The following is a 143,570-nucleotide window of genomic DNA, read 5'->3' as shown; positions in this document are numbered from 1 at the left end:
ACTGAATGTGCTCGGGGGAAACGGATGATCTCCACGGAGACGCAACAGATACTCCATATGCAAGGTCGGGAAGTGGCCGCCTAAGATCGAATGTCTGCAGCTAACCGAATACGTTGGACCTTCATTAGGTCTGCAGCTAACCGAATACGTTGGACCTTCATTAGGTCTGCAGCTAACCGAATACGTTGGACCTTCATTAGGTCTGCAGCTAACCGAATACGTTGGACCTTCATTAGGTCTGCAGCTAACCGAATACGTTGGACCTTCATTAGGTCTGCAGCTAACCAAATACGTTGGACCTTCATTAGGTCTGCAGTTAACCGAATACGTTGGACCTTCATTAGGTCTGCAGCTAACCGAATACGTTGGACCTTCATTAGGTCTGCAGCTAACCGAATACGTTGGACCTTCATTAGGTCTGCAGCTAACCGTATACGTTGGACCTTCATTAGGTCTGCAGCTAACCGTATACGTTGGACCTTCATTAGGTCTGCAGCTAACCGTATACGTTGGACCTTCATTAGGTCTGCAGCTAACCGAATACGTTGGACCTTCATTATGTCTGCAGCTAACCGAATACGTTGGACCTTCATTAGGTCTGCAGCTAACCGAATACGTTGGACCTTCATTAGGTCTGCAGCTAACCGAATACGTTGGACCTTCATTAGGTCTGCAGCTAACCGAATACGTTGGACCTTCATTAGGTCTGCGTGTATCCAAAAAGGTCTGCCCTTCGATGGCCTACTGTAGTCGTGCAGCGGGGTAGGTGGTGTAAGCCATCATTACGTCGTGAAAATAACCAACCATGAAGAGAGAAGCGCCACAGACAGGAGGTCTGGGACGCCGAGGGGGCAACCCACTGTGGATCTCAGGCATCCCCCCGTCCCAAGTGGACTATGGGATGGACGGAAGGTATTGTGCAGATGACGAAACACGTGGTACAGTGTCATGGCTGCAGCACTGAGAGTTAAAGATAATGGAGCAATGCCAAGACCCACCGCAACAACTACTAACACGTCAATACAGCAAACCCTCCTTCAGCAAAATACTCAGACAGAAACCAGGGATCAATATGAGATGGCCATCAAACTGTAGACCAATAACTCTTAGAAGATCCACAGTCCATCCACTAATTGTTTGCCTGACTTCATTTAGCTAAAGCTATATTGTGAGTAAGCCTGGCCAAAGCTATGCAGTTCCGCTATTAACTATATTGTGAAAAAACTTTGCCAAGCAGCCTTGTTAGGAACTATAGCATGATTCCATGTTGTCAGAACACAACTAAATAATTCCCTGACAAGTAAACAAAGGGGGCGAGGTTGCCGTTTAAAATCCTATGCAGAACCAAGTCTGTGTGGAGTACTTTCAGAAAGCCGCCCCCTCTGATCACCAGATTCAATCATTCCATTGGTTTGACCGCAATTAGCATAATTCCTGTTCCACTCGTAACAACTCTAACAAATCTTTCAGGGATCACCATTTCTCACATGCTGTTATTGTATGAACAACTGTACACCTTCAGCATACATGCGTATGGTGTATGGCCAGGTTACAAATCACACACGCACATGTTTACACATAAATAACATAAATAGGTGTTCCTGTTACGTATTGACGACCCAAGAAATCCCAGATAATGACTGGGAAAGAGCTAGAGGGAGCGAGGGGAGAAGGACAGAGGCATGCAGCCCTTTGTAGAATCCGGAGGACTTCACACGGCGGGAGGGATCAATAAATAAATCAGGATGTGATTGATTAAAGGCCGTGGTGGCAGAGAGCAGCACAGTAAGGGGAGGCGGAGGAGGACTGGGGGAGAGGCTGGAATGATCTGAACAAGTCTGAAACCATAGGTTTAAATCGAAGGCATCGAGCCAGCGAAAGAGAGGGGAGACAGAGACACGGAGAGAGCCTTAAACAGCAAAAACACTGACGACCCCGACACAGCAGGGAGAAAGAACAATGAGCCAGAGAGCCAGAGCGCCAGAGAGCCAGAGCGCCAGAGAGCCAGAGAGCCAGAGAGCCAGAGAGCCAGAGAGCCAGAGAGCCAGAGAGCCAGAGAGCCAGAGAGCCAGAGAGCCAGAGCGAGGGGGACTAGAGAGAGCCAGAAGACGGATGGATGGAAGGACTACTGGACCGGAACGGACAACAGTAAACCCAAAGTGAATAATGACCATGACTTTGACAACGTTTAGCCTCAAGGCAAACCTCCTTTTATAGCTGCCATTTGTGTACTACGGCGTGGACCAAAAAGTATGGCTCGCACGGGTTATACAGCGATTTGCTGCTTGTCTCACAACTCCTTGAATGAACAGGTTAAAGCCAATATAATTCTACAGTTAAAATGTCTATGGTAATTCTTTGACCTACGGTATGACCGTCAGAGTCCCACAGACAACAGAATGCAGTGGCCACTAGTAGTCATGGAAAGACCTCAGTATGCAGTAGTATTATTAGACTGTCTTACAATATAAAACCAGCGTGACTTTATAACAAGCAAGTTTGTTCCCATCAGCTGGAATAGATGAGTTTGCTCGATTAGCTGACGGTAGAAATTAGCAGGGTAGTAATACTCTGTTTAGCTGAATAATCAGTCTCTGAGGTAATGCATATCCCCCTACTGTCGGGTCAAGAAGTCTGGGAAAACACACTGAACCACAACTATTAGTAGTATTAGTAATTCTCTCGACCTCTCGAATCAAGTCATCCATGTAATCAGAGCATCATTGAAAATGACTATATCCTTCAATGTTGGCTATTCACAAAGGCAGGCAAGAGCCAATTTGTGGGACGTTTGCCCAACAGTTGTGTTTATTTGAATCTCTTAACTAAGAGTGGTTTAGTGCTGGCGGTGAAGCATAGCCAACCAGGGGGCCAGCTGTATCAGCAGAAAGCAAAGCGTTGACATTACAATAAATGACATTAGCCAGCAGGCCCTACATCCTTACATAACATGCTACCACTGCCAGTGGGATTCAAGTCAGCCTCATCTGCAATTGTGGTATAACACTCTGGGCTAGCATGGCAATGTGCTGGACAATGATCAGGTTAATTGAGGTTTTATAATGTAAATAAGGGGGAAAAGTATGTGTACCCGGCAGCCAGGGTATTTTATGGTTTATTAGGAACAGAATCATCATATTGGAACTACAGGACCAGCGCCGTCCCTGGTGAGGCACGGTAAATGGCATCGCCATTTCTGATTGGCTGAAATGACGTTGAGAAAGTGCAATTACTTTCTGCGATGCGTTCGATTATTAAACCAAAAAGGGACATCTTCTATATTATTTCAAATACAATGTACTAAACTTAAAAAGGTATACACATTTTGTGAAGTGAATCTTTCACTTAAACTGGCTTGTTGGTTAAATGTATCGACGCTATGATATAGATAGAAATCTAACCAGCGACAAAGTAGAAGAGCGAAGGGAAGCTACAATGTTGTCTCTAATGCCAACTCCTGGCCCAGAGACGACATCACCAAACCAGGCCAATTAATCCTGAATGTCAGCCACTGAGAAAGTTGTTTTCCTGTACTCAGTAAGCAATTAATGAGCAAGAGATATACTTGGCCCGATCTATGTGTGCAACACACGCTCTGTGATGTCCAGGCTACTTGCCGGCATATTGGAGAGCGGCAGTTGGATCTCAGGTTATAACGCACCTTTAAACCAGAGGTTCAACACTTTTAACAGTAGCGGTGTGAAGTCTGCCACCCTTGACCCTATGTTGTCCATTCATCACTAGCTTGCCCTAGGCAGCATGTGACAGGTGGCCTCATATGCACTATTTACGTTCAGTGAACATTTGCATGTTACTGTGCAGACTGGGAACTGGAAGGCTTTGAGTGGCTGAGGAGAAGTATTTTTACCCACAATGCCTTGTGCTTGCAGCTCTCCTCATGTTTAATGAGTTCAAGCTGACGGTTTGAAATGAAAGTTTGATGAAGCCCCCGATACCACATGTCCAAACACGCACACCAAACAATACACAATCTCTAGGGGGGGCTTCACGGCTTCTGTATGAAAACAAGGCCAACCCCTGACAAGAATTGCTCAATGAGGAGAGAGAGTCGCATTTAATTTTAACTGCACTTGGAAGGCACACACACACACACACACACACACACACACACACACACACACACACACACACACACACACACACACACACACACACACACACACACACACACACACACACACACACACACACACACACAACCAGTGACATTATTTGTCAACAGTTCATTCAACAATTGTAAGTTTGTCAAACACACACACACACACACACACACACAACCCCCCCCCCCCCCCCCCCCCCCGGGCAGAGCAGGGGGGCTGTTCCTGGCCAGTGGAGTCAGCTTCTTCGTTCTATTTCGGTCCTTAATGCCACAGGACACTGATGCAGATCCTCCGCCTGAACACACCACACTCGCCCCTGGGGCCACTACACTAAACTAAACCCCCATCTGATAGGGCTAGAGTGTGTGTGTGTGTGTGTGTGTGTGTGTGTGTGTGTGTGTGTGTGTGTGTGTGTGTGTGTGTGTGTGTGTGTGTGTGTGTGTGTGTGTGTGTGTGTGTGTGTGTGTGTGTGTGTGTGTGTGTGTGTTATGGAGTCATGTTTATGGAGCATGGTTGGATTGTAAACTAGTTTACCATTTGTGTGTGGGTGAAACCCATTACAGTGTGTGTGTTTGCATAAATTATATAGATACACATGTTGTTACATAACACTCACTCACCCACTCTGTGTGGGTGAGTGCACGTTTGTCGTGGTGGAGCGATGTGCTCGATATCCGTGGTGTCAGCATTTCTCTATCAGGATCATTTAACTAAGCCGGAAATAAACTCTGCAAGCACATATTAAGCGCAAACACATTATCAAAGATGCATGCCAAAATAATCAAAGTTTTCATGCTGTAATTGGTGAAATGAACTCCCAACACACACACACACACACACACACACACACACACACACACACACACACACACACACACACACACACACACACACACACACACACACACACACACACACACACACACACACACACACACACACACACACACAGGTCAGCAGGCTTGTATTCAGGAGTTCATCTCTTGCAGCCCTCTATAGTCCAGATAAACGCACGTAGAAATAAAGAGCAACCGTTGTATAAATGTGTAACAAGAGTCGAAAGTCCTCCTGCCGTTAAAACACCCAATATGAACCAAGCAGGGAGTGCGTCTCATGTGGCTATCAGCCTGCCGGGGAACTCGTACCCCAGTACGCAGCACTGTTACCGGCAGCAAGAAGTCCAGTCCAGTAGTACCGTTCAGAGATGCACCCAGGGGGGGGCGAGAAGAGAGGATGGATACGAAACGATGGTGCGGTGGAATAACTCCATCACATGGACTTCAGTTCAGTGTATCCCTCCGCCCACTGCTACAGCGGGTTGGACTGTGTGGGTGGAAATGTCACAGAGCTCTTGTCAGAACATTTGGTGTGATGCTCTCCGTCTTTATGCCACAGACACACACAGGCCGATGCAACCTACATCCCCGTTACCATCGGCAACCCGTGAAGAGAGTTTGAAAGCCGTCCGGATCTCACAATAAGCCACATAAAATCAAATACTACCTCGAATACTAATATATATATATATATATATATATATATATATATATACACACACACACACACACACACACACACACACATACAAATATATAGATATAACTTTGGTTTACTGACAACCAAATGATCAAATAAATCCCAACCCTTCCTTACTTACACATGACAAATGTATAAAACCCTGCACCGGACTATAAATAGCTATAAACACGAACTAAACGCGTTGTGTTGGCAACGCACCCTTGAACAGAATTCACAGGGTTCTTTAGCTGTACATTCCACGTCACGATGGGATTGTAGCTCCTTTGTCCCCCTACCTCCCACCCACTCTGCCTTTGGTGTAAATAACAGGCCTTCGTATGAGAGAACCACACCATAATGCTGTGATTACGCCGTGCTGTTTAAAAAGCACACCCAATTGAATGAAGGACCACGCTGTGGAAAGACTGAATTAAGAAGTGCCTGAAAGGCATCCAGTAACACTAGAGAAGGGAGAGTTTTAGAAGAACATTGGAAAAAAAGACTGATTAAACCTAAAGGAAGTAACTACTGTCGGACAATCTGCCCATAGGGATCATTAAAGCAACTCAATCAATTCTGTGTGTTTATACATTCTGATATTAGTCTCCAGCGATCTGAACCAGCTAATATATTGGACGATGTCCTTTATACTAACAAAGCTCATTTGTATTCCATCAAGTTTAATGCATCATGTCGGCAATTGAAACTGCATGCATTCCAATTTGTAAAAAGAAAAGTCAGCTAAAGTAAGCCCCTATTACAACGGTTTGTTTCCAAAACAACGATGGTGCTATTGGGACAGGACAGCTACGGGCTTCACTACTGAACTCTTACTGACGTTCCTTAAAGAGCTGATCCACTTCAGTCCTGAGGCTGAGGACCAGGACAGGAGTCTGTCTTCATGTGGATGAGATCCAAGAAGCTCCACCAAGCAGGGCCCCTAGTGAAGGGTCAGCGGGTTCCTGAAACCAAGAGCTCCTGCTACGGGCTCACCGCTGAGACACCCGAGCTCCTGGCGGGGGCTTTCAGAACCGGACATGGCCCTGACAAGCAACCGATACCCACTGGGCATGGTTGGCCGGGCTGCCACACACACACACACACACACACACACACACACACACACACACACACACACACACACACACACACACACACACACACACACACACACACACACACACACACACACACACACACACACACACACACACACACACACACACACGGGGGTTAAAAAAAATTGAAATACCCTTATCTTAGCTGATACCATTTTTGTTTGCTGAACATAGAACAGCGTCTGATTCAAGCAACCGAAAGGGCAGAACAGGGAGCATCTTTGTCTCCACTTCCTGTCGGGAGAAGACGCAGATAGAAGTATGCCCGGCTACTCAGATTGCAGCCGAACACCTGGAAGTTTAAATGTGATCCCAGGGGTTTGCTCGCGTATCAGTTATATCAACACAAGCGTTTAGGAATAGCCTCTCCATCGTCCCGGGGTTCCTTGTCTTCAGTGAGTTTCTTCCAGGGATAAGTGGGGAAGAAGATTTGTTTCAGGTTACCATGTTGAACACTAACCCAGTGAAGCTACATGAAGAGCACCAGAAGATAGCTTTGGCTCATCCTGGTTCAAAGTCAGACTATTTAAATGACCTTAATTCCTGTAGAATGAGACTAACCACATAGCAAGGTAACACAGGGGAGTCCACAGTGCATCCATGGGTTGGACTCCAGACCACGAGGTCCAGCACTGCTGTGGGAACTAATAAGCACTTCAAACATTGTTCCGCTTCATTTCATTGTAGCACCGCATTGCCTTTTCCTCTCCTGTCCAAGTTGAACAGGCCATCCGTCTTCCTCTGTGACTGTTGCTAGGGGCGGTCTGCTTCTGTTGTCTGTACATCTCTGCAGTGCCGTTAAAAGCTTCCTGGCTGGCTTGATCATCACATATCGGGACATACAGTATGCGACGTCCTACTGAACTATCAATGATCCCTTGACATTTCCTCTTTAGCTTTTGCACTGCAGGAAAGACGACAGCGGGGTCATTCATGATTTGGAGTTTATGAGCAAGAGTGAATTAATTGTTCACAATTCACATTACTAGCTGGAACACGAGAACAATGAACGGCTTTGTTGGACATGGAGCTTTGACAGCGGGGGGGAAAAGACGCAGATTGATATTATATTAAATGGCATTCAGTGGCTGCCACCGACATCATGCAGCATCATGCGGGTCCAACAATAGAAACGCATGCGTCCAGACCCGAGCACAGCCTGCCTGCCCCCGGGACTGTGCCGCTGAGCATAGCCTCACAGGATTAGCGGAGGAATGTGTGCATCTGGGTGTTTGGCAGCCCTTCCTCTGTGTGACAGTTCCAGGCGGTTCCTTGACATTTACAGTGGCATGAATCTCCTCTTCCCATGATCTCCGGCTCCCAGTCCTCTGGCATGCAGTCTCACCTCCACCCCTAAACCATATGCTCACCGCCCCACTGTGAGCGACGGTGAAAGACAAACGGCATCAATAATACTGTTATGACCCGACGGTTGCATTGCAGTAGTCTATGTAACGGACCGCTTTCAATCTACAACTTTATGCTAATTATTAAGGAGGTGGAAAATGGCAGGTCCAGTTAACAATAAGTTAAAGCGCATCCACCTATACCGATTAGAGGGAATTATGGAGTGACTTTCTGTGCCTGTAGATGTTTCACCTCTGAAAAGCCGCGGGAGTGTTAAACAAAGGCTTTCCCTACTGTGCAACGACTCGTGCATTTATGACATTTGATGATATCCCAACTGAACTTCATCAATTCACCCGACAACAAAGACTGAACTATTGCAGCTTTTCTTGACTGCAACGTCTGCCCTCTAACCTGCAGTTAGCCCTGGAGGTGTCCTGATTCAACCAGCTAACCCTAACCCCGATTCAACCAGCTAACCCTAACCCCGATTCAACCAGCTAACCCTAACCCCGATTCAACCAGCTAACCCTAACCCCGATTCAACCAGCTAACCCTAACCCCGATTCAACCAGCTAACCCTAACCCCGATTCAACCAGCTAACCCTAACCCCGATTCAACCAGCTAACCCTAACCCCGATTCAACCAGCTAACCCTAACCCCGATTCAACCAGCTAACCCTAACCCCGATTCAACCAGCTAACCCTAACCCCGATTCAACCAGCTAACCCTAACCCCGATTCAACCAGCTAACCCTAACCCCGATTCAACCAGCTAACCCTAACCCCGATTCAACCAGCTAACCCTAACCCCGATTCAACCAGCTAACCCTAACCCCGATTCAACCAGCTAACCCTAACCCCGATTCAACCAGCTAACCCTGCCAAAAAATACTGCCAAGGAGGCAGTGATGAGGGTGATACGGTTAGCAATCATTTGCAACTGGACATTAACTGGCTGGTGGAAGAGGATGGGCAGGTCCTAGCTGGAGGCATGTGCACGCTCAGAATCAAACTATAAGTAGAAATGCTATTCAGAGGCACCCAGATATTCAGTAACACAAAGTCAAATGTACACACGTACCCACACACACAAATGGTCAAGTCAAGGTTATTGATCTGAAAGCCTGGCTGTGTTTTAGACAGTCAGCTGATTTTCCAGAAGCCAGACTGACCGAAACCAGGGCGGACAGATAGAGACAAAAGAGACAAAGGATGGACAGATGCAGAGAGTAAGAGAGCTTGAATACAGCTAGCGGGGGAAAGGGCTTTAGTTTGGTTCGTTTGGTTTAGAGCTTTTCAATTGATTAGAAAATCTTCCAAAGACAATTGAGTGAATTAGATCATAGACAAACGTGACATAAAAAGGAAATTCAGTGTCCTTCTGATCGAAAGCAAAATAAATCGTCTTATAGTGGACACAGTGTGCAAGCGTCCACATTAATTTGAAGAAGCATTAAAGATCATGCCAAACCAAGCAGCAGAGATATCAAGAGAGAAGTGACACCCATCCGTGTGTGAGCTGAATCGTGCGTGAGGGCTGAATTGTGTGTGAGATGAGTCGTGCGTGAGGGCTGGATCGTGCGATTCAGGCGACCGACAGCACCAGTTTGAGGGTTAACACAGGGAAAGGCTTACACTGTTTAGCAGTGGATAAGGTAGGATATAAATCATAAAGGCAACAATCACGTTAACCTTTAATTATATAATTATAGCAACTAACTATTGAATTAAGCTGCTGAGAACCCTAGCCATATTCTGAGTGTAATGCGATGATTCCCAGACACAAAAACACAGTAATTGTATGCATAAATTGTATGTTATACTTGTGCTATCATGACTGTTTTCCTTCTATCTGGCTAAGCAGCGTTTGGGTGGCATTACTGCGGATCTCGGTACGCAGAACTACGGGCTTGGCCGTTGACTTCGTGGGCATTTGATCTTGCGTCTTGTTTATCTTGGTGGCCCTCATCGGGCCAGACCCCAAGAGTTAGAAAGAGGAAGAAAAGAGTTGAAAGATCTTCATAATGAACAAAGTAATATTGTATTATTTTTCTTTAAACCTTCATTGAGAGAAATGTGATTTCTTTCTTTCCAATATTATTTCAACATATCATTTTAGCTCACTGAATAAAAAGGTGATTTATTTCAAGTGACACAGGGTGAAAATGCACAGAAACCATAAATTCACTTGTACAGAAAAAGTCCCAAAGACATACAGACGCCGAGCACCATGAGGAGCCGAATGTAGGGAGGGAGAGAGAGGGAGAGAGTGGAGAGAGAGAGGGAGGAGAGAGAGAGAGGAGAGAGAGAGAGCCTGCTGTGACCTACTTGCTAAGCTCATCTCGAGCATCCATGCTTCCAAGTGAGGATGCTACAACACACACACACACACACACACACACACACACACACACACACACACACACACACACACACACACACACACACACACACACACACACACACACACACACACACACACACACACACACACACACACACGACGATCCTTTAAAGAGACACACATACAACTTTGCCCCGCATGAGGAGGAAGGGCATGGGGGGGTTGTTGGTGAGGGTGTGTGTGTTTGGAGGGGGGTGAGGGGGGGGTAGAGGGCCAGAGCAGCCTGCCGGTGGGTGGTAGTGAAACTTGAGATGGGAGCCTTGATAGGGAGCACTCCGTTGCTATGGGAGACCGGGGTAAGGGGAGGGAGGGGGTCTGGTTGCTATGCAGTTGACGGATCAGAGCTGTGTGTGTGTGTGTGTGTGTGTGTGTGTGTGTGTGTGTGTGTGTGTGTGTGTGTGAAGAAGAAGAAGAAGAAAAAACAATGCTGCCATTTACCATAAAAAGACGACTAGAGAGAGACAGAGAGCTATTATGATATTCTCAAAGACTTCAAAGTCCTCTGCATGCTGATTACTTCTGCCATGCCCACTGCTCTTCAAATGAAACAGCAGAAGTGCAGACCTACATAGCCCCCTATTCAGCAGGGCACCAATGCACGTTGTTTGGATTCAGTGGAGTTTGATTGACTTGAGCTCATACAAAGCAATTTTTCCATAGAAACATAATCCAGGTGTATACAAGGCAGACTTGTACAGAGGCTTGTATGCTTATGTACTAAGGAGTAAACAAAAGAGTGATCTTCAGCCCAGACGGTTCTTCCCTGTTGATCGCCATGTCAGAGGGCAGGGGTCTCAGTGTTGCCAGGAAGTCTGGACGGACCAGGGGGCGAATGGAACGGAGGAAGGGGTCGGCAGGTCTCTTAGCATCAGGGCAGCTCCGGGAGAGTGCATCCATTATTACTGACCAAATTAAAAACACCATCTTTTGGCTTTTCTGATAAACTGTGGAGCCTCAGACTGGAGCCAAGAGACACAGATATTCTAAAAAAGGTACAGAGAAAGCAAGAGGAGCAACCTCAGTTTAAGAAACATACGTAGCTATAAAAGATGAATGGATGCCATTTCAAGTGTAAATGTCTGTTCCACTCTATGCATCATAGAACTGTCTCTATGCACCATATACCTTTTTGGGCTCAATCAATCCATGACCAACTATTACACAATAGAATGTACAGCATTATCGTACCGGCCAAAGGCTTGAGATAAGTCCTCCTCATTCTTTTGTGTTTGTGAATCCACTTTTAAAAAGACTGTGTGTGAATAAAGACTCACGGATAAAATGTATTATTAATCTCATTTAAAATATCAATACAGTAAGCGTGGGAGAAAGAAGCAAGAATAAGGGCAAGCGAGAGTGAGCTAGCGAGAGCGATCAAGACTTGAAGGGAGAATGAGAGAGAGTGTGAACCAGAAAGAAAACCGGGACTAGGGAATGAAAGTGAGCGAGAGAGGAAAAGTGAGGGCGAGGGAGTGAGTGAGTGAGTGCACGGTCAGAGTGATGGGGAGGCCCAGCGACAGTGCATGCCTTAAATAGCTGGCTACTGTAACATGGTGCAGGAGAAACGCTCATGGCTCTGGCCGTGTGTGTGTGTGTGTGTGTGTGTGTGTGTGTGTGTGTGTGTGTGTGTGTGTGTGTGTGTGTGTGTGTGTGTGTGTGTGTGTGTGTGTGTGTGTGATTTAAATCGGCCGATTAAAAACGAAACAAAAAAAAGCATATAAAACGTAGTTTTTGATACCTTAAATATACTTTAAACACTTTTGACGAATATGTGAATTGAATGCAGAACCTTTGAGTGTTTTAGAATACATTTACAGTAAAAAATTAGTGTAATGTAAAATGTAAAATAAATAACTAACTCCCAATGTGCTGCGCTCGTGAGCAGTGACTAACACGTGCGTGCTGAGCAGTATGGTCTCACCGTTAGAGTCTACAGTATAACAAATTAACATGGCCTGGGACCTAAAGAAAAACAGGCACAACATGCTCAAACAACGCGTCATGTGTACATTGGTGAGGTGAGCATGCAGCTGCCTGAGCGAGCGTGCTTTCATGATGTACGCTAAAATTCAATCTCCTCTTTTTTACTCCAGCTAAAGTTGTTAGTTAGCAAGGCGAGTAGGAGCGCAATCTGCAGGATACTAAGCGCAATAACATTTCTTAAAAAATAAAATAATAATCGGTTGTAATCGGCGCCTTTTTGGCCGATGTTGATTATTTTCAAAAAGGCTATAATCGGCTGATTAAATCGGCAGGCCGATGTATCGGTCGGGCCCTGTGTGTGTGTGTGTGTGTGTGTGTGTGTGTGTGTGTGTGTGTGTGTGTGTGTGTGTGTGTGTGTGTGTGTGTGTGTGTGTGTGTGTGTGTGTGTGTGTGTGTGTGTGTGTGTGTGTGTGTGTGTGTGTGTGTGTGTGTGAGAATCCACCTCTGGAACAGCCAATCACAGGACTCGTCAGAGGACCACGTGACCTTTGCTCGTCCAAGTCGGTAGATTGGTCCGGACCAGAATATTGACTGCACACATGGTCTCCTTTGGCCACCAACAGATTAACTACTGAGCTGAGAATGAATAAGGTAATTGGCCAGGTTTCAATGGGTATTTGCACTACTGAATAGGTAGTGATGGCTGACAAAACAGTGATTGTCGCCCAGGGTTATTGAACTACAGGCCAGAGTTAAGAAGCCATTTCAGAGCAAGATACTGAACCTAAGTGACAAAGAGTAGTGTATGGCTCGGCTCGCAATACATCCGACCACGTGATCTGTTTGTGTTTCTACAACCTGCCGTTCTGTGAAAACCGATACGGTAGCTTAGCCAGCTTTAGCCGCAACGCTAATTAATCAACGCCGATACCAAAGCCTCTTATTAATGCTCCACAGGCCTCACACAATCATGGCACGCCAGGAGAAGCTGCGGCTTGGCGAGGCCATTGTGGGAGCAGTGAAACGGCACCAGGATTAAGCCTGGCACTGGTTTTAGCGGGGATCAGGCCTTGCCTTCAAAATGAGTTACAATTGATTTACGTTTCCTTCACTACCGGTTTGACCAATATGCACCCGTTAATAGGTAGAGCCCTCCCACTGCCATGGTACGGGCGTTTGCAGGTCAATAGGCCAAACACTAATGATGTGAATACGTTAATGTGTGCTTTTTATTTGGCCATTAAAGTCAAATTCTTAATTTGGCCCACAACCATTAGCTGACAAAACGATTCAGGTGAGGGAGTCCCACTGGCGTATTGAGAGAGAAGTTACGCAAGCATGGTTTCCCCGCCATTTATATGCAGTCCCATTGAAGATCTATACAGTCAAGTTATCCTCCTTATACCCTCCAACAGGGTACAATAGGAGGGCACCAGAGGACAGGGTTAGTACCAACAGGGTACAATAGGAGGGCACCAGAGGACAGGGTTAGGGTTAGTACCAACAGGGTACAATAGGAGGGCACCAGAGGACAGGGTTAGGGTTAGTACCAACAGGGTACAATAGGAGGGCACCAGAGGACAGGTTTAGGGTTAGTACCAACAGGGTACAATAGGAGGGCACCAGAGGACAGGGTTAGGGTTAGTACCAACAGGGTACAATAGGAGGGCACCAGAGGACAGGGTTAGGGTTAGTACCAACAGGGTACAATAGGAGGGCACCAGAGGACAGGGTTAGGGTTAGTACCAACAGGGTACAATAGGAGGGCACCAGGCCTTGATGCTGGGTTGATAGAGGACATTGATTATGCATGCAGCTGGTGTCCACGGAAAGTCGCTTTTTTCAGAGATTTTTTGAAAAAGAAAGATTGTCTGGGTTAATCCCTTCTCCTGCGCCATTCTTTGTCCAAAAGATTAGAACCTTGCACTCTCTCCATCTGGTTTTCGGTGGCTTTTTCTTTTTTGTTTTTTCTCCCTATATCATCCGTCTTCGCACTTAAATCACATAAATGTCTGAAAATAGAGTCCGTTGAGCCTTATGTCGGATAAAAACAAAGGGCCGTTGCATGTTTTGCAGGGAGTCGACAGCAGGTAGGACGGCCACAAGAGGGAGGGGTGCGGAGAGGAGAGGGAGCGCGACAGGGAGGGGATCCATCGGAGAAGAAAATGACTGAGACAGGGAAGAAGCGGATAAGAGACGAGTAGAAACTTGGCCAGGCATCGAAGTAGGACAGAGAGAGTGAGAGAGTAGTGGCCGGGACAAGGACAAACATTGCCCTTGCGGAAAGGGGATTGCTAATTTCACCACAGGCCGCCCGGTTTAAACAAGGTGAATTATTGATACAAAGGAAGGCACTGAGGTGCTCCAAAAGGACACCTGGTCCCAGCCCCGATGACGTCACCGAAGAACAGCCCGGGAGATGGCATAAACGAAGGTTTATTAGGGCAGCATCGAAATGGGAGCAGTGGCAAAATACGATGTTAATCATGACCTGAATACAGCTCTGGCCCACAGAGAGAGGGCGAGAGACAGAGAGAGGGCGAGAGACAGAGAGAGGGCGAGAGACAGAGAGAGGGCGAGAGACAGAGAGAGGGCGAGAGACAGAGAGGGCGAGAGACAGAGAGAGGGCGAGAGACAGAGAGAGGGCGAGAGACAGAGAGAGGGCGAGAGACAGAGAGAGGGCGAGAGACAGAGAGAGGGCGAGAGACAGAGAGGGCGAGAGACAGAGAGAGGGCGAGAGACAGAGAGAGGGCGAGAGACAGAGAGAGGGCGAGAGACAGAGAGAGGGCGAGAGACAGAGAGAGGGCGAGAGACAGAGAGATTGGATAAGAGCTTGTTCAGAAATAGCACGTCATCCTTGCATCTGTGGAGGACAAGCAACATCCGAAGGAAGTAAGCCAGAAGGAAAAGAGTAAGAGAGGCATGGGATGGACTGAAGCACTTACATTTTGAACCTCGTAACCCCAGTTTGTATGGGTTAGAGTTGGAAAGGGAAGCAAATAAGCCGAGTGAAGATGGGCGCACCTCAAACAATACCATTTCAGCATCTCGTTGACTGCTACGTCGCACCATTCAACCACAGCTTTGTCTGTTTGCCATGGTTTGTTTAATTAGTTACATGGAGAACATAATGGCAACCATGTGCAAAAGTGCTATAGTACAGTAGTAGTAAATATTGATACAGGCAACAGAAGGTGGATTACGACCACAGGACCTTAAAGCCACTACGGAGGCCGGCTATTTTCTCAAGGGCTTGTCACTCTGTCATCCAGCTGTGATTTAACAAAGGTAATCCGAGAGGCTCCTTATCTGAGGGGAGACTCGGGGTCCAGGCACCGAGTGTTGTCCCTCACATCCACCTCTTAGCACCATTCTCCGTTTGGACTAAACCCCCATCTGTTCCCCGTCACCGTGCTACACTTAATTTAAAACCAGGTCAAGATCCCTTTTTCTGGTACACACTACATTCTTAGCGGCCGGTCGACCTTTCACACGCGCACAAAGGCTTTCTGCTCCGTATAGCCAGCACTACGGGTTAGGGTTAACCCTAACCCAGCACTACGGGTTAGGGCTAACTAACCCTAACCCGTAGTGCTGGGTTAGGGTTAGCTAACCCAGCACTACGGGTTAGGGTTAGGGTTAGCTAACCCTAACCCAGCACTACGGGTTAGGGTTAGCTAACCCTAACCCGTAGTGCTGGGTTAGGGTTAGCTAACCCAGCACTACGGGTTAGGGTTAGGGTTAGCCCTAACCCAGCACTACGGGGTCAACATCCATGGATGAGTTGGCAAGAATTAGCTGGGAACACTGTGACACTGTATTTGTGAGACCGCTAGGTGAGTGCATGACAGCTACAGAACGAGATACAACGAGAGAGATACAACGAGAGAGAGAGAGAGAGATACAACGAGAGAGAGAGAGAGATACAACGAGAGAGAGAGATACAACGAGAGAGAGATACAACGAGAGAGAGAGAGAGAGAGAGAGAGAGATACAACGAGAGAGAGACAACGAGAGAGAGAGAGAGACAACGAGAGAGAGACAACGAGAGAGAGAGAGAGATACAACGAGAGAGAGAGATACAACGAGAGAGAGATACAACGAGAGAGAGAGAGAGAGAGAGAGAGAGAGAGAGAGAGAGAGAGAGAGAGAGAGAGATACAACGAGAGAGAGAACGAGAGAGAGAGAGAGACAACGAGAGAGAGACAACGAGAGAGAGAGAGAGAGAGAGAGACAACGAGAGAGAGACAGAGAGAGAGAGAGACAACGAGAGAGAGACAGACAACGAGAGAGAGACAGAGAGACAACGAGAGAGAGACAGAGAGACAACGAGAGAGAGAGAGAGAGAGAGAGAGAGAGAGAGACCAGGGTAAATTGAAGAAGCGGGCGAGAGAAAGCAGACAGACGGATGCTATTATTAAAAAAAAAGTGATTAGATGATTAGAGAAGAGAGAAATGTCAGGACTCACCCTCAGGGTCTCAATGACCAGGTCCCGTGCTTCCAGCTCTCCCTCCATGATGCTCAGCAAGGTGAGGAGCTCTGGTTTGCTCAGACTGTCCATGTTGAACTCACATTTCTGAAAGAACACAAGACACACAGGGTTATAGCTGGAGATAACATGATGGTAAACGGGTTGGTAAATACATCATTGTAAACAAAATGGCGGTTTACATTGTGCCGTTTAGGTAGACGGAAAAGGTCAACAGCATAGTCATAAAGATGGTCTTCAAAAGCATGGGATATAACAGTTCAGTTACTAAATCTAAAAACATGTGATTTGCCAACATGTCAAGTCTAAATCCCAGTGTCCTTTTACATCTCAGCATTGCTATAGCAAAATGGATCTAGTTGTAGTCGAGTATTTAAAAATAATAATAATAATCTCCACCAAGCTTTTAAAATTCTCACAAAATTATGCCTAACACACACACACACTGGATGGCTATATGCAAATTTACTTTTAACGTGTGAAAATGTGTGTAAACACTCCTCAGTTTCAAACTGGTCCCATTAAGTCCAACAATCAAAAACCATGCGGCAACGGGTATCATTCTACCTTGAGGCTTATTTTCTCCAATTAGTCCACATTTAGCCAGGTCATTAGGCTCCGTTTTGGCTAGCAGAGGCTATAGGGCATGCCAGTGCAGATGAATAATTGGGATTGACCAGACCACTTTCCACAGCGCCTTATGTAAATTAAACGTTTTTTTGCATCTACTTGTAAAAAGATGGGAGAAAAAAAAACAACTGCATCTCACTCTCTAGTATGCGTTGTAAATTGCAGGAAAGCCCAACTTCCATCAACACCATCAGATTTACAAATTAGGATCTCTATTGCTAAACAAAACATCTGGGGTGCAGCTCGTTGTCAGGGTTCCATCTTGCATCCTTTCTGTCACATTCCCAGACATTGTGACTGAAGCTAGTTGGTCGGCATTCCGAGAGCCAGTGTCGGAATGTCGTGTTCATAAACAGTAAACGCCATTGTGTTCGTTCAACGCATAGAGACGAGGAATACGGTGAAATTCTTACATGGTCTGTTGAAAAAAGTTGAATGGGAGTGGGAGGAGGACTTGGAGGTTCACAGCATGTCCCAGAACCCCACGCTAATCAGATGTTCACAGTAGAGCTTGGTGACACATTCGTTTCTTGGGGCCGTTCCTCGACACCATCTGCTGCAATAACTTGGACACAGCCATCCTTATTCTTCTTGTGTAATATCTAGGACGCCTGTCATCGGATAGATAGTACTGTAAAACCGAGATCAACGCAAAGCAGCAATCCAACAAAAGGGAAAATCTCTCTCTCTCTGTCACAGGTTTCCACCAGAAATATGTAAACCTTCAACTCCTGCAGATGATCAGTTGCCTGTAGGGATGGACGTCTGATGTATGACCCATCTATGATCCATCCTGAAAGACGTCCATCTCTAAAGGCCTCACTGGAGCGGCCATGAGCCCAATGTGTCTTGTTGAGAGTGATCCATCGAGACCCAGGGGAGAGGGGTTAATACAGACCTGGGAGATGGTCTCCCTGAGATGGAGAAAGACTTCCTGAAGGTTAATGGTGGTTTAGGGTTAGGGTTAGGGTTATTTCATCTGAGATGGAGAAGGGCTTCATGAAGATTATTGGTGGTTTTCTGATGTTTTGGTATGAATAGTTTGAAATTGAATAGTGTCACATGTAAAAATGACTGAGGATAAATCAAGCTACCCCAATGAAGATTTTTCAAGTAAAAATGTGACTTAAGAATGCTTATTTTACAGTCCAATATCATTAGAGGTAGAACTCTGACGTCAAATCTGAGAAGCGGTTTCCAAGGACAGATTCATAGACTCAAGGCCGACCAATCGATTTTCACAGCCTGTTCCCAGAAACCCTTTCACCGTATAGGCCTTTCAGAGAATCACAGTGGAGAATCTAGCTTCTCAGTACCCAATCCCTTCTGCCCGGTCATGTGAACATGGTGTCAATGTGTGATAATGATACAAGCCAAACCAGACACAGATAAACAGACAATCAAAATATGGCAAAGCGATGAAGTTACAAAGCTGTCATAAAAAAAGGTTGGAAAAGGCTAGTCTCTATTCTCCTATCATGGGATCTATTAGCCCTATATACATCACTTGGCAGGCTTCTGTCCCACAAGCCCAAATTAAATTACAAGGGCCAGGGCACTGCCTGCAAACCTCCAACCGACCTCGCGGACATAAGTGTTTTGACTGTATTTACTAGCAGGTCATGATACAGAGAGTTGCATAATATATTTCTGCTAATAAAGGCTGATTTACATTCAAGTGATGCAATTTTTCCGACCCAAATTAAGTGATTGAAATTAAATAAAAATATTCCACTGAATGACTTGTCAGATTGCAAATGATCTTTTCAAAATAATAAGGTATCATACTTAAACCAATTGATCTCCCCACTGCTTAAATCCCAGTCTGTCAGGTCTGTGAAGGAAGGCCAGGGGGAACTGAGCTGCAGCGGGCATTTAATTGACCTTTAGCCCCTTGACCCCTCTTGAGGACTAAGTTGAGAGGTCATCAAGTTATTTTGACTAGAGAGCGCCCTCCTCTCGGCTCACACATGTTCCCCTAGGAATCAATAGGAGGTGCTGCAAAGAGCAAAGAGCTTCATCAAGCAGCCTTTGGCAAGACTGGCTGGTGATACGAAGAGCAGAAGGCCAAGACGTAGCTTGTAGCTCGGTGGCTGCACAGCACCTGTTAGCGTTAAAGCTAATCGCTAAACACAAACTCTGCCTGGCAGGGAAAGAGCAGCGAGCGTGCTCAGTGGGACACTGAGCTGTCACAGTACTCCCCGCAATGCCCGCTGAGTCACTGAAATTAAGACCAATTTAGAAAGGTGTCCGGTGAACAGACCACCCCCTCCTCTTACCCTACAGCTCACACTACCCCCATCCAACCATACACTGGCTCTGCCTGCCCCCCCCCCCCCCCACACACACACACACCTTCACTCATCAATCAGTATTGCCTCCCAACACACACACACACACACACACACACACACACACACACACACACACACACACACACACACACACACACACACACACACACACACACACACACACACACACACACACACACACACACACACACACACACACACACACACACTCCATAGGCTAGCCCGTGAATCTCTCAATCTATCGTGGCCCACCTAAAACCATCTCTGGAACTAAATGTTACCCTGGTCTTTCTAGCTAAGCATACCTCGCCTGACCACCATATGCTGCCTGGTCTACTTTTCTAGATTTGGAAACTTGGCCATATTAATGTTGATAGTACATGACGGGAATCAAGACACAGTGCAGTTCACTATGGTTAAGAGGCTAGCAGGATGTTGCCAGTTTTGCACGGATAATTAAACTAGGCCCATTGCAATGGACATGGAAGGATTTGGCCGGTTCAAACCCCCTACACCCCACTCCCGGCGGCGAGGCAACAGATTGATTAATTTGCCCAGAGGGGTGGCAAGCTGGTGTCCTCCTGGTACATATGTTGCAACCTGCAAAAATGTCTAGCGTTGGAGATCATAACTAACTGTGTGTGAACAGACCAATCTCAATTCCGATTAATGTTCACATAGTCCGCGTTTGCTGGATTAGATTGTGATCTACACCTCTGGGCATAAAAAACGGAGACGTTATAATGGTAACCATATATCGTTATACCGGACCCATAACAAGGGGTCATTGGAAAATAAGGGACATAAACAATCAGTCCATATTGAGGACTATTCTGAAGCCAAATAATAGTTATGGGGCCAATAGTCTTTAAATTGATATTGTAAGGAAAACATACTTAATCCATCACCATCTTTGGTGATGGATTGGTCTCCCTATGTCTCTCTTATCTAGCAGATGGACACATCGAAACAAAAGTAAATATAAACACGTTTTGTGATTATAATAAGCAGATCGTCCGACGACGGCCACCCGGCGGGTCCCGTGATGATAAAGAACGGGCTAACGCTCCATTGATACGGGCTACGCTTCGGCGGTTCGCCGACTCAAACAGCACAAGAACACATCCGACCGGAGAGATATCAGAGCACGGATTTAACAATAGGACCCCTAAAATAACCACCGGGTAACAGAAGCACCGCATGTCATCTCGGCTGGTTGTAAACCTCTGTTTCCGACATTTCCATATCGCCACACATTGTTCCTCCGGGATTAGGTCGGCGGCTGCTCGTCGCCTCGCAAGCCGACGCGCTTCTGGGAAACAGATGCGCGCTATTAGCTCCTGTTTTCCTGGCGTATCTCTACATCAGGGTGATCTACAGCCCTGACAAGCGATTGTATTTTATCTCACTCTCTCTCTCACGCATACACACAGACACACACGAAAATGTCTCACCGCGTCCACACTTCCCATCGCCGTGGTCGCCAGCGTTTGTATTGAAGGAGGTTGCTCCCCGCTTGCTCCCTCCGACGCCATCTTCGTACTGTCGCGGTCTGCTTGAGTGAGGGCACCACACACGCAACATAGAACCGCGCATTCGGTGATGGTTAACTATTGCGCTGCTGAGAGCGAGTCACCCACGGCCGCGGTCGCCCATTACAACAAAAAAGGAGCTGGTTATAGACTACATGTAAGCCAGTAGAGCGGGCCTCACAGGTTGTTCTGGCTAAGAGATGTTGTTGGTGAGTAGGCGGGGTCCGAGGCGTATCCAGAGGCGTATCCAGAGGCGCCCCCCCCCCACACACACACACACACATACACACACACCCCCACCCCCAGTGCTCTCTCCCTAACCGAAATGAGGTGTACAGCAACTGAGTGACAACGGCATTTGTCGAGACGAGCTGCCAGGGCCATAGCTCCATCCTATTTTTGTCTGTTACTCAGCCCACCTTTTAACAATCCCCCTGAAAACGAGCCTATTTATCGTGGCATTTACAAGCGGACATCTTCGTGTATGAATAGGCCTATATGTCTATAGTCAACAAGGAGCGGTTCTAAAATAAGATAAACTTTAAATCATTCCCTGAAGGAAATTGTCCATTGTGATGACATGTAACAGCTAAGATAGCCTTCTATTTGCCTCATTTGTTAAGGAGTAGTACAGTGAACCGAGCTCTCTCTCTCTGCCATGATGTATATCATTTAGGATTAGTGGATACCAGGGCAATGGATATATTTAGTGGCTATTTGGGTTAACCATTGCTAGGACATAATCCACTATTGGCGATGACAGCAAAGCCATGTTTCCATACGATTGCAACACATTCAACCCGGTCTGGAGTTTGGAACGGTGGTTAACTTATTATCATGTTACCACTTTCAGAACAACACATGTTTATGGAGAAGACAGTCAGCAATTCTTCATTTTGATGGAAAAGGATCTACTACACACATAGGCCTGTCCTAACACAACCTCACGTTAGAGATGCTCTCGAATTGAAACAGATAGGCCCAGAGATAGTCTGTTACAGATTCAGACTTGTTCCCCTGCAGCCCCCCTGTGTTGTCATACAGGCTGACTCATTCTCATAATTATAAAGTGGCCGCATCAGACATCGTTTTGTAATTGTCGAGGCGCCGGCCTTTTTGGAGATTTTCTATGAAGTAGGAACTACTATAAAGAAAACAAGCCCTACAGTTTTTCAAGGAAAGTGTCTCACCCCCTGTGACATGAGAAGACTATGGTTTCACTGGGAAGGAGTGGAGTCCGTTTATCCAGTGTCCACTGGTTCAGAGAGCTACATGATCTAACTCAGCAGGGCTTCAGTGCATGTATCCATGTAACGGTGTGATAATGATAATAATAAGAGCTTTATACATTTTAAATCTAGTCTGGTGGTTCATAAATACACCTAGTAATCTGTACAAATCTGGAAATTGCTTTGATTGCTTCGGTGGTGCTCAGCAAAACAGGCTTCATATAAACGACTGCTGCGGAGCTAATGAGCGCCAGGGGTATAGACTATGAGTGCCTACACTAAACCTGCTGAGGAGCAGTACCACTGTTCTGGCCCACTCACCCAAATGAAAGACAGTGCATCTGCCAAACCGAGCTAATCATGTCTGGTGTAATTGGACTGATCACTCAAAGGGGGAGGCCAAAGACTTCACAAAGAGGTCCTGCCCAGCCAGGGTCTTGTAATCAGCTGGTGGAATGACATTAGGCCACTTGGTAGCAGTATGATGCATCACACCGCATGTAAATGCTAAAAGCCTGGAGGCTCACATGATCTATCCTCAACTGGCTAACAGCTGAGCCATCTTATTAAGCGGATGTAAATCAGTTAACATCTTTTTTTTTTCAACAGCCGACTAAATCAAACTGTCACCAGTCAGTCCTTCTCAGGGGATTCCTGCCAGCTGATCTGCACATTTTTAATTTCCTGCTGCTGAAACATCAGTGCAAGCCCATTGTAATGATGTTTCAGCAACCGCTGCTGTGGCATGCCTGCTAATGTAGAAACTGGGTTCATGGCCAGTTCAAGATATGGTATATAGCTAACAGCACACAATGATGGTACTATTGGCTGGCTATAAAGAGGACTGCAGTTAAACTGGCCCCAGACATGGATAACCGATGGCAGGGGGAGCCAAGTTTGTTCATCCAGGATCCTACATGCAATCAATCCTTCGGCTCCCATTGGCTCCCATTGGCTCCCATTGGCTCCCATTGGCTCCCATTGACTTTGGCATTTTCTTTGGGTTGTGGAGAAAACGGAGGAGGAGGAGGAGGAGGAGGAGGAGGAGGGGTAGGGGTAGGGGGGGGGGGGCAGCATTTCTCTTCCTGTCAGAGGAAGGGTCCAAGCCCAGCATCACTGGGTCCAGTGTTGTGGCCGGTGAAGCGCGCTCGTTCAAGAAGAGAGGGAGAGAGAGATCATTACAAAGACACACCCGGTTGTCGGATCTCCGATTCTGGACCCCGCTTCAAGAAGAAGAACGCCTCAGGAACGGATAGACAGCAGCTCTGGAAGGGAGAGAGGGAGAGAGTCTGAAACTGGCACACATCACAGTCGGATAAGCCCCAAGGGGTTAGATATAGCTAGCTATCTCTCTATGCATCTATCGATCTGTCTATCTATTTATCCATCTATTTATCTATCTATCTATATCTGTCTATCTATCTATCTGTTTATCTGTGTATCTGTCTGTCTGTCTGTATGTCTGATTAGCTATCCATCTTTCTGTCTATGTTGATTCAGCTAAGTCTGACAGTGTTAATTATCAATGTACAGGTAGCGTGTACGGTAGCTATACTATCACTCTTCATCATAATGTATAAGTGCAGCCCCCATTTCAACCATAGACCGTTCTGCCTTCAACAGCTGCTGCTGAGAAGCAACCATGGTATTGTGTTGTCCAATCTAAAGGATGTCTCCACGAACGTTGCTCTATGTACTATGCATGCCTGCATTTTATTTTGCTTGTGTGTGTGTATGGAGGTGTGTATGAGTGCATATGCATGTATGTGTGTGTGTGTTTGTGTGTGTATGTGAATATGCATGCGTGCATACCATAAGTGTGTATGTGTGTGTTTGTGTGTGTGTGTGTGAGCTTGTGCATGCTTGCATTCCTACGTGCATGTATGTCTGAGTAGGGTTGTGTTTGTGTGTGTGTGTGCGTGTGTGTGTGTGCCCGTGTGTGTGTGTTTAACCACTCATTAACTCCTCCCCTGTGTAACTCCCCTCCTCCCTGTGGTTGCCGGTCAGGAGCACCTTGAGTCTGCGCTGACCTGGTGCACGGAGCCGGGGAGAGGGGGGGGGACAGGGCTCTCGTTCGGAAGCTGCATCTCCAACCTCCGCTTTCACAACATGAGTCATCCAGGAACTCGATGACTGCGCCGTGCTGCGGAGCTGCTTTCTCTTTCCAGGACATTCTGTCTGGAGCTATAGTACTACCTGTACGAGTAACACTTGAGTGGGCCACTCCACCACCGGTACATCGGATAGAGAAGTGGGCAAGATGACAACGCTAGAACCCAGTGCCGGAGCAGCGGCCATCACAACGACCGCTGGAGGCTCCAGTGGTCCAGGAATATATACAAGGTTCATATGTAGACATAGTAATATGAAACGGAAAGAATGAACATGATATGATGTCAAAGGGCACATGGGTTCCTTACTAGGTACAAATGTAAATAGTAATAAAAAACACAAAGAATGGAATACATAGAATGTCTACGAGAACATGCAGACAGAAAAAATAACATAAAAGAATATCGATATGTCACCTCTGAAGGGGATGACGGCTAACAGTTCAGGCAGGTACTTTAGTCCCCAGGTAGAAAGATGGGAATCGGATGGCAGGAAGTTTCTCGACATGCCACTGGGCTTGGCTGCCTGGGCGGGAACTATACGTAGAGAGAAGAGATGGCTTAGGCCCTAGGGTTAGGGTCAGGGTTAGGGTTAGGGTTAGGCTAACCCCAACCCTAACCCTAACGATACGCAGAGAGAAGAGATGGCTTAGGCCCTAGGGTTAGGGTCAGGGTTAGGGTTAGGCTAACCCCAACCCTAACCCTAACGATACGCAGAGAGAAGAGATGGCTTCGGCCCTAGGGTTAGGGTCAGGGTTAGGGTTAGGGTTAGGCTAACCCCAACCCTAACCCTAACGATACGCAGAGAGGAGAGATGGCTTTGTTTACAGCTGTAGTTACACTGGATGTGGCGTTCCTGAGTCGGACACCACAGCTTCCCACACTCACTCAGGTGATCCAAGGTGAATGCACAGCTGGATTGGAATGGATTCTCTCTTGGTCAGTGCATGGCATTGTGCTGCCAAGGTGTGCGCTGGTTTCCTTAAGGGGACTGTAAACAATCATCATCGGGGACAGACAGTGAGATATGGAACAGAAAGGGAAAGACTCGGGAGCACATCCTTCGGTTTGCTCCAGTTTGGTGTCTTTCTGCAAACTAGATCAAGTCACAATGGAGTGCTTGTATTGGCTCTGGGCGCACAAGGAGTCCACAGCCAGAGAACACACACACACGCACGCACGCACACATGCACGCACACACACACACACACACACACACACACACACACACACACACACACACACACACACACACACACACACACACACACACACACACACACACACACACACACACACACACACACACACAGAGACGGATAGGTGGATAGGTAGGTAGGTAGATAGGTAGAGAGAGAGAGAGAAAGAGTAATATTGCATTGTAATATTTATCGTCGTTAGGCTTGACATTCTACTTGGATTTTCTAATACACGGGTGCCCTCTAGGGGAAAGGCAACGATGCAACACGAATAGAACCAAAACAGAACGAGTAAACATATCAAAACATAACGATAGTAATAAAAAATAACATATTATTCCAACGTTTAATGATTGAGTTATTTGCCTACTACAATAATTATTTTTATATTAATTAATTAATTCCATTAATTCGTTATGTTTGTTTGCACGACATAATTCCCAATAGCCCATACATTCCGGTTATCAATCTGTATCCATAATCTATGGTTTGGACAATAAATAAATGTTATTAAAACAATAGGTTTGAAAAGCGTAATGCAAGCAGAAGTGCGCCAACTGTTTTGATCAGGTGTCCGCGGCAGCGACACCGAACACACCTCCTTCCACAATCGAAAGAGAAAGTTGGAAGTCAAAATAGTGAAGCGATCTCAAACGACCTTTCACATCGATCGGCAGCATTACAGCACTGCAGACATCAGGGACACTGGTAGGCCTACAACTAAAAGTGGGTTGTTTGAAGAACCTATTTTCTGCCTAGTGGTTGCTATTTAGGTGAGTGCTGCATGCAGCGCTCAACTATTCTTCTTCTTAAAGCTTCTTCTTATTTTTTCTTTCTTCTTCTTTCTTATTCTCTACAAACTTTGGGAGCTATCTCCTTCCTGAATCTTCACCTAGAGACTCCATTCCCATTTTTAATTATTCAGTTTAGTTTGGAGTCGCTCGCTTATTTTCCGATTTTTAAAGTAGGCTATTTTATACTTTTTAATATATTCTACTTTTTAAATAGGCCTACTTGTTTTTACAATGGAAAGACGGAGGAGCCTTCCGCCCATTCTCGGACACTTAGGCCTACTATTTGCCTTCGTAACTTGTTTTTGCCCCTAGCACCAATAGGAAGCGGCGCGCTGCAGCACCGTTGTGATATGTTTTGAAAGAAGCAGATCAACAAACGGAGTCGGTATAGGGTACCGGGAGCCGTAGTGTACTGGGAGCCAGTTTAGTTGAATGAGGACAGGGGTGATGTGGTCAGATGATTTGGTGCGGGTGATGATCCGGGCGGCTGAGTTCTGAATGATCTGCAGTCTGTTTATGAGTTTGGTGGGGAGTCCGTAGGGCGTTGCAGTAGTCTATGCGTGATGTGACAAATTAGTGAACTAGGATTTCAGTGGCCCTGATGCCCATGATCTTCTGTTTGTGCTTACAATGATCGTCACATAAATTCATAGCTACTCGTATTATACTGTCGTATTATCGTATTGTCGTATTATATACTGTCGGGCAGTTTGTTTACGGTTTAGTCACTTTACACACTTTATTTAGGCTACTTTCATTGCTCATTCCATTTGCATTGTGGAATTTTCATCTAGTGCATCAACAATCCACATAATGTAGGCTGCTACTACAGGACCTTGTATCAAGCCGGGATGTACGAAACAGCTTTAAAAAAGCGCTTTTTCAGGGGCGGCGACGCTAGGGAATATAACAGTGGCGTGAAGCTTAGTTGGGCGGCGCGGCGCCCAACTACCTTTTTTTCCGTCGCGGTTTGCCTACAGGGCAGCGCACCTGCATTAATTAGGCCTATATCCGTGAATTGTCACAATTTCTCAGAATCAACCTTGAAAGTAGAAACGGGTGGCCAAAAGCTGTCATATTGTTAGAAATGTGTGCTTTTGGCACAAAAATAAATAAATGATGTGTCCCAGATCATGAATGAATAGATTAAATAGATTAATAGACGTGACTCTCACATATTTCCGTGAGACTGGGTTGTTTCGGCTTCAGGGCGGTTGCCGCGCGGTGGTGTGAGAGCAGCTGAAAGTTTCAACACGGGGAAAGCTGAGCGGTAGGGCAAAATCTGTGCGCGTTCACGTAGGCGGCAACCGCTTCCTGGTCCAACAGCCGCGATTGTAACCGCCTCCCTTCTGCCGCCCTTCCCTCATTAAAATGAATGGAGTGAAAGCAGATGAAAGTCTTACATTTCGGCTGGTTTTAAAATAAACTGGTGGGATTATTATAATTATTTCTACAAATATCAATCAACACCATACCTTTCATATGGCATATCGTTTGTGCAGCTAGTAGGCCTACCACTATTACTTCAGCTACTACTACTACTAATACTTCAGCTACTACTACTGCTACCATTCGGCCTACTACTAGGCTACTACTACTATTACTACTACAGCTAGTACATACCACTACTACTACTATCCTCCAGCTTTGACAGTAGCTTCCAGCTTTTGCAACAATGTAGGCTATTTCAGCCCTTTGCCTCTTCAGATAATGCAATTCAGCATCTGTCAGTTTTCAATTTCAGCCTCCAGGTTTTTCAGCAGCGCACTGCAATACATCTGCCCTTTCAGTTTCTTCAGTTCAATCCCTTTTACATGTCTGCGTTTTTAGCAATGCTTTGCGTTGTTCGTTCTTTATTTGTTTCCAACCATTTACATTTTTTTAAATGGTGTGCATGTTTATATTGTTTCCTCCATTTAGACTTTGGAACTTTGTTCAAATCCCTTTGCTTGTTTAAGCCATTTAACCTCTCTTTACGTCTTAATCTATGTTGCTTTATTAAAACATATTTTCAGCCTCACTTTGTACTACAGCACTTACCGCATTTTCAGCAGGAAATGCATTTTCTAGTTTAGTTTTGCTATTCTTGAACAAATTCATTGAGTAAATAGGCCTACAAATAAGTCTACTTCAACTGAGTGTTTGCTCCAGCAATTAAATAACAAAAGAAGGTTAAAATGTAAGGAAACATAATATACTTTTCTATTGATACATTTTTGAAAAACCTTGTTTTATCAATTGTGGATGAAAAACTTGATTCACTTAAATTTGCTTACCAGTCAGGGAGAAGTGTTGAGGACGCAAAGCTTTTAATACTCAATAACTTATACAAACATTTAGAAAAGCCACAAGCGCGTGTCAGGCTTTTGTTTGCAGGCTTTTCATCGGCATTCAACACGATACAGCCGCATCCTTTAATAGAAAGATTGCTATGTGATTTTAAATTGCCCCACCAGCTCCTATTATGAATTTTGGACCTCTTGACTGACCGAGTGCAGAGAGTGCCTGTAAATGGCAGTATCTCAGTCTCTTACTATGTCAGGCTCACCACAAGGGTGGGTCCTTTCGCTCTTACTCTTTATTATGTATACTGACGGATGCAGGAGCAGTCAGGAGGAAAAAAAATTCTGACGATACCGCGTTACTGTCCCTTCTCCAAGGCTCAGATTCAGACCGCAGGAATGCTCTCACTGATTGTATTTCTTGGTGTGATGATAAATTCTTGGACTTAAATATATCCAAAAAAAACAACAAGGGACTGATTATAGATTTTAGACGCAACAGAAATGTAGCCAAAGAGTGTATCATACATAATGAAAATGTGGAAATAGTTACATCTTAGAATTATCTGGGTACTATTTTCTATGATCACCTTAAGTTTGATGTGCACACTGAGGCTATTGTGAAGCGAGGGCCACAGAAAATTCACCTTCTCTAAAAAACGAAATTCCCTTTCTGTCAGTCCCGTCATCCTCTGTCGTTTTTATCAACCTTTTACTGAGCGTCTCCCGAGCTTTTCTTTTATCTGCTGGTTTCACAGCCTCACAGTAAAAGACAGAAACAGCCTGAATAGTATTGACAACAACTGTTCCAAGATCACCAGAGTAAAACAAAGGGACTTGAGTTCTTCTTGCAATCGGCATATCATCCAGGAAGCAGCAGGTATTTTGGTTCTTCTGGTCATGTTCTTACAAGAGAATTCTCTGTGTTTCCATCAGGGCATCGCTACGCTTCACCTGCTTGTAGAACTAACCGCCATTCCACGTCGTTCACCCCTCTGCAATTCGACTACTACAGTAGATGCTTCGTAGTTGGGTATGTGTATTTGTTGTTTGTTTGTTATTGTATGTACAACAAGCTGCTCAAACAAATTGCCCCTAGTTGGATTAATAAAGTATATTGTATTTTATTCTCTTCTATGAAAAAATAATAAATTCTTGAATATGATTGGTGTACATGTGAAAATAATGAGAGCTCTTTATTACGTGGAAAAAGAAAACTCAAAGGGTCTATACAGCCTGCCTCATCAATAAATGTAGACAGGGCATGAGCCATCTTGGATGGAGACACAGATTTGGAGCTAGATCAGTCCAAGGTCGGTTCCATAACACAGTCTATGTCACCGCCGAAGATCAGACGTTGAGAGTTCATGTTAGGTAAAACAGATCAACCTAGATGTAAAACTGGCATCATCCCAATTAGGACGGTATATACAAGCAAACTGTGTCTAGAATATTAAAGAGGGAGCCAGTCACTATGACCAAACGGGCCTGTGGGTCTGCTATGGACTCAGTAAGAGTAAACTGTACATTTTTGTGTATTAATATCGCTGTTCTTTTTGCCTTGGTATTGAATTGTGAATGGTAAAGTTGTCCTACCCATTGTTTTTTAAGTTTCATATGGTCTGATGCTACCAAATGCGGTTCTTGTAAAAATGCTATTTCTGTTCTTAATTTTTTAAGGTGGGCAAAGATTTTGGCCGTTTCACCGGCCCTCTCATGCCTTTTACATGCGTATTGTATTCTCTTCTATTAAACTATTTCCCTTATAACCTTGCAATATGAAGATTATGGATGCAAGCAGAGATGACATGGAGGAAGAGGAGGAGAGTGACGAGTTTCTGCTGCTTGAAGAATACTGAATACTGCGCTCGGCAGGAGAAGCTCAGGTTACGTCGTTCTGGCGTTGGCGTAGGCAAACAAATACATAGCATCTGGCTGGCATTCAAAAGGCACAGGCTTGAAACGATCATCAATTTCATCAGGTAGGCCTTAAAAGTGTGTGTGTGTGTGTGTGTGTGTGTGTGTGTGTGTGTGTGTGTGTGTGTGTGCGCGTGCGTGCGTGCCTGCGTGTGCGAGAAGGAATTTGCAGATAGACGCGCTGGATAAGTACAAAGGCCGAGGGAAATCCCCCCCTTTCAATTGCGTCGCCAAAATCCATGTTTTTCATTGCAGACGTTGAAGGCTTCCTTCCAAATGTGATATTTTTTTCTCCATTCTACCACACTATTTGTGTTACCATAAGATGTGTCCTAAATGTTGACCATTGATGCCGATCGTAGTCCACCAACATAGTTGTTGAGAACCTCTGTTCTGGAACACCAGCTTGATTAACCGGTTCATCCCAGTCGTGTTTCATACCAAAAGTATCACAGTGTCAATCCCCACTCAATCATCGGCCCCATTGTAAAATCGATATATATTGAACATATGCATGGAAAGATTAGATGCTAGCAGGAAATCATGATGTGCTGAATATGTTGATGTGTTTGCAGACTCAGTGCCGATTGCAGAAGGTGATCTGACTGTTGATGACTCTAGTTCAGAGCCCCAACAAGGTCTCTGTGTGTGTGTGTGTGTGTGTGTGTGTGTGTGTGTGTGTGTGTGTGTGTGTGTGTGTGTGTGCGCGCATCTTAATGATGTCTCACACAGTTAAAGGACAACTTTATTTATATTTAGGATTTTTAACCTGGATTTAATATTTTTTGAGATTGGTTCCACAACGCTGCAGCCGTAATCCATGAAAATGAGCTGCAATGTAATCTTCGAGCCAATACCATCCGCCAACACATGTCCCCTAAAAGTACTCACTTTTGCCACTGACTCAGATTATGGAAAGGATCCTGACAGATAGTTAGGTATTTGTGGTGTATCTGTGGATACCTTAAATTCCAGTTTTGATATACCGGTACACATCTTAAAAAAAATTGTTTGGTTTCGATATCTCATTGCATTAGGTCAGTGAGTAATTCCTCATAAGCGCAATTCACCAAATAGCCTAAAGGGGGAACAAATTCACACATAAACGGCATTTTCTATTAAACCACTGTCTGTGTCTTTGTGTGTGTGTGTGTGTGTGTGTGTGTGTGTGTGTGTGTGTGTGTCTGTGTGTCTGTCTGTCTGTCTGTCTCTCTCTCTCTCTGTGTTTGGATGTACGTGGGTGGGTGATGGGAGTAAAAAAAAAATGCTGCAGAACAAAGACTGAGGCATCTAGTAGTAATGACTATACCCACCATGATCCGCTTGCAGTCCTAAGGACTGCAACTAGGACTCACTGAGGTGTGAGTGGAGTTGCATGAAGAGAACAGTGGAACCATGGGGGAGAGCTGGAGAGTAGAGAGCTTGTTTCCTGGACCAGGAAAAGCGTACGTTAGCGTTATCGAAAAGATTTGGGTGAAGGAGAGTTGAGATGGTCGTGACATTAGGGAATTATCCCACGACGCAGGATGGTAGGGGTCCTTTCCATAATGATATAATATAATCTGAGCCAGTCAGTGGCAAAAACAAGCACGTTTAGAGGACTTTAACCTTGCAGCCCTTTTAAGATTACGGCTCCATCATTCTCTCTCAACACTGAACCAATCTCTAAGAACGTTGTCTGCATTAGTCCCTTACACCCACAATTATTGGATAACAGGGTCCAGGTTGAAAAATCCCAAAGTGTTCCTGTAAACAGCACAGTTAATTCAAGGTCATTAAAGTTCAGGACAGCCTGAACTAAACTACAAACAGCACTTTCTGTCAAAGTCCCCCTAGTTCTTCTAGTGATCTGAATGTTAGAACTCCCTACTGACAGCTACGGTATATCTATGTTTATCAACAGTCATTGATCCACTTTATACAATTTGTCAAATCAATTCGGGAAATACACTTGAATCGATATATGTACAACTATTGTTTTATATAAAAACTGATTAAAATAATAAAAAATATAAAATGATATAAAGACTATATATATTATAAAGCTTTATATCAACAACATTTCTTTGTCTTGCAGATTTGGTGGAGAAACTCGTGGTGTTGTTGAAAAAAGAAGGAGACGACATGAATCAGAAGGTGAGTGTGTTTTTTATATGTATATGTTTGTGCAAATTGTCTGTTCTCACATGTAAGGTTAGGTTACCTTTATTATCCCAGAGGGGCCATTTCTCCCATAAAGACTCGATCACTGATAAGTATGAACAGGATTTATTTAAATAACGACATGGGAATATTTTGCATGGTAAATCTTTGGCATGAGCCCCGTCACTGATCCAGGGTGACGTGCGGACTCGGCGTATCCTGCCAGGACTAGCAGGGGCGGAGCCTTCCCCTGGACAAGTAGACTGAGGCCGACCTGGTGGTGGTGGGGTGGATGGAGGTGCGTTGAACGAAGACCTGAGCAGCACAGACATATGTTAGACTACTCTTTATAGAGCAGGTGTAGGCAGGTGATTGGTAGCTGGTGATTGGTGGCCAGCCGCGCGTGATTTGAGTCCTCCTGGTAGAACTACCAGCAAGCTTAACATTTTTCCCATAAAGACTCGATCACTGATAAGTATGAACAGGATTTATTTAAATAACGACATGGGAATATTTTGCATGGTAAATCTTTGGCATGAGCCCCGTCACTGATCCAGGGTGACGTGCGGACTCGGCGTATCCTGCCAGGACTAGCAGGGGCGGAGCCTTCCCCAAAAGAGAGGACGTAGGCCTACGCCGGAAATAGGTGATAACTCGGCATGTCCTGCCGGGACTGGCAGGGGCGGAGCCGACCCCAAAAATAGAATAGCGAAAGGGGGTAATGAGACCATACATACCTGCGTAGAAGAAGTGGACAAGGATCTATACTGCTTCTGGAAGATAAAAGGCATACCCAATATACGACATATTAAGAGTCAATCATACATACCGTAAAACGATAAGCTTAAAACCGTCAGCGAGATCGATGAATCACGTAAAAGCAGTTGACATGAAATGAAACGAGATCAATTAAAATTTAGAGCACTCTGCAGCTGTTACGCAGCGAGCCACGAGTGCTTTCGTGCTGTACCAACTGCCGTGGTCGATTCACTCTCCGGGGTCGCTGCGTGACCTGAGTGCTTTCGCGTTGAACCACCGACGTGGTCAACGAACTCACGAGTGCCCTTGATGTGCCACCGACGTGGTCGCGCACTCACCGGTGTTGTTGCAGCAAGTATTGTGAACTTCTATGTTGAACACCGACGTGGTCAACGAAATCACGAGTGCCCTTGATGTGCCACCGACGTGGTCACGCACTCACCGGTGTTGCTGCAGCAAATATTGTGTACTTCCGTGTTGAACACCGACGTGTTCAATGAACTCCGAGTGCCCTGCACTTGAGTGTTTGATATTATGCCACCGACGTGGTAATTAAATTTGCATGTGCCCGAGTTGTGCCCACCGACGTGGTCAACGCACTACCAGGGTTGCTGCAGCGAACGTGGAGTTCTGTGTTGTACCGCACCGACGTGCGCAACGAACTCACGAGTGCTTGAGTTGTTCCCACCGACGTGGGCAACGCACTCACCGGGGTTGCTGCAACGAACTAGAGTTCTGAGTTGTACCGCACCGACGTGCGCAACGAACTCACGAGTGCTTGAGTTGTTCCCACCGACGTGAGCAACGCACTCACCGGGGTTACTGCAGTCAAACCATGAGTATTAGATAACGTGCCACCGACGTGGTCATACTCACGAGTGCCCGAGTTGTTACCACCGACGTGGTCAACGCACTCACCGGGGTTGCCGCTGCAACCTTGAGTTTTATTTTCCTATTTACGCCACTGACGTGACAGCGAACTCAAGAGTGTTTTCTAGATGATCCACCGACGTGGTCACACTCGCCGGGGTTGCTGCAGGTTAACCTGAGTTATGAAACCGAATTTTGCTTTATGAATTTAGTACCCGATAACCACCACCGCCGGTAGTTGCAAATAGTGTTGCTTTTGGCAATGAAAATTATGACTTTAAGTCGTCATCAACAAACCTTTATCGCGTGAGAAAAACGAGACTGGACGCAACGTGGATGCTGGGCATGTGACAATAGCAGTGATTAAATGCATAGTACAATATAGTTGGCGAATAAACCAAGACTAAAAAGTGTTTTACGAAAATAAGACTACTAAAATGTCTCTTCATTTTCGTTGACCTAAACTCGGCGATAAAGACTTATAACGTTATTTTGTTCGACTGGAACTTCAACTGTTCCAGACATAACATCAATTTTCAACCATTTACCTTATTTAACAAAACTACGCACTTGTAACTTCGATAATATCTAAATGGAAATACGATAACACTGGAAAGAGTATGAATGTAACTAAAACTAATAAAAACTAAAATGACAGCTTGACACAAGACTAGACCAACACTAGAAAGGAAACAGGCCACCAAAACAGCTATGGTTGAAAACGTGTAAAACCTGTCTTAACCGACGTTAGAGAGCATCGTGTGCGCTTGAAGAAAGAACCTTGAATTTGACCGGATGTAGGACGTCGAGTTCTGTGTTGTACCGCACAGACGTGTGCAACGAACTCACGACTAGTGCCTGAGTTGTGCCCCAGTTGTGCGTTGACGTGGTCAACGCACTCACCGGGGTTACTGCAGTCAACCATGAGTAATAGATAACGTGCCGCCGACGTGGTCATAGTCACGAGTGCCCGAGTTGTTACCGCTGCGCTTTGGTCAACGCACTCACCGGGGTCGCCGCAGCGAACCGAGTTTTATTTTTTACATGATATACCACCAACGTGACACCAAACTCAAAGAGTGTTTACTAGATGATCCACCGACGTGGTCGAACTTGCCGGGGTTCCTGCAGGTTAACCTTGAGTTATGTAGCCGAATTTTGCTTTATGAGTTTAGTACCTGATAACCACCACCACCAGTAGTTGCAAATAGTGTTGCTTTTGACACCGAAAATTATGACTAAATGTCGTCATCGACAAACCTTTATCGCGTGAGGAAAACAATGCTGGTCATATGACAATAACTATGATTAAATGCGTAGTGCGATGTTGTTGGCGAATACAAACGAGACTGAAAGTGTTTTACAAAGTAAGACTGCTAAAATGTCTTAATTTCCGTTGACCTAAACTAGGTGATAAACTAATAACGTTTTGTCCAAACGGAACTTCAACTGTTTAAGACATAACAACATCAATTTTCGACCGTTTACCTTATTTAACAAATCTACGCACTTGTATCTTTGATAATACCTAAACGGAATTTCAATATGTTGCATATTCTTGAAGAAAGTTGTCCAATCCCGGGATGCTTTTAACTGACTTCATTTATTATAAAGTCGGCATGTTTCGGTATGGTAACTGAAGCTTAACGGAGGGAATTGTATCTAACGCGTGTGAGAGGAAAATACCGTGATCTACTTCGACCCACCGATCTACTTCGAGCCACCCCGGGCCTAAGCCCGGGGTGGCTCTCTGGCCTCTGGCTCTCTGGGCTCTCGAGTTCGAAACCATCCGCTAGAGAGGACGTCAAGTGGGCGTGGCCTAGTGGGCGTGGCCGGGGTGACGTAAAGGCTTCGGCTCCTTCTGTGGTGGAGCAGCCTTCAATAAGGTCTTGCTCCCCTTGTGGCAATGTGAGGGAAAATGCAGCTCCTTAAAATACTTATCACATATCACTAGAAAGAGTATGAACGTGTCTAAACTAATAAAAACAAAAGTGACACCTTGACCCAAAGACTAAACTAGAATGGAAACAGGCCGCCAAAAACAGCTGTAGTAGCAAACGTGATAAACCTGCCTTAACCGACATTAGAGCATCGTGTGCGCTTGAAGGAAGAACCATGAATTCGACCGGATGTAGGATTCGTAAGCTGTGGAAGACCGCCTTCCCAGCCGTTTGATAGACGCGACCGGCAACCCTTGTTCAGCGGCTGTGGTTGCCGCTCCAATCCGGAAGGAGTGGCCAATGTAGGGGGGGAGATGGTGGGCCGCACCCTTCTACCACCGTCGCGAGATTGACTCTGAACCACCCTTTAGTCATTGGCAGGCCGCAAATAAACAGGTGATTCGGGGACGTGCGTTGCCGAAGCTTGAGATAAAGGAACATGGAAGCGTAAGGACAGAGTTGTTGATTCTTGAAATGATAATAGTAACAGCTGCTCCTAGGCTATCGCTTTTAGATGAAAAATGCCTTGCAGAGAAGGTGACATCAGCGAAAGTCAGGCCCCGTGTAGGGGAAAAAGTCTGAGTAGGAGACGTGTACGCATAAACCCAACGCATAAACCCGCGAACGCATAAACCCGTAAAACGCATGAACCCGTAAAACGCATGAACCCGTAGAACACATGAACCCGTAGAACACATGAACCCGTAGAACACATGAAGCCGTAGAACACATGAAGCCGTAGAACACATTAACCCGTAGAACACATGAACCCGTAGAACACATGAAGCCGTAGAACACATGAAGCCGTAGAACACATGAAGCCGTAGAATGCTGTGAGAAACACTGACTCGAGTAATATGTTAAAATAAGGATGAAAACTCCCAGAGAGAGCACACTAATCTATTCAAAATATCGAGTGAGTTGGAGTGGCCAACACACATAAATAATTGTAATACACCAAAATTGTTAACTGACATACATGGCTAAACAAGCAAATTAAAAATGAAATACCCCGTGTAGGGGAAAAGTCTGAGTAGGAGACGTGGACGCATGAATGCATGAACCCGAGAACGCATGAACCCGTAGAACTGTGAGAAAACACCGTCTCGAGTAATATGTTAAAATAAGGATGAAATCTCCCAGCTCTGAGAGAGCACACTAATCTTTTTGAAATATCGAGCGAGTTGGAGTGGCCTACACGCGTAAATAATTGTAATAGGCCTACACCAACATTGTTAACTGTCATACGTAGCTAAACGAGCAAATGAAAAATTAAATACCAACGCGACTGAAGCTATTAACAATAAGACTATAAATAATCATATAAAATGATACCATAATGTACCTGTTCTTTGTCTTTGGATCTTTTGAATAAATTGAACGATATGTGAATCGCATTGAGAGTTAGTGAGCAGCAGCTGAACCAATCTAAAAGGCCCTTCGTCAATAAAAACGTTAGTAATAATCAGTTACCACAGTGCCTAAAACCCATCAACTTCATTCATGTTAAAGTGAAGGGAAAAACCTCAGACACAAGGAGTTAACCAAACAGTGCACGGTATAAAGATAATTATGAACCTTTGATTGCGAACGTAGAGTTCTGTGTTGTACCACACCGACGTGTGCAACGAACTCTACGAATTCAACCGGATGTAAAATCCGTATGCTGTGGAAGACCACCTTCCCAGCCGTTTTGACGCTGCTTTGTTATCGCAAAACATGGTTAGACGTTAACACCGCCATGCTTTGCCCCACAGAACGCTAGCTGCTGCGATAGGGTAAAGCTCGAACAGCGCAGACGACTCTGACCCGAGGGCGAACGTACCAGCTTCGACTGGCCATCCCTCAGCAAACCATTGCCCTTGGAAGAAACCCCCTAACCCAACCGAGGGAGCCGCATCCTGAAGCTGGACTGGTAGAGCTGTGAGAGAAAATACGCTGCGGGGGCTAACGCGGGGACTGCAGTAGCCATGGTAGCAGGGCACGTGCAAGGTGCGTAGCCTGTGAAGGCGGAGGAAGCCGAGCCTGATGGTTGCTGGAAGTAGAAAGGCGCCGTGGCGACCGACGACAGCGGGTTGGGGCCTGGACCCGTCCGGGAGTTCCGCATGGCGTTTCGACGGCGTCCATCCTGGCGCCAATGCTTTGCACCAACTCGGCGAGGGTTTGTAGAACCGGGCGGATGTCCGTGTTGGGAACTTGTTGGTGGTGTTGTTGAGGATACCGGGGACCGAAAAGAACGGCTTTCTGCGCTCGCTTGCCGGGACCAGAAGTAGTAGGCCGACCAGCACGAATCCGAAGTTATGACCTCTTGGTGTGTATTAACCGACGTAGCAACTAAGCGACGAGATATGCGAGATAATCAGAAGCACAGTAAAGCAGCAGCATGCGTTGAACGAAGACCTGAGCAGCAAAGACATATGTTAGACTACTCTTTATAGAGCAGGTGTAGGCAGGTGATTGGTAGCTGGTGATTGGCGGCCAGCCGCGCGTGATTTGAGTCCTCCTGGTAGAACTACCAGCAAGCTTAACATTTGCTGCACAGCCAGCAGTAATACAAATCAAGAATCGACACACAAACAACTCACACAAACAAAATGGAATGACATGATGTTAATCAGAAAGCCCTTCTCCCTTCTCCTCACCTCGTGGCCTCTCCTTCTCTTCTCACCGCTCCTCTGCTCTCTCTGTCCGGCTGCAGATCCAGCAGAACGAGGAGCTGCAGCAGCTGCTCCAGGGAGCCTTCAGCTACTCCCTGTTTCAGAGGTTGATGGCCGCACTGCAGGGGGCCCCCCCGGCCTCTGAAGCGAGGCTGCGGAAGGAGCAGATCGCCTGGGTCTTTGAGGTGACGGACAGGCTGTCGACCATCGACCAGATCCCCAAGAGGAGAGCGCTGAGCTTCGGCAGTCGCTTCCTCCGCCAGAACCACTCCGACTGGGTGCAGCAGCACGGAGGCTGGGTGAGAATAAGAATAAAGAATAGACTAGAAGAATAGACTCCTCCATTAAACGGGCTTGAAGGAAGGAACGTCATTCTGTGATGCCTAAGATAATTCTCACCATGATAACCCTTAAGAACATTATTAGGAGTCAATCGACCCACGATTACAGAGGTGAACCTGCTGCCATCGTCTCCCTTTCTCTCCTGTTTAGGAAGGAGTGCTTCCGGTTAAAGGTGAACATGGCCTCACCTGTACGTCAACAGACCTGTCCTGAGAGCAACAACGTTCTCTCTGTTCCTACTCAATCTTTTTAACAACATGACCTTTTGTAATTATAGAGGCCAATCTTTTAAATGACCATTTGTTAAATTATGTGTTCTCATAATGTTATCTAATTTGTTAATAATGTACCCCTATATTATGTGTTTTACGACCTATTTTTGTATCCAACATTATTGTACACCGATGTGATCGGTTGTTTTGTTTTTGTTTCTGTATAGAAGTGCATTCTGGGTCATTGACCGTTAGTTAAGACTTAGCACATGCCATGGCTGCTGATGATGTACCGAATATGAAAACGCATCACATTTGTACCTTACAGTTCTGATTTAACCGTCTCAACAAGAATATTTTAGACCTGACTTAGAGGTGCTGTTTGTGTATGTCATGCAGAGTTTATTAGTTTTAGAAAAATTGAACCAAAATTGTTTTTCCATTAATGTTTTGCATTCTATTCATTTTTTTTATTTTTTTTTATTTTTTTTTTCAATTGTATTACAAATAATAAACAGCAGTGCTTTTTAGCGATTTGCCCATTAATATGCTCTTTTGAAATGTAATAGGCCTTCCTTCATCACAGAAGTGTAATGGGCGGGATGAAAAAAAGGGGCAGCTCATTCCATTCCCCATAACAGTGCCCACAATGAACATCATGAGAACATCTATTATCATTTTTACATTTACATTTAGGGCATTTAGCAGACGCTTTTATCCAAAGCGACTTACAATAAGTACATTTGTCATAAGAAGTGCATCAATATATCGCTGTCGGTACAGAAAGGATGTTCATAGAACCAAGTGCAAGTACCACAATCGCTAATCAATTCCCCGTGTTACAGCCATGATAGCAGCTGCAGTTGCTACACAGTTACGTATATGGATGGATGGATGCATGGATGGATGGATGGATGGATGGATCTGACTGGGGATAGGATGGTAAGGTGGTAAACAGTCTGGTTATGCTTAGAAACTGTTTATTATCTTTACAGAAGGACTAGTCTGCTTTATTTTGAGATGTCACTGGAATCCCGATGTTTCTTTCTAAATAACTAAGTACCATTAGTGACTAGAATCATTATATCACTTCTACATTGAATTGAACTAATGCAGTCCATAGTCACCAGTATATATACCAATTAATATCGAAAAGATTTTATTATATTATTATATATATTTTTAAATGGCCTTAGGTACTGGTGAAGAAGCATACGCATGCGAATGCCTTCATTTGTTTGTGTGTGTGTGTGTGCTTGTTTGTGTTCCAGAGATGTGCGTGTCTGGAGGTGGTTATTGTGTGAATAGTTTGACAGCCTATGAGCCTCCAATCGTGAGATACGCTACCAGAGCTGCATGAGTGGACAGTCCAGCACTACGACACCATCTGCCCTTAATATTAATATGCATGGTACTTATGTGAGCAGATAGTTTTGGCTTGTTGTTATTATACTTTCTTTGTACCGTGCTTTACAGCAGAATGTACCACCGTAAGTAACCACCTAATGGCGCAAGGAAAACTGAAGTGATTTCCTGGAGGCAATAACACTGGCATCACAGAAGTAAACACAGACAGAAGTTATGCATTAATAATTGTATTATACATTAGAGATCAAAGAAGGACTATAGTACAACACGTTATATACACACAATGCACAATATAAAAAAAAGACATGGAGTAGACTTGGCCTAAGACATCATAGAACAAAATAGCTTAAGTATAATACATAAGTATATAATACATAAGTATAATACAGCTGCTATCACTGCAGTAGCTGCTATCATGGCTGTAACACGGGGAATTGGTTAGCCTAGCCATTGTTGTACTTGTACTTGGTTCTATAAACATCCTTTCTGTACCGACAGCGATATATTGATGCACTTCTTATGACAAATGTACTTATTGTAAGTCGCTTTGGATAAAAGCGTCTGCTAAATGCCCTAAATTACATAATTAATAATGTTTTATTCTGTTCTGTTCACTTTGTAATCTTTGTAATGTGCTACACAAATATTATTGTTTAATAATAATAATATTATTATTATTACTATTAAAAAAAAAAAGAAGTAACCCTTGTGCTTTGACATTGTATCCTTCAGTGGTGTGGTTGCAGATTAAACCTCTGTTGTATACCTAGGAGTTGTAGCCTATTCCTCATTCAGAGGTGGTTGTATACCTAGGAGTTGTAGCCTATTCCTCATTCAGAGGGGGTGTTGAGCTTGAGTTGTAGCCTATTCCTCATTCAGAGGTGGTTGTAGAGCTTGAGTTGTAGCCTTCTTCTTTTGACTGTAGAACAACAAAATGAAACAAAAGAGGAGAAAAAAAGAGATGAGATCATTGAAACACATTTAACATGAATAAGTCTGTTACTGTCTGGGTTGAAATGCCATGTTGCATTTCTTGCAGATAGTTAATAACTCAAGCATTATTTATTTTAGATATTATGATGTATTGTATATTGTTATCGACATATTGGAGGCTGTAACGTAGACTTACAGGTAGCGACCTTTTTTGGAGTTGGGAATCACACAGAACTTCCCACCATCCTTCTTAGTCACACTGTTGGAGAGGAGGGACAATTCGTTTTTGAGTCATTATATCAAGTCATTATTGTTAGCATTTTTTTTTTTTGCTATTTTCAACCATCCATTATTATTACCATTATACATCCAAAGATGGAGGACAATGATGGATAGAATAATGGTTAATTCAAAATGAAAGCAGCATGCTTTACACACACAGGTTACTAACAGCTTTTAGTTGTTAGTAACCTGTGTGTATATTTATTGATTCCAAGTTACAATCTATATGCCATGGACAACATGTGTATTATTGTCCCTAAAACTCAGTATTAATAGGATTAACAGAAAACAAGTGTAGAATTCTTACACAATCTCCATTTTGTCACAGAAAGCGGATGGATTGTGGATGTCGAATGTTTGTGCATCTCCGCTATATCTTTGGAAGCCTGAACAGAGACAACGGCTCGTCTGAGGTCCTAGAAACAGTGAGAGAGAAAAGAGGAAGAAAGAGAGCCACTTTAAAACAATGTATACAACTCATGACCCGTGAAGAAAGAGAGCCACTTTAAAACAATGTATACAACTCATGACCCGTGAAGAAAGAGAGCCACTTTAAAACAATGTATACAACTCATGACCCGTGAAGAAAGAGAGCCACTTTTAAACAATGTATACAACTCATGACCCGTGAAGAAAGGAGGCACAATTTGGGAGATATATTTTGCGTTTTGCAAACACACACACACACACACACACACACACACACACACACACACACACACACACACACACACACACACACACACACACACACACACACACACACACACACACACACACACACACACACACACACCATTCAAAATGATTAACTGTTTCACATGGAAACACTTAATCCTACCAGCGTAATGTACTCACTCTGGGCGCTGGAGAGCGATGCCAGCAGGCTCAGGAGCAGCAGGACTTTGATGAGGCTGAACATGGTGGCTTTCATCTCTTCTCTTGTGGCTTCACAATGGTCACTGATGCTGTCTTGGTCTTCCAGGCAAAGCGAGAGGACTAGGAGGTTCAGGACTCAGCAGAGACAGGTGGATTGTGAAGGATGAACCATCGGGGTCTCTTTATATCCATCTCCTTCACGGAAAGTGACATCAACTCGTCGTAGTGATGCAAGGGGGAATTCTTCATAACGTGGAAAACGAAACTGCTCTGGCCAGTCAAACCTTTGAATGTTTTACATTCTTCCTGTTTTTGATGTCATATTTCCGACCCCCTAGACAATCTCAATATTAATATGTATGCATGGTTGATACCATATCATTGGTTAAAACGACAAGCGCAAAAATAATAAAGATATTTAAAACACATTTATTTTTTTGTTCTATGTTTATTATGTCCTGCATAAGTAAAATTTTGTTGGCCAAGAAATATTAGTAACACTTTACAATAATTGTACATTTATTAACCATGAATTAACATTTGTGATTGCAGTAATACTCATTACAAAATAGCGCTAGCATAGGGGTGAAGGTTAGGGTTAAGGTCAGATTTAGGGTTAGGGTTAACACTTACTCGAAATTTAATGTTTACTGAATATGGCACGATTAGTAAATGATAACTCGACCATTAGTTAACCTTTCATTAAATGTTACTCTATTGTTAGTTCATAGTTGTTTTACACATTTACTCATTTTAATTACAGTTTTAGCCCGTTGCTTGAACACGTTTTGCAAATCTTGGCTCATTGTGTCATAACGCAACACACAAGCAAATAAGACAACACTGGGAAATATACCATTCACATATTGAAATGCTTCTATCGAAACCTAACAATCCTTTGTCAAATTCTCACTCTGACAAAATGATACACACTTGCATAATTTGAATACACTTTCAGATCAGCAGCAGCACAGTAGTCTACTTTATACAAAACACTGCAGTCTTTCATATTCACTGTTTTTATTCAGTTCAACAGAAGGCACGTTTTCACAACAACCAAAAATCAAATATTCAATGCTGTACATTGCAGAACTCTACTTTGAAGTGCAGTCAATTCAGTTTAAGCAAAAATAAAACAAAAACAAAAGAAAAATACACTGTGTGTACTGTACTGTAAACACAGAAAACACGGTAATTGTGCGTGGGTGGGCTGATGGATCCTTGCCTTCTGTGCAGAATCCATCCATGTTTTAACCTTACCTCAATTTCTCTGCAGGCCTGTTCCATTGCCTGCAGAAGAGGCATGTGGTTGGCGGTCATATGCGCACCATCTCCAAGCCGGAAAGAAGTCTTCGATAGGGTTTAGAAATGGCGAGTAGGGGGCAAGTATAGGACTTCAAATTGTTTATGGTTGGTGAACCAGTTCCGGACCCAAACAGCCCGATGGAAACATTATCCCAGACAATGACAAACCTGGGCTGCTCAGATCAATCCTGTACAGCTGCATAATGAAGTGCATCTAGAAATGTGATGATATGTTGGGTATTGTAGGGACCTATGTTTGCATGATGGTGCAGTTACCCTCGAAGGTTTGGCGGCCTTGATATATTTCCCCTGCGCTGCCCCGGGACGTACACAATTGCCCTTTGGCCTTTTTGTAGCTGGCTGATTGGTGTTCAGTTTTGTAAGCAAGTGTTTTCAGGTGTGTATCCAAGTACTTTAAATTGCCCAAAGTATTTTGTATTTTGAATAGATGTGTAATGGTACGCTGAGATTTCATTTTTGAACTAAGTGTCTTATGTATGAAATAGTGTTCAGTGTGCAGGAGCAGGTGTGTTGCAGAAAGGAGAAAGGGCGTTGCAGAATTGCAAGTTGTGTTACTTTGGTCTAAGCATGTGTCTATAGTGTTCAAGCAATAGGCAAAAACTGTAATGTATCCTTAATGTAAAGTGATACCAAAATATCTCTTCTCCAGATAATGAAACTCCACAGTTTTGTCCAAAACGTAGAACAAGAACAAAGCGCAAAGCATAAAGTACAGCATTATATCTAATTTAATAATGGTCTAATAATGGGCCAGGATTAAAAAATGCTATGATAAAATGAGGTGGTGGAGAGATTGTATCTCAACACTGGCCTGGGAACGCCTCGGGATCCCCCCGTCAGAGCTGGTCAATGTGGCCCGGGAAAGGGAAGTCTGGGGCCCCCTGCTTGAGCTGCTCCCCCCGCGACCCGACCCCGGATAAGCGGATGACGATGAGGATGAGGATGAGGATGATAAAATGAGTGGTAGTCCGATGCATAGTGCCTGGCTACCTTTGGTATACGACTCACCTATACATCTTGTTACCCCACCAAAGTAAGTGACAGGTGATGTTTAGTATTTTGAGTGGGTTGGAACCTGTCAGAGGTTCAATTAGTTGCAATAGCGGGTATCACCTCCCACACATTTAAAATGTTCCTTCATTGGAACAAAAGGTTCCAATGAAGATGGATTTTCCGTCTAGACGTTGGCCTTCAAGCTGATATTCATAATTTGGTATTTAGAGCATGGTGGAACTATGAAGACATGTCTGAGACCACCGTCTAATTTCCTTGTCACTGCGTGCCCCATCCGCTCGCGTGTCCCGCTTTCACGAAGTGTCCCACTTTCACTGAAGAACACGCCCCCTCCCCACCCACCTACCCGCCCTCCCGCCCGACGGCACCCCCGCCCCCGCCCCCCGCCCCCCCCCCCCCACCCCCGCCACCCCCGCCACCCCCGCCCCTAACTCAAACGATTAGTTAGAAACTACCAGAGAAATGACTTGTGCAAGCTTTTGGTTTCATTTCCCTTTTTTATCAATTTGTAAGGCTGGAGAAAGGATCTGTCTTTCTTAGGAAATCTGACATTTATTGAAAAAGTAGAACTGGGTCAAGGGAAGAGGTGGTTTCCAGTCATGCAGGGCAAAGTTGGCCAAAGCTTAGGCCTACTTTGTACCAGAACATGATGCCATGCATCAAATCAATCATATTTCCTCCTTTCTATTGGGAGGAAAAATGTGCTTTGATTGGCCACTGGTTAGAAAACCTCTATATAAATGCAGTCTATTTACCATACATATGTTGAATATATTATATATCTCTTGACTCTCTGAAATCTCTCCAAGAAATGACCGTCTCATCTCGACAGACCCGACAGTACAGGAGATCCTTTCTTATAAAATAAAATAAGACGGCTTGAATCTGTCTTCTTTTTAATAAACTACCGGTATACTAAAGATGGACTGAGGCAAGAAGAGGATTCCATGCGGCCACAGACCCTGTCTTGGCCCTCGCCGGCCGTAACGCACTTGGCGACCTCTAGAACCTCATGGTCGTCAATGTTTCAGGGGTTATATTTCCGTTGGGTGCTCAGTGCTTTTGTGCCTCACATGAGTGCGTCATTAACATTACAGGAACTCTGCATGCAACTTGATAAGGGCAAGAACAAAACCAATGAAGCCAAGCCATTCGTCTGTGTACCAGGGCTACCCAGTGCTGCTCCTTGATCACACAGGAACTCTCTTTTACTTTCTGCTGGGATACACTAACCCTAATCCCTAATTGCAACGCCCATTACCACTGGATCCTATGAACCTAATGTGTGCGTTTTTTTCTAATCCTTTGAGGCCGAAGTTCTGCTGCCAAAACTGGGTTTGGTTTATCCTTAAATTATTTTGTACCTAATTCAAGATAAGCAAAGTAGTATCTTATCAATTCTGTAGGGCAACTATTGCCATACTAACTATAGTTAATAGGCCTACATATATAGGGTTAAGCCACTAGATACATATTTACTATAGCAGTAGGCCTCTACTAGCCTGGGGCAGATCACCACTGATAACGTCTGTTCAATCGAGTGATGAGGTTCAAAGCGTGTGATAAGTGATCCGAGCCTTTTATCCAAAGCAACATCTACTGTGGTCTCGATCTACAGTCATGGAAGATAGTGGATATTGGGACTTTCGGCTGGGATTCAAACACCCTTGCAATCAACCACCCTCGCCACTGACTGTAGAAGACTATCCATCCCAAATACAGCAACCCTGTAGCCTGGGTATTGCCAGACCAAGCTCCATCCTAGATTGAGCTTGGTCTGGGGAGGCTGCTGTCATTTTCTTCAGCACCAGAGGCGTGATCAACGGGCCTAGTTCAAACAACTCTGTACGCAATTGGCTGCTTGCCGTCGCTTCCCTGTCGTCATTGTGTTAAACCAGCCAATAGCGCGTCAGGGGGAACAGCCAGCTTGGTGATTGGCTCCCCCAAAAACGTATCGGAAGCAGAAAGCAATGTATTGCTCTTCTCCAGACCTTCTGCAGGGCGGATTTGAATGCGCTGGGGGTACACAGTCTAGCAACCCTGGTGTGTAGATCCTGACCCATCCTGAGGTTTTTGAATCTTATTAGTTGACACCGATTTATGAGGTCATGTTGGATTGTGCTTATCCCTCCCCTAAGTGTCAGCTTTATATCCAACCGTAACTTAAAATAATTTGTTGGTCATTCAGACCAGGGGTTCTCATCCAACGGGCCGCGGACCAGTACCGGCAGCAGAATATTGGCCACCAGTCCGCAGAAGGTTAGAAATTTAGCCTACAATTATTATTTTTTTAGATAAAATTACTCATGCCACTATTGCCACACATTTTTTATTGGCTTGAGATTGACTCAGTATATCCCAGTCCTGTTGCTGGACTGTTAGACTGTGTTTATTAGATTAGAGGGGGCAGTCATACTATGGTTTGGCCTCAGGGCCGACGGACTGGGGGTGTAAGGTGGACAGGCGAGGGGGGGCCCATGGGAAGTTTTTATTTTATTTATCAGGACCTCTTGTACATATGGCCCAGAAGTTGGTGCTACGCCTCTGTGTGTCCTGGTCAATGCATTAACGACCCCTACTGGTTGGTCGGGGCGCCTGCATCGATATTACTGTCAGTCTCAAGTCTCTCAGCGAATGCAGTCTGAGAGAGCCCAATACCAGGGCGGGGGTCCCAGGCGGGGCCTGGCCTTCTCTCAGGGCGCCGCTGTAGGAGCTTTCCATCGCCCAAACGTTCTTTACACCACGGTGGGAACGACTAAGTCTTGTGGACCGCAGAGTGAGCCAAATACGCAAACTTATTTTCTACAGTAGCTAAAAGTCCAAATCAAATTATCGAATAAATAAGTCATGCCTTGGCCACGCTTAAATATATGTTTTTTTCTTTTTAAAGAACTCATTGTTCTTTAACAATATCTGTACATTATCCCTTGCATAACAGCTCTCTCTCTCTCCCAAAAGTCTTCGCTGCGCACTCTCATCCAAATACGCATCGTTTGCGGCCCTCGACTCGACTGACTGATCGACCTGGGCTGTCCTACGCAGCCCTCGTCGTCACTTCGAGTGGCCCCTGACTCCGCATATTACGAGAGCTCCCCTCACTGTCAAACAATAACAACAAACCTCACTAACCGTGTGATCCCTGTTCTGTCTAGCACTAGAACGCGGTCGGCATACATGAAACGGCGGTCGATTAAGAAAGCCAACCTCCTCATAGACGTGAGACGCGAACCCAAAGCTCCCGCCACTCCCCCAACTTTCTCTGTAGGCTTATGGAACTGTCAGTCTGCGTCAGTCAGGGATGAATCGAACTTCATCCCTGCACTCGGCTCGCACCACTCCCTCAGTTTACTAGCCCTGACCGAAACCTGGATTAGACCTGAGGATACGGCCACGCCCTCAGCTCTAGCGATAAACCATGCTTTTACGCACACCAGCCGTCCATCTGGCAGAGGAGACGGGACAGGCTGCTTAGTTGCGAATGACTGGAGCTTCATTCAACTTGCACCAGAAAAATCGTTTGCCTCCTTTGAATTTCATGCCATCATGTTACTGAAACCTTACAAAATGTATGTCCTCGTGTTATACCGTCCGCCTTGTCACTATGGCCAATTCCCTGACGAATTAGACATTCTTCTATCCTCCCTGCCCATGGACAACTCCCCCTTCTTAATTGCAGGTGATTTTAATATTCACATGGGTAATTCTCTCTCAGCCCCTACAATATCATTACTCACCTCTTTTAATCTATCCCGCATTCAGAGCCGTGCCACTCATATAGCTGGTAAGGAGCTGGATCTCGTCTTTATGCGCAACTGCATAATCAACAACAGTACTGTAACTCCACTCCACCTATCCGACCACTTTTTCATCAACCTCACTGTGCGGCTCCTGGACTGTCCCGATGACCCACCCCCCGCAGTCTCCTCCTACCGTAATCGGAAAAACCTCACCAGCGAACAGTTTTCAAATATGGTATCATGCTCCCTACCTTCCACTGTCACATTCTCCTCACTTCACCCCTGCACGGCTACCGACACCCTATACTCCACCCTGTCGGTCTGCCTAAACAGTGCCTGCCCACTAACAAGTAGACCCAGCTCTAAACCCCGCCATCCCTGGCTCACAAACACCGTCCGTGAAGCACGGAGGGCACTTAGGTCAGCGGAGAGGAGATGGCACGAATCACATTCCGTGGACGATCTGAGACAATTCCACGAACTACTCACTAATTTCACTGACCAAATCACGTCTGCTAAAATTATGTTTTATCAACAGAAAATTGACAATGTCAAAGACAGCCGCCAACTGTTCTACACCTTCAAATCCCTTCTTCACCCGCCACCTCTTCCACCCACCACCTCACTGGTTGCGGATGACTTTGCATCCTTCTTCTTAAAAAAAGTTGCAAACATCAGCGCGCAATTCACCCTACGGCCACACCAACCGCGTTACTCGCGTTGGATAACGCGAGTAACGCGCCTAACCTGACGCTTGATCAGTGTGTGGTGGTTCAACGCTTCCAACGCGTCAACACGCCAACGCAGCTAGGTGAGTCCATGTCCATGCAAGTGAATGGAGCGTTCCCTCTTCTTCATAACTATCAAACCAAACATCCTTCACATTCACCGAGCGAACATTATGAAAGTAAAATGCACATTTCTTGCTAAAAATGTTTCCATAAACGCATTTAATGGCGTAACTATGTAACAATTTCCACCCAGAATAAAGAAAGATGTCGGCCGTGGCTGCGCTGGAGTCCGAGGTAGGAAACCCAAACGCCGCCGTGTTTGGGTGCATGATAGAGTTTAGATCGGGTTAGATTAAATAATCTCGGATATAAATAACAATAATCGGGTTAAATAACTTCACATGGTGTGTCTGGTGTGTTTCCAGCATTCGCAGTGTTGATCAGCAGAGATATAGTCCGCCAAGACGTCGAGGTTGCTTAGCAACCAGAGACTCTGTCCATGCAAGTGAACGGAGCGTTCCCTCTTCGTCATAACTATCAAACCAAACATCCTTCACATTCACCGAGCGAACATTATGAAAGTAAAATGCACATTTCTCGCTAGAAATGTTTCCATAAACGCATTTAATGGCGTAACTATGTTACTATTTCCACCCAGAATAAAGAAAGATGTCGGCCGTATGCTTCTGTGCAAGCTCACTACTCTCTGCCAGTGACGTCGGGTCAAGCTCCACGCTGATTGGCTATCGCGGCTAAGCGTCACGCGTTTGAGCGTTGTGCGTTACTGCGTTTACGTGCGTAATTACGTGCAACTGCCGCGCCTAACGCCCCCAACGCAACGCTTCAACGCTTCAACGCGTGTAACGCGCCTAGACCAATGGTTCCCTATGCAAAAATGCCGATTTTCAACGCCCCTAACGCGAGCAACGCGGTTGGTGTGGCCGTACCTTAAGACGCCAGTCGATATAACAAATCCACATGGGGAGGTCCAAATGGAGTCTTTTGCCCCAATTACTGAGGAAGAACTTCATACAATTATAAAAAAATGTCAACCAACCACTTGTGCCTTGGACCCCATTCCATCCCTTCTCTTTAAGTCCATCACAACCTCAATTCTGCCAGAGGTTACGCACATCATCAACTCATCACTTAAGACAGGTACAGTGCCACTGCTATTTAAACAAGCCATAGTCACTCCCCTGCTCAAGAAAAACACACTCAACCCATCTGAAACAAATAACTACAGACCAATTTCACTTCTTCCATTTCTTTCCAAAGTCCTTGAGAGAATTGTGCCAACCCAACTGAACACCTTCCTAACCAATAACAACCTCCTAGATCCCCTGCAATCCGGTTTCAAACATGGTCACTCCACAGAATCTGCAGTCCTATTCGTGTCAGAGTCACTCAAACTAGCCAAAGCATCTGCCCAGTCATCTGTTTTAATTTTATTAGACCTGTCTGCAGCATTTGAAACGGTGCACCATGCCACACTGCTATCCACACTGACAGGAATAGGACTCTCAGGACATGCCATCCATTGGTTCAAATCATACCTGGAAGGGCGATCAGGCGGCTGAAAAAGTTTGGCGTGGGGCCCAAGATCCTGGGGGCCTTCTTCAGAGGCACAACGGAGAGCATATTGACTGGATGCATCACTGCCTGGTACGGGAACTGCACTGCCCAAAGCCGCAAAATGCTGCAAAGGGTTGTGCGGACAGCTGAGAGGATCAGCGGATGTGAGCTTCCCTCCATCCAGGAAACCTACAAGGCCCGGTGTGTCAGGAAGGCCCTCCAAATCATTGGGGACCCCAGCCACCCCAACCAGAAACTGTTTGAGCTACTGCCGTCAGGGAGGCGGTACCAAAGCCAAGGGCCAAAACCCAGAGGATGATAAACTGTTTTTCCCCAAAGCAGCCAAACACACTACCCCCCAACCATCCACACGCACACCACAACAACAGACTGGTATTTAACCATCTATTGTATTTGCACAGCATTTATCTATTGCACAATAACCCTACCTGTGTCTGCTATCACTACCACTTAAACACCCTACACTTCACACTTTATTATACCTCATTACTATTTATTATTATTGATGCTGCTACTTACTTATTTATTTTTATACTTATTTTATATATTTTTTACTTAATTTCTTTTCATATGGTTTCTTATCTTTATTTATTTTATCTTGTACTGTTGCTGCTATGTGAATGTTGAGGAACCAAGCCTAATCATTTTACTCTTGTGTACTGTAGAATAAGATAATAAAAGTGATTCTGATTCTGAGTGTGTTTTTTATCATCATCATCATCATCAACCTTTTATTATTAGACTCAAGGTCCATTTAAAAACATACAATACAAGAAATGGACAACACACACATAAATAAGAATAAAAACATAACGACCAATTATAAAAGGCACTTATACCAATGCCTCCAAAGGTATGACTGGTAGCGTACTGCGCTATAACTTGGGTTCGACAGCAGCATTATGACTTCATTCTTTGAGTTATTCAGGCGACAGATAAATCTGTACATAAGGTTCCTCAATAAAGCTTGTAAGGTGTTAACTCCTGCATTCACAAATAGCTCACTTGCACTACTCCACCTAGGTCTTTTAAGTAAGATCCTAAAACAATCGTTGTAAGCAACTTGTAGTCTGTGCATACTTGATTTTTTTAACTTACCCCATAAGGGGGCAGTATACAGGGGAGTGCAATATGCTCTAAAGAGACATATTTTAACATGATCAGAACACATATGAAATTTTCTTGCCAACATATTGGCTTGGGCATATAATGTACGACACTGTCTTAAAATGTCGTCATCGTCAGACATTTTATCTGTTATAAAGTGCCCGAGGTACTTAACTTTATAACAAACACAAAGCTTTTCCCCAGAAAGATAAAATTGTGGAAAGTGGAGGTCCTTATCTCCCTTCGCCCTACATATTATCACACTGCTCTTATTTGAATTGTATTGCACATCATGTTTGACACCATATTCTGTGCACACATTTAACAACTGCTGAAACCCAGCACTACTGGGAGAGAGAATGGCCAAATCATCCGCACACATTAAATGGTTAATCACCGTGTTACCAATCATACAGCCTAGTTCTACAATCGTTCAGTTGGTCAGATAAATCGTTCATGTACAGATTGAAGAGGGCTGGTGACAGTAGCCCCCCTTGTCGAACTCCATTAGCAACACTGAAAGGACCAGAGACACTGCTACCCCATCTGACTTGCATACTCTGGTTAGCATACCAGTATGCAAGTATTCTTATAATGCTAGCAGGTACACCCCTTTGATTTAATTTTGTGAACAGCTTCTGGTGATTGACTCTATCAAAGGCCTTAGAGGCATCAATAACTCCAATTAAAACAGAGGAATGTTGCCCTCTATACATTTCTACTATTTCTTTCAAACTATAAATACACAACTCAGTTCCATGCTTTGGTTTGAAACCAAACTGATTGTCTCTGGTATTAATATACTTACCCAATCGATCTAAAAGAATACTCTCCAGAACTTTGGAAATCACACTTGCCAGTGCGATTGGCCTATAATTGTCCATGCTCCCAATCTTGCCTGCTTTGTTCTTAATGACAGGCACAAGAGTTACGGCCAACATAGAGTCGGGCAACAGCCCATGCGTCATAAAGCCAGTGAAACATATGGCAAGTAGAGCGGCCACTTTCAGGCTAGCAAACCCGAGGTGCTCTGCAGTGATCTGATCTGAGCCACTTGCTTTATTCACAGATAATTTTGTGATAGCTTCAAAAACCTCATGTGTTGTGATTCCTACTGCATCCCTATTGGAAATATTGCCAACTGTATAAGGGTCACTTTTTACACAATTAAATAAAGCCGAGCAATTCTGCTTCCACAAATCAGCGATTTTATCAGCTCCAGAGACTCCCTCTACTGTGCTAGGCAACAATGTATTGCTCCTTTTAAGAGTTCTCACTTCCTTCCAAAATTCAACAACATTCTTACTTATGCCGCTTTTCCACTGCATGGTACCAGCTCGACACGACTCGACACGACTCGACTCAGCTCGCATTTTTTGCGTTTCCACCGCGGTACCATGGTATCTGGTACCTGAAGTGGCTGCTTTTTCTAGTACCTACTCGCTCTAGGTTCCAAGCGAGCTGAGCCGATGCTAAAAGGTGACGTCGGCAGACGGCCGGCGACTGATTGGCCAGAGAGTGTGACGAAGTCACGAGAGCGACATGGCAACCATGCTGGTAACATCCATAGCAGCGCGCAGCCAACATGTTCCACTTCTCCAACTTCTTCAACATGCCAGCTAATAATAGTAATGCGATCGATGTCCTCCATTGTTGTTATGTGGGTTCTGTCCATGTGTGGGTTGCGTATTTGTTGTTTGCGTCGCGTACACAAATACGTCACGGCCCTTTCGCGCAGCCGACCCCGCCCACGTCCAGGAGGTACTATTTGCGGTGGAAAAGCACCCGTGCTGCTACCGTGTCGAGTCGTGTCGTGACGAGTCGTGTCGAGTCGAGCTACATGTGCGGTGGAAAAGCGGCATTAGAAGCTTTTCAGCCATAGAGTCTGCTCTCATAACTTGTTTTTTGGATTTTTGGATATATAACGTATTTAAATTTTGAAAGAGTTAACTTTTTATAATCCAGGACAGGCCCCTGTCTAGGTCGGCCTTCCTGAACCCAAGCTTTATATGCCTCTTTAGCTTCTGCATGATGAGCAGCAACATGCTTTTTCCAACCTGGCTTGGTGTCAGACTTTCCCCTTTAAGAATACTTATGATATGACCTGCTGGCCTCATACACAGCTCCAACAATATCATTGTACATAGCACAGAGATCTTTACGGTGAGAAATTACATTACAGTTTACGTCAGAACACATAATTGCATCTCTCGGTAAATATACAGCACTAAGAAGGATATCAGTTTTCCCATAGTATGTTAAAATATCCTCATTTGTGAGCTTGGCCCAATCCAGTTTGGCCAAGTTACAGGCATGTTTACCCTCCTGAGACATCTCAGGGAGACTCTCACAATCTAGTGACACAACAAAAGGAATATGATCAGACATGGACGCCTCATACACAATCTTAATAGATCTTATAATTTCATGGGCATCAGCAGTGCTAATGCAATGGTCAAGCCATGATGTTGTGTGCCAAGCCTCGCTTATATAAGAATAGCTATCAGCAGGTAAAAACATTTGGCTGGACACAATTAAATTGTTATCGTCACAGAACTGTAGCATATGCTTAGCAAACAAGGAACGTTTGTCTGTAAGGTCAGCATTCATATCACCCACTACAAGGACGCTTGTGGAATGATTATCAGAAATAAAATAATTTATAAAAGCAAGCCTATTCAGATATTCATCTTCATTTTGTTGCGACTCATATGGTGTGTATACATTTAGAATACTGAACTCCTTGTTATTTATTTGTATGCGCACTGCAATACACCAGTCAACTTCAAGCCTGATGACATTAATGACAGAGTCCAGCTTTTTGTGCCAGAGGATAGCCACGCCCCCTGCTATCCTCCCTCTCACTATTCCCAAGGATAGGTCCTTTGTGGACTCGCCAGCCCCGTGGAAATTGTCATTAAAACAGTTCAACTTTCCCAAATCCTGCTTTGGTAGAAAAGTTTCTTGCAAACATAAAATGTCACAATGTTGCAGCAAATTGTCCACTACTATACGTCGGCTCCTATCACCTTCGCTGTTACCCAGGCGCAGCCCGCGACAGTTATATGATCCAACTTGCATAAAGTTTGCCTACAGTTTAGCTGAGCATTGCATCCGTAGACCCATTCGGTACAATTGCACTAGAAACCGACCTAGCTGCGCCAGCACCTATCACTCCCAGGAGGTTCATAATATCTCCTCACAAGCGAGCCTTCAGGCCAGAGTTCTGGGTTGTACATCTCCGCAACTTGATCGCACACAGCACACACTTTAAACGAGCTATATCTATTGCCTGCAGTGACAATACGCTGACAATTAACGTAGCGGCCAAGTTGTTCGGTAAGATATATACTCAGTGTCTCAGCATAGGTCTGGGGAGAATTTGGTGGCGAAAACACTTACCAATTTCGTACGCAGCACTTTTATATCCTTTTGCGCAGCAGTGCCAACAATAGGCTTGGGCATCCTCCGTTCAGGTTTTCCAGCACGCTGTTTTAATAAGACCGACTGGCCCTCGGGATTATTGCTCCGACCTCGGCCCTGTTTCACGACTTGACTCCATCTTGGCGAGTTCGGTGCTGTTTTTCCAGGACTCATACAGGTAGTCACGGTTATTGCTGCAGCAACAGGTTCAACACAGGCGGGTTCACCTGCAACGGAGGTGCCGGGTGCGCTCGCAACATGCGCTGCGCCATTCACAGGGCCATCGTGCGGACCACTTCCACCGCCGATTGCAGGGCCATCCGATACAGCCAGTCCTCCACCATCACCCGGCTTCAATCGGCCCTCCACGGCAGCAACTCGGTTGTCCATTGTTACAGCCATAGTACGCAGGTCCTCGCTGATTTCTGCCTGAACTTCTACTGTGTGTCTTAGTATGTATATGTTTGTGCAAATTGTCTGTTCTCACATGCAAGGTTAGGTTACCTTTATTATCCCAGAGCGGCAATTTGCTGCACAGCCAGCAGTAATACATACATCAAGAATCGACACACAAACAACTCACACAAACAAAATGGAATGACATGATGTTAATCAGAAAGCCCTTCTCCCTTCTCCTCACCTCGTGGCCTCTCCTTCTCTTCTCACCGCTCCTCTGCTCTCTCTGTCCGGCTGCAGATCCAGCAGAACGAGGAGCTGCAGGGCGGCCCCCTGCCCCCCCGGCCCAGACCTGTCCTGAGAGCAACAACATTCTCTCTGTTCCTACTCAATCTTTTTAACAACATGACCTTTTGTAATTATAGAAGCCACTCTTTTACTGTAAATGACAATTTAACCGTCTTAACAAGAATCGTATATACTGGACTTAGAGATGCTGTTTGTGTATGTCGTGCAGAGTTTATTCGTTTTAGAAAAGTTTAACCGACATTGTTTTTCCATCAATGTTTTGCATTTTATTCATTTAAAAAATCGATAAATGCACTTTTTAAATGTAATAGGCCTTCATCACAGAAGTGTAATGGGCAGGGTGATAAAGGGGCAGCTCATTCCATTCCCCATTACAGTGCCCATAATGAACATCATGAACATCTATTATCACACCTCTAGTAAAGTTGTTGGGCCTTGTTCCAGACAGCCCAAGAGGAGAAGTGAATTTGTGTGTCAATTCATGATATTGCATGAAAAAGTACCAAGCATGGAACATCGATTTGGTTTATTATTGAACTTAAATAGAAATGACAGATAGAAATGACAGATAGCAAGCAACATCAACGAGTCCAAGCTACAGAACTGTTTTCTTGGTGTTGTAGATTATCTACTGATGCATGTGATTGTTACGATTACCCATTACACATTTCTTAACATTTATGCAGATACTACTGTGTGTCCTGGTCATATCTTAACATAGAATAGATTAATTAAAGCTCAAGCTAAACCTTTTTCTGGAGCTCTAGTAGAAGCAGTGTGTGTGGCGTCATTACATACAAAGCGAGACAGGGGGCAGCAGAGAGCCGACGAACTCAAATGCCCAAGTAGGTGTTCATTTTGCCCAGAGCATCACACACGGTGGTGAGGTCGCTCCGGAGATCCTGGACCACGTCCTCTATGCTCCGGGTGTCTTTGAGCAGGTCGATGCTCTGGGTGTAAGGGTTGTAGTACACCGAGAAAGGCCTTTTAATAGTCTTGGCAAAATCCCTGTGGAAGCCGAGAAAATATGAGCAATCGAAAGTATTTCATGACCAAAATAAGCTCAGAAAGGTATAAAATAATATGGTAGGCTAGTCAATCATTTAGGAGATTATGAGATCCAAATGAGATGCAGAAAATAACAAAACAACCAACTTCATGCAATTATAAAGAGCACAGAAAATATAAATTATGCTTAAACTAACAGAGAGAGAAAATATAAATTATGCTTAAACTAACAGAGAGCTAGGGCCTACAAACAGGGGTATAAATTAGGTATTTTATTTGTACCGTTGGCAAAAACAGAAATCCCACATTTATAATATTCTATGCAATGTCCATACAATTCTCTATAATATTACACCATTACTTATTATTTGTTTAAGGGAGTTAGAGTTGAGTTTGCTTGCGAATCTGCTCCTTTATCCTACAGCATATCGTATCCGTTGTCAACTTATAAGTGACGTTAAATGTTATAACATCAGCCATCATGGCGTAGCTGATGTTAGGGTTAACCCTAACCCTAACCCTGATATCCTAACCCCTAAGAAAGATCTACCAAGCGGCTTGGTTACCTCATCTTCTCCTTAGCCTCCTCGAAGCTCTCGGAGACAAAGTAGACCTCCTGGAAGGTGGTGATCAGGCACTCCTGGTTGCAGGTGGTCCGCGGGTCAAACATCTTCACACGGGCCTGGTCAGACAGGGCATGCTGCCGGCAACAAGATGGACCCAACAAAGTGTTAGTTCCTCATCTGAAGTAGGTCTTTATATAGTTGTGGTGTACTTGTAGTGTAGTATTGTAATCACGGTGTGAAGTACACTTTACCTTGTTTTATTTAATAAAATAAGAATTTGAGAAAACGATCAAGAAAATATCACAGCACCTTGCTTCAATACATTTTTGTGACAAAATGTCTAGCTATCTCGCTTTTTTAGGATCAGTTTACCCAGCTTCTTAGCGTAGTCTCAAGCTACAAAAAGGCCTGCTAACTCACATTTTATCGCTTCGTTGACCCAGTTTCTTGGATAGTATCAAGTCTCAATTCACATATTTCACTGCACATATTTCATGGCGGGACAGTGCGGATCTAAAAACACGCATAGGCCTACACATATATGCGTGTCTTGCACTGTTTTGTAGCCTTCCTCCATATTATGACCAAATATGATGACCCAAGAGATTAGGGCTCAAGCTTAAAAGACATACAACATAAAAGTGATACAGTATTATTAACTTCCCCATTGTTACGCTCATGTTTATTCCCATGAAAATGTTGAACAAGCTTTCAGTTAAATAAATTGTATTGTTTGTTTGTCACTGTGTTTGACTATGAAGTTCCATTGAACAGAGTCGACTGTACTTCCTGTGTGTCCGCAGGTGTACTGCTACTCACCCTCAGCTCTCCTATAGAAGACAGTAACCCGGCGCCGTAAGCTCTCAGTTGTCCGTCCTGCTTGCACAAGCCAAACTCAATGGTGAAGAAATAGCACTGTGGAGGCAAACCCGTCACACCATGTCAGCCCTTTGCCTCGGTTAAGGTCACTTGCAATCTTTTTTTTTAAGTATTTCCCAGTTTAAAACCAAGGCTTTGGAATTAAAATGTACATTTAGGTAATTTTGCTGATGCCTTTATTCAAAGCGACTTACAACCATTCATTCACACATTCACACACCGACGGGGGAGTCAACCACGCAGCCAGCTTGTAAGGAGCAGTCAGGGTGAGGCGTCTTGCTCTGGGACACCTCGACACTCTAGGAGGAGTAGTGGATCGAACTAGCAGCCTTCCAGTTATCAGTCAACCCGCTCTTCTTCCTGAGCTATAACCTCCTTAGAGAGTTACTATACATTCAGTAACACGGAACGGTGTTGGGTTATTCTTGGGTCATTGGGTGTCAGGCTCACCGTGGCCAGTTTCTGCACGTCCTCATCAGAGGCTCCGAGGGACGCCAGTCCGATCTCCTGGGAGAACTGGGCGAACTTCGGATCGGCCAAGAGCGGCACGTGGCCCAGAAGCTCGTGACACGTGTCTCTGTAAACCACACAGGGGATCGGTTCTGATGAGACACTCAACGTGACACAGAAGACTGCCTTCATAGGAACGACCAAAAGGTTGTATAGACCATGTCTAAATTATATTCAATTTTGACCTTTTCAAATTGACTTTTCGATCATCAATTGAAGACTTCAACACTCGGTGGATCAGTTAACTTCATGGTCACGCCCTGTTCTACAACACCACACCTTTTCGCTGCATTTCTTTTGGCAAGCCAGTGTCTAAACAAATAGCATATTTGTGGTTGATCCCATGCAGGGGCCAATAGCAAGTGCAACAAAGGCCTAAGAGTGATAATAGAAACAGGTCGTAAAGGAGCACCTACGGTTCAGGTGTGTAGAGAGGATCCACACTGTGGCGGATATACTGGGTGCAGTTAAACACCCGATAGGCCAGACCTGCCAAGAAATCTCTGGGCGAGAGGTAGCCGGCTACGGGACGCACAGTGAAGCCAGACCTTTCTGTAACAAAAAGAGAAGCACAAATCATCCATTGGCATACACACCGTGTCTCTACTTGATCCACACAGGAACACACTCTGTCTCTACTTGATCCACACAGGAACACTCTGTCTCTACTTGATCCACACAGGAACACACTCTGTCTCTGCTTGATCCACACAGGAACACACTCTGTCTCTACTTGATCCACACAGGAACACACTCTGTCTCTACTTGATCCACACAGGAACACACTCTGTCTCTGCTTGATCCACACAGGAACACACTCTGTCTCTACTTGATCCACACAGGAACACACTCTGTCTCTACTTGATCCACACAGGAACACACTCTGTCTCTACTTGATCCACACAGGAACACACTCTGTCTCTACTTGATCCACACAGGAACACACTCTGTCTCTACTTGATCCACACAGGAACACTCTGTCTCTACTTGATCCACACAGGAACACACTCTGTCTCTGCTTGATCCACACAGGAACACACTCTGTCTCTACTTGATCCACACAGGAACACACTCTGTCTCTACTTGATCCACACAGGAACACACTCTGTCTCTGCTTGATCCACACAGGAACACACTCTGTCTCTACTTGATCCACACAGGAACACACTCTGTCTCTACTTGATCCACACAGGAACACACTCTGTCTCTACTTGATCCACACAGGAACACACTCTGTCTCTACTTGATCCACACAGGAACACACTCTGTCTCTGCTTGATCCACACAGGAACACACTCGGTCTCTACTTGATCCACACAGGAACACACTCTGTCTCTACTTGATCCACACAGGAACACACTCTGTCTCTACTTGATCCACACAGGAACACACTCTGTCTCTGCTTGATCCACACAGGAACACACTCTGTCTCTGCTTGATCCACACAGGAACACACTCTGTCTCTGCTTGATCCACACAGGAACACACTCTGTCTCTGCTTGATCCACACAGGAACACACTCTGTCTCTGCTTGATCCACACAGGAACACACTCTGTCTCTGCTTGATCCACACAGGAACACACTCTGTCTCTGCTTGATCCACACAGGAACACACTGTCTCTGCTTGATCCACACAGGAACACACTCTGTCTCTGCTTGATCCACACAGGAACACACTCTGTCTCTGCTTGATCCACACAGGAACACACTCTTCAGCCAATATGTTTCATTGTATTTTAAATAAGTGGTGTGTCAAACTCATTTAGAAGTAAGGGCCCGGGAGTGGCATTGAATAATATGGAGGGGCCCCAGACCAAAACAACCACTAAGCACCATTGCAGAGCCATATGCAGAATGTATCAATCGCAAAATGTGCTTATTTTGTGCAAGGTATTGACAGAGTTCAAACCCTATCAACTTCCAGATGTGGCCCATTGACTGTTGAACGGCTCCTCGCCCTGCACCCAACCCTCCAACTAACACGCCCTCGCTCTTTGTGTAATTAGACACTCTAGGATCCCTTCCTGTAAATGTAGACCATACCTCGAAGAAAAACAGAAACGTCTTCCAACTGCGGTATATTGTCCTCTCTGTAACCACAGAACTTGGTCAGGAGGGGGAGGTTTTTGAGGTATTCCCGACAGGCATGGGTGGGGTATAGTTTGGTGAGTTCCCTGAAGACGACGCCCCAAGTTTTGATTTCCTCTTGGGTGTATTCGACGCGAGGGATAGGCTGTCCGCTAGGGGGAGCCAAAGAAGTACATTATTAACCACATAGCCCACTAGGTAAAGGACACCGATATTTTGGTAATCATCAAAATAATCATAGATGAAAAACAATGACTTGCATAAGCCACAAATATTTTATAGAAATATATGACGAATACAGACAGCATATGCAGTTACAAATCTTACGATTTATAATCCATCGCCACCTCCACAAAGTATTTTCTCCGCTGGCGATACACATTGTCCTTGAACCCCTTGAGAGTAAACAGAAAAACTGTAAAGGAGGAGTGGGGATGCACTAGGCTACAAGATATGTGCTGTAATAGGCTACATATTTCCACAGAGTGATCATGAAAACGATGAAGGGCTTCCATGAACTTTGGTTTATTGGCTGAATAAAGCGAGGTTTTCAGCTGCGCTGATCTAGAGGGAAATACATTCTTTAGATCCAAATCCTGAAGAGAACCTTGTTTTCTTACTGGATGATCGGCATCCAGTTCGGACCCGTACATCAACACTCTCTTCGAGCATTGGTCCAGGTCGCAGATCTTCATTGGAAACCACGGAACATCCTCGTCGTCTGGAAGCAAAAGTGAGAAGAGGTGGGGCGGGAAACATGGGAATGTGATCTGGAGCCAAATGCAAACTGGATTGGATGGATCCAAAACATTTGTTTAAATATGAATGTTGATCAAAAGTGAGAATTTTTTTTTTTTTTTTTGTAATTCATGGGTAGAATTATAATGAAATTCCCGTTATTTAATGAATCAATATAGTTTATTGATTATACAAAATCTCTTTGGTAAATCTGCTTCAATGCATAATACAATAATTAGCAACATTGTTATTCCTGTTGCTTTACCGTAATAAAAAAAACAGTTCTTCCCTTTTTTAGAGGCATTATCTTAGGTCACAAAATCAGGTGTTGCCAATAATAACACTAGTTATGGGTGTGCTCCTTTCATGTACCAGGGCACATAGTCCATGGTAAACGTGCTTTACCTTCACGCCTTGAGTCCGCCACCCCTAACCCTGCGTTCACACCAAAAGATGCAAAAAGTTGACGCGCGTCGTGATCCCATTCAAAGTGAATGTAGAGACGCGTTGCTGCTTTGCTGCCGATGCATTTGCTGCCGATAAAACGGGCAGCAAAACTTGATTTGCGGCGCGTCAAAATCTGATTTGCGGCGCGGCATGCGGAGAGCGCGTTCACGTATTTTGCGGCGCGTCAAATGCTGCTCGAGTGGAAATATTTCAACTTTTGCCGCGCCGCAAAAGCTTTGCCTCGCTGCAAACGTGATGACAGCCAATCAGCGTTCAACAGCGTTGTCACTGAGGCGTTGCCACTGAGTGACATGCCGTAACAGCCAATCAGTGTTACTTAAATGGAGGAGAAGATAATAATTGCAGTCTCCGCATACCCGGTGATCTTCAACACCACCGTGGCCAGTTATAAGTGTCCAATACATATATATTTAAGCAATAGATCATTATACCCCCTTCACCGGCCGGCGACCCTCTTCACAGTGGTATAATGAGCACATGCCACTGACTGAATTGATGTATTGCTTTTATACAACGGTTACTATTATGGCGAAACGAAAGTCATAGACACACTACATTTAAAAAGAAACCAAGAAAGTCAAAATAGCCGTTTAATTAAAGAATACAAAATAGTAGTCCCTCCTGGCTGCCGGCCTGCCGCTATGCATCGATGGTCGCTATGCAACACACTTTAGCGTCCCTCCGAGAGAGAAGGCTCCGATAGAGCGGTTCGCCGGCAATTTATCCTATGGAGCAGTTCACTCGCCGTGTGCTGTATACGCTCATTATACAACAGTTGTATAAATATAAGTATAAATGTCCAACCGAGAGATCCTAGCACCGATCCTAGCTAGCAGGTCATCAAACTGGGCTGGAGTCAGCCTCAAATAGCGCTGGAAGCGTTCGCCATCCAGACGGAGCTCCTGCAGAAGACGGTGAAATTCACCGAGCTCTGTACGGCTCCGAATGGTGTCATGAATCCATAAACGACGATGAGCATTCCGACGTCTCTCCCTCTTCCACAACAGGTAAAGAGATATGATGCTCGTAATGTCGGCCATGGTTGTGAATGAATTCAGAAGCACCGCGGGAAAAACTTGCCGCGCATCAAAACTGCGGCGCAGCAAAACTTTTGCGGCGCAGCAAAACCTTTTGACGCGCTGCAAAACTTTTGCGGCGCCGCAAAACTTGATTTGCGGCGCCGCAAAACTTCGGCAGCAACGCGTTCGGGCAGCAAATGCATCTTTTGGTGTGAACGCAGGGTAAGCCCTGGTACATTAAGCAGCAGACCCATGACTAGCCCTCCGCCCTGCGACAGCGCCTCTGTTTAAAGGGGATTCGGCAGGGCTTCTCAACCCTTGCCCGGCTTTGAGGCCTCCCTATATCCAAATGAGTTATCCCCCCCTCCCACCCACTGCTGAGCACCACTCTCCCCCATCGTGTAGCTCAGTCGCCCGGCGGGGTATCTGGAGAGGGGCCTACCAGCCTCAGTGGACCAGAGCTGGGCGGGGGTGTTGTAGGAGATGATGTTGACGTGGTCCTTGAGGTGCTGCAGCAGGTCGTTGAACTCCTTCTTACTGCAGCTGCAGTCGGCGTAGATCTCCACCTCGCGGGCCACGCGCTTGGACTTACGGGACTCGATGTGGTTCAGATTGACATGCTTCTCCTGCGCGGGGAGGGGGAGAGAGGAGGGAGGGGGAGAGAGGAGGAGGAGATGGGAGGGAGAGGAGGAGGTGGAGGAGATGGAAGTTAAGATGGGAGGAGAGGCGATTGGAGGAGAAAGTAGACCGCGGGCATTAGAGGAGGGGTGGGGAGATGAGAGGAATAGAATGGGAGCAAGAGGAGGAGGAGGAGGAGGAGAGATATTATAAGATAACACAAGGAAGGAAATGAATAAACAGAGGCCATGACATGACACGAGTAGAAGAACAACAGGTAAAACAAAAGAAAAAAGGTTGTGAATTCATCGTGAGGGACTGAGAGGAAATGAGAGGAAAAGTCAACAACAGGTTTGCACCGGATGAGACCGAACACCCAGGGGGGATGTGGTGCTAGCAGGGAAGTCCAACATGGATCTGTGTGCAGCTCCGTGCCCAGCGGGAGGCTCTCACCCACACACACCTACCTGGAAGATGCGCAGTGCTTTGAGCAGGCAGCCCACCTCGTCCTTCAGGGAGAACACCACGGCCGTCTGGCCGGACTCCACTGCGTTCTCCTTCTCCGGGTGCTCGTTGATGGGGCAGAAGGAGGACCGCCGGGACTAGACACAGCACAACATTCCCACTGTCAGCTGGAAGACCTCCCGGTCCTGCCCAGCATACTTTAAGTCAACTTAATTAATCTGGAGGAGGACGATCAACCGTGTGTGGAGTAAAACCAAATTAAAACAACTAAGACAGGTGTCCATTTAAAACGAATTAAATTGAATAGTATGTTAGACTGCATTTTCCAAACACATTATGTGTTATCTTGAGACCAAAATGATCCTTTCTCACAATCAAAAATATAGTCAACAAATTCTGCATTCAACAATCAGGCTCAGGTAATGAGTCAGGTAATGTTCCCGATGCCGTCAGGTAATGTACCCGATGCCGTCGGGTAATGTACCCGATGCCGTCGGGTAATGTACCCGATGCCGTCAGGTAATGTACCCGATGCCGTCAGGTAATGTACCCGATGCTTACCGTCCTCAGGACCAGTTCACACTACATTTGCAATGCGCTGAACAAACCAAACAAAGAAGATGCAGGACATCCAGAAGCCATACAGGACTATTAGGATTAGGGTTAGGGTTAACCCTAATCCTAACCCTAACCCTAACCCTAACCCCTACAGGACTATTAGGATTAGGGTTAGGGTTAACCCTAGTCCTAACCCTAACCCTAACCCCTACAGGACTATTAGGATTAGGCAGCCTCTCTCGAGGAGGAACAAGTCCCATAAACCCCCCAAACCAAGGAGGAAGGAGGGAGGAAGAAGAGGAAGAAGAGGGTACGTCTCTCACCATCTGGCCGCCTGTGTGGCGTTGAGGCTGGCCCTGGCCGCGCTGCTCCAACATGGCCGAGTCCAGGGACATCCCCCTGCGGGACCAGTACCTGCTGGAGAACAGCATCATGGCCGGCTGCATCTTGGGCACTGGCTCCAGGACGTCCCTCTTCACATGGGACGAGGCCATGGGGTACCAGTGGGTGTACGAGTACCAGGGCTCCAGTCTCACTGACACCGTGGCCTCAAAATGACCACTGGGGGGGTACGGGGCTCTGGTTGTGTGTGCGTGTGTGTACACTCTCTGTAAAGATAACCACCCGCTCAGCCGCACCAGGTCTGCTTATATAGTGTGACGGAGGATGGGAGGGGCTTCATGGTGTGTGTGTGTGTGTGTGTGTGTGTGTGTGTGTGTGTGTGTGTGTGTGTGTGTGTGTGTGTGTGTGTGTGTGTGTGTGTGTGTGTGTGTGTGTGTGTGTGTGTGTGTGTGTGTGTGTGTGTGTGTGTGTGTGTGTGAGAGTGTGTGTGGCATATCGGATTGTTTTTAATGCAGCTCTATCTTGTTTGTTGATATGGAATCCCAACAGGCGTAGACAGAAGGCTAACTTCATCAGTAGTCTACTTGCACACTACACTGAGGTCTTCTGGGAACATCAACAACAACATGTGCTTGAAAATACAACAAAATAAAGTCTCAAGCAATTGGGATTCGAAAAAATTGGGCAGAACTGACTTTTTCCTTTTCACTGGTTACAGAGATTGCTCAGATACATTAATTATACTGCCAATTTGATTTATTTATCTGCGGTATTGTTTTGGCCTTTTTCTCTTCTGTACCACGGCGTTGATGGCGATGGACAATATTTAAACACGCCTCATTCAGAACCTTTTAAGAGGTTTGACGCACAGAGCTGAATGAACGAGCCAGCACTCATCCGTCAGACAAAGCAGCTTCTACTTTAATTAAAACACACACACGCACGCACACACACACACACACACGCACACACACACACACACACACACACACACACACACACACACACACACACACACACACAGACACACACACACACACACACACACACACACACACACACACACACACACACACACACACACACACACACACAGGGCGAGATAGTACTGATAAGTCACAGTACTGCACATTACGCTATCGAGCATACGGCATGGCAATTTCCTGCCAAACAGGAAATGAAAGGGTAAGGAGATGGGAGAGCGGTGTGGGGCCTCCTTTGTTCCAATGGAGGCTTTATGAGCAGATCGGAGGTAGATACCTGGTCCGTTAGCCAGCCCCCTGTTCCCGCTGTTATACGCAAGAGGCGTCTCCAAATGTCTTCCATCAAAGGACACGGGCAGCACTGCAGAGTGTCAGCTCAGACCTGCCCTGACGCACGCGGCTGCTGTCCGTCAGCCGTGGTTGAAAGTGGAGGCAAAATGCCACGTACAATCTGGCACAACCTTCATCTGAAAGGGGAAACGCTGAGTTAATCTCCAACCGCCGGCGAAATCTGGTAAAAATAAGGAAAATAAATGATGGGCCCACCCCCATAGTAACAACAAGGTCCTTGTGACATTTGGTTGGAATATAAAATACATTCATGCAGCTTGTTGTAGAAAAAACTGAAATCCTTCCTTCATTTAGTAAAATATTGGTGGATTTTGTACACTCACTGTGTGTTAATGGATTAAAGTATTGCGGATAGATAGGTTTGAAAAAAAGAAAGCTAACTGCTTCATCTGGTTGTTTATTAATCTGCTGTAACTATGTACTGCACTGTTTTAATTTGCTTGCAATGGGGTTTATATTTTTGTTTTTCTGTTGGGTACTGGCTTCCCCCTGGGGGATCAATTAAGTTTATCCATCCATCCATCAAGCAATTACTGTCCTTGTAACTCTTTCAACAATGTTGACACTAATGTGTCTCACAACAGGCCTCTTTCTCTGCTCCTGAATAAAGCAGACATGGATTATATTTGAATGATTCTATTCTAAAATGTACAGGTGCCAGTGCCACCAAGAGGGGATGTCATCATACGTGGGAAACAATATCACAGTTGCCGTAGAGATTTGTTTTATTAATGGAGAGATAAAGCTGTAAAGAAAAGGTATGCTCCATGTGGATTGGTATACAGGTTTCTTATGGCACGCACCTTAACCTCGATTCAATGGCAGGTGAGAGCCCAAACCTACAGGAACTTCAAAGAACTCAACCATCATGTTTTTCCTTAGAACAACCCACCAAACAGAACCATTTGTTACGGACAGGTGCATCCCATGTCTCTAGCCATCCTTGGCCAAGGGCACTTCAGTAGTAATTCGTTTTTGTGGTTTGAGGTGATAAGGTGATGCCATTCCCCTTAAAGGTGACATATTATACTACCAAGTGAGAGTGAGATTAGCCGTTATAGGCCGTTTTGAAAATCTGCCTCTTCTGACATCACAAGTGGGCGTGTCCACCTAGATGTGGAGAGATCAGTCTACCAGCCTACCCAGTGGACTGTAGCAAACGTTGGTCATCTATCCGTTATCTATCCATCCGATTTTCAAAACGGCTTGTAATTGCTAATAACTCACTTTGAAACTCTGCACTGCAGTCCTTTGAAACCATCACACTGATGAAGTGCAACAGCAAAAAACCCAACCCGTGTGTGCAGTGTGAGGATATGAATACATTTTTGATTAAAAGTTAAAGACTTTGTTGTTCTTCCAGTTCATAATAAGCATGCGAGAAATACGTCAGAATAGTGTTCTGCTTGATTACAAATGATTCACAAGGAGTAAAACACCATGCCTTGAAGTAGTTTTTTTTTTTTTATTGCCCCATAGTGTCATTTCCAGGCCATGACATTTAAAGACACATCATTTCAAAGCTGGTCAACCAGACTCACTCCATCCTGCTGGCAAAGCAAAGTGAAAACAATTTAATCAATCCGTTGGCTCATTCAAAAACCCTCTATGCAAGTTACATTTATAGAAAAATCAATATCTAATATCTTTCAAATTTTGAAAGTAAGTTCTAGAGAAATTGGCTAATTGCAAAATAAGTCCTTAAAAGAGGTGTTAGTTTAATGTAGGATATATTGATAACGACTTCCGATATATTGAGCAGCAGATTTCTCTGTGTACAAATGGGCGATTCAGAGTTAGAATAAAAAAATAACTCTAAATAAAGAACTGGCACACTCGCTTTGGAAGCAGAGGACCGATGCTGGTCCAGAGTAATGTGAAGGCTGATGGTGGGGGTCAGAGGTCATTTAAACATACGGTAGCACTCCACACAGCAGGAGAAACTGATGTTCCTCATTAATACTGACTCCAACTGGTATACAAGCTGTCGAATACATTGGGCGAATATATTGATAAACTGTACGTCACAGTTTCAAACAGTTCCTAACCTCAATTCGAAAAATAAAAAAAACAGCAATACACCAGCTGCCAAATTGGATGCAAAAAAGAACATACCCAAAATCCTACACTCAGCGTTTTGATTATTGATGTAATAAATGATTAGTCCATTGTTTAATCACCGGAGCATGGTTGAGCGTGGGGGAGTGATACATTTTAGCAGCACAACTCTAGTCACCAAAAAACCTCAGCCGACCTTTAGAAAACGTAGTTACCATCAGGAATGACTACTTCAATGAAAAGACAATATGGTACAAGAAATTACAAAAATAAGGTTTCTTAATAATCTTAAATCCTTTTTTGTTTGTTTTTTTACATTCCATCCATCCATCTAATCATCATCATCATCATCATCATCATCATCATCAAGGCTCCTGATCCCAAGGCGGCGGCCGGAGTGGCGTTCCTCTCCCGGGACAGCCAGCTCGACCCTGTCGGGAAAGGCTTCCCCGCTGGACAGCCCCAGTCTCTGAGGTTCAGCTCTCTCCGTACACTAGGACACGAAGGACACTTTGCAGCCGTTCTGAGAGCTCTCTCTCAAGTGTCCGTGGCCGTTGGAGAAGGCTAGCCCCCGGTGGGAGGGGCTTGGTGAGGGGGAGTGGCTCCTCTTGGCCGGCTCCGGGTCCTCTGACCTGGGGGCCTCTGCGGCATCTTCGTCTGTGTTGAATCCCATGATGTCGCTGACGGAATGGGGCAGATCCTGTGGAGGATGTACGACATGTAAGGTTTATGTAAGCTGTAAAGGTTTAGTGTACCGAGTAGTGACCTCCGTCACTGTGAAGGTTCAGTACAGAGTAGTGACCTCCGTCACTGTAAAGGTTCAGTACAGAGTAGTGACCTCCGCCACTGTAAAGGTTCAGTACCGAGTAGTGACCTCCGTCACTGTGAAGGTTCAGTACCGAGTAGTGACCTCCGTCACTGTAAAGGTTCAGTACCGAGTAGTGACCTCCGTCACTGTGAAGGTTCAGTACCGAGTAGTGACCTCCGTCACTGTGAAGGTTCAGTACAGAGTAGTGACCTCCGTCACTGTAAAGGTTCAGTACCGAGTAGTGACCTCCGTCACTGTAAAGGTTCAGTACAGAGTAGTGACCTCCGTCACTGTAAAGGTTCAGTACAGAGTAGTGACCTCCGTCACTGTAAAGGTTCAGTACAGAGTAGTGACCTCCGTCACTGTAAAGGTTCAGTACAGAGTAGTGACCTCCGTCACTGTAAAGGTTCAGTACAGAGTAGTGACCTCCGTCACTGTGAAGGTTCAGTACAGAGTAGTGACCTCCGTCACTGTAAAGGTTCGGTACCGAGTAGTGACCTCCGTCACTGTGAAGGTTCAGTACAGAGTAGTGACCTCCGTCACTGTAAAGGTTCAGTACAGAGTAGTGACCTCCGTCACTGTAAAGGTTCAGTACAGAGTAGTGACCTCCGTCACTGTGAAGGTTCAGTACAGAGTAGTGACCTCCGTCACTGTAAAGGTTCAGTACCGAGTAGTGACCTCCGTCACTGTGAAGGTTCAGTACCGAGTAGTGACCTCCGTCACTGTGAAGGTTCAGTACAGAGTAGTGACCTCCGTCACTGTAAAGGTTCAGTACAGAGTAGTGACCTCCGCCACTGTAAAGGTTCAGTACCGAGTAGTGACCTCCGTCACTGTGAAGGTTCAGTACCGAGTAGTGACCTCCGTCACTGTAAAGGTTCAGTACCGAGTAGTGACCTCCGTCACTGTGAAGGTTCAGTACAGAGTAGTGACCTCCGTCACTGTGAAGGTTCAGTACCGAGTAGTGACCTCCGTCACTGTGAAGGTTCAGTACCGAGTAGTGACCTCCGTCACTGTGAAGGTTCAGTACCGAGTAGTGACCTCCGTCACTGTAAAGGTTCAGTACAGAGTAGTGACCTCCGTCACTGTAAAGGTTCAGTACCGAGTAGTGACCTCCGTCACTGTAAAGGTTCAGTACCGAGTAGTGACCTCCATCACTGTGAAGGTTCAGTACCGAGTAGTGACCTCCGTCACTGTGAAGGTTCAGTACAGAGTAGTGACCTCCGTCACTGTAAAGGTTCAGTACAGAGTAGTGACCTCCGTCACTGTAAAGGTTCAGTACAGAGTAGTGACCTCCGTCACTGTGAAGGTTCAGTACAGAGTAGTGACCTCCGTCACTGTAAAGGTTCGGTACCGAGTAGTGACCTCCGTCACTGTGAAGGTTCGGTACCGAGTAGTGACCTCCGTCACTGTGAAGGTTCGGTACAGAGTAGTGACCTCCGTCACTGTAAAGGTTCAGTACAGAGTAGTGACCTCCGTCACTGTAAAGGTTCAGTACCGAGTAGTGACCTCCGTCACTGTAAAGGTTCAGTACCGAGTAGTGACCTCCGTCACTGTGAAGGTTCAGTACAGAGTAGTGACCTCCGTCACTGTAAAGGTTCAGTACAGAGTAGTGACCTCCGTCACTGTGAAGGTTCGGTACAGAGTAGTGACCTCCGTCACTGTAAAGGTTCAGTACAGAGTAGTGACCTCCGTCACTGTGAAGGTTCAGTACAGAGTAGTGACCTCCGTCACTGTAAAGGTTCAGTACCGAGTAGTGACCTCCGTCACTGTGAAGGTTCAGTACCGAGTAGTGACCTCCGTCACTGTGAAGGTTCAGTACAGAGTAGTGACCTCCGTCACTGTAAAGGTTCAGTACAGAGTAGTGACCTCCGTCACTGTAAAGGTTTAGTGTACAGAGTTGTGACCTCCGTCAATGTAAAGGTTCAGTGTACAGAGTAGTGACCTCCGTCACTGTTAAGGTTCAGTACAGAGTAGTGACCTCCGTCACTGTAAAGGTTTAGTGTACCGAGTAGTGACCTCCGTCACTGTAAAGGTTCAGTACCGAGTAGTGACCTCCGTCACTGTAAAGGTTCAGTACCGAGTAGTGACCTCCGTCACTGTAAAGGTTCAGTACAGAGTAGTGACCTCCGTCACTGTAAAGGTTCAGTACCGAGTAGTGACCTCCGTCACTGTAAAGGTGCAGTACAGAGTAGGGACCTCCGTCACTGTAAAGGTTTAGTGTGTGATTCAGTGAGTTCAACCGAGTAATGACCTCCATCACTGTAAATAATAATCCCTTAATAGTTGGTCATTTGGAAATTATGTACAATAAGAATATTTATTCTGTTTGCAGCATTAGCATTAATTTATGTGCAGCGTGGTTTGTGCACGACTAAAAAATGAGCTTACCTTACAACCCTTGATCTGTAAGCAGATGGCCTCTGCTTTACGGAGAATCTCTTCTATGTCCAGCTTCATGGAGAGTTCATTAACATGCTGTTCGAGAGGCAGGGGGATTGACAAGGTCAGGGAAACCTTCATCATAATAACCATGACTCCAACATCGTGATGGTACTCAGTCTCAAGAATGTCTTGCTTCCTAGGGCTAAAACAATTAGTCGCTTTATCGCTTAGGTAATCTGCAAAAATGTAATCGAGTCTAATTTTGAAAAGTCATTTATCAAGTACAAATAAAAATTTGCTGCTTAATGTTGCAGTTCACTTTAAATATTTGGTTCTAAATATTTGGTTCAAAGATCATACATAAAATGCATTCCTGTTTTTGTTTGAGGAGCTTTTGTCACTGATGGCTGTAGTGGTGGTGGTGTGTTGGCTTCCTTTCTCTTTTGTTCCTTGTTGAGTCACCTTCTTTATTTTTTATTAATCATTTTGTGCATTTGTTTTCAATAACTCACTTTTAAATGAATGTCATCTAACTAAATGTAGAGGACATATTTATAACATATTCAAATTGAAGACAGAGACACTTATTGCAATACAGTGTTTTTTCACCTTGAGGATTTCATTGAAGCCATAGTTCTCCTCCATGATCTTCTGTTTCTCAGAGTCTAGGATGGAGCAGCACACCAGCAGGTGGAGGTTCTGGCAGGGCAGGCCCGTCCACATGACCTGGGGAAAGAGGTGGGGCTGCTGTGATGACCTTGCTCTAGATTGTTGTGGATTGTGGAGGCGTGTCTCAGGTGTCAAGTCAAGTCAAGTTTATTTATATAGCAATTTTTAAAACAACAGTAGTTGGCCAAAGCGGGAGCGGGAGTGTGGTACTGCTGTCATTTTCTTCAGCACAAAAGGTGTGATCAACGGGCCTAATTCAAACGACTCTGTACGCGATTGGCTGCTTGCCGTCGCTTCCCTGTCGTCATTGTATTCTTTCTGCTTCCGCAAAACGTATCGGAAGCAGAAAGAAATGTATTGCTCTTCTCCAGACCCTTCTGCAGGGCGGACTCAAATCGCCGGCGGAATGGGCGGGGCACCCAGTCTAGCAACACGCCTGATCTCCAATCAGGCACCTCCACACTTAATTAAGATAGCTGCTAGTAGGCCATCTCACTCTCTCTACCCTACCCAGACAGGTAGGATCGGTTGGTTGGTATGGTTGGTGTGCTTTTGAAAGTGTTAAATCTCTCCTGTGCTCTTCTCCCGTCTTAGCAGCGAAGCAGTTTGATAAGCTGTCTACGCTGCCAGGTGGGGCCGGTCAGATGGGGGCGCAGCTGGGCTGCTGCAGGCTGATAAAGGGGGAGGGGGGGGGGTTGGAGAGGCCAGTTGGGTTCTTCTCCAAAAAGTTGAATTCCAATCAACTGAACTATTCAGTAATTGGGAAGGAGGCCCTGGCTTTAATTTGGGGGTTACCACAGTTTGATGTTTAAACCGGTTCAGGTGCCCCCCTTGTGGTGAATCCAAACCAACGGTTAATGAGATGGGCGTTGATCTTGCAGACGTTCAGTCTGGATATTCACCAGATAAAAGGGCTCTGAGAATATAATGGCCCACGTGTCTTTGTCTCGTGCGTTTTAGTTCAGTTAGCATTTCACTGTACCATGTTAGAAAGCGTCCCTGCGCGAATAAAACACTAAACACTATATAAATATGACTTTTATAATAACCATTAAAATCTGTTTAAAAATAATAACTATATTTTAGACCCAAACCACGTCATATGTGTTCAGCGCCATCCCGAGAATTCGGCTCTTTAAAGACCACGCTGACAATCTGTTTATGCCTCCAGGCTGAGGGGTTGAGGCCAGGAGAGGGGGCTTCGTCTGGGCTAAAGGATGACCACCGTACCTCCCATAGCCGAAGGACGTCCGGGAAGCTCAGCTCCCGCTTAAAACGGATCAGCAACCAGCGGAAACAGAAATACAGGAATCCCGAGTCCTGGGACTCTGAAAGGAAAAACACAAGAGGGCAGGTGAGAAACGATTAGGCTGAATGAGTAATCGGATTCAAATCTGAATCGCAATGTAATAGAACGCGATATGCAAATAACAAAGGCTGCGATTAAATTTATTTTATTTTTTTATATTCTAAAATTCAATAGTTAAATAAAGAGGTTATAATAGCAATTGATCTCAACACATCGGCCTGGCCTAAAGGAAAGAGCCGTTTTTATGTTGACTGCTTCCAATGTTGTGTTGACAATACTAAAGAATGATTTATTGCTCTTTTAGAGAATAATACAGAACATAAGGAACTTAATGAATTAATAGAAATCTCATATTAAACCGCAATCGCAATATTGGAGGCCCGTTTATTTATAGCTGCAATATTCTGAGAGCTCTGGGCTGGACGGGAGGCCGTGTGTGTGTACTAGAGCCCGACCGGCTGATGTTAGGCATTTTTCAAACTATTCGGTATCGGCATTTATAATGGCCGATAAATGAATATTAAAAAATTTAATAAAATAAATGTTGGCGCTGCATAGTTTGTCCACCAGAGGGCGCTCTAACGCCCCAAACCCACTGACCAGCCAGAGTCAGGCAGCGTGAATGAAGGAGATCGACGGAGATCATCGGTGTTGTTCATGTGTGCAAGTGTGTTCATGGCAAGTTGCCAACTGTCACGAGACATACATTGCTTGAATAACAATTATAAAAACATCCCCATCAATTCTCTAAAGTTGATAAGCATGACTTAATTCATGACTACCATGCCCAGTTTCGCTGTTGTTACGTGTTAGCTGAGAGTGAAAAAGATTTAAAGGATAACTACAAATAACCAATGTTAGGGAAATCTGTTTGTTTTGTTGCGCGTTTCTTGACTTTTTAAAAAATATATATATTGGCCGATATATCGGCATATCAGATTTTTAAATCACAAAATATTCGTAGCGGTATCGGCCTTAAAAACCCTATATCGGTCGGGCTCTAGTGTGTACAGCAGGAGGGGAGGCTGTGTGTCGGGGGCGTTTGGTGTACCCAGGTAGTTCCAGAAGTTCAGATCCAGCAGTCTCAGCAGAGAACTGAGCTGGACCAACTGGGTCTTCATGCCCTGCATCTGCTCCTCAAAGTTCTGGTGCTGCACACACACAAACAGTCACAATGATGTTAAAGGGGACATTATACCACCAGGTGTGAGTGTGATTGGCCTTACAAACCGTTTAGAAAATCTGCCCCATATGACAACACTAGTGGGCGTGTCCTCCTAGATCTGTTCTGCATAGATGAGCAACGTTTACTTCAGTCTACTGGGTAGGCTGGTAGACTGATTTTCCAGCACAGATCTAGGTGGACACGCCCACTAGTGATGTCATGTGGGGCAGATTTTTTTCGAAACGGCTTGTAAGGCCAATCACACTCACACCTGGTGGTATAATGTCCCCTTTAAGAGTGACTTCAAACATCATGTATCCCCAGTTCAACGATGTGATTAAAGGTGCTGTATTTAAGATATTATTTGAATGTCATTAGTTAGAAATGGCACAGCAGACCTTTAGCTGTTGGTGAGGGAAAAGAGCTGCGAATATATCGAAAATATTGGTTTTGATTTTAACTTTGACCACTCCGGCTAATTTCTAACCAATCAGAGAGAGCTCTTGCATGATTGGTTCAGGGAATCCATCTTTTCTGTGGATCACAGTTGAATGTTTGTGGATGGAATTCAACACTTCCATCTTAGGGAGGGAGGGTATGATTATTATTTGCTCTATTCTGCTCCCTCTCTTTACAACTCTCCAATCTTCCCTACAGCAGTTTTAAGCTAGATGAAGAGACCGTTTACCATCTGGTCCATGAAGGAAACAAAGCACCAGAAGGCATCAACCTCGTTCTCCATCACAAAGAGGAGTGGAGAGAGAAGGTCGCTCATCCCCTGGACATAACCTGCGTGCACACACACACACACACACACACACACACACACACACACACACACACACACACACACACACACACACACACACACACACACACACACACACACACACACACACACACACACTTAATCAGATGCCCCCTACAACATGGGACCTATGCTGACTTGGTGAGATATATTATCTTATTCACTTTGAGTATGTTATTATTAGCCGAGCAAAAATAGCTGAGCAAGGAGCCCAGTGATAAAGATGCTAAAGAAAATGTTAATTTCAGTAGGATTGACATGTTGTCGAGGTCTCTTCCACTCACCCAGGTCGAAGTCGTACATGCAGTAGGTCATGAGGATGTCGTGGAGCAGGACGAGGCCCGGGTTGTCAATGCCCTCGTAGAACCGGTTGGTCCTGTCCGTTCTGTTGACGTCCTTCTCTGAGGACACAGGAAGAGTGGAACCAAACACTTATCTCCGCACTATATCCCATGCATTGCCATCAGTTTCATCTAACGGAGATGGTCCGCCACATATAGATCCTTTACGCAAAAGAGCAGTAATGGCGAGACCTCTACAATTACAGTAAATTGATGGCTTTACACCCAGTTGAAACGAGCGGTGACTAAATCCATCCTGGTTCTCCATGAGGTGTCTCTAACCTGCCGAAGGTTAAGCACACGCAGCAAGACTCAGACTTACCGATGAGACTCCTGTTGTCTCTGAGTTTCGAGTTTCTCCTCTCCTGCTCCTCGCTCACAGACTTCCACTGCAGCTTCATCCTAAAGTACTCGTCCCTTTGAGACACAGATGACAGAGGAGCGTATAAACACCGGAGCCGGGGCATAATACGATTGGAAGACTGGATTCATTCCCTGTAATAAAATGGTTAAATGCAGGAGAGAAACGGTACAGCTTTGCAACAGTATTTGGGTTACAAAACAGCAAAACAGGCTGAGGTTTATAGAAGGTCCAGATTGTATAGAAAAGAAGAAGCATACGTCTTATCTCTCGTCACGGCCTTCCTCTCCTCCAGGGTGCTGTCCCATGGGAAATATCCCAGCAGAAACTTCCAGACCTCCTTCCTCAACATGTGACACAGACCCTGTTCCATCACACAAACCTTTGATTTAGTGGGGCGGTTGTGTTATGAAACACAACTTGCAACCCTGAAATCAATGTATTTGGCAATCACTGCGGTCAGTTCTGCATGTCACTAGTTCAAATGTTGAAGGATCAGGGGCTAAACAGTTATGAGTTGTCTAGCATTGGGAATTTAAATCGATAATGAGAATAAATGAATTAATTAATCATTGTCTGTTAAGAGATGATAACAATGATCGCTGTTCTTAAGTTTTAATAAATGGATAAATAAATAAAAGATGTTGCAATCGTTATATGTCTGCTCTCATATCAATTACATTAACTATTTTATTTATAGACAGTAACAGTCAAAGTTATAACAGCATCATACAATTATTGTTCCAAGACAAACTCCTTTCCTAATCCATCTTAGTTATGTCAAAACGTTCATAGCCATAAAAATATCATTTAGCCTAGTGTGACAAAAGCAGCACTAGTCAGTTTGGAGGATATAATTTAGTCCCCATGGCAAAATTATGAAAATGTAACAACTTCAAATCTTTAATTTCCTTTTTAAGTTCTAAAATAAAAAGGGTGACTTTTATAAATCTTTTTTTTTATGCTGGCATTTTAAATCTATCTTAAATATAGCTTGTTTATACGATGCAAGATAAGGTGTAGTTTGAGTGGGGCCCGGAGAAATGGCCGGTTATGGATATATGAAGGTTGGAATCGCGAGACCACTCACATATAAGTTTGTGTTTCACAATGATTATATTTCTTGCCATGGCAACTGCAATTGATTTCCACACACGGACACGGCCTTACATTGTGAAAACAACTCTAGCCAATCAGATTACAGACCGCAGAATGTGAATCTGCGAGATCAGGAATATCTCCAGAGGCTCCATGATGGTAATAAGATAATAATAATCAGAATGGTAATATACTCAACATGCCCCTTTGAAGATGACTTGCTTGAGATGAGGGACGTTGACTACCCTCCCCTCGGGGTCCTGGTGCCCCCCCCACTGCTCCGGGCCCAGGGGCTCCCCCCGCTGGACGTCTGGCCGCACTCCGAGGTCGACCTGAACAGCCAACCAGAGCACAGGAACCATACATTAAACAGGACAATGTGTGGAGGAACCTGAGCCACGTCATAAGACCAGTGAAGCACCTCAGTGGGAGCAGTACATAGGGAAGGAATGACTGCATGCTGAGGGGCTGTAAACCTGTACTCTAGTCAACGAGCACTAATAAAGAAGGATACACAACTAGTGAAAAGGCAATCCTTCGACGTTGCATGCAATGTTCTTGAGAGACTGTATAAACTAAGTGATGTTCACCAACATTACTGGCTGGCAAGGGGGGAATTTACAAAGTTTTTTAATAATGAAAGTTCCCACTTCAAAACCGAAAGCGAAATGAATAGCAGCTGTGGTGATGTATTAAAATAATCACACATCTCAATAGCAGCTCAAGTGTGAAAGAGAAAGATATTACAGTGTTCCGATTCTATTACAGTGTTCTGATGCTATTACAGTGTTCTGATGCTATTACAGTGTTACAGTGTACAGTGTAAAAAACAGCTGTATTCTGTGGGGCCTTCAGGTGGTCAAGGAGGGCGTTCCAGAGTCTTGGGGCAGCAGCGGAGTTAGCCCGATCGCCCAGGGTGCGGATCTTGGTCTTGAGTGGTCTGAGGGTGTGTGTTGATCAGTGTTCACGTTAGCCGGCTATAGCCGGACATTGGCCGAATGCACACACGCATGTCCGGTATAATAAAATGTAAACGGCCCACATGTCCGAGAAAAAAAAAAGAAGTTTGCATTAATGTATAATAATAATAATAATAATAATAATTCATTATATTTATATAGCGCTTTTCAATGACCCAAAGACGCTTACAGAAGGGGGGGACCTAACTCACCACCACCAGTGTGTAGCACCCACTTGGGTGATGCACGGCAGCAAACCTGCGCCAGAACGCTCACCACACACCAGCTTGAGGTGGAGAGTGAGGGAATTGATGAGTCAGCCAATTATACAGGAGGATGATTAGGGGGCCAGATTGAAATGAGCCTGGTTGGGCCAGGACACCGGGGAAACCCCTACTCTTTACGATCAGTGCCATGGGATCTTTTATGACCAAAGTGAGTCAGAACCTCGGTTTTACGTCTCCTTCGAAGGACGGCACCTTCCACAGCACAGTGTCCCCATCACTGCACTGGGGCATCGGGATTGATGAGTGAAGGGGCCAGAGGGAAGAGTGCCACCTATAGGCCACCACCCGACACCACTTACAGCACCTGGTATTCCCAGGCGGTCTCCCATCCAGGTACTAACCAGGCCCGACCCTGCTTAGCTTCCGAGATCAGACGAGATCGGGCGTGTTCAGGGTGGTATGGCCGTATAAATTAATCAGTAGCATATGAAAACCAGTAGCGGTTCCTGACCGAGCTCACCAGGGAGGCAAACACGCACGCGCATTCATGAATACGCGCAGTGCACAAGCACATGCATGTCTTTCCTAAAGCGTAGGCCTACACAAATTAAAAAAAAAAAAAAGTCGTGTGACGCGTTGTGTGGAGGCTAACACGACGCAAAATGCGCAGGTTGAGGTTTTCCCGGAACAAGGCTTTTTCTCTCCAAAACAGGATTAAAACATCTATCAGACGCCTAGCTGAGGAAAAGGTGACGAGGCTGATGCGCATATCGAGCCTTGGGCCGGGGTGGAAAGACTTCAACTTTTCGAGAGCAGCGGAGCACTTCCATGCCATGAAGTTGCGCCGAAAGTAGCCTGCAAGAATTGCAATTATCGAATTAATAATTTTTTACCCGTACCATTTTTGCTGAGAATGGCTGTTATGTTTTTTTGCCTAGGCTAATTTAATAAATGGCATTTATTGAAGCAACTTAGTTTGTCTCGTTTGTCGTTTAAATGTGGACTTTTGGTGATGATTTAATTATTAGTGAATAACGTCCGGAAGATATTCCAAATGTCTGATATTCTGGAATAGTGTCGGACATTTGTCCGCCCAAGAAAAAGTCTAGCGTGAACCCTGGTGTTGATGCAGAGCGAAGGGTGCGTGAGGGGGTCTGGGGGGTGAGGAGCTCCTGGAGGTAGGGGGGGGCATGTCCGTGGATGCCCTGGTGGGTGAGGAGGGAGACCTTGTATTCAATTCTGAATGCGACAGGGAGACACTGAAGGGATTTGAGGATGGAGGTGATGGGTTCATATTTGCGCACCCTCATCAGGATCCTGGCAGCGCTGTTTTGCATGTGCTGGAGCTTCTGGATGCTCTTGCCAGAGATCCCAATGAGGAGTGCATTGCAGTAATCCAACCTGCAGGAGACAAAGGCGTGGACGAGCCTCTGAATCTGCCAGGGTGAATGTAGGCCGGAGTTTGGCAATGTTTTTGAGGTGGTAGAATGCGGTCTTGCGGAGGTGATTGATGTGGGTGTCATAATTTAGTTGCTGGTCCATTTTAACACCCAGGTTGGTGACAGATGTGGAAGGGGGAATGTTTTGGCCAGAGAAAGTGATGCTGGTGATGTGGGAGGAGCGGAGCTGATGTGGTGTGCCGATGAGGATGGCTTCTGTTTTAGAACTGTTTAATTGCAGAAAGTTGAGCTTCATCCACGCCTCTATCTCCTCCAGGCAGGTGGTCAGTGTGGATGTTGGCAGGGGGCAAGAAGAAGTGGGGGTGGTTCTGAGGTACAGCTGTGTGTCATCAGCATAGCAATGGTAAGATAACCCATGCCTGCTGATGACGCTGCCCAGGGGAAGCATGTAGATGGAGAAAAGGGTGGGGCCCAACACCGAGCCCTGGGGGACACCACAGGTGACACTGTGGGTGTGTGATTTTGCTTTGCCAAGGGCGACGTGCTCGGTTCTGCCGGTGAGGTAAGAGGTGAACCAGTTGTGTTTATTTCCTGTGAGTCCAATGGTGTAGTGCAGGCGGTGGAGGAGGAGGATATTGTGGTAGACTGTGTCAAAAGCAGCTGTTAAATCCAAGAGGATGAGAAGTGATGGGGAACCGGTATCTGCTGCCATCAGCAGGTCGTTGGGGACCCTGACCAAAGCAGTTTCTGTACTATGGCCAGGGCTATTATCTGATGCTATTACAGTGTTATGATGCTAATACAGTGTTCTGATGCTATTACAGTGTTCTGATGCGGGGAACTACAAAACGATGACCGGCATAAGACCCGGTGTGTCCTTCGTGTATACCTTCCCAGGAGACCATAACTTGATACGCCTCATGTTGGACACACATATGCACATAGACTGTACGAAGTAAAGTTAAATATTGACTTTCTATCTTTGCATTTCGATGGAAACTATGGTGGACGTTATTAGCGCACAATGGGGAACAGAAAAGCTTTGTTTAAGTTTCAGTCACGTTCTGAACCTTCCGTCTTGGATGCAAATAACAAAATCATATCCTTGATCGTCTCGACTCTGTGTAGGCGGGGCCCGCTGTTGCAAGAAGCAGCAATAGAAGACAGAGTCACCAGAGACCTGTGCTGTGTTCCAATATCCATACTTCCATGAGTACACTTAAACGTAGTACACTATCCTCACTAAGTGCGCTGATTTTCAGAGGTCAGTGTTGTTCCAAATCGAATGCTCCGTGGTGCACTAACCGGAAATTACGATTGCGACTGCCGCCGCGGCTCCTCCCCCGCAATAAACATTGCGCTTTGAACGGTGAACTCTTTACGCCTAGCAGCTATAAAAAGCTATAAAAGCTATAAAAAGTACAAAATGACTATTAATGCAGGCTATGTGGAAAATGGGCCGATGTTTGCTCAGCCTGGCCCTGCCCTCTTCCACTACGTAGCTGAGATGGCTGCCGTTGAGTACGAAAAGTGTACATCGATCCACACTTCGCGGTTTGACCGTTTTGAGTACACCATCCGGGTCCTTTGAGTACACTTATTGGAACGCCCTACGTCCTCAAACTAAGGCCAGTAAGTAGGGATAGTATGGCTATTGGAACATGCCCTACATCCTCAAACTAAGGCCAGTAAGTAGGGATAGTATGGCTATTGGAACGCCCTACGTCCTCAAACTAAGGCCAGTAAGTAGGGATAGTATGGCTATTGGAACACGCCCTACGTCCTCAAACTAAGGCCAGTAAGTAGGGATAGTATGGCTATTGGAACACGCCCTACGTCCTCAAACTAAGGCCAGTAAGTAGGGATAGTATGGCTATTGGAACACGGCCTACGTCCTCAAACTAAGGCCAGTAAGTAGGGATAGTATGGCTATTGGAACACGCCCTACGTCCTCAAACTAAGGTCAGTAAGTAGGGATAGTATGGCTATTGGAACACGCCCTACGTCCTCAAACTAAGGTCAGTATGTAGGGATAGTATGGCTATTGGAACACGCCCTACGTCCTCAAACTAAGGCCAGTAAGTAGGGATAGTATGGCTATTGGAACGCCCTACGTCCTCAAACTAAGGCCAGTAAGTAGGGATAGTATGGCTATTGGAACATGCCCTACGTCCTCAAACTAAGGCCAGTAAGTAGGGATAGTATGGCTATTGGAACACGCCCTACGTCCTCAAACTAAGGCCAGTAAGTAGGGATAGTATGGCTATTGGAACGCCCTACGTCCTCAAACTAAGGCCAGTAAGTAGGGATAGTATGGCTATTGGAACACGCCCTACGTCCTCAAACTAAGGCCAGTAAGTAGGGATAGTATGGCTATTGGAACACGGCCCCAGACTCACCCGGGTGATGACCTCGAAGCCGGGCTCCTCCTGGTGGTTGATCTCCAGCCCGGGGATGACCTCCCCCAGGAGGTCCGCTGTCTCCTCGGGGGGCCGCTGTTGCTCCTCGGCGCCGCGGAAGGCGTCGTACAGGTAGTTGGTGACTTTGGAGAATCCCCCCAGCGTTGTCACATACGGGTCCTTCTTCAGCTTCTGGCAAACGGGAGAGGGACACGTTCACGCTGCTGGTGACCTCAAATGAACCCGCGGCTCGGGGTCAGAATGGAACGGCAGCAGTCAAGGATGCACTGCCTGAAACTTTCTTAACCCTTTTTTTGTTGTTGTTATAAATGTAAAATGGAAATGGAAATGGACTGCATTTACATAGCGCTGTCCTAACCATTGGCCACTCAAAGCGCTTTACAATATTGTCTTACATAGGTTAGGGGGCTTGCTGAAGGACACCTCGACACTCCGCTAGGAGGAGCCGGGAATCGAACCAGCAACCTTCAGGTTACCAGCCGACCGGCTCTACCTCCTGAGCTACTGCCGCCCATTATTAACACATTAAGCTGGAACTAAATGAATAGGGAGAATATTATTAAAGTCTATAAGATTATTATAAAGCATGCTATTTGTCTTTGGTCAATATTCTGTTTACATGAACAAGGCCAAAGTTGTTGTCGTCCAGCAGGTTCTCGAAGGACTGGGACAGGGTTTTGTTGACAGTGCTGACCAGCAGACAGCTCTCATCTTCTGGAGACCTTTGAACACACACAAAACAGGACTCACATCACACCCCTTCAGACCTGACACGGCCCCAGTCAAGAGATGCAGGGAAGTCGGCTGTTTTGTTCAGTGTAGTCGTTTGACATGGCTTGCGGATTTGTAGGGCAAGCCCTTAATCCAATGATGAGTAGCGCCATGTAGTAACACGTCGTTATTCTGCATGTGGAACACTCCTAACAAGAAACAACCGGAAAACATTTATATACTATTTAAGAGGATATGAAAGCCATAATTGAAGTAGATATTATTTTGGACACGCACACAAACACTTTCAGGGTTAATAACATTCATGACAGGGCAAACAAGGCAGAAAGAGATCACGGCTTGACGGAGCATCACAACCTGCCTGGAAACTGCTCCTGGGGACGCCTGTCACTCAATACAGAGCACTACCATTATGAACGGGCTTTGATAAGAACTTTAATAAGAAACCACTATCTGGGCCAAGATAGCGATGCACATTGCCTGGGCTGCCCAGGATGTTATCTAACCTGATATTATGTTCAGGGTAGGACGAGTGGCTTCCAGACACACATCAGGAGGCAGGACACATAACTGAACACCAATTGCCCCAAAGGGCTTGTGCATAAGAATCTATCATGGGATTATTTGGTGTACTATGCCATTTTGAGAGGACTCCAGAGTAGTACTGTAGAATTCTAAATCATCAAACGTCAATAAACCGTGACCAGGGTTGAAAACGCCACTTGGAAATGGAGAATGAACTGAGAGTATTACGCATTTGTGAACCGGTCTGGCCAGTCGGGCTACTGCCAACTCGCAACTTGCAGCGTCAAGCTGTGGTTTATGGTTCTGCGAGGTTCCACTCACTCGCTTAGCATGGCACATCTTCGAAGGCTATCCAGGAACTCTGAGACGCCGCCCTGGTGGAAGTAGAGAGTAGGCAGGGAGATCGAGGTATCCTTTAGCTTGAAGAAGAGGGAGGACCAGCTGTCCACTTTGACTGTGATGGTACGCAGGTCAGTGACGCTGAAGGTGAAGGCCCAACGGTACCTCTCCTGACTGTGGTTCAGGGCACCTGAGGGGAAGAGGGCCAGAGGAAGATTGGACTCATGACATTCTCAGAACATTCCAGGAGCTTGTTGGAACCCCTCTGATGGTGGAAGAAAACACATGAATAATATCCTTTGTTATTGTATTAATGTTCTTTGCATTGTTGAACAATGGCTCTGTTGGGCTCTGATGGGACGTCGTGTCAGTCTCGATCCTATCAATTTACTTTGATTGGATCATTCTTCAGAGGACCCTAACCCTAACCCTGTATTTACAAAGCTTGCACGATTATGACAACAGTTATCATTGCGATTATTCTGCCCGATATTGAGATTGTGATACTTCAATGTGATGAACAGATTATCAATTCAATTTGCTAACCTGGCAACTTCACACTGTTTCGTGTCATATATTAAGCGGTAGTGATTACAAAAAAAACGTGCATGAACACTGAAGATTCTATCGCCCTTAATGGGAATTCCTGTGATCCGTTAGAGCACTTATTGCTGAGTTATAATGGCTTAAAAATTGATATAATCTGACAGGCGTACAAAATCTGATTTAATCTTTTTTAATAATTGCAACGGCCAAAAAAGCATTAATTATGCAGCGCTACCTATACGTCATACCTTATCAATTATGTGAAAATTCAGCTAGTTTCAAGTAATTATCATTCATCACTGATTTGAAAAACAAACATGCTAACTAACAAACAACTGCCTGCCGGCGGGAGACAGGATTTAAAGGATAGTCACATGGCTGAATTACCCACCATCTCCATTGGAGAAGGTCTTCTTCTTAAAGGAGATAGCGTTCACCATATCCCACTCTGTCTCATAGCTGTGCTGAGTCTCCAACCCTTGGTGCGGCCGCTCCTCTGCACTCTGGCCCCATTCCATGACAGAACTGGAGTCCTGGAATGCAAGCAAATGTATACAAACAAGGGTTTGTCATGTGGTTTACTATGCTCCCACCATGTCAGCTGGCAGAGGGGAATGTGTCTGTTAATCTGATAGTGTTTAAATGTGGGCGATAGTGTTTAAATGTGGTCGATAGGGTTTACGTGTGGTCCATAGTGTTTAAATGTGGGTGATAGTGTTTTAAATGTGGGCGATAGTGTTTACATGTGGTCGATAGGGTTTACATGTGGTCCATAGTGTTTAAATATGGTCGATAGTGTTTAAATGTGGTCGGTAGTGTTTACATGTGGTCGATATTGTTTAAATGTGATCGACAGTGTTTAAATATGGTCGATAGTGTTTAAATATGTTCTTTTCCCTCACTCTCCACCTCATCCCTAACTCTCCACCTCAAGCTGGTGTGTAGTGAGCGTTCTGGCACCGATTGGCTGCCGTGCATCACCCAAGTGGGTGCTACATATTGGTGGTGGTTAGTGAGGTCCCCCCTTCACTTTAGGCGTCTTTGAGTGTTATTAATTATTATTATTCTTCATGTTTAACCTCTGTTTTCCTTTTATTCCTAGTCTGTTTTACATAGTTTTGAATGATGACTATATGCTCTGTAAGGTGACCTTGGGTGTCTTGAAAGGCGCCTCTAAATTAAATGTATTATTATTATTATTATTAATTGTTGTGGTCAATGTTGATTCAGGTTAAAAAGCCATTATTTTATAGGCTTAAATCTAATCACTTCTCCCTTAGTGCATCTCTATCAAATTAGCAAAACAAATACATCATTTGGATTTGGACTACTTACATTGTAAATAACTGTGGAGGTGATGCAACGTTTAGAATAAGAGTGTAAACTAATCTTTAATTCTCAATTATTGTAATGGAGAATGTCAAGAGAGCAAACCTTGCCAGCACATAGCATGTTTGATGGGTCGACCGAGTCCTCCAAAGGTCTGTATTCAACAAGGAACTCCCCATCCTGGAGAACACGGGAGAGGATGGAAAACAGATGGAAAACAGCTTCACTACATTCCTGGAAACGGGGGCACTTATACAAACATTCAACTAGAATGATCTGCCATATGAGCTAGCAGAGGGCAACTTTTAAATAAAAATGAAGCTGGAAATTGTTAAGCATTGAAATGATCGTATCAGTTATTGCTGGCAATGTTTACCACCAGCACAATGAGTCGATATTTGGGCTCGGTTACAGGATTTGGAAAACAATACCTTGTCGACGACTCGAATGGACCCAGAAATTAGTAGATCTTGTTCAATGCAGTCATCATTACTGTTTGAATGTATGAAAACGCCATCCTGTTCGAATAAAACCTGATACAAAGTCAAGAAATTTGGTTAGCAACCGTAAGATAAGGTAAGAATGCAATTTGGTTTTAATACCATATGTCATAGAGGAAAGGTAAAAACCAACACTAGCAATATATATATGTCAAATATAATTTATAAATGTCATCGCTCAGCTGTTAGCACTTTGCTTTCCTGTTGCCTTATTTTCGGTTAGCTGGTGCTTAAGTTAGCTTATCGAATTATACTGTCTATGCATTTAACATGCATGGAAAAAGTCGCTGTACGTTGGGATCATAACTCCATCCCTTCACACCCATCAGGCTGGAGACGCTGGCACGCCGCAGACCCTGATCACCACAACACTCGTGTGCTATCGTGGCGTTCAGCAGGATGGAATGCTGTAACGCTAGCAGCCGACGTTGCTGCTCGCTATTGGCTAACCTCCGCTATTACAGTGTATGAGGCTAATATGGACATATAGACAAGTACGACGGAACAGATTTTGTACACAAACTCGCAATTTGCACACGGGGCGAATGTTACGACCCGACCACGGGCATTATACGGAATGCCAATCGATTAGACCGTTTAACATTGTTCACTACCTTCTGGGAAGTATCAGCCGCCATGTCGCCTACCGTCAATGACGACAACCACTCACGTGCCTGTCAACTTCCAAAACAACAGTGACACCTCAGCTTCCGTGTTGGGGAATGCGCAGGCCCAGTAAATGATGACGTGTGTGCCACAAGGTGAATTTCTTTATTTTTTTAGTCTGGGTGTTTGAAATATGTACGGGAGTGTTACCCTTGGAAAACGACATTTTATATATATTTTATTTATTAACTGAGTCTGGGTGTTAGAAATATGCACGGGAAAGTTACCCTTGGAAAACGACTTCTGTTAATAAATAAAACGAAAACTATTTCTGTTAATATACTGAAGGTATACAGAAATACACAAAACCTAAAAACAGGGCCTCTTTAACCTTCCTGATAAAATGTTTGTTATTTTCATTACATATTTTATATACAATAATAACAAACATATATAGTATATAAATAGATTATATTTTCGCTATAGCAGTTTGTTTTAGGTATTATATTCATCTCTCAAAAAGGTGACGTATATATTGAAATAATATACATTTTAAAAACAACTCGATGTCTTTAGAAAGAATGTGTGTGGATTTCGACTTGCGCAACGTCTACTGTGACGCGCCCTTACTTTCAGTATTGGGCAACTATCGCGATGCTAGAACGAGGTAAGACCAAAGAGAGAACGAGGGGGGTAGCTAAAGCAAGCTAGCGTTCCGTCACCGAGTTGTATAGATGACTAGATTTGTGTTCATTTGATACCGATAAGCCCCATATCATAATAACGAACAGGCTCGCCGATGACACGACATATCTAGGAACAGTCTTATTTCGTTAGAAAATGGCTACAAGCAATCGTTCTCCGCGGGAAGAAGGGGAACTAGAAGACGGAGAGATCTGTGATGATGACACCGAGGAAAATTTGCCTGTCGAGCTTTGCGGCGGTAGGCCAAGCGTTGATTCTTCTAGGAGGCTAAACCACCATCATACACATAATTTGTTGCCTCTAATGGCACACCCGCCGCCAGATTTTCGACATTTAATGCCATTCGACTTCGGACCTCATTTGCTCGGACCCTTCCCCCCGAGCCACCGACAGCAATGTGGGCCTAGTGGGCCTGATCGACCTCCCCCGCCGGGGCTTGGTCCACCGCACATGGACTTGAACCAACGATCAGGCTTCTGGGAACGAAGTCACAACGCCTTGGGGAGATATAGGCACAGGGCTGTTCCGCCTGGGGGACGCGACGACTGGAGCAGACCAATCTGGGGAGAAGGCGGTGGGGCAGGTCGCGGTGCGGCCAATCTGAGACCGCCATCTGAACGTTATGGACCTGGAGAGCTCCAACTCAACAAGAACGAATCTCCTCCTAGAAAACGTATCCTATTCATAACATATGTTTGAAGGGGACTCTGCATTTTGAACTTAAAGTGCCTTGTCTTACTACTTGAGATAATCTATAAAGGGCATAATGAATAATAGTTGGTTAGCTACTAGGGTGAAAGTAAGTCTAGTGGTCCCACCAATGGTTGGTTAGCTACTAGGTTGAAAGTACGTCTGGTGGTCCCCCCACGAGCAGGGTTCCAGACAGTCAATGTTTTTGTTTCCCGATCATTGTTTTATTTATATGTAACCTATTTTTACTTCATCCAACTTTAAAAACGTTAGACCAACGTTTTAACAAAAGTATTAAGAAATGTGAAACAGGCTCTTCCTGTACTAAAGGTTCCCGACCCTTAAACTAAGATATGTCCATTGTATAAATACAAACTCAAAGAGTATTCATGTTCCTTGACGACTTTGTTGACACAGAAAAGCAGCCCTGGCCGATTCAGGTGAGAAAACCAGGGCACAGTGTTGCGAAATCCGAAAACGTGATGGACGAGAGCTTTGAGGACCTGCTATCAAAGTACAAACAGATCCAGCTGGAGCTAGAATGCATCCGGAAGCAGGAATCCAAGGCCCTAGAGCCCAGAGACTCCCCCTCCAGAGACCAGCCGCCGCCAGAGATTCTTGCCAATGTTACAGTGCAAAGAACCGAAGCAGAACCCGCCAGTATTCAGAGTCACAGTGCCATCGAGGAGGCGGCCGACCCACAGAGGACTGAGAAGAAAGTATTCCAGGCTTTCAATCTTAAGCCCTTGCGCCAAAAGCTGCTCACTCCGCTCGAATTGGACGCATTGAAGAAGAAACTAGAAGAGGAGAACGGTGTTGGACAGGAGGTGGAACAGGGGCAAGCTCAGCAGGCGGACGGCCCGGAGGGCGACGTGGTTCAAGTCCCTGCTTGTCTCAGAGGTTTGTTACCATCTCACCACACAGGTGTCTTGTTGTCTGTGGATCAAAGTGGCTGTTTATCTAAACATGTTGACCTTGACTGGCCGACGACTAATTGGGCTCTAGATAAATCTTATTGTGAAATAGCAGGATCAGGTCATTGAATTTGTTTTGTCCTCACAGGAAATGGAGAAGGCCCCAATCATGCAGAAGCAATGCTTCCTGGAGAAGACCTGATTGTGCTGGATGAATGTTTCGGCTGTACAGAGGAAGAGGAGCACGGAGACCTGGAAAAAAATCCAAACTTCAGCCGAGAGTTGTCAACGTCCAGTGAAGACTCTGTGACTTCCCCTGAAAAGGTACACAAGTGTCATTACTTTACCATATAATATGCATATACATCCAGCTTACACATGCAAATATAAATAATCATGTCCCCAAACATAATGTGCTCTAGTTTGGCGACATATGATGTTAAAAATCAAAGAATTTTCATGGTCATGTTAATGAATATGTAATAAAGTCGACTCGTCTGATCGTAACCAAGGACCCGTGCCTGTTGTGTCCTTTAGACCGGTCTTCCCCGGAGAGTGGAGGAGGAGGAGCTGTCTGAAATGCAGCTCAGGCTCCTGGCGTTGCAGTCGGCGAGTAAGAAATGGCAACAGAAAGAGCAGCAGGTCATGAAGGAGAGCAAGGAGCGCATCACCAAGGCTTCCCAGGTAGCGATGATGATGATGATGGGGAGTACAATAGTAATTTCATATTCCCAGGAACCATAATGATAATAACGTCATTTGGGGTCAATTCCACTTGCAGGACAAGAATTTAGGAATGATCCCAGGGAATGCCACCCTTGGAAGGCCCAGAGTCACGACCAGGTCTGCCTCCACCGCAGCGGCCGCGGAGAGGGCCAGGACCAGGGTCATGCCCCTGGAGAGGGCCCGGGAGAGGGCCCGGTCTGCAGCAAGGACCGCTGCCGCCAGGCCTGCAGTCAGGACCCCTGGCAGGCCTGCTGCCAAGCCCGGGCTCAGGCCTCCTGCTGCCAGGCTCATGGACCGGGGCCGAGCCAGTCCCTTAGAGAGAGAGCGAGCCAAGCCCGTCTCCAAGTTGGCCGCGGAGAGAAGCCGAACCCCAGGAAAGGCTCCCCTGGCCAAGAAGATGATCAGCCCAGGTGGGTCCTGAGCTCTCCTCGCCTCTGTAAAAAAACAACCACATGCCCTTTCTGTCATAGAAAAGAAGTGTATTGTATGAGTAATATATCGGAATAGATTATATAGAATTGTATTAATTCTGCCTATTAATTTGAACGGATTCTGTCAAAGTCAGACTTTCCATCTATCGAACTTCCCCATTTCGTTGATTTTTGGCATGAGATGTGACCGCACACGACACAGCTGACCACCGCACCTCCCTCCCAGGTTCGTCGGCCAAGCAGGCGGCCCGCAAGCAGCAGCTGCGCACGTGGAAGCTGCAGCAGCAGAGTGAGGAGGAGAAGCGGAGGCTGGAGGACGAGGAGCGCAGCAAGCGGGAGGAGGAGATCCGCAAGATCCGCGACCTGTCCAACCAGGACGAGCAGTACAACCGCTTCATGAAGCTGGTCGGAGGCAAGGCCCAGGCCCGCAGCAAGGTAAGACGCCTGGTGGCGCCCCTCTCCCCAATGGCTGGCCGCCATGTACTAGGGATCGACCCGTATCGATTTTTCAGGGCCGATACCAATTTCTTTTCATCAGCCGTAGCCGATGGTCGATACGCCAATACCAATTTTCTTCTGCCGATTTTCTTGGAGCCGATACTGCTTTTGCTCCCTCAATTTACATCATAAAAATTACTCAATGATGATAGCAAATGTTACAAGTCTCAATTGGAAAAAGGAACATTTATTGAACTGTCTGTAAATCATGCCTGGAAGAATATAAACAAATAAATCGGCGAAAATTATCGGCCGATGACTACACGCGTAAAAAAAAAAGCAAATATCGGCCGGCCGATATATCAGTCGATCGTGCAAACGGTAGATATAGATAGATAGATAGATATATACTTTATCAATCCCGGGGGAAATTCAAGTATCCAGTAGCAGCCGAAAACACATAAAAACAGTGCAGATGGATGTGCAAAAATACAGATATAAATAAATAAATAAATAAAATGTCCATTGTTGTTATCTATTGTCCTCCCTGCCTTTACTGGGAGCTGTTGTACAGTCTGATGGCCAGGGGGACGAAAGAGTTTTTTAGTCTTATTAGTGGAGCTGGACTGGGACAGCAGTCGGCCACTGAAAACACTCCTCTGCCTGGTGAAGGTGTCATGCAGAGGGTGGTGGGTGTTGTCCAGGATGGACACGGGACGACACTCGGTACGAAGGGCCGCTAATACGACGGCCTCTGTATGCCGTTGTAGTAAAGCATGTTGAATGGCATGCGACCCCGGGCTAAGATGGGCTCTGCCTTGTTTCTTCAGTCGAAAGACAGGGAACACAGGAAGTCGATGAGTAAGCAGGGCCTGGATGCCTCGGGTAACCTCTACCAGTACGACAACTATGACGAGGTGGCCATGGACACAGACAGTGAGACTGGATCACCAGGTGAGTTATTTTGAAGTCCCAAGTGTGTGGGTTGATTGTGACGTGGTGACCGGATGCATTCAAGTCGTAAAATGTTTGGTACTTGTCTCTCGACAGCCTCTTCGCCAGCGCACCACCCCCTGTCCACGGAGTACCTCCCATCCATGTCTTACTTGCCCTGCTACCCTGCAGACTCCACCCACTTCGGAATGGTATGATCCCAATGCTCATAATGGTTCAGTCTGCTTTTGTCGGGGACTGTGATAATGTTTCTTTCCATTAAGGCCTGTTCATGGAACTACTGTACCATTTGATTATTATACGTCAAATGAAATGGACTGAGGTCTCCCCACCACAAGGTGGCGTGTGAACCCGGTGTGATGCTACTGGTGTGCGGTCCTCCTCATGTTCCTCATCTCTCCGCCTCTATGTAGAACTTGGTACAGCAGTTCCTCCCCCACATGCTTCCCGGTGTTCCCCCCCCACCTCCCCCTCCGGAAGAGTCACTGCCTCCCAAACCTCCGTTTGCGGATGAGGAGGAAGAGGAGGAGATGCTGCTCCGGGAGACGTGTTTGATGTCCATGGCCAACAAGAAGGTCCCTGGGCCTGGGGTATGAAGCTCTCTCTGTCTCTGTGGCAGATACCTGATGTTGTCTGCGTTCCTTTCACCCTCACACCCTGAACTCTGCAAGGACGGAACTCTCTTACCAGCTTTAGTCATAGGTGCCTTGATCAAAGACGCTGCATAGCCATTAGAACCAAGCCGCCCTTTTTTCCTTGTTTTTTTAACCCTAGGTCACACCTCCAAATGTCTTATGTTTCTGTGTCTGTGCCTGTACTATTTCTCTCTCTCTCTCTATCGCTCGCTCTACAGGAGGAGAGCCCAGACAGCGAGCCTCCTTCTCCTAAAGCCCCGGCCCCTGTTGGAGTCCAGCTACCACCCAGGGGCAACCTGAGCATGGTCAACCTGAACGCCGTGCCCCAGGCGCGGGCACCCAAGTTCAGCAGAGGCCACCACGTCCCCAGGCCCCCTCTCGTGGTACGACACTGGTAGAATTATGGCAAATGAAAACCAAATAAATTAACCAAATACATTTAGATAACTATTGATATTGTAAGTCATTAATCAAGTACAAGTAATAATGCTTGCTGCTTATTGTTGCAGTTTATTTCCAATATTTGCTTCATGGGTTATTATAAAAGTAATGCGTCAGATAAAGCCATCCCATTTAAGACATCACTTTAGACTCGCATTTGTGTAAACTTGCTATTATTCATGACATTTGAAAGACTACATTTTTCAGATCAAGGAATCTGAAAATTAATCGAAAATAAGTTGCCTCCCTTGTTATTTTTAATATTGAATTATGTTATACATTCAGAAGGGGTGCCCAGAATAAAAACCCTGGGCAACAGAAAGGGCAATACTTGGCAAGAGTCAAAGCCCTGTGTTCCTTTAGCCATTTGCGTCCGTTGTGTCTGCTCACCGGTGTGTCCCTGACCCCTCTCCAGCTCCCCAGACACCGGCCGGTGGTGGTGCAGCTCCACGACTCTGACGACAGCGAATCTGAGCCGGAAGCCTCCAGCTCCACGATGTCCTCCTTTGGGTGCCTGGACCTGATGATCAAGGAGGCCAGGAGGACTGTTGAGGTGGGTGGCGTAGTCCATCATCAATGTATACCCTAACCCTAACCCTATGTGGAGAATCACCGTGTGAGTGTGATGAGCCATTACAAGTGGGTGTGTCCACCTAGATCAGGGGTGCCCAACCTTTTTTGACCCAAGATCTACTTTTCAAGTAGCCAACCTCCCGAGATCTACCAGCAAACCTACCTTCGAGCGGGGGGGGGGGGGGGGGGGGGGGTGGTGGTGTTGTATCGTGAACCTACGGACTTCAGTGGGGGTTTCATTCCGTCTGCGCACGGCACTTTCTCAACGATAATCAATAATCTTCCTCCCACTCAGGGTGAAAATGGTAGGTCTTAGCTCGTTTCCCCTCAGCCATGCCAACGTTTTGGAGTGTGTAACTACTGTTGACGGCTTTCAACTGCTGTTGACAGCGCATGCGCTACTGCGCGTATATGTCCCGCGCAAATTTTATTTTATTAAAAAAAAATAATAATAATAATAATTCTTTTTTTTCTTCACCCCTCACGGTCGACTTGGGATCTGTCGGCGGTCTACTGGTAGACCGATCGACTGGTTGGGCACCCCTGACCTAGATGTATGACGGATAGTAAAAAGAGCTTCTAATGGCTAATCACACTCATACTGGTGGTATAATATGTCTGCTTTAACGGTTGAGGTTTAGAATGGGAAGGGCCCGCCCGCCCCATTCTAAGTCGAGCTCCAGTCAGTGATTTGTGGACGTCCTTTGTCATCTTCTAGGCGGCGAAGCCGAAAGCGGCGGTCTCGGAGAAGGAGAACAACCCACTGAAGACCCCTGAGGCCCTGCCAGAGGCAAAGAAGACGGAGTACCGCAAGCTGAGGGAGGAGATTGCAAGGTATGGTGTTCTCATCGAGTGCTGCAGCAGGCACTCCTGGGGAAAAAATGAATTCATAGAATTTATATTTAAAAGTTGTATTTATTTGGCTACTTTTTACACCGTTGACCTGGACCAAAAGATAACCCCCTGTTAGAGTATGAGTGTTGGTGTATGAAGCTGACCTGTGTGTTTGTGTGTGGGGGGGGTCTCCAGCCGGGAGAAGCAGCGGCTGCTCAAGGACCCGAGTCACAGCCCCATGGGCTCTGCGTCGCCGGCGGCCTCTGACACGGAGATGGACACGTTCTCCAGGGCCTCGGCCGAGCTTCACCTCTCGGCCACAGAGAAGAGGCTCACCAAACACCGGTACGGCCTGCGCCCTCGGCTCTGTGCCCGGGGGGGGGGGGTGCAGAATGCTGAGTGCCAGCGTCTCTGCAGAATGGGGGGGATCTGCTAAGCTTCTTGGGACATTGGAATTTCTGCGAGTATTAAATCTTCACAATAAATGGAACATTTATGCTTAATCAATTTTGCAGCAAGAACGAGGTTATTCCTGTGGCAAAATGGTATTTCTCCCTATCCGTGTTCAGTGGAGAAAATATATATTTTCTTTTTTTTACCAAACCAAAAATCTCCATTTCTCCAGTTAAAAAAAACAAGCATGATTGTGTCGTTCCTCCCAGAGCCATCATGCAGAAGGACGAAGCAATCTTGAGACAGCTGCTCCAACAGGAGCTGAAGAAACGCGAGTCTCTGGGCGCTGCCGAGGGCAAAGTGGCCAAGCTGAGGGAACAGCTGCTCGCCTCGGAGAAGGTTGTCAGCGCCAACCTCACTCTGCTCAAGAAGCTCCAGGAACAGGTGGGCGAAGAATCTCAAGGCCCTGACGCCTGGCCTGGAGCACGGCCAAGAGTCCAACCTTGGTTTGGTGCATGGATAACGCTCTCTGTCCCATGTCCCTTAGCAGTTCCACACTATAGCTTCATGCACTGCAATACATTCCTCCGTCATCTTTTTATACTGAACCCAGAACGAGATCCCGATATACCGGCATGCTGTAGCTTTTCCCCGTACCTATCAGCAATGCTCTGCATTATCTCTCTGCTGGGCTACCGTCTTCACCGTGGGGATGTCGCAGTCACTTAACGCACAACCCTTCCGACCTCTAGGTGCAGCGTGTGGAACACCGCGTGGCCGTAAAGAAGGACCAGGCGGGGAAACTGGAGAAAGAGTTGTCCCAAGCTCAGCTGGCCGCCGGGAGAGGGATCAAGAGGAGACTGGAACCCAACCACTCAAAGGTAAAACTCACCCAGGTGTGGTACAATCGTTACAGGGTGGTGATACGATGTCTGCACTGGTTTGGAGATGGACTACGTGTGTGATCATGTGGTTTGACTTTGTAGTAAACCTTGTTCTGTCCTTGGTGCTCCTCAGTCGGGGAAGCTGTCCCGTCTGGACGCCGCCCCGCACGCCGGCCGCCACTTCGCCGAGCTCATCGCCCAGAAGCAGCGGCTGCAGCAGCTGGAGTCGGAGTACGCCCAGAAGATCCAGAAGCTGAAGGAGACCCAGGCCCTACACAACCGGGCCAGCCTGGCAGAAGCCCCGAGGGCCCCCACGCCCCCACAGCCCCAGACCCAGCCTCTACCGCCGTCGCTACCGCAGCCTCTGCCACAACCCCAGCCCCCGGCCCCGGCCCCGCCCCCCCCTGCGCCGCAGGCCCCACCCTCCAGCCCCTTCGCCCTGCCCCAGCCCTCCCTGCTCGACCTCTCCCAGGACAAGCTGACCCTGGGCGACGAGGAGCCGCCCGACGACGGCGAGGGGGAGCCGGCCCCTGCCGCCGGTCGAGGGGCCCGCCGCCTCTCCCTACGCCAGCAGGGCACCTTCACCAAACCCAAGCTGGAGCACCCGGGGGGCTCCACGCCCGCCGCCAAGAACAAGCCCGCCGCCAAGGCTAAGGCCACGCCCACCAACACGGCCACGCCCAGCTCCCAGCCGGCGGCCGCGGGCTCCACAGGGCCCACGCCAGTGTTCCAGGGCCTGGACGCCGAGGCCCTGAAGGCCCAGTACGAGCTGCAGGTGGAGCTGGGAGAGCTCCTGCAGAGAGAGCTGCGGAAGGCCTGGGAGGACACCGAGAGCCCGCCCGCTGGAAAGGTAAAGTCTAAACCCTCCAGCGTCACCTTTTAAAAGGGGACATTATACCATCAGGTGTGAGTGTGGTTAGCCGTTACAAGCCTTTTTGAAAATGTGCAGCTTCTGACATCACAGGTGGGCGTGTCCACCTAGATGTGTGACGGATAGATGAGCAACGTTTGCTAAAGTCTACTGGCTAGACTGATCTATCACAGCACACATCTAGGTGGACACGCCCACCTGTGATGTCAGAAGCTGCACATTTTCAAAATGGCTTTTAATGTCTAATCACACACACACACGCACGCACACACACACACCTGGTGGAATAATATGTCCCCTTTAAAGGCCCTTACAAGACGTTATAGACGGATGATACCTTTTAGAGATAGTAATAGGGATCATACTGTTTGGGCAACTATTTTGTAACCTTGTCTCTGGTCAATTCCTAACAGCAATGTTAAGCTCTTGCACCGTACTTCCTGTTGTGTGACGGTATGTTGCTTTGCAGGTTATCGTTGTGGACTTGGAGACGGTGACAAGCACAGCAGCGTCGCCAGAACTGAAGCCAGTACCATTTGCACCATATCACAGCCCTCTCCTGGCGTTCAAGGCCTACAGGTTCAGTAGTCTTCCTGGTTCATTGTTGTTTCCTGATGACAGCTCAGCAATGAGTCAAGGTTTCAGAGTTGTATTTCAATACCAGTAAATACTAAAGATATTCATTGTGTTATCTCTCAGGTTCAGCACGTATTACAGGACCAAGGAGAAGTTGTCTCTGAGCTCGGTAACGTACAGCAACACTGTGGAGGCCAAAACCAGCTTCTGTCGCTTCGACCTCACCGGCACCTGCAACGACGACGACTGCCAATGGTCGGCTGCTTATAAATGCAAAACAAGTTATTTATAAAAACCTATTTCTATCATATTTTGAACACCTTTTGTAATGTTTTTCCCCGTCCAGGCAACACATGAGAAACTGTATGCTGAGCGGAAACCAGCTGTTTCAGGATATCCTGTCCTACAACCTGCCTCTGATCGGCTGTTCAGAGAGCAGCTCAGACGATGACGTCAGAGTTTCTACAGGTTTGCCAAAGCTCCTCAAATTTGTTCCACAGCATGGGCCTTCCATAACACTTTAATCCCATAATACGGAAAACATCTTAAACTGTTCACTTTAAGGAATTATTTAGGAAGATATTTAAAGTAGCTATGAAACACTTGCCGACTGAAACCTGTATCTTAAAAAATATATAGTATATATTCACTACATTACATATACTTTAACAAAAGGTATCTTCACAATGACTCGTTGATCGTTTTTATTTTCTAGAAAAGTACATCAAGAAGCTGTTTGGCGCCCCTACCAAGGACCGCATGGGCATCGACCAGAAAGCTGTGCTCCTGGTCAGCAAGGTCAACGAGAGCCAGCGCCACGGTGGGTCATCTCCCCACACACGAGGCCCCAATACAGTAATCCAAGCTGCGAATACTCATTAGTGTCCCGACGGAAACTTGAAAATTCAGAGGAAAGTAGATTTGTGGTGCGTATCTTCCCCTTACTTAATTAGAACCAACCGAGACCACTGTTGCAGAATCCTGATTTTTACCAACTGATCTTTATTTCTACAGTGTTATTTTGATGACATGAAAAAGTAAAAACCGATTATAAGTTAACGTAGTTTTGCTTCGTGGACACCAGTTGCATTTGGATTCCCTCAGCCAGTCTCGGTTACAGCTGAAATTGAGTGCAGCCTAAAAGTTTCAGACCACTTACGAAATAGGAAATTTGAACATTGTGCCATGTTTTGATGAAATTGCATGCAATAGTCAATAGTAATCCCACAATCGCTATTGTTGGTGACGGATTTGCATCGAACACATTGCTACTGTTTCCTTTCATGTTTATTAAAGAGCTATTTGATATATTTTGGCCTTGTCTAAACTTTGAAATAGTGCTAAATAAGTGCATTATTAGAATTATTCGATATCATTTACACTTTCTTCAGAATCACAGTTTTAGTTTCATACCGGCTTGGTTTCAGTTGGTCTCATTGATTGACGCTGGAGCGTGAGGACGTTCAACAGTGACACACGCACACGCACACGCACACCCCCCCCCCCCCCCCCCCCCCAGCGCAGGGCAATACATTTGACCTTTCAGATCCTTCAGTTCAATTAATTTTACATTTTTAGCAATGCTTTGCGGTTGTCATCCAGCTGTCACTTTTTTTGTTTACAACCATTTACATTTTCTTAAATGGTTTGCATGCTTACAATGTTTACTCCATTTAGATTTTTGTTCAAATCCCTTCACTTGATTTAAGCCATTTAACGTTTCTTTATGTCTTAATCTATGTGGCTTTATTAAAAAATATTTTCAACTTCACTTTGTACTACAGCACTCACCGCATTTTCTGCAGGAAATGCATTTTCTAGTTGAATATAGTAGTGAATAGAATTCCATTGACTATAGAATTGAGGCACACCACATTTTAGAGGCTGAATGTTTTATGTGAACAGAAATAGTTAGATCCCTCTCCTCCTGTCTCTTTCTCTTAGTCCCTCCATTCACCACCTGTAAGGACGTAAGGAGGTGGAGGCCCAAGCAGGCCGCACAGAGGAGCTCTGCTCCTTCTGAGGACAGTGAGGAGGAGAGCCTGGGAGACGCTCCAGCTGCAGGGAAACACGGTGAGCACCCAACCTTACCACTCACTCTTTTTTGATTATTGATTGCTGTCAGGTTGTAAATATAATTCACCAAATATGAAACTAGGGCAGGCAAACAAATTGCCTGCCCTAGCTTTAATAACCTGTATCGGAGTTCACTGTAAGTCGCTTAGGATTATAGCGACTCTGCTAAACTTACTAAATGGGAAACGGGAGAGAAACCATTTAATAATGAAAATAAGTTGCCTTCTTTTCATTATTGGACGTGTCCCTCCCTGAGATCTAGAGCTATGCTAACCCTAACTCTGAGAGCTAGAGCTATGCTAACCCTAACTCTGAGAGCTAGAGCTATGCTAACCCTAACCCTGAGAGCTAGAGCTATGCTAACCCTAACCCTGAGAGCTAGAGCTATGCTAACCCTAACTCTGAGAGCTAGAGCTATGCTAACCCTAACTCTGAGAGCTAGAGCTATGCTAACCCTAACCCTGAGAGCTAGAGCTATGCTAACCCTAACCCTGAGAGCTAGAGCTATGCTAACCCTAACCCTGAGAGCTAGAGCTATGCTAACCCTAACCCTGAGAGCTAGAGCTATGCTAACCCTAACCCTGAGAGCTAGAGCTATGCTAACCCTAACCCTGAGAGCTAGAGCTATGCTAACCCTAACCCTGAGAGCTAGAGCTATGCTAACCCTAACCCTATTCCCCCCAGTCGAGCGGACCAAGAGCAGACTGGTGTCCCTGGACGTGTGTGTGGCGCCGGAGGACAGGCGCTACTTCATCAGCGAGACGGACGACATCGCCAACCTGGAGAGCAGCGTGGCGGAGAGCCCCCGCGACGCCCAGCTCTGGATCAAGCTGGCCTTCAGATACCTCAGCCAGAACGACACGTGAGTCTGCTCCACAACGTGGGCCGTATGGATATAGGGGTGTTCCCGTCGAAAACAACCTTCAGACGGGATGGCACCCACAGTTTGGGTCGGGACGGTTTAACTGCGGTCGGACAGCAGTGATACTTTATTATGCACCCAACCAGTACACAGCTACCGATAGAATCAGTAATCTGCTGATCGCTGGTCAGGGGTTAGAACGTTAGAGGGGTTAGAACAGAGAACAGACTGATCGCTGGTCAGTGGAGAAGATGCAGGCAAGCAGTTGTTGGATCCTCCAGTGTAATCTATCACTATAAATCAGCCACCGACCTCAACGCACATTACCTACACTAGCAGGAGCATGTCGAACCCGTTGAGCCCTTTATAGCGTCACCATCTAAATGCGGAGCGGGTCAGACACTTGGACTACTATGAATTCATAACGGGAGCATTAACACTGGCTGCATTGCGATATAACTACCAGCTCTGCTCCAAACCTTGGGCCCCCAGCTCCATCCATTGGCACCTGTTATATTAAGCACAGCACAAAACCTAATATGGCACTTAGTGTACACACTTAATGTACGCACTTAATCTACATTGCACTTATTCATGGTACTTAATTGTGTAGCATCTGCAGTAGCTGCTATCACTGCTGTACACGGGGAGTGGGTGAGCCTAGCGACTGTTAGCACTGGCACCTGGTTCTATCACTGCTGTACACGGGGAGTGGGTTAGCCTAGCGATTGTTAGCACTGGCACCTGGTTCTATCACTGCTGTACACGGGGAGTGGGTTAGCCTAGCGATTGTTAGCACTGGCACCTGGTTCTATCATGGCTGTACACGGGGAGTGGGTTAGCCTAGCGACTGTTAGCACTGGCACCTGGTTCTATCACTGCTGTACACGGGGAGTGGGTTAGCCTAGCGATTATTAGCACTGGCACCTGGTTCTATCACTGCTGTACACGGGGAGTGGGTTAGCCTAGCGACTGTTAGCACTGGCACCTGGTTCTATCATGGCTGTACACGGGGAGTGGGTTAGCCTAGCGATTATTAGCACTGGCACCTGGTTCTATCACTGCTGTACACGGGGAGTGGGTTAGCCTAGCAATTGTTAGCACTGGCACCTGGTTCCATCACTGCTGTACACGGGGAGTGGGTTAGCCTAGCGATTGTTAGCACTGGCACCTGGTTCTATCACTGCTGTACACGGGGAGTGGGTTAGCCTAGCGACTGTTAGCACTGGCACCTGGTTCTATCATGGCTGTACACGGGGAGTGGGTTAGCCTAGCGATTGTTAGCACTGGCACCTGGTTCTATGAACATCTTTACTGTACTGACAGCGATGTATTGTTTCACTTCTTATGACAAATGTACTTATTGTAAGTCGCTTTGGATAAGAGCGTCTGCTAAATGTAAATATGGTGTGGAACATGCTTTAACGCCCGACTTGAGCGAAACAGGCTCGGATAAGCAATGCTTAGAGACCCCTTCCAAAAAGCGCTTGCCTGGTCTGTCCAGTGGCTGGGTGAGTTGTTGTTAGATCAATATTAAACCCTTCCCTGTGGGTGAGATGGCCCCGTACTTCAATGACCCACCAATCAGTGTTGGGACAAACCAAACCGCAGGCCAACCGGTCATCTAGAGCAGGGGTTCTCAAACTATATGGGGCCGGGGACCCCCCCATAGGGCAGAAATTATTTCAAGGACCCCCTCATAACCGCAACACAAATGTAATCATATAGGCTCATGTCTATTTTTTCTGTTAGATGCTTTTGAACTCTTTTATGCTTCAATCATTCAGTGCTAATACCACAATAGTGTTAAATAAGCATTTTATTGTATTTTGGCATAACTTTACAATATGTAAATAGTAGGGGTGCAACGGATCAAAAAACTCACGGTTCGGATCGTTCCTCGGATCAGAGTCACGGATCGGATCATTTTTCGGATCAGCAAAAAAAAATAGAAATGGACAAGACAAATAAACATGTTTTGTCTTTTTGTTTATTAACACTTTTAAATTATTCAATTGAAATATATAAAATCAACTTAAAGTGTACAATTAACATCTTCTTTTCAACATAATCAATGAAAAACAACTTAAAGTGCAACATAAAAAGGCATATCTCCTTCCTTTAAACATGGACCAATGACCATTAATAAAAAACAAATTAAAGTGCAACATAAGAAGGCACATCATCTTCCTTTAAACATGGACCAATGACCATCAATAAAAAACAAATTAAAGTGCAACATAAGAAGGCACATCATCTTCCTTGAAACAAGAGCATTATCATCAAAGAAGAATCAAAGAAAGAAAACAAAGCATACATGAGCTTATAATTTTAAATTCTTTTTCAAAAAGACAAGGGTGTCTACATTGTCTGGGGAGAGTGTGGACCTCTTTGCAGTCACTATGTCCCCTGCTGTTGAGAACACTCTCTCGGTAGGAACTGAAGAGCCTGGCACAGCGAGATAGCATCTTGCCATCTTAGCAATATGAGGGTATTTACACTCATTGCTTTTCCACCATGTCAGTGGATCACCATCCACTGCAATGCCGCTTGCTGCCAGGTAGAATGCCACCTCCTCTTTGATGATGTCAGCAGGAGTCTTGCTGTCCATGTCTTTGCTGGCAAAGGTCTCTCCAAAAAGCTCTGCCAACGCCGACTTCTTTTGTGGAGGAGATGTGTCCAAGTTTGCTCCTGTTGGCTCTGCAGCTTGACCCTGCAGAAAAGAATAGGTCATTAATTAAACCTATTATTTATTTTCATGTTTCATAAACATGAAAAATGCGGCAATAACATTAAATGAATGCCATTATTACTGAAAATAAAAAATGTATGAAGATTTAAATTGATCATTTTAAAATAATGTTTTTTTCCTTTACCTCATCACAGTCTTCAGTGGCCAGACTGCTCACAATCTCAGTGGTGAGGTCACTGTATGTCCTCTGGCGTAGGTCAGGGTCTATGTGAGACAGGGACTTAAACCTCGGATCCAGGGCAGTAGATCTGTGGAGGTAGTCCTGTAGAGTAGGGGGTGAAGTGTATCTGGGCTTCAGGTCCTCTCTAATGGCAGTCTTGACATCTTGAGTGATGGTGCTGTCTTCCACACTTGGAGCCATGGATTGTAGAATCCTTGTTTTCAGCGGAAGGATCATTGACACAGAGGGTGACGTTTCAGTGCTCAGCACAGATGTAACAGTTTTAAGGGGTTTAAGCACCTGGAGGACCTCCTCTGCCACTCTCACATCATCATCAGAGAGGGTTATGATGTCTTTGACATTTTTCTTTAGGGTCTTGTCGGTCAATGCAGAGTATATAGCTGCCTGCTGCTCCAGATAACGCTCTAACATATCATAAGTGGAGTTCCACCTTGTTGGGACATCATGTATGAGCTTATGAGTATGCAGCTTTAGCATTTCTTGCCTTGTCTTAAGCACATGAGCAGCTGTTGTGCTTCTGTGGAAGTAGGAAACCACCTTCCTGATCCTCCCAAGGAGGCGGTCCATCCTATTGACTGAGATTCCCTTCTGTGATGCCAAATTTACTACATGTGCAAAGCACCCTATCTGTGGGCCCAGTCCTGCCTCATTCACTGCATTTATTTGATTTTTGGCATTATCAGTTGTGACTGGGATATTAGTAGTGGGGCTCTTTATCTTCCATGCCTCCACTGCTTGTGTCAGTACCTGCGCAAGGTGACTGCCTGTGTGACTTTCGTAGAGGGGGCGTGTCTGCAGCACCGGACTTCTCATCTCCCAGTCTGCTGTGATGAAGTGAGCGGTTATTGTCACATAGCTCACCGTTCCCCTCGACGTCCACCCGTCTGTTGTGAGTGCAACAGAGGGTGCTACAGCTAGCTCATCCACCACCTTTTTCTTCTCCTGCTCATACAGACCTGGCACAATATTGTCGCTGAAGTGGGTGCGCGACGGGATGTCGTAACGTGGCTCGAGCACGTTCAGCATGTGTTGGAATCCCTTGTTTTGCACTACGGAATATGGCCTCATGTCAGCACCTATAAACAGACCGATAGCGTTTGTGATTGCTTTAGCCCGGTCTGATTGTGGAGGAAGGGGCTGCTTAAATGCCGCGGTGATGAGCGGTTGTTGAGCCGCTTTCGGTTTCACTCCTGTCAGTGAAACACCGGGGTGATGTCGCTGTAAATGCGTGGCCATGCTTGATGTGTTTCCACTGTTGTATGGCTTTCTTGTGCCACAGTGCCTACACACCGTCACGGTTTTATCCACCAACCTCTTTCCTTCTGAATTCAATTTGACAGGGAATCCAAAATGCTCCCAAACAGGGGATTTAAATGTGGGGCGATCTAGTTCTTCTGTTCCTCCGCTCGCCATGACCACGCTGTGTTGCAGGTTTTTCTTTATGTTAGCAATCGCTATGTCAGCTACGTGTTACGTCTGTGTGGTAACCTAGGCGACAGGTTTGTGTGGCAGCGCGAGTATATGGAAACAGACGTAGCACTGGAGGCAGCAGTTATCGTTACAGTAGTCACCGAAGTCTAGCCTACTTTTATTTTCCATGCCCACTGTTCTTCATGTTGTACGCTGAGGACAATAAATCACAACGAGCCATAGGACTGTTTGCTTATTGAAAAGGGAACTGTTGCAGACTTTTACCCAGAGCGTGTTAAGTAGCTCTGTCCCTGGAACTAGCAGGAATGGTTACGGCTGTGTGTGGACTGAACATGCGCAATTTTTCATAAATCAATCCGCGGATCATGCGTGTGCCGAACCGAAATAGATGATCCGAACGGATCACGGATCAATGATGATCCGTTGCACCCCTAGTAAATAGATTTTACTTTTTTATAAATGTGTGTATATAAAAAACACACACACACACACACACACACACACACACACACACACACACACACACACACACACACACACACACACACACACACACACACACACACACACACACACAAACCAGCAAAAACAGGACACGGCAACATTGCCCAATGTTGTCACAATGGACATGGGACAACGGCAGGGGACATGTTTATTTCCAAATGTCTGCAAGGATTGGTTTACATTAAATTATTCACCCACGTACACGTTACCTACTGTTACCAATGGTCCATCGTAACAAATCGCCTGCTCGGCAGGCCATGCATATATGGATGCAGCTTTGAAGGGGACGCAAAACACAGCTTTGGCAACGCTGTTGAACACTGCTTGGCCGTCATCACGCGTTTGCTGCCGAAAAGTTGAAATATTTCAACTCGAGCAGCATTTGACGCGCCGCAAAATACGTGAACGCGCCTGCAGCGCGGGCACGGGCGTGCTGCGCCTGCAGCGCGGGCACGGGCGTGCTGCGCCTGCAGCGCGGGCACGGGCGTGCTGCGCCTGCAGCGCGGGCACGGGCGTGCTGCGCCTGCAGCGCGGGCACGGGCGTGCTGCGCCTGCAGCGCGGGCACGGGCGTGCTGCGCCTGCAAATCAAATCTTGCTGCCGGCAGCAAGTGGTCCGGCAGCAAACCCGCAACGCGTCTCTGCATTCACTTTGAATGGGATCGTGCTGCGCGGCATCTTTTTGCATCTTTTGGTGTGAACGCAGGGCAGACTGACAGGTTGACGCAATGTTAACAGAGTTACTATTGGCCGAAAATTAAAGCAGGGGGAGGGCGAGATGTGAAGGTAAAGCCTGAGGGAGTTTGACGTAATGTAAAAGCCGAGTGTTCATTGGTTTAACGTTACGCCGTTGCATGTTGCTCGCATGGCTATTTAAAACAGTCCTTAAAGAGTAACATAAACAGTCCTCTGAGTAAGCATGCAGAAGCCTTTCAGTATTTAAAGTAGGGCTGCTCGATTATGGGAAAAATCATAATCACGATTATTTTGGTCAATATTGAAATCACGATTATTCAAACGATTATCTTTGAGTCTGAAAACGTGTTGTATTTATTCACCATGTCTCTCCCAAAAAAAACGTTGTAACTGAGAACTTTGAAATCACGCCTTAAAAAAATACACAAAATGGTCAAAAAGAAAATGTTCCAATCTAAAATGATATACAGATATGTGTCCAGCTGTTCTGACCTTTCTATAAATCATTAAAAAAAAATAAAAAAAAAAATTAACAAAAAATCGGATAACTCGATTATGTTAATTTTCTGATCGTTTGACGCTAAAATCGTAATCGCGATCAAAATTCGATTAATCGCCCAGCCCTAATTTAAAGTATATTATCCACTTAAACTGACTGTGACAAGATCCAGGCAGCTAGGCTGGCTAGGAGGGATGGGTGGGAGGAGTTCTGTTAGGGTTAGGGTTAAGGTTGTGTTCATCCCCTATTCACACTGCCCCCCCCCCCCCCCGTATGGGTTAGGGTTAGGGTTAAGGTTGTGTTCATCCCCTATTCACACTGCCCCCCCCCCCCCCCCGTATGTACCCTCCAGCCCTGCGTCAGAGAGCCTGGAGGCCGCTCTCAACACGCTGTCCCGTGCCCTGGAGGACAACAGCAGCAACGCTGAGATCTGGTGCCACTACCTGTCCCTGTTCTCCAGACGCGGCAGCTGGAAGGAGGTCCAGGAGATGTGTGAGATGGCCGTGGAGAACGCCCCCGACCCCCAAGTCTGGTGGAGAGTGAGTGCCCCTAATGACCAATAATTACATATATTACAAGGATATAATATAAGTGACAAAATACATTAATGAAATCCAATCATCACATCAAGTTAAGTGCAATAGTCAGAGTTATACGACACTCCAGGAGTAGTTTGGTGAACTGCTTGTTGTGTGTAGTCGGTGGGTTGGTCCTAATCTCCCCTCTCTCCCTCCAGTATCTGAACCTGGAGAGCTCGTTCGAGGGCAAGGACTACGTGTGCGACCGGCTTCTGCGCTTCCTCGTTGCCAGGGCGACGTCGGACGGCGTCACAGAGAAGCTGTCCTTCCAGCTGCTGGAGACGCTGCTCTACCGGGTGGACCTGAACATCTTCACCGGCCGCATCGGGGGCGCCCTGGCCATCCTACAGGTGACTGACCTGACCACAGACTCTCCTGCTGTTAGTGGCCTACTGGATAGCATCACCAACCCATTACGGTCCTGTGCCGACGTTTAGCCTGTTGGCCTTCACCACGGTGGTTAAACAGTAAGCCCTGTTCCTGAAGAGAAGATGGGTCATATCTTAGTCATGTTCTGCTACTGAATGACACTTAAGTCCCAAGTTCAGATGGTTCAGTACAAGTCTTGGATTTGATCGGAACTCTGAACGCTTTGCAACTAACCAATTCAAAACTTTCTTTACCGTGTTCGAAAGCCCCTTCGCCCCGTCGAAAATGTTTGCTCTGTACTCGCTTATTGCTTTCGCTTGCTTTGCAAATGTCAGACATACCAAGTCTTTCTGTGATTATATAGTGCCCATTTTGCGCCTGACTCTAGTGGTCCAGTTGGGCTCGGACCGCTGTTAAAAAGAGCAGAGAATAGTACCATGCTCCAAGTATAAACCCGTCTCCTCCAAATGCAGTCAAATCAAACAAATCAATGAAATCAGGTTCTTGTTTATTTTCCTACCAGAATTCCTTGAAGTCGGCCAGCGAGAGGTGCATCGCGGAGCACCTGACGGCCAGCGACCGCACGCTGCTCTGGCTCTCCTACATCCACCTGACGGAGTTCGACTGCCTGCCGTCCTGCCTGTACGACCCGGCCGCCTCGGGCCCTGGCCGGCTGGTCAGCAGGGAGCCCTTCCAGCTGCCCTGGAGGTCTGCCCAGGACATCAGCACGCCGCCCCAGACCCTGGTGGCTCTGTTCCAAGGTAGCCGGCTCAGACGTACGGGGCTGGGTTGGTCATGGGGCCGAGAGTTTTGACTTGGAGTTGGTGTGGAACATTTTGTCTCCTGGCTGGCTCGCTGTAGGCTCATTCAGAACAAGGGCGTCGATTCCAAGGCCTTCCATTCATCACCTGATCCAGGTTATACGATACCAAAAGGTGCAACTCCTGTGTCCTAATCGGGTTAGCGTTGTTTTGAAGAAGCCAATCACCAACTACATACGCCCTCTCTAAGTTGATCAACAGGTTTGATGTGATACCTGGGTTAGATTGGCAAACACAGACCAATTGTTAAGATAAGATAAGATATAACTTTATTAATCCCCCTTAGGAGAAATTTGTTTGTTGCAGCAGCAGTGGAAGGACACAGGACAAAATAACAATGTAATAAATACAATAAATAAATACAAAGTGCTAATGCATAAATAGACACTTATAGTTAATAGGGACAAAAACAAGACAAACGGAACCAACATCAAGATGGGTGATGCATATACACATATATACGCATACCTAAACACTAGGGCTGTAACGATACACGTATCAAACCGAAAATCGCGATACTCAAAGCCACGAACCTGTCTCGCGGTGTGAGAAGGCAGAAGCGCGATATGCCCTTTCTAACTCTTCGGTCAAATTGTCCGATTGAAATTTGTTAATAATTTGTCTAAATAATAGTCTGCTGACAGCGCCCCCTCCTATCGATGCCGTAAATATGTGACGAGATGCCCTCTCTGTGATCACAGCTCTCCGTGGCTACGGAGGATTGCATTTCTCCAAAGCCGTCGAAGTCCTCATATGCGATATGAACGACATTTATCCAGAGTGGGCCAAGCGCGAAAAAAATTGCCTGTGTGATCCTGTCTCTATTGTTTTGTGTGATTTGACTGGCAGTTTGTCTGCTTAAAGGTCGGAATGAAGCGGCCACCGATTATTGACAGGATGGATACTTTATTCTACCGGACTCGTTCGCTTCTTCACTAGACACACGCGCTACCGCTCGCTCTCCTCGCTCGTCCACTCACTCGCTGACGTCACTCACACACGCATACGCACACTGCCATTCTCCCGCACACACATATGCTACTCGTAACACTATGCCTCGTTATTGCGACGTTCATGTTTTTCCTCATCTATTGAAAGTTAGGCTATTAAACATGTTGCATTCTATACGGCCTGATTATGTCATTATTTAAGCTACATAGCCTAATAAGAAGCGCTAATAAGGATATTTGAATAAACCAAACAGTTAAAGGGGCCCTATTATGCCTACCAGCAAAAAGCATCCTCCAACTGCAATCTTTGGTTATTTCTTTATTAATTTAGCTATACTTTAATAGTATTCTTTCGGTTCAAATCTGTTCAGTGTTCCAAATTATTTGTTATTAAATGTTACATTAAGATAATTGGTATTTAAGTGTTGTTTAAATAAAATGCTTTTTAAATTTAAAAGAATCGTGGGATGTATCGAACCGTAGGTCAAAAATCGTGATACAAACCGAATCGTGAATTTGTGTATCGTTACAGCCCTACTAAACACACACACATGCATATGCAAACACATAGACATACACAAACACAATCATCATCAGGCACTGTTGAACAGCCTAATGGCTGCCGGTTCTGGGTAGGATCGTCATTTTTTGAATGATGCATGAAAGAAGGTCAATTTAATGCTAATCCCAACCCCCGATTCATTCCCTGATCAATGCTTCAACAACATTGAGGGGTTAGAGCCAGAGGTCTGGCAGGGAGGGGGTTGAGTACAGGATGAGGGTAAAACCATATCAACTCTGACTGAATCAGTACATTCTTCTTCACACCCAAACCCCTTTGTTCCCTCCGTCTCTCCGGCGTCAAGAAGTGTCGCACTTCAAACACCTGGATGGACTGAGATGGATTCTATGAACCAATCAGTGAAGAGATCGCCTGATTGGGAAGAAATTAGCCGTGAACGGTGTTAAATATGAATTGGCTCATTCCCGGGCAATTCCACTGAAATAATGCTCTTGTATCTCACCTGCAGCCCATTTTAAGTGGAGCATTAAAGGACAATTCCGGTTTTACAAAATGCGAAATAAAACAAGACAAACTATTTTGCTACGATACTTGATTTGGAACATCAACGAACACCGCTTGCCACTCGGTCTGAAGCAGGCAGGGGTGATTCTGAATGAGCCAAATACCCGAGACAGGACCTGTAGCCACAATTTCGGTGTCAACCACTCCATTTCAACCTCGACAAAACCGAAAGGGGGCTCAATGTGCTAAATACTGGAATTGTCCATTCAGGGAACGTTGTTTCTCTCCCTGACCAGATGCCATCCTTCAGTGCACGGATGAGAAGCTGCCGGCTGCAGAGAGGGTGACGGCCTGCCTTCCTCTGCACACCAACCTCCTCTGCCTCAACCGTATCCTTGGAAGGTCAGTCTTCCTTGGCTGCCTTGCTGGTTAGGGGTAACCCTAACCCTTGCTGGGCTTCCAAGCCAGCGATGTTATCGCCTTCTTTGGCTCAGATCTAAATATAGGCACGTCCAATATCTAAATAAGTTACCAAATAAAATAACGTATTCAGAATGATATTTATTAGGGCTGAACGATTAATCGTTTCAAACCGACATCGCGATGTAATAGAACGCAATATGCAAATCGCAAAGGCTGTGATAAAAAAAGAAAAAAATGGATTTCTTACTTATACTGTCTGGAGATCAATAATCTTCATATTTAGATTTTAATTTGTTACTATAAAGATTAGTTAAATAAAGATTTTAGAATGTCAATTCATCTCAACACTTCCAAAGCTTCCAATGTTGTGTTGGTCATACTATAGAATGATTTATTGCTTGTTTAGTAATTAATACAGAACATAAGGAACTTAGAAAAAAGAATTGCATACTGAATCGCAATATTGGTCGAAATAATCGCAATTCGATTATTTACCCAAATCGTCCAGCCCTACTAGTTATCATGTCATCAACCTATATATTTTATGATGTCAGCGTTGGGTGTTCTGGGACTGATCTGTGTGTCCTTCCCTAGGGTTAGGGTTAGGGTTAGGGTGTTCTGGGACTGATCTGTGTGTCCTTCCCTAGGGTTAGGGTGTTCTGGGACTGATCTGTGTGTCCTTCCCCAGAGTTAGGGTTAGGGTGTTCTGGGACTGATCTGTGTGTCCTTCCCTAGGGTTAGGGTGTTCTGGGACTGATCTGTGTGTCCTTCCCTAGGGTTAGGGTTAGGGTGTTCTGGGACTGATCTGTGTGTCCTTCCCCAGGGTTAGTGTTAGGGTGTTCTGGGACTGATCTGTGTGTCCTTCCCCAGGGTTAGGGTTAGGGTGTTCTGGGACTGATCTGTGTGTCCTTCCCCAGGGTTAGGGTTAGGGTTAGGGTGTTCTGGGACTGATCTGTGTGTCCTGCCCCAGGCTGGAGGAGGCGGTGCAGCTGTGCGAGCCCCTGCTGGAGGCGTGTCCTGTGGCGTGCGAGCTGCGGGACGCCCTGGCAGACCTCCACCAACGCCAGGGCAACGGCGAGCAGGCGGTCACCGTCTGGCTGCACGCGCTGGCCGAGTGTCCCAACAACGCGCAGATCTTCTACCACACCTGCCGCTTCCTCATGGCCCAGGTGAGTCCCGCCTCAACTGCCGGTAACCCCCGGCAACCATGCCGTTCACAGGTTCACGTCCCACCGGAAGTAACCAGCGGCCGTTATTGTTTAGGTGTTTTTGTAGCAACTTGAATGCAGACTATTCTTGGGCCCCTTCCACAAGGAAAGATTTTTTTGCGAAAACGCATCCGTCTTGTGCCTTTGGGCCCACCGGCCAGACGAATCCGGCGCTTTCGCAGGCCGAAAACTGACTTTTTTTGAAACCATGTCCAGATGAAAACGGCCCTAATCGCTTTCGTGTTCGGATTCGTGTTGACGTGTGATACGCGAGCGATGACGCCATCACCCCCCACCAACTGGGCGACTGGCCTTTTTTTTCGTTCGATTTGTATTATTTCTGTAGCTTTAAATACAGCCCCTTGGTAAATGTTATTACTAAATGACATTAAGAAGTATTTTCTACTCAATCTAAAAGGTTTAACAACTGCTTTCTCCTCCTCGACCGTATGTTTATACACAGCACGCAGGCTTGATGCCATGCTCCGCCAACTTCTTCTTCCTTTTTTTTTGGAGAATCAGCGCAACACAGTGGCCTTGAATATGTACTACAGCGTTTCTAGAGCTCACAAACCGCGGAAAACGGAGGGGAAAAGCTTGATTTTCTCCGGTGTGGAAGGGGCCTTAAACTGTTAGGGTTAGGGTTAGACTACTACTACTACTAATAGGGTTACACTTACCCTAACCCTAAACCGTGTGTCTCTGTCTGTGTAGGACAAGCCCAGCGCCATCCCTCCCCTGTTCGGGGCGTTCTTCCTCTCCCTCTGTGAGGACGAGCAGAACCAGTTGGACCCCCTGGACATCCTGCGGTGAGACCCCTATCCTAACCCTAACCCCTATCTTAACCCTAACCAAATGAAAGGAGAGGGGGCATAATCAGCTGGGTTGGATGCGTGCGGTCAATACGCTGAATACGTATTGACCGTTTTGGAATTGTTTTCCCAGACACATCCTTGGCCTCCCGACTTCAGTTATATTGAAGGGATCGATCATCAAGAAGCACCTGGAGGAGAAGCTCCGGCCACAGATGCCCTACCTTCACCTGATCCACTGGTGGGTATCTCGTCTATCCCTCTTTCTTTTCCGTCTTGTTCTCGGCCCCTTGTTGTCTCTTTTCAAGCCCTCCTATATTTCCTCCCTATTCTTCTCTCTCTCCTTCCTATCTCAATGACAACCTAACAACATCCCGTTATGTGTAGTCATCGACCGATGTACAGACCGGCCGATATTATCAGACGATATTTATGTTTTTTACGTACGTATCGGAATCAGCATTCATTTACGGCATGATTTACAGACAGTTCAATAAATTTTCCTTTTTTTTTTTAATTGAGACTTGTAACATTTGTTTTCATCATTGTAATTTGTATGTTGTAAATTGAGGGAGCAAAAGCAGTAATGGCTCAAAATATCGGCTCAAGAAAATCGGTATCGGCCTCAAGAAATCCGTATGTGTGATCCCTGGTTATGTTGTAACGTTGGAGGGGATCTATGATCCCTGGGTATGTTGGAACGTGGAGGGGATCTATGATCCCTGGGTATGTTGTAACGTTGGAGGGGATCTATGATCCCTGGGTATGTTGGAACGTGGAGGGGATCTATGATCCCTGGGTATGTTGTAACGTTGGAGGGGATCTATGATCCCTGGGTATGTTGTAACGTTGGAGGGGATCTATGATCCCTGGGTATGTTGTAACGTTGGAGGGGATCTATGATCCCTGGGTATGTTGTAACGTTGGAGGGGATCTATGATCCCTGGGTATGTTGTAACGTTGGAGGGGATCTATGATCCCTGGGTATGTTGTAACGTTGGAGGGGATCTATGATCCCTGGGTATGTTGTAACGTTGGAGGGGATCTATGATCCCTGGGTATGTTGTAACGTTGGAGGGGATCTATGATCCCTGGGTATGTTGGAACGTGGAGGGGATCTATGATCCCTGGGTATGTTGTAACGTTGGAGGGGATCTATGATCCCTGGGTATGTTGTAACGTTGGAGGGGATCTATGATCCCTGGGTATGTTGGAACGTTGGAGGGGATCTATGATCCCTGGGTATGTTGTAACGCGTGCTTTCTGCCCGTCCAGCCGGTGGAACTGGCTCCAGGGCTCCACGGAGGAGACGGCCAGCGCCTTTGAGCGGGCGCTGGGGTCGGCCATGCCTCTGGACCTTCTTCATAAGCTCTGGATGGAGTAAGTCCCCCTCCCCACTCCCAGTCCGACTCCCAGTCCGACTCCCAGTCCGACTCCCAGTCCGACTCCCAGTCCGACTCCCTGCTCTGACTCCCTGCTGTGACTCCCTGCTCTGACTCCCTGCTCTGTCTCCCAGTCTGTCTCCCAGTCTGTCTCCCAGTCTGTCTCCCTGCTCTGACTCCCTGTCTGTTTCCCAGTCTGACTCCCAGTCTGACTCCCAGTCTGACTCCCAGTCTGACTCCCTGCTCTGACTCCCTGCTCTGACTCCCTGCTCTGACTCCCTGCTCTGACTCCCTGCTCTGACTCCCTGCTCTGACTCCCTGCTCTGACTCCCTGCTCTGACTCCCTGCTCTGACTCCCTGCTCTGACTCCCTGCTCTGACTCCCTGCTCTGACTCCCTGCTCTGACTCCCTGCTCTGACTCCCTGCTCTGACTCCCTGCTGTGACTCCCTGCTGTGACTCCCTGCTGTGACTCCCTGCTGTGACTCCCTGCTGTGACTCCCTGCTGTGACTCCCTGCTGTGACTCCCTGCTGTGACTCCCTGCTGTGACTCCCTGCTGTGACTCCCTGCTGTGACTCCCTGCTGTGACTCCCTGCTGTGACTCCCTGCTGTGACTCCCTGCTGTGACTCCCTGCTCTGACTCCCTGCTCTGACTCCCTGCTCTGACTCCCTGCTCTGACTCCCTGCTCTGACTCCCTGCTCTGACTCCCTGCTCTGACTCCCTGCTCTGACTCCCAGTCTGACTCCCTGCTGTGACTCCTTGCAGCTACCTGCTGTTCAGCAGCTGCCGGCCGTGCGGGGCCCCGGCCCCTAGGGGGTGCTCCAAGGGGCTGTGGGAGCTGGTGCAGCGCTGCCTGGGCACCGTGCCGTCCCGGCTGGAGGTCCCCTTCAGCCCCGCCCAGTACTGGAGCTGCTACCGCTTCCACAACAAGGCAAGTCCCCCCCCCCATCTGTAGCCTTTATATTGGGGTCCCCTCCACGCGGGGACACAGCAGTACCAGCGCCAGCTGACCTGGTCAACCTCATGACTCAAAGGATCGTTTGGTTTTGATTTGATGAGTGTGTTAAGTGCGAAGCAGGCCACACTAATGTTATCACCCTCTCATTTCTTTCTAGTATATTTATTAGGGCTGTAACGATACACAAACTCACGATTCGGTTTGTATCACCATTTTTGACCCACGGTTCGATACATCCCACGATTTTTTTAAATTTAAAAAGCATTTTATTTAAACACTTGCATACCGATTAACTTAATGTAACATTTAATAACAAATAATTTGGAACACTGAACAGATTTGAACAGAAAGAATACTATTAAAGTATAGCTAAATTAATAAAGAAATAACCAAAGATTGCAGTTGAAGGATGCTTGCAGGTAGGCAAAAACCCTCAACTGTTTGGTTGGTTTAGTAAAATATCCTTATTAGCGCTTCTCATTAGGCTATGTAGCTTAACTAATTACATTATCAGGCCGTATAGAATGCAACATGTTTAATAGCCTAACTTTCAATAGATGGGGAAAAACATGAACTTCTAACATGAACGTTGCAATAACGAGGCATAGTGTTACGAGTAGCATATGTGTGTGAGCGAGAATGTTAGTGTGAGTGACGTCAGCGAGAGAGTGGACGAGCGAGGAGAGCGAGCGGTAGCGCGTGTGTCTACTGAAGAAGCGAACGAGACCGGTAGAATAAAGTACCCATCCTGTCAATAATCGGTGGCCGCTTCATTCTGACCTATAAGCAGACAAACTGCCGGTCAAATCACACAAAACGATAGAGACAGGATCACACAGGCCATTTTTTTCGTGCTTGGCCCACTCTCGATAAATGTGGGTCATATCACATATGAGGACTTCGACGGCTGTGGAGAAATGCAATCCTCCGTAGCCACGGAGAGCTGTGATCACAGAGAGGGCTTCTCGTCACATACTTACGGCATCGATAGGAGGGGGCGCTGTCAGCAGACTATTATTTAGACAAATTATTAGCAAATTTCAATCGGACAATTTGACCGGAGAGTTAGAAAGGGCATATCGCGCTTCTGCCTTCTCACACCGCGAGACAGGTTCGTGGCTTTTAGTGTTGCGATTTCGGTTTCGGTACGCGTATCGTTACAGCCCTAATATTTATATATATTTTCTGAACATCTGACGATAAAAGATATTGAAGGCTTTAAGTGTCTTCCCACCACCCAGTTTCCAAGTGACTGGTGAAATACTAGAGCACCTTCCATTGTCTGTTGGTTTTCTCGTGGACGTCCAGGTGGTGAACCATTACCTGAGCTGTTTGCTCCCATCCCAGCACGCAATGGTCCTGGAGAAACTCCGCTATGCCATGCCCAACAACGCTGAGCTGGGCCTCAGGTTCGTCCTAGAACCGCCGTCATGCTGGTTGAGAGCACAACCGTGGTTACTTTGGAGAGGGGAAATTACGTGTGTGTGTGTGTGTGTGTCTTCACGGTCAAGAGAGCTTGCTGACCTGCTACATCATACATTGATTGCCGGGCGGCCACCCGGAACGTGACCAGTTGTTGACCCATGTTGGAGCGCAGTCCGCCCCGCGGGTTCTCCGCTGGCTCTGCCCAGAGTCGGGCCTTGTTGTCCAGCTGTGGTTGTGCTCCCGCTCCAGGTTACTGTACCAGGAGTGGCGGGACGGAGGCATGGAACACCTCAAGTTCCAGGCCCGCCTGCTGACCACCAGCCATCCGAAGTGTTTGGCCATCTGGAAAATGTAAGTTGGATTTTTTTTTTTTTTTTTTTTTTACATGTTCCTCCAGGGTTCCCGCGGATCCGAATTTAAAAAGCCTTAAATTCATAAATCGAAAAATAAGGCCTTAAATAGCATTAAAAAGTCTTAAATCCATCTTTCAAAAGTCTAAAAATGTTTACACATGGTAAGTAGGATTTTATGATTGTAATTAGTCTCAAATCTAAAAAGGAATAGTTAAAAAATGTTATATATATAAATTAGGGCTGTAACGATACGCGTATCGAAACCGAATTGGTAAAACTCTAAGCCACGAACCTGTCTCGCGGTGTGAGAAGGCAGAAGCGCGATAAGCCCTTTCTAACTCTCCGGTCAAATTTTCCGATTGAAATTTGTTAATAATTTGTCTAAATAATAGTCTGCTGACAGCGCCCCCTCCTATCGATGCCGTAAATATGTGACGAGATGCCCTCTCTGTGATCACAGCTCTCCGTGGCTACGGAGGATTGCATTTCTCCACAGCCGTCGAAGTCCTCATATGCGATATGAACGACATTTATCCAGAGTGGGCCAAGCGTGAAAAGAATTGCCTGTGTGATCCTGTCTCTATTGTTTTGTGTGATTTGACTGGCAGTTTGTCTGCTTATAGGTCGGAATGAAGCAGCCACCGATTATTGACAGGCTCGGTACTTTATTCTACCGGACTCGTTCGCTTCTTCACTAGACACACACGCTACCGCTCGCTCTCCTCGCTCGTCCACTCACTCGCTGACGTCACTCACACACAAACATACGCACACTGCCATTCTCCCGCACACACATATGCTACTCGTAACGCTATGCCTCGTTATTACGACGTTCATGTTAGATGTTCATGTTTTCCCATCTATTGAAAGTTAGGCTATTAAACATTTTGCATTCTATACGGCCTGATTATGTCATTCTTTAAGCTGCATAGCCTAATAAGAAGCGCCAATAGGATATTTGACTAAACCTCCAAACTAGTTGAGGGTTTTTGCTCCAACTACAATCTTTGGTTATTTATTTATTAATTTAGCTATACTTAATAGTATTCTTTCTGTTCAAATCTGTTCAGTGTTCCAAATTATTTGTTATTAAATGTGACATTAAGTTAATTGTTATACAAGTGTTGTTGAAATAAAATGCTTTTTAAATTTAAAAAAATCGTGGGATGTATCGAACCTTGGGTCAAAAATCGTGATACAAACCGAATCGTGAGTTGGTGTATCGTTACAGCCCTGATATAAATTAATAGCAGTAATGTTGCGCAATCACGAGAGCGGAACCAACAAAACATTTGTTTTGTGGCCGTGACTCAGATGCACGTCATTCAGGTGCACAAGAGGTCATTTTTGTTTCTGTCCAAAAAGCCTACTGATAGTGGAAATATGTTCAAATAATTTTTTCCGCTAGTGTTTATTGTGTCGATGGTCTTAAATTTCCTTTCAAGTGGCATTAAAAAAGTCTTAAAAAGTCTTAAATTTAACTTCCATTAAGCTGTAGGAACCATGTCCTCCCTCAATCTCGGTCTGTCTCGTAACCGTATCAAGTTAACCCTAGGGTTAGGGTTAGCTAACCCTAACCCTAGGGTTAACTTGATACGGTTAGGGTTACCTAACCCTAACCGTATCAAGTAAGGGTTAGGTAACCCTAACCGTATCAAGTTTCGGACAGAAAATCTGATGCGGCTGAAAATCTTCTGTTTGCCATTTTCAAAAAGAGTATAGGAGCATTCCTTCCAGTATCCCGTTGTAATGTTGAATGGACGCTGACCGCATGCTTGCTCTGTGTCTCCTGGCAGAGCCATCGCTGTGGAGTGGGAGCTGAAGGAGCGAGCGGAGGTAAGTCCAACAGCACCGGGGGAGGGGGGTGGAGACAGCAGCACATGTGGGCCAGCACTGGAGCTTAGGAGGGATGTTGAAGCACCTGCACTGTCCAAGGCTGTGACCCGACGCGTGGCCTCCGGTTAAATCGAATAAAGGGCTGATTATGGCTCCGCGTTACGCAACGCGACCACGCAGCCGCTTCAACGCAGTCCTGAACCTGTTGGTTCTGCGTCGGGTTTTAGTGAGCGGACCAATCACAGCCCTCGCTGCTGCGTTGCCTCAACGGAAGGTTAACATTTTTGAAAGGCGCACGTCAGGCCCTTGGGGTGCACGCAAGGAGGGTCCGCGAGGACGTAAGGGTCCGTGACCCCCCCTGCGATGGGGGAACGTGGGACCATAACCAGCCCTTGGGGGTCCGTGACCCCCCTGATTTGGGGGATCGTGGGACCATAATCAGCCCTTGACATTGATCCCACACTTATCTTACGCCAGTTGAACGTGCATATTGTCTTGGTCCACCCTGGTCGGTGCTCAACGCTTTCCAGAACGCCTCTTGCTCAACTGTCAAATCCTCATCGTCGTCATGGTCTTCCTCGTCCTGACCGGGCTCCATGATGAAGGGTATTCCCTATTGGTAACGGCCGGGACTACAGGGACGTCTCTGGGTTGACCCAACTGACCCGCTGCTCCCCCCTGCTACGGCTTCTTTCCCTTCTCCATCTCTTTCTACAACTTTACCTTTTTCTCCTTCTTTCATTCTTTGTTGAATTCTTTGGTTTCTATGGTTTATTTGTTTCTTTCTTTTCACATTATTACTTTCCTTCCTTCCATCCGTCCTTCCTTCCTTTTCTTCTGCTCATGTATTTACTGCAGGTGCGTCTCCTGTATCGGCAGGTCCTCCGCCATCTACCGCTGTGTGCTGCCCTGTGGAAAGATGTAAATCTCTCAACACACACACGCACACACAAACACACGCATATTCAGGCAGTCATCCAGGTTTTACACAAACTGCACCTGACTTCAAATTCAGCCGCTCTCCTTTTTGTTTCAGGTTTGTCTGTTTTTGATCTGCTCATATTGTTGCTCATGGTTTTGACTCCTGTTTTAGAACGTGATTCACCTGCTCCTCCTCTTCTTCCGTGTCTCTCTCTCTATCATTCCCTTGTCTCTCTCCATCTCTCCTCTCATTCCCTATCTTCCTGTCTCTCCTCTCATTCCCTCTCTTCCTGTCTCGCCTCATTCCCTCTCCCTGTCTCTCCTCTTATCCCCTCTCCCTGTCACTCTCTTCCTGTTTCTCTCTCATCCCCTCTCCCTGTCTCTCTCTTCCTGTCCCTCTCTCTCATCCCCTCTTCCTGTCTCTCATCCCCTCTCCCTGTCTCTCTCTTCCTGTCTCTCCTCTCATCCCCTCTCCCTGTCTCTCTCTTCCTGTCTCTCCTCATCCCCTCTCCCTGTCTCCTCTCATCCCCTCTCCCTGTCTCTCTTCCTGTCTCTCCTCATCCCCTCTCCCTGTCTCTCTCTTCCTGTCTCTACTCATCCCCTCTCCCTGTCTCTCTCTTCCTGTCTCTCCTCATCCCCTCTTCCTGTCTCCTCTCATCCCCTCTCCCTGTCTCTCTTCCTGTCTCTCCTCATCCCCTCTCCCTGTCTCTCTCTTCCTGTCTCTCCTCATCCCCTCTCCCTGTCTCTCTCTTCCTGTCTCTCCTCTCATCCCCTCTCCCTGTCTCTCTCTTCCTGTCTCTCCTCTCATCCCCTCTCCCTGTCTCTCCTCTCATCCCCTCTCCCTGTCTCTCTCTTCCTGTCTCTCCTCTCATCCCCTCTCCCTGTCTCTCTCTTCCTGTCTCTCCTCTCATCCCCTCTCCCTGTCTCTCTCTTCCTGTCTCTCCTCTCATCCCCTCTCCCTGTCTCTCTCTTCCTGTCTCTCCTCTCATCCCCTCTCCCTGTCTCTCTCTCCCTGTCTCTCCTCTCATCCCCTCTCCCTGTCTCTCTCTTCCTGTCTCTCCTCTCATCCCCTCTCCCTGTCTCTCTCTTCCTGTCTCTCCTCTCATCCCCTCTCCCTGTCTCTCTCTTCCTGTCTCTCCTCTCATCCCCTCTCCCTGTCTCTCTCTTCCTGTCTCTCCTCTCATCCCCTCTCCCTGTCTCTCTGCTCTCCAGCGCCTGTTGTTCCAAGCGGCGGAGGGAGGTAATTCTGATAAGCTGAGGAAACTGGGGGACAGGTGTCGAGAGCTGGGAGTGAGTCTAAATGAGCCACTAAGTTTAGGCCCCGCCCAAACTCAGGGAGACCATACATGAAGCAGGCTGAGACCCATCCCACCCCCCCTCCCCCCACACCACCCCCCCCACCACCCTCCCCATACCATTTATCTTGAGTATAAACAAAGCACTCTATCTTAAGGTTCGACCGACCACTGCCAAGTAAGGTAAAGCAGAATCAGAGTGGAGGGGGGGGCTGGGTGGTGGCTGGGAGGGGGGGCGACTCCCCCCTCTCCTCCCCTTCCTCCTCCTCCTCTCCCCCAACCCCTCCCCCCCTCCTGCAGCCAATGAGGGGGCACCGCTTCGGCACGGAGGCCAATGAACTTCCTCTGATTGTCAGAACTCTCTGGGCTGCTAGTGTCGGCCTCCCAGCGCGACCGTAAGTATAGTCCCTGACCGGGGACTCCGCTGCCTTGTTAGCCTGTCGTTTTTAATTTCTCTGTCTCCCCCACCCTCTCCATCCCCACCCCACCCCCCACCTCCTCGTTGCGTTTTCTGTATTGTATTGTCACTTGTGGATTTTTGCTTTCTATTATCCTTTCTGCCTGGGTGGGGGTGGGTGGCGTTCGGACAGACCGCCGGCACCTCACTGTGGGTTTATTTCAAATACTGTGTTTTTTAAAGGAGCTATTTACCCCCCCCCCCCCCTCTCTGCTAGTGATGCTGCTGCCACTCTTTTTATTTTTTTCCGCCCGTTTCCATGGAATAACAATTGACAATTTATCCGCAATTTTTTAAGTAACCAAACAAGGGGGGGGGGGGGGGGGGGGGGGGTTGAAATTGGCCGCTGCTAGTATTCTGTCATGGTATTTGTGAGACTGACGCCAAGACTGCACAATGCTGTGACTGTCGTCTACCAGCCGACCAATGGGGGAGGCCCTTTTAGACGAGCGGCATTAGTCGTCGGGCGGAAGAGCCGGTCAGGAGCTCGTCCAATCCTTTTTTTGTTTTTGTTTTTATTGTTTTGGTTGAAATTATATTATTATCGATGAAAAAAGTATTAGTCGGGAACGGAGGGCTCACTTCCTTCCAATGTTCTTTTTTTGTATGTTTGAAAATGTTTATTAAATTATTTTCTAATGAAAGTCTTGTCTCGTGTTTTTATTTCATTTTGTCACACAAACCACGAGCCAAAGAGCGGAGGGTTATCGGGGTGACAGGTTTTATTACGGGTCCTGGTAAAGGCTACATTCACCTCGGTACACTTATTGCCATGGTGGTGAGGAAATCGCATCGTTTCAGACATTGCAGTCTTTTAAGAGTTTCATCCCTCATTTAAGGCGGGTTTCAAGTTCTGATGAGACTGCTGAACTCTGTTATACTATGTAGCAAAAGCCTTGATATAATCTTAACTGGTTATGACAATAGCTTGGAGTCTGTCTTGAGGGTTTTAATTAAACCCTTCATTCAAACGATGAAGTGCACGATAAATTAGTTATTTATATAGCCATGTCATATTTCTCATTAGTTTATTCATGGTATTGTTAAAAACCTTTTAGTATTTGATGGCCATCTTCTATCTGACCTGATGGTAATGGTAGCCTGTGCTTATCTTTATATTTTATGAGGTCTATGAAAACCTTTTGTAGTTTATTGTTTTCATATCGCTTGATCCTTTCAATTGTACCAATTCAAAATGCATATTTATTAAAAGAAAATGGCAATAGTTATGACCTTGTCCTAAATGATTAGTGGGCGGAGACCAGTCCGCAGACTGCTCAAACCTTTAAAAACGTCTTCAACATCAATTGCCTCTCAAGGTCTACTGCAATGACTTCACAAGAATTATTGTCCCCGTCATCTTGTCATGACTAAGTCAAACCAAACGGACAAAAACACTTCTGCCAGGCATTTTAAATTAAAAGAACCTTTTATTGTCCACAATGAAACCCTTGGTTAATAAAGTCGAACGGGAACACATGAAAGTGATTTAAATGAACCATGGATGAGACGTGAACTTACTGGACACAAATTGCGTGGAAAGTTTATTATAACGCAGTGACTGGAAACCTTGTTTACGTTTCCCTTTGCTTTGGTTGTATGTGTGTGATCACAATGTGTTCGTAGTTCAAGTCGAAACATTCCTTGAGGGAAAACATTTGGCTTTTATTTGAACATGTCTCCAACACACAGCACCTGAAGCATAAGGTAGAGATTGACCTGGAAACAATTCCTTCTGAGAATAAGAACGCATTTGTGAGCCTGTCTGCACCAACGGGTGGGGGGGGTCTGTGCACCATCGGGGGGGGGTCTCTGCACCATCGGGTGGGGGTCTCTGCACCATCGGGTGGGGGGGTCTGTGCACCATCGGGTGGGGGGGTCTGTGCACCATCGGGGGGGGTCAGTGTTTCCGATCTCCAGGTCGGCCCAGGTGTGGCTCCGCCCCCTGCAGGTGGAGGAGAGCGTAGAGCAGCGGGTCCAGCATGGCGGGCAGGGCTGAGAGGAGGAGGGCCGGGGCCCCTCCCGCCGGCTGTAGGATGGGGGCGGTCCAACCCGTGACAGAGGAGCCCTCGGCCAACCAGAGCAGAGCTTCTGCCGCGGAGAGCGCGGCGTTGGCCAGAAGCAGGCAGGTGACGGCGTGCGTGTTGCCGAGCGCCGGCCAGGGCCGCTGGGTCGCCGTGTTCCTGTCCCGCTGGGTCGTCGTGTTCCTGTCCCGCTGGCGGCGGCGGAGGACCAGCCCATGGAAGGCCGTCAGCAGCAGGTACCCGGCACAGCTGAGAGCGACCCGGGCCGCGTCGGGTCCCCAACAGCGCCCCCTCCCCGTGCGGACGGAGCCGTCGAGGCCGCCCTCGTCCAGGACGACACGCACGCACGCTGTCAGAACCAGCGCGGCGCTGCCGCCCAGGACGACGGCCACCAGGACGGCGGAGGCGGCCCCTAGCAGCCGCCCCACCCCTGGAGCCGCGGACCGGGTCGCCCGGAGGCTCCTGTGCTCCCACGCCAAGGCCGTCATCAGGAGCACCAGGCAGCCCTGGGAGGGGGGCAGGAACAGCAGCCGCGCCCCCCAGCACGGGGCCTGCAGACCGGGGAGAACCGCGGCGCCGTGGGGGTCCTCTGCCAGGGCCAGGCCGGCTCCCCAGAGCCCCCCGAGCAGACGCAGGGAGAACAGGGCGGCCAGGAGGAGACGCCGGGCTGCGGTGGTCCTACACCCGGAGCTGCGGCGCAGCACCAGGGTCAGAGCCAGGCCACTGACGGCCACGGAGGGGAAGAAGACGGCCCAGACACAGAAGTGAGCCATCCAGGGAGGCATCTGGAGAGGAAGCCCTGGGGGAACACCGAGGAATGGGATCTTGCTGTCGCTGAACAACATAAAGCAACAGCTCGAATGTGCAAGTGATTTTCTTTAATCTACAAATGAACTGTATCAATTTAAAGCAGTTTAGTGTTCTGTTTATTGGATTAGATTTTGTCTGCATTTGACAGCGTTTACACAGCCAACAACCCTGGGATGTTGTGGTTTCTCCGTGGTGCCTTTGTTCTAGTGTTCCAGTGTTTTCACATGAGCCTGGAGGGACGGGCTGATGAGCAGACTTGAGTTCTGCTCTCCATAACGCAGGCCTTACCTCTGGGTCAGTGTTCTCTCTCAGAACACAGTTTCCTTGTCGGGTCATCAAAAACATATAGAGTCATAGATTTAAGCTGGGGTAGGCAATGTATTTTAGCAGCATTTCGGTCATATTTGTTGAATCCTGACCCCAATCAATGGACAAAGGAAAACACACTATAATACCTGCACACATTCGGCCTGTGCACTCATTGCACAACAACAGGGTAGCTTTGTTCTGTAGTTGCATTGTGAAGAGAGAGAGCGGAAGAACGCAGGTTGGAGAAAATAAATATGCAGAAAAGTTGCTCCGCAATTGAGAGGATGAGTCAACTCAAAACAGATATTCTCACCCCATAAAGGCTGATGGATGGCTAAGCCATTTCTAAAAAAAATAGCAGCTCTTCAATCTTCCTTGCAGCACCCTTAAATAAGAAGTGAGATTAATGGAGTTTTTAATGGGATTAAGTGGATGCTTGTCTTGGCATACCGTTCTGTCTCCTGCAGGGGCACATGGGATAGGGATTCCCAGGACGGACACGGGGCAGCACACAGCACTGGAAGCCGAGGGGCATCTCTGCTATTCTGGGAACCAAAACAATATCCAGGTAAGCTTAAAGGTCCCATGACATGCCACCAGGTGTGAGTGTGATTAACCGTTATAAGCCATCCAACACACATCTAGGCGGACACTCCCACTTGTGATGTGATAAGAGCCAGATTTTCAAAACGGCTTGTAACGGCTAATCACACTCACACCTGATGGTATAATATGTCACCTAATAATTATAGTCAAAACATATTTTGAACATATTATATCTAATCTTTTATGTATCTCCATGGTTTCACTTTTCTGAGTTCACCATGAGCCCAACTGTCCCCCCCCGTCCCGTCCCCGGCCTGTGGGCCTCACTCACAGACGGTCTCCCGGCCGGCAGTACCTGAACCTGGGGAGGAGGTGGGGGGGCAGAGGGTCCTTCCGCCCCTGGGCCCCGGCCAAGAGACGGGTGAGGCCTGATAGCTCCTCCCCCCGGGGGAGGTGGGAGAGCGGGTTGAAGGAGAGGTCACTAAGGGGGGGAGGGTTGTTGGTGTAAGGTCAGCTTAAAGAGGCCCAGATCATTGTTATTTTTATCTCTTACAAATAAAACATAAAACAAGACCTTCACAAAAAATAAACCGAGGGGTCACAAGTCTATGGAATGATTAAACAACATTTGCTTTATTTTTGCACAAAAATCTATTCATTTGGGAAAAAGGGGAAAACTATTTCACACAAGCAAATTTGTACACACACGTTTGTAAATCTATTTTATTTGTGCTAACTGAGTGTGTGTGTGTGTGTGTGTGTGTGTGTGTGTGTGTGTGTGTGTGTGTGTGTGTGTGTGTGTGTGTGTGTGTGTGTGTGTGTGTGTGTGTGTGTGTGTGTGTGTGTGTGTGTGCGTACGTGTCGGTGTCTGTGTGTGTTGCCGTGTGTCTGTGTGTTGCCGTGTGTCTGTGTGTGTGTCTGTGTGTGTGTGTGTGTGTGTGTGTGTGTGTGTGTGTGTCTGGAGCTCGTCACTCACAGCGAGGAGAGCTCACTCATCTTCCGGAATGTTCCAGTCTGTATTACATGTATGAAGTTATGCCGCAGATCACTGTTGAACCCACAAGGTTAAACCGTTACAAGTTATTGTGTATTGTACATAAACACAACAAACATACAAACAAACAACCTAGTACTAGTTCTTTAACTATTATAACTACTTCAACAATTACTAATCTAATGAGGTGGCTAGCCACAAAACAACAAATTATTACTCCTACTCCTATTCCAACCAAAATGTATAATAGATAACAATTCGGATATAAATATCACTATTGCTTTTATTAACCGTTTATTCGCAAAAAAATGTATAATGATGGCTTACATTTTCTGCATATTCCTACAGTCGGTGAAGCAGGGCAAGGACAGGATGCGGTTGTGAGACAGATCCCTGCAGACAGACAGGCATCACAGGACACACACCGCCCGTCATTTAAATGACACACACTAAGGGGCAATCCCATTTCCAAGAACGTTAGAGGGTAAGAACGGTAGAGGGTCAGAACGTTAGAGGGTAAGAACGTTAGAGGGTAAGAACGGTAGAGGGTAAGAACGGTAGAGGGTCAGAACGTTAGAGGGTAAGAACGTTAGAGGGTCAGAACGTTAGAGGGTAAGAACGGTAGAGGGTAAGAACGGTAGAGGGTCAGAACGTTAGAGGGTCAGAACGTTAGAGGGTCAGAACGGTAGAGGGTAAGAACGTTAGAGGGTCAGAACGTTAGAGGGTAAGAACGTTAGAGGGTCAGAACGTTAGAGGGTAAGAACGGTAGAGGGTAAGAACGTTAGAGGGTCAGAACGGTAGAGGGTCAGAACGTTAGAGGGTAAGAACGTTAGAGGGTCAGAACGTTAGAGGGTAAGAACGTTAGAGGGTAAGAACGGTAGAGGGTCAGAACGTTAGAGGGTAAGAACGTTAGAGGGTAAGAACGGTAGAGGGTCAGAACGTTAGAGGGTAAGAACGTTAGAGGGTAAGAACGGTAGAGGGTAAGAACGTTAGAGGGTAAGAACGGTAGAGGGTCAGAACGTTAGAGGGTAAGAACGTTAGAGGGTAAGAACGGTAGAGGGTCAGAACGGTAGAGGGTCAGAACGGTAGAGGGTCAGAACGTTAGAGGGTAAGAACGTTAGAGGGTAAGAACGTTAGAGGGTAAGAACGTTAGAGGGTAAGAACGGTAGAGGGTAAGAACGGTAGAGGGTAAGAACGGTAGAGGGTCAGAACGGTAGAGGGGTAAGACCGTTGCCAAGCAATGAGACACCGCTCCATTACCGTCGCGTCATCATTGCTTGACGCTCTTGAACCGCTGTCTGCGAGGCCAAAGTATTACAGTCAACTTCTCAGCATGAGTCTGTGAGTTAATTATAACAGCTAGTAAGGATTCAGGACAGATGCCAGATTTTCCGGCCTGCTTTTCCTCAAAGCCCTCCCTTCCAAGTGTGGTCGTTGTGAAGCTTCATCTCAAGGGCTACGTAGCCCTACCTCTGGGCCCTAGCCCTTAACCCCAATGAGAACTGAGACAGCCCTACCCCTCACATGAACGTGCAAAAAAAGAGGGGTGGGGGGAGGGGGAGGATAAGGTTCTTCAGACGCCCTGGTACATTAGAGACGGAGGCGGAGTCAGACTTACAGCTGCCTCAGCAGGGGCAGGTCTTCACACAGGCTGCTGGGGAGCTCTGCTATGTGTGTTCCTGAGATGGAGCTAAACAAAGCATCACATCATTAAGGCATATATATCTGTATATAATACCAAGAAAATTAAACTATATACATATATATATATATATATATACATATCCGTATCCATATATATATATATATATTTATAACCATATATAAAAATTACATAACTTCTGTTTCTACATTAATACACACAAAACAGCATTTTTCTCATTGTATATCATACTTGTAGCAGCGATGTACCTATCTGATATTTGTACTTTGTTTAATATAGTGTATATTTTCCTTTGTTTCTAAAGTACCTAAATGCTGCAGCAAGGCGATAACACTGTTGAGAGTTAAGGGTTTGATCACCCGCTGAGCTTCATTATCAGAGCAGGGCACTCAACCCTGCCCCAATCGGTCCTGTCGTGTCTGTCTCGTCTTGAGGCGTGCGTGCGTGCGTGTGTTTGTATGCGTTGGGTTTGGCCTCTGGTGGGGTGCAGATGTAGTTATGCTTACAGGGACTTCACACTGCTGGTACCAGTGAGGTCGGGGAACCTCGTGATCGAAGAGGTTCCGCTCAAAGATCTATGGAAAATAAACAGGCTATAAGATGTTGTTGCTGTTGTAGTACAAACTTAATTTATTAAAACCGAATTGAAAAATTTATTGAGACATAAAATGCCGACCAATAAGAGGGTTAGATGACACTCAAGGGTCAGGTAGACGGACAGACAGGCAGACAGAGCGATGGGGACCTACAGTTTGAGAAGCCGAGGAAGTCTTTGGAAGCTGTTTTCTCCTATCGACTGAACTGGGTTGAGATGGAGGTTTCTGGAGGTTCAAAGAAAAACAGAAAATGACAAAATATTGCAGTTGTAGCATCAAAGTCCTTTTATTTTTCCGTTATTCCTGGTCCGTCATGACGCTGAGCACAGACTCAGGGGTCGGAACCTTTGGTACCGGAAGAGCCATTTTTGAGATGGCTCATTCTTCTGTAATTAATGTACTGTATGTACTTTTTCCTATTACTTAAAAATACATATGAAATCCCTTTCATTTGCATTTCATGCATTTGTCAAAACTAAGTTTGCTCTGCTGTGCCTTTCAGTGTAGTTTTGTGATGTTTTGTCTAATGGTTTTAAGATTGGAGAATGCAAAAATTTAGAATAAAACATATATATATATTTAAAATAAATATAAATTGATATATAGGTTGATATAAAATATATAAAAAAATACATTGATATAAAAATATATTTCATATAACTCTTCCTTCATGCCTGAGCTATCAACTTTTAACCTTGGCAACATTGTACATATTCCAACATATAAATGTTGGGTTTACGATTAAAATGTTTTTAATTGATCAGCATTTTATTTAGTATTTTTGGTCTATGCTTTTTATGATTGGAGAATGCAACAATAGGATAAATACATGTGAATATACACCATGGGGGGTTACTAACCCTAACCCTAATATATGTGAATATACACCATGGGGGATTAGGGTCCTAACCCTAACCCTAATATATATGAATATACACCATGGGGGATTAGGGTCCTAACCCTAATATATATGAATATACACCATGGGGGATTAGGGTCCTAACCCTAACCCTAATATATATGAATATACACCATGGGGGATTAGGGTCCTAACCCTAACCCTAATATATATTAATATACACCATGGGGGATTAGGGTCCTAACCCTAACCCTAATATATGTGAATATACACCATGGGGGATTAGGGTCCTAACCCTAATATATATGAATATACACCATGGGGGATTAGGGTCCTAACCCTAATATATATGAATATACACCATGGGGGATTAGGGTCCTAACCCTAACCCTAATATATGTGAATATACACCATGGGGGATTAGGGTCCTAACCCTAACCCTAATATATATGAATATACACCATGGGGGATTAGGGTCCTAACCCTAACCCTAATATATATGAATATACACCATGGGGGATTAGGGTCCTAACCCTAATATATATGAATATACACCATGGGGGATTAGGGTCCTAACCCTAACCCTAATATATATGAATATACACCATGGGGGATTAGGGTCCTAACCCTAATATATATGAATATACACCATGGGGGATTAGGGTCCTAACCCTAACCCTAATATATGTGAATATACACCATGGGGGATTAGGGTCCTAACCCTAACCCTAACCCTAATATATGTGAATATACACCATGGGGGATTAGGGTCCTAACCCTAACCCTAACCCTAATATATATGAATATACACCATGGGGGGCCCCATGCGAGGCCTTCCCAGAGCCGGGCCCCTGTCCTACTCACAATGTCTCCAGGGAAGGGTTTCCAATGAAGGCACGATCTGGGATGGTTTTAATATGGTTGTTATGGAGATTTCTGTGAAAGAAACACAGGCTTAAATGGATTTGTCACGTGACTATGTACAGTATATATCAATTTACCATCATAATGTAATGTTCATCTAATTTGTGATTTGGGCTTTGGGTTGTGTACATACACTTGTGTGTGCGCACTTTGTTGAATGGATGCACATGGTTGTGTGTGTGTGTGTGTGTGTGTGTGTGTGTGTGTGTGTGTGTGTGTGTGTGTGTGTGTGTGTGTGTGTGTGTGTGTGTGTGTGTGTGTGTGTGTGTGTGTGTGTGTGTGTGTGTGTGCGTGTGTGTGTGTGCGTAGCAGACTCACAGATCACGAAGGCTGGGCAGAGCCCTGATGACGGTAGGAAAGCTGTCCAGTGTGTTGGAGCTCATGTCACTGTAGAGACACACAAACTTATGCTACTATCAATGCCGCCATTATAACTACTAACTCTAGCTCTACTTTTACTTAACATCATTTATACTGCTATTATAACTGCTATATTAGAATAATAGGCTATGAGACATGACCTAAACTGAAGTGAATTATTAAACCAAAATAATCCAGAACATCTATATTCTTTGAATCTGACTATATGTAATTTCCAATGAAGGCAATTCAGGTTTATTCGTTCAGCACTTTATCCTCAATAAGTGGTATCACAAGACCTCCTGTGAAGGTCTCCATCACATGGCCTGAACCCTACACCACATCCTTCACACACCGCCCTCTCACCAAAACACGCCCAGACCCACCCACCCACACACACTTATCAGGATGATTCACATATGACTCCCTGTTTTCTAAGCAAGTGTCTTATTGGCCCTAAAAGGTACAAATGTGGTTTATGACTTCCTCTCTATTTTACCCCTTTCGACTTGAGATGAGCATATGAGTGGGGGTTAGACTGAGTATAGTGGTTTTTCTAACTTGCCTTATTAACAAGTAGGGGACAAAGTGTCTGCTGAAATAAAGGTGCCAATTTCGTGATAATTTAATATATATTTAATGACTTGGAGTGCATGCCGGTACTTATTTTTTATTTTCGATTTCAACATTTAGTATATTGTTTTCTATATATTGGGTGACCTCGAGACGTCGCCAAATCGAATCCATATAACATTTATCGACAATCGACAAAGTCTTTAATGATAGGGTGTCGCGTCGGGAAAAGGGTGCGTGCGTAAAAAAGCCATTCCATTCATTTCCATGTTTTTTGTGGGGGATTAACGCAGACTTCTGGGCAATTGGTGTTATATGTGCTGCTTCAATAAATGTCTTATTGTTTGTTTGATAACCCCTTTGTGTAAAGTCAGTGGCACTATCCGATAATTTTATTTTCGAAGTGATTGCAGTCAAACGTAATCAGTCCAACGCCTCTCTTTATCGATTAAGGTTTTATCATGATCAGATCTAAATGGGGTGCGTCATCAGACTGGAGCTCTCCGTCTCCAGAAAGACTGGTTCCATTTCATAGATTTATTAAATTCATTACAATTTATTAAAATAGCCTACACTATATTTTACTGGGCTAATAGTAGCCTTTATTATTTGTCAATTGGAAAGCAGTTGCGGACATGAACGGACGCGCAAATAGTCATATTTTAAAAGTATATTTTTCAGTAAAGGCAGATGGTCATTAAACGCAGGCGTTGTATCTGGCCTTACAGACAGCTGTGGGAAACCCTGATAAAACATATAGGCCTATGCATATATCCAACATATAGGCATAAAATATATCATTCGACGATCATTCGACGATGGGTCTTGGCTGCCTGACAAAATCAGATTCGACCATGCAAAAACTTTGTCGGGGACACCATAGTGTGGAAAGTAGTTTGGGGCCTCTTGGGGCAGTGATGAGTCAAAGATGACGGTAAAAGCATTGTTCTGTACATCGGCGTCAGTGTGTGGACTGGATCACAAAAGGCAGGGACATTCTCATATTCTCAGGGATCTAAATTGAATCCTGGAAACAATAATGGAGTCTATACAGAGAATACTAGAATGTCTGTTTCCTTTTGCGTGCAATGAAACACAAAGAGACCGCAGACTGATCTATCTAACGTAAATGTACCTAGTAATAGGCCAATCTAGATAAATACCAGCCAGATGAAGCTGTAAAGCTCAGTTTAAACACACAGTACAGATTCTCTCTCTCTCTCTCTCTCTCTCTCTCTCTCTCTCTCTCTCTCTCTCTCTCTCTCTCTCTCTCTCTCTCTCTCTCTCTCTCTCTCTCCCTCTCCCTCCCTCCATCTCTTTCAAACGCAAACACACACACACACACACACACACACACACACACACACACACACACACACACACACACACACACATCACAACAAGTTTTTCTCAAACTCAATTCGAGGAATTACTGCCACCGAAAACAAATGTTATTGAAATATCTGCTGCAGGTTTGATTCTTTCATGAACCGCTTCACACCCGTCCCGCCCAACATCCAGTAGTCACATCTTTCCCCAGAGATTGGCCTCATCTCCTCTAATCAGGAGCAGAGCAGCAGCAGTGCTCTGTGCTGAGCCGACGGTTCTGGATGTCTGCTGCTCTTGTTTGGGTCCTGGACTCAAGCAGCCGGGGCAACATGTGTACGGTAAATTGAGGGTAATTGTCAGAGGTCTGTGTTTTTTTGACCACACACAGCGACGCACCAGATGAGCCCTGCCTGGGGGTTGTTTGAACTGCACTGGTGGCTCGCAGCAGTCCTACCCAGAGTGCTTTGCTGTAAAAAAAGACACTTCAGAGCGTGACTGACTGGGGGTGAGACGTCACACCTTAACTGTTTCCCAGATCCTTCCACTTTCTTTTCCTGTCAGTAACTTCGAGAAAAACAAATACTTGCGTAATTCAAATAACCTCAGGGTGGTTTCCAAGGCTCCACAATGTGGTATTTGTGAAACAAAGGGGGAAAATATGGGGCGAAGATGTCCCAGCTTATTTTCTTCTGTATTTATCAATGTCAGTTGGATTCAATCAAGTGTAAAATTTCACAATAAAACAACAATATGTATTTTCACCAATGCGACCTTTTTCGCTGCGGAAAAGAGTCGAATCAGCTGCAAAGCTTTGATTCAAACTATAACTTTTGTTGAACCTGAGACTATTTATCTTATTTCATATCATATGATTCAAATGTTCCCCATCAGAGACATCGAACTCTCTTTCCTAGACACAAAACAGAAGATAAACGTAATGATCAATACATAAGGTCCACTCACAGTGTCTCCAGGTCGGGCAGGCCCTCGAAGCATTTCTCTGCTAACGAGCCGATCTGATTGTTGTGAAGATGGCTATGATCCAAGATAACAAGTGTAGTTAGTTATTGGCACCAACTTGAGGTTCTGACCGAAAACAACTTCTCCATCGTTCTCCGTTGTGACTGAAGATGCTCGGCTCTGAGGTGAACCTCAGACTAACGTGTAACAATGACACTCAAGATCTCTGATCACCTTAAAACAAGAACACACAAAGACACAAACACGCTTTCCAGAATAAAAAGGACTTCCGAATCAGTCACACGCAGCATGTCTGAGGTGAGTAAACCCCAACCCTCCGTCCACACATCCACACAGTACACCGTCGCTCACAGGACCAGCAGGTGCCTCATGGTGTGGAAGGCCAGGTCCGGGAGGTGGGAGATGTGGTTGAGGGCCAGGCTGAGAGCCTGGAGAGCTGGCAGGCTGGCCAGAGCGGCCACCGGCACCTGGGGGAGCCCGTTATCGTCCATCCACAGGAAGCGCAGGGCCCTCAGCCCCTTGAAGCTCCCTCTGGGCACTGTGGACAGGGCGTTGGCGTCCAGATGCCTGGTGGAGGTCCAGAGAGGACATTGAAGTACGGTGGACATTGCATTTGAATTCAAATTCATGACAGAAGCTGTCAATTGAGAGGGTCATCCAATCAAACCGCATTGAGGAAGAAGGAATCCTCACACCCTTGTTTATGTGCACAATGTCAGTATTTGTTATAGCAAAACAAAAAAGGAACTACTTTTGGGTTTGTATTATAATCCTCTGTTTTCTCGGTGTGACTAGCTCTTATTGATGTTGAATATACCACAGATTGATACAGAATAAAAAAAGTCTCACAAAGAACCTTCTACAACCAGGGAGGTCCATGAATTCCTCTGGTGCATGTTAGTCATTTCTGATGGGGACACGGCTGTTTGACCAAGCGTCCTGGCAGTGCCACAAGCAAGCAACATGTGTCCTCCCGCCCACCCCCAACCCCTGTCCCACCATAACCCCTTTAGTGTGTGAACTTAAGATATAACCATCTAAACAGCATTGGGCCGTGTTTACGCCAGGCCAAAGAATCAGCAAACAAGCAACTGATTCAAATACAATGAACAGCAGTTAAGGATTTGGGAAGCCGCAGGGCGCAATATGAGGACCACTCATTTTGCGGTGGAAAAAAATGTGTGTGTGCGTGCGTGTTTATTTCAGAGACGCTGAATAGAACCAGCCAGACAAGCAACTTCAACCAAAACATGTAGTCCACGGACTGTGATGCTTGACAGAGATAAGATAAGATGTTTCAGAGGAGTCCCAGAGGGATAAACATACAATGCTGCAAATGGTTGTAGACAATGGGTTTATTAACCTTTAATCAAATCTATCTTAATTGTATTTTGCAAGCATGTCTTTAATTATCTTGGTTAGATAATGGTATACCTTATAAGGCGGTGGAGTGATAATTACATTGAATTAAACAGGGGAGCACTCACAGAGACCGTAGATTCCTGAGGTTCTTCAGAGACTCAGTAGGGATTTGGCTTAGATGGTTGTTCTGCAGCGTTCTGGTGGAGTGAGGTTGTAATAAAACATAAAGCACTATTTAAAAGCTGTCAGTTGTTTAAACAGAGCACTTAAAGGGCCTACGTTATTCCGTGAGGTTGACGATATATTTTTTTTATCACAAAATTCATAAAACTGAACCTCTCATAGTACCATACAATAACTGTCAAACTGTGGGTCTTTGGCTTACATCATCCTTTTGAACTCTTGTCAAAATGTTAGGGCTTCTTTTAACTGGAGTCATACAATAACTACAGCCCAACTAACCCATAGCTAACGTACATACGCTTTGAACAGTTTAAACTAAATGGGAAATATGATTCACATACAGTGCTTGCAGATGAACAAGTCCTGCGAACGAGTCTTTGTGGAGGGTATTTAATTGATTTCCTGCTAGCCGGCTGTGGAAAGGAGAGAAATAAAACAGGGCACATCATGGAATAAAATAAAGGTTAAAGGAAAGTGCCTTGGAAACGTAACACACGCACACAAAGAAAAGAAATGTCGTTGTGCAGCAGCCGCGTGTAACCGCTAGTTCTGCTTAACGTGAGTCGGCAACCACTCTAGTACTCACAATAGTTGGACTGTCATTGTAATGTGTTTTAGCTGCAGGAACCACTTATATCAAATGAGCAGGTTATGGTCCAGTTACCTTTTTTTTTCTTTAGTCAAGTTTGATATAGCTAAATATGAAATGAACACACCATGATAAAATAGAATAATGAACAATTCCTACACTTTTACTGAATTACAAAAAAGTTTCAATACCACAATACAAATGCTCAGATGGGCCTAACCTTTCCAGAATTTAAATGTGAATTCTTCGACAAAACAATCGTCAATTTTTTGTGAACAAGACAGTAAGTTCTTACAGCTCTCGCAGGGCCTGGAACCTGGAGAAGGAGCCGGCGGGCAGCCTGGAGAAGTCGTTCGTGCTTAGATCTCTGAACACAAGAACACAAGAACAAGTTGTTTTTTATCCACTAAATAACATGACGCATGGTTCCTGTTCTATTAAATATTGGTCTTTCAGGGTTTTAACATGGACACGAATGGGAAAAGAAGATATCCTTACATTTCTGGTACTTCTAAAAGGCTCTCTTGGGTCCTAAAGCATCATTACAAATACCAAGTTGAGTGTTTCATTTAAAGCACTCTAAGGCATGGTCAAATTTGTGATGTTAAAAACATGACATTTTACATTAGTTATTTCTGATACTATGTTGTCAAATTAGACTCAAAGTAATTTTGTGTGTGACATGGGCAGAGATACTGAATGTCATTTAAATAATGTCAAGGTATAGGGCAGCTGAGGCTCAGAAGGACAGCCGATAACTATACCTATTTCGAAATGAGCAGACAGAATAATTACACACACACACACGGAAACACACACACACGGAAACACACACACACAAGGAAACACACACACACACACACACACACACACACACACACACACACACACACACACACACACACACACACACACACACACACACACACATCCAATATCCCCGAGTGTATTTGGTTGTTGTAATTAGGCTGATGAAGATGGATTAGACATCAAAGAGCTTCTTTTTGGCAACATGACACTGTCCACCACATTAAACTGCCATCGCACAATGAACACATACTGGTCCTCTGAACCCTGGGCCAGGTCCCACTGACCAATCACTGCTTTTATTGAGACTTAGCAACCAGATCATGACTGTGAACAATTTACCTTACCTACTCGTACTTTATGGTATAATAAGGTAATTAATTGTAACAATGATTACTGTAAGATAAGCTCTGATTGTATATAATTGTATGCATATTCCTGTAAATCATGAGGATTGGTTACAGTGCGTTTTATTTATTTTCATTATTTAAATCAACATCAACTTATGTGTTTTGATCGTTGTGTAGGCTAGGTCTATTTAAATAACGGGAAACATATTTTTTTCAAGAACATAATTGTCTTTTACCCAGAAAAAATACAATTAACCCTCCAAAAGTAAACGAATTAAACATAAAAAGGAACATAGGCTATTTAAAAGCACGATATAATAATATTGCCTGTTGCTTCACATCAAAAAGCCCTGGCCTAGTTGTGTAGAAAATAACTATAGTCGGAAAATGATAAATAAAAAACACGCACTGACCGAAATATATCAATTAAAAGGGTACAATCTCGTATTCTTTTGCATATTCTTTTGCGGAAGTTCAATTAGTTCAAAGCTATTGAAGTAAGAGCTGTGCAACAGACATGTACCCGGCCTTTTCTGTTGATAACCCGTCGCCTCTAGTCTGAAATACCCTACGTTCTGGGAATCATAGGCCTCTACTTTTTTTTTTATCGGATATGCGTATATAGCCTACATAGTTTCATTAAATCTCTCAGGATTATAATGGCGGCTATGTCTGAGATATTATATATGTCGTTTGAATAATATTCATTCTAATAGGCGTTAAAGTAGGCCCATAGCCTCTGGTGTTGGCTGGGCAGTAAGCCATACCGTGATTGTTTAAACATGCAATAGGCATCCCTAGTGCCTCAAATTAAAGTCAAATTTAACCTTGCAAGCGCAGATAATTGTGGATAACAGATTTATAAGATGCAGCACTGTGAACGGCCACCCACATTTTTTTGGCCAATCAATCAAATGTCGGTGACTGTTCTTAGTTAATGTGGGTACATAGGCCTATATCTACATGAATGGTCTTTTAGCTACAAAGTATGGCTATTTTAATTACATAATATATGCCTAAATGAATGGGACATAATATGGCATAATGTAAGCCAAATATATTATATATGCCATGTACCATTATATTTAAAACAAATATAAACACATAGTTGGTGTAGGCCTACCTATAGCCAAACATATAATTGTAATTTTCATGTTAACGAAAAGCTCGATATAAAATAGCAGATGTGCAACTAAAAAAATCCTACAAATTCTTAGACAAAACCTTGTCATTTGAAATAAAAGATTCAGTTAAACGATCCCATCTGCAGCCTTTATACTTACAAATACGTCGTCAAAACGTTGATGTTGGACGGAGTTTCGGTGAGCCCCAGGTCCGAGCAGTCGGCGGTCCGAAGCATGCCGTCTGCCTTACACCTGCAGCCCGCCTCGCACCCGTCGTCCAGTACCACCAGTGCCCCTGTGCAGTGTAACATCAGCTGTAGCATCAAGGCGATGAGCACTAAGGTGAGAAGCTGTAACATCATCATCACGAGCCAAATCCACCCAAAAGACGAGCTGGCATTAAGCGACAGGGTGCAGGGGAGTGCAGCCTTTATGAGGGCTGCTGCAGAGGCAGTACTCGGATGTGTCCCAGCTCAGACCCTCGTGATGAAACACTTGACACATGGTGATGAAAAGTAGTTGTTTTTTATTCTGGGAAGTTGCTAACCTACAACAGAAACTCTGGTATCGTGTTTTATGGCAGCATGGAGTTTGCTGCCCTCTCCTGGTCTGTTATCACTGTATTCAATCTTAGTCATCAGGCGTTGTCAGCCCCATAGCCCCACTGATGGGTGCAGGGCCGTTGCACCAAATCCTGGGCCCTGTATACAAGAGGTACTGATGGGCCCCCCCCCCCCTCCCCGAATTCCCCCTACCAGCCCCCTGCGCTGAATTGTTGACGGGGACGGGGGGACGGGGTAGAGAGCAATTGCTGACGGGGGGGGGGGTAAAAGTGAAGAGAAGCATGCAGGCCCTAAAATGTACTCAAAGTATAAAAGTTAAAAGTACCCCTCTGATATATCTACCTTCAGTTTCTGTGCAAAGCCATCTGAGTCTCACTTAAATTTTCGAGAAGGGTCCAGTTGCAGGCTTGGGCGTTTCCGTCATGACACAAGAACGCCCTTTAGGCGTTCCTGGTGGCGTTTCATCGACCAATGACGAAGTGTTTCGAAAGGCATACTGTTCCAATACCCGTACTTCCATGAGTATACTTAAAGGAAGTATACTATCCGCACTGTCTACTACGTTAATTTTTCAGATGTGAGTGCTGTTCCAAATCGAGTACTCCGTGGTGCACTAACCGGAAATTACGATCACGACTGCCGCCGTGGCTCCTCCCCCGCAATAAACATCCCGCTTTGAACGGTGAACTCTTTACGCCTAGCAGCTATAAAAAGCTATAAAAACTATAAAAACTACAAAACCCTAACCCTAACCCTAACCCTATTAATGCAGGCTATGTGGAAAATGCGCCTACTTTGGCTCAGCCTGGCTCCGCCTCTTCCGCTACGTAGCTAAGATGGCTGCCGTTGAGTACGGGGAGTGTCCTTCGATCCACACTTCACGATTAGCCCGTTTTGAGTACGGCATCCGGGTCCTTGAAGTATACTTCTTTTCGCCGGATCTGAATTGGAACGTACTGTGTACTCAAATTCTGGCTAGTAAGTACGGACAGTACAGGTATTGGAACACGGCACCATCGCAAGGCATAACATAGATTTAGCAATCATGGAGCCCCCACTTGGCTAACGTTAGTTCTATGCTACCCGTACTTGAAACTGCTGTTTGAGAAAATCTAACTAGCGTATGTTTCGGATGTTGACAGCCGTGCGAAGAAGAAGGGGTTCGGTGTTGATGGTGAAAGTTAGGCCGGTTTATAGCAGAGTTTCCGTTATCGTCCGTTTTTGTCGACCCTGGCTTGCTTCTTCCGGCTGAGTTCGTCTGGAGGGGCAAGAGGGGCTCTAGCCCCACCAGCCCAATGCAATGTGTAGTGGACTGGAAACATTGAAATGCGCATGCTCAGAGTGTTTCTCTGTTGAAGTGGACGGAGATTATTTTGCATTTCGCATTCCTGTTTTAAAATATCAGTGTGTAAGCTATAAAATAGGCTATATACGAACATTTTAAAAGTATAACAAAGATGGAGGCCTATTCAACATATTTGCATACTATTATTTTAAAATGAAAGAGGGGTTTTGTTTTATATAATTTGTTTATTGTATAAGTCGCTAATGGAGGAAACCCATCGCAACGGAAATCCCGATCGGATCCATCTGAGTGTGTGTGTGTGTGTGTGTGTGTTTCTATTCTATTCTGTTCTATACAGTGTTACCCTTTAGGTTTCATTTGATAAAAACGACAGTGTTAGCCCTTATGTTTTATTTGACAAGGACACTTTTTTTTTTTTTTCAAATATGTTTTTTTTTCATGAAAAAAGACCTGATCGTCAAAGACCTGGGTGTCTACGTCGACACCAACCTCACCTGGCGAACTCACATCGCCACGAAAGCAACTAAGGCCAACAGCATGGCTGGCTGGATCTTGCGGACCTTTATCACCAGGGATGTTAGCACGATGATGCTCCTCTACAAATCCTTTGTCCGCTCGCATCTCGAATACTGCTGTCCGCTCTAGTCGCCCCACCTGCAGCGCGACATCATTCAAATCGAAACAGTCCGAAGATCTTTCACTGCCAAGATACAGGGCCTTCGTGATCTCAGCTACTGGGATCGCCTCCGACGCCTCTCACTGTACTCCCTGCATCGACGGAGGGAAAGGTACACCATCATCCTTGTCTGGAAGATTGAACATGACATCCTCCCAAATAACGTCAATCTCATCTTTCGGGAAACCTCCAGACACGGTACTACCTGTATTAGACCACTGGGCAACTCCAAGCACAGCAGCATCAACACCCTGAGGTTCAACTCCTTCGCCTCTCGTGCATCAGCTATGTACAACGTGGTCCCTCCTAACATCAAGTCCCTCACAACCTTGACTACCTTCAAGCCTGCACTCGATGTGTTCCTCAACAGCTTCCCTGACACTCCGCCAACACCTGGGTACACTGGGCAAAACCGAAACTCTGTGCTGGAGTGGGCTGGTAGCAATTGTCTTTAACGTTGCTACAAATCCGGCGGTGGAGATGCTTGACATTCTTGGCCTGAGCCCTCCAACTCGAACCCAACCCAAAGAAACCCAAAGAAATAAAATAAAAAACAACAGTGTCAACCCTCATGTTTCATTTGATAAAAAAACGACAGTGTTACCCCCTATGTTTTATTCGATACATTTCGACATTGTTACCACTTAGGATATTTTCCCATGATGACTGATGAAAAACAACAGTGTTACCCCTTATATTTTATTTTACAAGGACACTTTTTTTTTTTTTATGTTTTTTTTCATGACGAGCAATAAAAAACGACAGTGTTACCCCTTATGTTTTTTTTCATGATGGCCAATAAAAAACGACAGTGAAAAAACGACAGTTTCACCCCTCATGTTTCATGTGATAAAAACGACAGTGTTACCCCCTATGTTTTATTCGATACATTTCAACGGTGTTACCCCATATGGGTTTTTCATGACAACAGATAAAAAATGACGGTGTTACCCTTTACGTTTCATTTGATAAAAACTACAGTGTTACCCCTTATGTTTTTTTTCATGACGAGCAATAAAAAACTACAGTGTTACCCCTTATGTTTTTTTTTTCATGACGACCAATAAAAAACTACAGTGTTACCCCTTTTGTTTTTCTTCATGACGACCAAAGAAAAACGACAGTTTCACCCCTCGTTTCATGTGATAAAAACGACAGTGTTACCCCCTATGTTTTATTCGATACATTTCGACAGTGTTACCCCTTATGGGTTTTTCATGACGGCCGATAAAAAACGACAGTTACCCCTCATGTTTTTTCCATGTTGACCAATAAAAAATGACAGTGGTACTGTCTACGTTTTTGCGGAGATCCGAACCTGGGCCCCGTTTCTCGATGGATCTTCGCTCGTAAAATCATTCTCCCGATGGATCTTTCGAACCATCGATAATTTCTTTGTTGCGTTTCCCGAAACTCCTCTTAACGTGAACGCGCATTCGCTGCACTCACGACGTCGTAGGATTGTAACTGTCTACTGACACGGTGCTGAAATGGGCTCCGTAGGAGGGGGAGACGCAGGAATGTCGCAGGAAAATTGTGTTAAAAAGGGTTAAAATATCTCCCCATCAAGGACAACAGCAGAGTAGCCTACGAAAAAAAAATAGACTGCAATTATATGAATGCTAAAGACATTAAAACACAATTGATTAGGCTTAAGCCGACATATCAGTCCTAATCCTGAATGCACTGTGCGTTTCACAGCATTTTCCCCCCTGAAATAATTCCATATGACAAAAAATTAAAAATAGCTTGTGTGACAACTACATTTTTCTTAATGGGCTGATTTCTGAAACATGCTTTGCACAGCAAAGAGAGCCGACTTAATCTGATTCCGCATAAAGTTTCCTTGATTGATCATTTGATTGGCTATAAAAGACCCTCCGGAAAAAGGGTAAGGCCTCTAGCAACGTGCAGTCATACAGCGCTACAGGCTGCCCAGGGAGGCCATCAGACAGCTGCTTGGGGCGATCAGGCAAGACCTCAGACGTGCTACAAGGAGGAGCTTTGCGCTCACACCGCACGTGCAGCTCTTGGCCGCCCTCCGATTCTACGCCACAGGGAGCTTCCTGCAGATGGCCAGGGCCTGTGCAAGGCGTCAGTGTGCAGATCGGTCCAGGCAGTGACATACAGCCTCCTTCGTCTCGTACCGCGACACGTCCGTTTCCACAGCAGAGACGAGATGGGTGCGACCCAAGAGAACTTTTTTCGGTCGTTCCGCATCCCACAAGTGGCAGAAGTCGTGGATGGAACTTTGATTCCAATTCTCACGCCCCACGTTGATGGCCACGTCTACATCTGTCGGAAGGGATATGCCGCTGTCAACTGCCAGGTGGTGTGCGACCATCAGGGCATCATCCTGGATGTCGTAGCGAGATGGCCTGGAAGCACTCACGAGTCACGACTCCTTCGTGTTCCGCGAGTCCTCCATCGGACGGCTGGCTGCAGCCTCCAGGGGAGAGTGGCGGCTCCTCGGAGACAGTGGCTATCCGCTTAGGCCTCACCTGTTCACCCCAGTGGCTAACCCGGGAGACGTCCACGAGGAACGGTGCACCGAAGCCCACCGTCTGGCCCGGTGCATTGTCGAGCGCACGATCGGCAGGTGGAAGTTGCGCCTCCGATGCCTCCACAAGT

General features: G+C 45.8%; 6 protein-coding genes, 1 long non-coding RNA gene and 1 other non-coding gene across 15 annotated transcripts in view; 2 read left to right on the top strand and 6 right to left on the bottom strand.

Moving 5' to 3' along the window:
• The window catches only part of cttnbp2 (cortactin binding protein 2), a 58,753-nt gene extending 37,102 nt beyond the window's left edge, over positions 1-21,651 (bottom strand). The window contains exons 1-2 of the mRNA XM_060060053.1: positions 21,324-21,651; positions 16,904-17,011 (exon numbers count right to left, since the gene is read on the bottom strand). Of these exons, the coding sequence (XP_059916036.1) occupies positions 16,904-17,011; positions 21,324-21,404 (189 nt within the window). The 5' untranslated portion in view covers positions 21,405-21,651. The remainder of the gene's footprint in view (positions 1-16,903; positions 17,012-21,323) is intronic.
• Positions 21,652-26,570: 4,919 nt separating this feature from the next.
• si:ch211-218c6.8 (apoptosis facilitator Bcl-2-like protein 14) lies at positions 26,571-40,385 on the top strand. Of its 5 annotated transcripts, none has more exons than XM_060060050.1 (7): positions 26,571-26,713; positions 29,953-30,049; positions 30,801-30,998; positions 31,509-31,571; positions 33,011-33,069; positions 39,343-39,600; positions 39,794-40,385. In XM_060060050.1, exons 5-7 carry the CDS (start codon positions 33,058-33,060, stop codon positions 39,854-39,856), a joined length of 333 nt encoding a protein of 110 aa, XP_059916033.1. In that variant the 5' UTR covers positions 26,571-26,713; positions 29,953-30,049; positions 30,801-30,998; positions 31,509-31,571; positions 33,011-33,057; the 3' UTR covers positions 39,857-40,385. The 5 variants fall into 5 exon arrangements, 2 of the variants coding, with proteins under 2 accessions (XP_059916033.1, XP_059916034.1); XR_009527150.1 differs by having other exon boundaries at positions 26,625-26,666; XR_009527152.1 differs by lacking the exon at positions 26,571-26,713 and adding an exon at positions 26,731-26,904.
• Positions 40,386-57,467: 17,082 nt separating this feature from the next.
• tph2 (tryptophan hydroxylase 2 (tryptophan 5-monooxygenase)) lies at positions 57,468-66,503 on the bottom strand. Its single transcript, XM_060060049.1, has 11 exons — positions 66,198-66,503; positions 65,319-65,453; positions 64,676-64,859; positions 62,629-62,729; positions 62,336-62,403; positions 61,964-62,160; positions 60,336-60,471; positions 59,860-59,986; positions 59,350-59,445; positions 58,531-58,664; positions 57,468-57,964 (listed from the first exon to the last, which is right to left on the bottom strand). The coding sequence occupies exons 1-11, from the start codon at positions 66,366-66,368 to the stop codon at positions 57,790-57,792; spliced, it is 1,524 nt and encodes a 507-aa protein (XP_059916032.1). The 5' UTR covers positions 66,369-66,503; the 3' UTR covers positions 57,468-57,789.
• Positions 66,504-68,991: 2,488 nt separating this feature from the next.
• tbc1d15 (TBC1 domain family, member 15) lies at positions 68,992-88,276 on the bottom strand. 3 transcript variants are annotated; one of them, XM_060060048.1, is made up of 17 exons: positions 88,141-88,276; positions 87,458-87,559; positions 87,132-87,206; positions 86,089-86,230; positions 85,134-85,341; positions 84,175-84,277; positions 83,535-83,726; positions 78,753-78,881; positions 77,712-77,815; positions 77,413-77,507; positions 77,034-77,150; positions 76,630-76,730; positions 75,828-75,927; positions 74,698-74,795; positions 73,408-73,524; positions 72,805-72,891; positions 68,992-70,308 (listed from the first exon to the last, which is right to left on the bottom strand). In XM_060060048.1, exons 1-17 carry the CDS (start codon positions 88,162-88,164, stop codon positions 70,102-70,104), a joined length of 2,001 nt encoding a protein of 666 aa, XP_059916031.1. In that variant the 5' UTR covers positions 88,165-88,276; the 3' UTR covers positions 68,992-70,101. The 3 variants fall into 3 exon arrangements, with proteins under 3 accessions (XP_059916031.1, XP_059916030.1, XP_059916029.1); XM_060060047.1 differs by lacking the exon at positions 88,141-88,276 and adding an exon at positions 87,820-88,097 and having other exon boundaries at positions 83,535-83,723; XM_060060046.1 differs by lacking the exon at positions 88,141-88,276 and adding an exon at positions 87,820-88,093.
• Positions 80,088-80,206, bottom strand: LOC132465250 (5S ribosomal RNA). The gene has a single exon (XR_009527487.1). It is a non-coding gene; the product is annotated as a 5S ribosomal RNA (ribosomal RNA).
• A 503-nt stretch (positions 88,277-88,779) lies between the features above and the next one.
• Positions 88,780-122,655, top strand: LOC132463932 (zinc finger C3H1 domain-containing protein-like). 2 transcript variants are annotated; one of them, XM_060060044.1, is made up of 37 exons: positions 88,780-89,510; positions 89,945-90,427; positions 90,590-90,765; positions 90,979-91,125; positions 91,223-91,577; positions 91,825-92,033; positions 92,867-92,990; positions 93,087-93,181; positions 93,404-93,580; positions 93,844-94,008; positions 94,482-94,619; positions 95,358-95,473; positions 95,669-95,818; positions 96,136-96,310; positions 96,619-96,747; positions 96,884-97,600; positions 98,091-98,200; positions 98,321-98,452; positions 98,544-98,665; positions 98,913-99,017; positions 100,142-100,270; positions 100,958-101,135; positions 107,549-107,735; positions 107,933-108,124; positions 108,667-108,904; positions 111,238-111,343; positions 112,335-112,533; positions 113,287-113,381; positions 113,518-113,625; positions 114,660-114,764; positions 115,532-115,697; positions 117,033-117,133; positions 117,399-117,500; positions 119,299-119,338; positions 120,197-120,568; positions 120,605-120,658; positions 120,719-122,655. In XM_060060044.1, exons 1-37 carry the CDS (start codon positions 88,973-88,975, stop codon positions 121,607-121,609), a joined length of 7,626 nt encoding a protein of 2,541 aa, XP_059916027.1. In that variant the 5' UTR covers positions 88,780-88,972; the 3' UTR covers positions 121,610-122,655. The 2 variants fall into 2 exon arrangements, with proteins under 2 accessions (XP_059916027.1, XP_059916028.1); XM_060060045.1 differs by lacking the exon at positions 120,605-120,658 and having other exon boundaries at positions 88,781-89,510; positions 120,197-120,259; positions 121,472-122,655.
• On the bottom strand, positions 103,108-105,304 carry LOC132463931 (E3 SUMO-protein ligase ZBED1-like). The gene is made up of 2 exons (XM_060060043.1): positions 104,012-105,304; positions 103,108-103,848 (listed from the first exon to the last, which is right to left on the bottom strand). Exons 1-2 carry the CDS (start codon positions 105,302-105,304, stop codon positions 103,459-103,461), a joined length of 1,683 nt encoding a protein of 560 aa, XP_059916026.1. The 3' UTR covers positions 103,108-103,458.
• A 6,463-nt stretch (positions 122,656-129,118) lies between the features above and the next one.
• On the bottom strand, positions 129,119-131,158 carry LOC132463930 (uncharacterized). Its single transcript, XR_009527149.1, has 3 exons — positions 131,055-131,158; positions 130,677-130,748; positions 129,119-129,178 (listed from the first exon to the last, which is right to left on the bottom strand). It is a non-coding gene; the product is annotated as an uncharacterized LOC132463930 (long non-coding RNA).
• Positions 131,159-143,570: the final 12,412 nt, after the last annotated feature.

This window comes from Gadus macrocephalus, chromosome 9 (assembly GCF_031168955.1).
Source record: "Gadus macrocephalus chromosome 9, ASM3116895v1".
Taxonomy (NCBI): Eukaryota; Metazoa; Chordata; class Actinopteri; order Gadiformes; family Gadidae; genus Gadus; species Gadus macrocephalus.
Note: the sequence above shows the minus strand (reverse complement) of the source record. Positions and strands in the feature narration are given on the sequence as shown.

What these genes read in the sequence shown, in the direction of transcription:
- si:ch211-218c6.8 (XM_060060051.1), top strand. An exon ending in TGCAGCAGCACGGAGGCTGG is followed by an intron (nt 39,601 to 39,793) that starts GTGAGAATAAGA and finishes TCTCCTGTTTAG; the next exon opens with GAAGGAGTGCTTCCGGTTAA.
- tph2 (XM_060060049.1), bottom strand. Translation starts at nt 66,368, where the DNA reads ATGGCCTCGTCCCATGTGAAGAGGGACGTCCTGGAGCCAGTGCCCAAG. An exon ending in GTGGCGATGGATTATAAATC is followed by an intron (nt 62,161 to 62,335) that starts GTAAGATTTGTA and finishes GGCTCCCCCTAG; the next exon opens with CGGACAGCCTATCCCTCGCG. An exon ending in CTTCTATAGGAGAGCTGAGG is followed by an intron (nt 58,665 to 59,349) that starts GTGAGTAGCAGT and finishes TGTTGCCGGCAG; the next exon opens with CATGCCCTGTCTGACCAGGC.
- tbc1d15 (XM_060060046.1), bottom strand. Translation starts at nt 87,852, where the DNA reads ATGGGTGTGAAGGGATGGAGTTATGATCCCAAC. An exon ending in CCATTCGAGTCGTCGACAAG is followed by an intron (nt 87,207 to 87,457) that starts GTATTGTTTTCC and finishes CGTGTTCTCCAG; the next exon opens with GATGGGGAGTTCCTTGTTGA. An exon ending in TTTCCTTCATGGACCAGATG is followed by an intron (nt 75,928 to 76,629) that starts GTAAACGGTCTC and finishes GTGTGTGTGCAG; the next exon opens with CACCAGAACTTTGAGGAGCA.
- LOC132463932 (XM_060060044.1), top strand. Translation starts at nt 88,973, where the DNA reads ATGGCTACAAGCAATCGTTCTCCGCGGGAAGAAGGGGAACTAGAAGAC. An exon ending in TGACGTCAGAGTTTCTACAG is followed by an intron (nt 98,666 to 98,912) that starts GTTTGCCAAAGC and finishes TTTATTTTCTAG; the next exon opens with AAAAGTACATCAAGAAGCTG. An exon ending in TGTTTGGCCATCTGGAAAAT is followed by an intron (nt 117,501 to 119,298) that starts GTAAGTTGGATT and finishes GTCTCCTGGCAG; the next exon opens with AGCCATCGCTGTGGAGTGGG.
- LOC132463931 (XM_060060043.1), bottom strand. Translation starts at nt 105,304, where the DNA reads ATGGCCACGCATTTACAGCGACATCACCCCGGTGTTTCACTGACAGGA. An exon ending in CCACTGAAGACTGTGATGAG is followed by an intron (nt 103,849 to 104,011) that starts GTAAAGGAAAAA and finishes TCTTTTCTGCAG; the next exon opens with GGTCAAGCTGCAGAGCCAAC.